The 134842-nt window shown below is 39.4% G+C and overlaps 6 protein-coding genes across 14 annotated transcripts in view; 4 read left to right on the top strand and 2 right to left on the bottom strand.

Moving 5' to 3' along the window:
- Positions 1-20167, top strand: part of gbe1b (glucan (1,4-alpha-), branching enzyme 1b) — a 102839-nt gene extending 82672 nt beyond the window's left edge. The window contains exons 15-16 of the mRNA XM_082502524.1: positions 7595-7712; positions 18137-20167. Of these exons, the coding sequence (XP_082358650.1) occupies positions 7595-7712; positions 18137-18199 (181 nt within the window). The 3' untranslated portion in view covers positions 18200-20167. The remainder of the gene's footprint in view (positions 1-7594; positions 7713-18136) is intronic.
- Positions 20168-25001: 4834 nt separating this feature from the next.
- Positions 25002-45228, top strand: LOC309687051 (high affinity cationic amino acid transporter 1-like). 2 transcript variants are annotated; one of them, XM_082501722.1, is made up of 12 exons: positions 25002-25101; positions 35451-35857; positions 35939-36097; positions 36182-36353; positions 36454-36587; positions 36667-36889; positions 38388-38524; positions 38705-38807; positions 40215-40414; positions 40515-40666; positions 41156-41264; positions 41369-45228. In XM_082501722.1, exons 2-12 carry the CDS (start codon positions 35488-35490, stop codon positions 41539-41541), a joined length of 1932 nt encoding a protein of 643 aa, XP_082357848.1. In that variant the 5' UTR covers positions 25002-25101; positions 35451-35487; the 3' UTR covers positions 41542-45228. The 2 variants fall into 2 exon arrangements, with proteins under 2 accessions (XP_082357848.1, XP_082357847.1); XM_082501721.1 differs by lacking the exon at positions 38388-38524 and adding an exon at positions 37984-38123.
- Positions 45229-45991: 763 nt separating this feature from the next.
- On the top strand, positions 45992-73756 carry mtus2b (microtubule associated tumor suppressor candidate 2b). 5 transcript variants are annotated; one of them, XR_014270784.1, is made up of 16 exons: positions 45992-46496; positions 51653-53655; positions 54021-54207; positions 54854-55060; positions 59276-59422; positions 60607-60705; positions 61262-61458; positions 67007-67073; positions 67531-67745; positions 68033-68138; positions 68225-68298; positions 68381-68479; positions 68594-68713; positions 69000-69100; positions 70383-70723; positions 70841-73756. XR_014270784.1 is itself a non-coding variant. In XM_082502519.1 (15 exons), exons 2-15 carry the CDS (start codon positions 51856-51858, stop codon positions 70588-70590), a joined length of 3624 nt encoding a protein of 1207 aa, XP_082358645.1. In that variant the 5' UTR covers positions 45992-46496; positions 51653-51855; the 3' UTR covers positions 70591-73756. The 5 variants fall into 5 exon arrangements, 3 of the variants coding, with proteins under 3 accessions (XP_082358645.1, XP_082358643.1, XP_082358644.1); XR_014270785.1 differs by having other exon boundaries at positions 70383-71519; positions 73212-73756; XM_082502519.1 differs by having other exon boundaries at positions 69003-69100; positions 70383-73756.
- On the bottom strand, positions 71426-77583 carry stoml3a (stomatin (EPB72)-like 3a). Of its 2 annotated transcripts, none has more exons than XM_082502536.1 (7): positions 77502-77583; positions 75416-75519; positions 75191-75263; positions 74981-75063; positions 74662-74865; positions 74245-74379; positions 71426-74145 (listed from the first exon to the last, which is right to left on the bottom strand). In XM_082502536.1, the coding sequence occupies exons 1-7, from the start codon at positions 77575-77577 to the stop codon at positions 73951-73953; spliced, it is 870 nt and encodes a 289-aa protein (XP_082358662.1). In that variant the 5' UTR covers positions 77578-77583; the 3' UTR covers positions 71426-73950. The 2 variants fall into 2 exon arrangements, with proteins under 2 accessions (XP_082358662.1, XP_082358663.1); XM_082502537.1 differs by lacking the exon at positions 77502-77583 and adding an exon at positions 76341-76357 and having other exon boundaries at positions 75191-75259.
- Positions 77584-78484: 901 nt separating this feature from the next.
- Positions 78485-85793, bottom strand: slc25a15a (solute carrier family 25 member 15a). 3 transcript variants are annotated; one of them, XM_082502533.1, is made up of 9 exons: positions 85770-85793; positions 84550-84626; positions 84317-84443; positions 84059-84134; positions 81919-82177; positions 79940-80080; positions 79672-79847; positions 79427-79585; positions 78485-78705 (listed from the first exon to the last, which is right to left on the bottom strand). In XM_082502533.1, exons 4-9 carry the CDS (start codon positions 84111-84113, stop codon positions 78584-78586), a joined length of 912 nt encoding a protein of 303 aa, XP_082358659.1. In that variant the 5' UTR covers positions 84114-84134; positions 84317-84443; positions 84550-84626; positions 85770-85793; the 3' UTR covers positions 78485-78583. The 3 variants fall into 3 exon arrangements, with proteins under 3 accessions (XP_082358659.1, XP_082358658.1, XP_082358660.1); XM_082502532.1 differs by lacking the exon at positions 85770-85793 and adding an exon at positions 85009-85068; XM_082502534.1 differs by lacking the exons at positions 84317-84443; positions 84550-84626; positions 85770-85793 and adding an exon at positions 83031-83117 and having other exon boundaries at positions 84059-84303.
- Positions 85794-86313: 520 nt separating this feature from the next.
- On the top strand, positions 86314-111722 carry foxo1a (forkhead box O1 a). Its single transcript, XM_082502525.1, has 3 exons — positions 86314-87309; positions 106986-107177; positions 107552-111722. The coding sequence occupies exons 1-3, from the start codon at positions 86683-86685 to the stop codon at positions 108737-108739; spliced, it is 2007 nt and encodes a 668-aa protein (XP_082358651.1). The 5' UTR covers positions 86314-86682; the 3' UTR covers positions 108740-111722.
- Positions 111723-134842: the final 23120 nt, after the last annotated feature.

Raw genomic sequence — 134842 nt, 5'->3', positions numbered from 1 at the left:
AAAAGAAAATAAAATCCTCTGGTTTTATTTTCGTGGTGTTGGCCATCATTTCTCATATTTATGATAACATTGTACTCAATAAGGTAATCCTTGAGTTCTGGAAACATACTGATTACTATCAACGGTATACTGAGGCAAGAAATGTGAGCAGCCAGGTGATAAGAGAGGCTATAAATAAGCCAAGCAGTTTGAATAAATTGTTTACAACTATAAGGAAAATAAACTACATTCCATCTGCATCCCACTAAACCTCTTTAACACGTGCTATGGTTTTATGCTGCAACCTTTTTGGGTACAGTTTACTGTATGGGATACACTGACAGGAATACATAAGTCACCTACCTACTGCACTTGTCTGTTAACCACACTTATTTAAGATGTTCATAAAGTCCAGTTAGACAGTTCAGTCATCCAGAATCAATGACTTTCCTGTTCAGTATATAAAGTATTTTATTGTAAAGACTAAACTCTAAAAATGTACAATTTACAAGGTGATCCCAGAGTTCAGTACACGACCTGAGTGTTAGTTCAGGTAATAATTGTGTTCTATGGTTCTAAATGAACCATAGAATATGAAGGGAGATTAATAATATTTGAGTACAAAAATGATGTTTTCTTTAAATTGTAAACAATCCTATGCTTCAAAGCCCTTGGGAACAGCGTATTTTCTTTCCAAATGTGTAATAGACATTTCTTTTATATATAATGATAACTTAAGAATGAAAAATAAATCTTTGTCACTTTATTAAAAGTGTGACAAATGTGTTGGATAATCCCCAAGTTTAAGAATGAAAGTAAATGATTAAAAAAAGTACAAAACCAAATTTTGCTGGAGACTCTTTAAACATACTTTTAAGCGCCATGTTTTTTGGGGGGTTTTTTTTCAGTACGTAGTCATCAAATTTAAACATAATTTATGATTTTTATCTATTTATTTTATTTTTTAGCAATATTCTTTAAAGCTTCTACTTTGCATCAGATTGGGTTTCAGCTGCTAGTTGGCTCGAGCTGCCTCAACACTTTCGGTCACAAAGGAATAATTTCTTCCACTCTGATGAAACTTACACCAGCTGAGCAGCAAGCAGGGTAAAAATCGACTCTGAAAAGGCTAGATACACTATTTAGAAGGCTTACAAGGCCATGCCGCATTCTTCAGATGTGCACATGCAGCTTGCTCAGCTCTTGTTTACCCTCGCCAGGGTGCTATTACTTTCATATGGCCTGGGAAAAAAAAAAGACGAGTTGATGGAGAAACTAAGTGGTAGCTTGGTCTGCAATCGCAGCCATGGCGAGATTGTTTTCAGGTCATCAATGACTCGAATCATCTAGCTTCAGACTGCCTTTCTGCTCATTGGGCAAAATTGATTGTGTTCTTTAATCTTCTCCTTTATTCACAGAGGCTGTATTGATTAAAATACTGTAAGCTGTTGTTGCAGCCATCTGTAGCCACTAACAAAGATGTAATCGCTCAAAGCATCCAACTACCAATTTGTGCCAGTTTTCACTTCCTTTCAGAGAACTTTGCCAGGGAACTGTGAATTACTTTAACTGTGCATTTTCAGCATACACACTGTGCTGTGTGTGTGTGTATGTGTGTATGTAATTTTGTATGTGTATATAAAGGAAGGAGTACTGCAGTGCTGCTTGCACTCCAACTCAGTTTTGAAACATGCTAGTGGCATATTTACAGTTCACATCCTTATTACATTCACTCACTTGGGAAGTTTTTTGGTGTTATTTGTATTAGAAAGATTAAACTTTCACATCACGTATCTTAGTTTCCTGGGCGCATTATAATGCCTGAGAGAATATGTCTATGTTTTTTCGATAGGTATTGCAACGCTTCTATTCAGGGCTCTAGACTAACTTTTTGACATGGGCGCACCGGTACGCCTAACTTTAAAAATTTAGGCGTACCGGCACAAAAGTTAGGCGCACTCAAATTTTTCAACCGCATCGCTTAACACCGCAGTTTTACATGTGCACTTTCTTTGGGGGGGGAAGTCCATACAGACAATATTAATTTCTAAATTATTAACTAACAAACTTGTGCTTAAAGTGCTTTGTCAATATTGTAGAAAATGTTAAAAACTTAATCATCATCTTGGCCTCCTCTGACGACCTGTTTGCTGCTGTCTGCTGCTGAAAGGCCGTGGGGAGAGGGGACACTTGGGCAGTGCATTTACTGCAGCATATAATGTGTTTTCTGGATACACTGTGCTTTTTCAGCATTCAAATATTGATGGCACCGTGTCAGAGCACTGGCTATGAATTTCAGACAGATCAGGCTTAACAAAAAAGTTATCAATAGTTCTTTTGATCTTTTCTTATTACCCACAGCTACAGTACATCCACTTCTCTCAGGCCTAGGCTGCTCACTAGGGCTGAGTATCATCACTGATTTCTATAATCCATTCAATTCCGGTTCTCAAAGTCCTGATTTGATTCAATTTAGCCTCAGACAGTCAGAAATATTATAATTCTGATCATTTATCAGTACTGATACACATGAGACTTCATCAGAATTGTGAAAATCACAGCAGATGCCTTTGTGTGAAAGTAACTGAGAATAAAACACAGGAAAACATGAAGGAGATTTTCCTGGTCTGGCTTTTTATAGCAGATAACCTTAAAAATATTCTGCAATTTTGCATAATTTTAAGACATTTAAATTTCTTCAGTATTGAACAGCAGAAATTAGGCTTTCTTGTCCGAGGTCATTTAAGTGAAAAAAGAAAAAGCGCTGTAAACAACGCTAGACTGGTGGGTAATAAGCGAATGAATAATGCAGAAAACAGATTTGAGACGGGAAACTGTTCCTGAAGTACAGAGAGAGAGAGAGCTGTGCAGGAAGTGTGATTTTTATCGTGGTGGAAGCAAAACAGCAAAAGTCAGAGGGAATTCATGACGACATTGATCAAATGTGAAGCGCAGTTTGCTGCTTCTTTTGCTGCAGGCTCGGTGAATTTTGGTTGGAGAGAGGCAAAACCTGCAGCTCAGAATCAGCGCAAAAAGACGTAAACACAGCGCAGACCCGAAGAATCGCTAAGCTCCGACAGCGTGTCCGTGTTCAGGCCATCGGGTGAGAAAGCCGAGAAAGACGAAGCTGATTCTGATGTGTTGGGTCCGCTCCGTGTTTAGGTCTTTGTGTGGAATCCGTTAATGAATTGATATCGCTTTATTCAAGCTACTCACCTCTCTCTTCCACCTGCACTTTCAACTGGACCACGGCCAATCAGAGAGGTCCCGCCCCTGACTATCTCTGATTGGTTTAGTCCACGATAGGGGCATAATGTGTGTCTGTTGTTGACCACACGGAGAGTTACAGAGATTTTTTTTTTTTGTTACCGGAACAGTTGGTTGCGACCAAATATTTATTTTTAGTCGCACCACTGAAAAATTTGGTCGCATTTGCGACCAAATTGGTCGCACTCTAGAGCCCTGCTATTGCAAAATGAATTTGCTCTGTCAATAAATCACCATAGTGGCAAGTTGAGCAGAGAAGGTGTGGAGGAAGGGTTCTTTCTCTTGAGCAAAAACAATGCACAGAGGAGAGCTTCTTTTTAATCATCACTATCAAAGCAGACAAGCAGACAGCAAAAGCAGAATTTTCCAGGCTCTTGGGCAGAATGAGGCAGCGTTTGAGGATCATGCTTAAACTCAAGAATGTCGCCTACGGGTAGATAAGGTGATTATTCAGCCAGCCAATTAGGGGGCTGTTTACATGTTTATCCCGTTGTCCTGTTTTTTTCCCTTCCCTATAGTACCAATCTTTATAGCTACCAACCCTGCGATATACAATAATATGCACAGATGTTTACAGGTGTTTACATTATGCATGGGGAATCAGGGTAGACATGGTATCTACTAAGGATTTCTGGCTGGTAAGAGTAAGGCTAACCTTTGCATGTTGGGAAGTTTTTAAATTAGAAGCACAGTACTTTGCAAAAATCTTGGGTCACCCCTCATTTCATATTTTGCTAGGAATCACTCACTATGTGTTAATAGACCTCTCTGCACTGAATCATACTTGTTATTCATCTCTGGCTCTCTTCCACAGCGTGTCTTTTTATCCTGTCTTCCTTCTCTCACCCCAACCGGTCACGGCAGATGGCCGCCCCTCCCTGAGCCTGGTTCTGCCGGAGGGTTCTTCCTATTAAAAGGGAGTTTTCCCTTCCCACTGTCGCCAAAGTGCTTGCTCATAGGGGGTCATATGATTGTTGGGTTTTTCTCTGTATGCGTGATTGTAGTGTCTACCTTACAATATAAATTATATTATATTGTTGTGATTTGGCACTGTATAAATACAACTGAATTGATTTGAAAATGGGTTGAGTGGAGCATGAAAGTCAATATTTGGTAGGACCATCACCTCAAGGCAGCCTGAATATTCTTAGGCAAGCTTTGTCGCAATTTCTTTAAGTAGTCCTCAGGAATAGTTTAACAGGTTTCTAGGACTTTCAAAGCTATTCTTTTAATGATGCCTGTCTTTTGTTCAGCTCTCTATCACAACCTGGCATCCACATATGTGGACATCACATTTTGGGTTATTTAGACCAAAATACTCAATTTTGATTTACAAGGGCCTGATATCCACTTACGAGGACATTATACTGCTACTGTTCTATCAAAATTTTAAACGAATATCCTCATATGTGGCTCTTATTTTTCTTAAAAACAAAAATAAGCTAAAAAAAAAAAAATCTGGTAATTCTTTGTTTTGACGTTCTTGGGCCCCAATATGCCCAAATATTGAAGAGAAATTAAAAATGCATGCCGTGGAAGAGTTCGGGTCTTAGGAGGTTAATGTAGAGATCCGGGGAGGCCAATCAGTGACTGTAGTATTCCATTGTGTGTTTTTGTATCCTGATATGATTGTATTGGCAGTGTATTTAGGATCATTATCATGCTAAAAAAAATGTAGCTGTTGCCAATCAGACACTTTGCAAATGATATTCCATGTTGGTTCCAACTCATTCCTGCATTTATAATTACATAGACTTTGACAAGATTACAGATTGCTGTAAATACTCACTGTTGTACCTCTCTTACAGTCTCTTCTGTGCTACTGATGATGATTTGAACCAAAAATTACAAATTTTGACTTGTCACTTAAGACCTGTTGCCACTTCTGGCATACTTTAGCCTCTTCCTCCCTATTCCCTTAAGAATGTTTTCTTGACAGCCACCCTTCCATTGAAACCATTTCTGATGACACTTCAGTGAAAAGTAGATGGCTCAACTAAAAGGCCAGATGTATCTCTCAGGTCCTGTGTCAAACCTTAGCTGGATTTCTTTCCCTATTTCTGAAGGATATGGCTTTTAGAAACTGTTCATCTGCTGTAGACAGTTTTGTAGGCCTGCTTGTTCTTTTTGTTCTCTACTTGTCCAATGTCCTTTATTTTTTCAAGGACGTGGACAAGTATGCTGTTTTCAGCGAGTGACACTTTAGGAATTACCTTGTTGGTGCAAAAAGAGCTATTTTATGCCTGTCAAACTATGTTGTCTTTGGCATTCAGATTCAGAGAAAAGGAATGAGCTGCAAGTGAAAAGGTGTCTAAAGATACAATTTAGTATTGGCCCTTTTTAAGTTTTCTGTTATGTGTAGATACAACAGTGGCCCATCCCTTTAGTTAGGTACTCATTTGAATAATTCATCAGTTCAAGTAATTCAACAAACAAAAACATCTTTCCACTGAAAATGATCAGGTGCAAGGTGTTCAAGAACACTTTAAAAACTTACAAGAAAGTTTGTCTTGTTGGAAGCAAAATATATAGGAATTAAGGGGGACTAAATTCTAAAGTATTGTATATTTTATTTTGTTCATGCATGTTTGCCAAAGTGCACTTTCTTTCATTTTTTAAATCTAGCTTTTAAAGTATTAAAATATTTTCTCTGACATTAATAACAGCCCTGCAACTGATCCTGACACCCATCCTTAGTCCTTTTTTTTTTTTTTTTTTTTTTTTTTGTCAAGTAACAACATGCTCATGTCAAGTAGTTTAAGAAAGAAAAGAGGAGTTTTCTAAAAGTCATGGAGGATTGATTCTGGCTCTTAACAATTTTAATATCACATCAGACGTTAGTTTGACATTTGTTTCAGCTGAAGGGCATAATTATGCATGTAATCAGTTTAATGTTGTAGCATGTATTCTCTACAAAGGTGACTATCTGCTGAAGTAAATACTGAAATGCTCACTAGAGCACATAGAAAGACTTGCATATTGTATTTCATCCACTATCCTTCCATATTTCTTTGTTTTAAAGAGCATGCAGATTTATTGATGACCAAGTTTAAGCAGCTGCAATAATTCAGCCCAGAAAAGTTTTGAGTCATTTTGTACAAGGACAGCACAGAAGGAAGGTAAAGGATTATCCTCACTTTTCAACAATCCATACATACACTACCTGCAGCTTTCCTCTTGACTATTTCTTTAAGGGCATCCAGACGCCTTAACGCCCACTCACATCCTGGGCCATCTGACCTCAGGATTTTGCATGATAAGGTGGGGCGAGGTTTCACAATGAGCTCACCTGAAACCCTGGCTGATTGGGACCCACGCCCAGTTTCCCACCTTGGCTCAGGCGATTAGAGGATCATCAGGGGATCCTTTTGTCCCTCTGTGGGGGGATACTCCCACTAGGTTTAAATCTGGGACTCCCCACCATTTGACCTTAGAACTGAAGAAGCTTCTCGGATGAGAGGTGAAACGTATTCAAGCAACTTAAAGAAGTCCAGACGCTTTTCTTTGCAAGCTCCTTTGACTACGATGACCTGGATGACTGAGAACCTTCACAGACATATTTCTTTAAGGAAATCTGAGGTTTACTTTGCTGTCTTAGTGCAGTAAAACACAACATCTCCTCACCCTCTCTGATTCCTCACCTGATAAAGACTTAATGTCAGTATACAAAAGAATAAAAGATAAAGTTTATCTTCCACATACAGTGTTTGTATACTAAAAAACAGAACTGGTTGCAATGTTCAGTACAGTATTTGTTAGTAGCAAATTTAGACAAGTAGCCTCTTGTACATCTGCTAAATACCAACTTGAGGGAGCTCAACAACTTGGCTAACTCAGTGTTATTTAGATATATTTCAATGAGTCTGCAGTGATTTGCTGAGTACTTGACTTAAATCAGTCTAGTCTCTTGTCAAGTTGTAAAACAACAAAATGTGAACAACTCCTAGAGGAGGAGAGAGTATTTTTTATGATTTGTCATGTGTATCTGTTGTCACTCATTTGGATCACTTTTTCTGATTAAATTCATTATTTATGCAGTGCATTAGATAAATTCGACTGTCAGGCTGGATGGTTGAGCCATGGCTGAATCGCTTCTCTATTTATGTTAATTTCAGGCAGCGTTCTCCTCGTGTATTTGGGCTCCGCACTGTCGCTGTGCTGTGCCGCGAGGAGGAGATGAATGCTGATGGATGTGAGGATTTCAATGAGTATAAACCAGCTGAGCACTGCTAAACCAAATCTGCACACCAAAAGCACTAGTGCTAAAACTCCTTCTGCACTTCTTAGGTCTTCAATCTCATAAGCTAGTTTCCCACTGCTATTGCGCCTTAACCTCAATCTTTGCCAGATACAAAATCAAGCTGGATTCAGATGCGGCTCAGTATGGAGGTCACGGACGGCTGGACCACAACACGGAGTTCTTCACACAGCCCGAGCCCTTTAATGGCCGCTCTAACTCCATCCAGGTAAATACCTACGGCATCACATTCTGTGACTTATAAAAGGTTATCTTTTGTTGAATGTCATTATATTTAAATGTAAAGTATTATACAATTGAAAATCCAGGGCTGTTGTATTTTAGAGTCCACTCTCTACACCACTTTTCAAATAACCTATGCTGTATCACCATCCCATTCAGCATATGCTTTTGAGGTTGTCCGTGCTGAAAAAGCGACAAAATCAAGCATTGCTCAAAAATGTCAGCGTGCATACTAAATCACTGTTGAGTGTGCTGTTGATGGACACCATTGTCCCACAATGCAGTGCACATATGTAGGCTAATGGAGAAGTTGCCCACAGCTGCAAAACATCAAAAGGAGTAGTGGGTGGTGATAAGAGAGCTCTACAAATAGAAATGAAGGATTAAAACTTTTGACAAACATTTTTCTTTCTTCTTGTTGTTACCAAATTAATTTAGCCTGTAGCAATACAAAGTCACTTGTCATAGTTCCTTTTATTAGAAAAGTATAACAAATATTACAAAAGTGCAATTTTGTTAAAATTGGGACTCTATGTGAAATGTGGGAAAGAGAAGAATGTGCTGATCATTTAAGCTCTATATGTGAAAGTCAATAGTGTAAGCACGTTAAATAAAGAAGGGGGTGGGGTGATATTTGGGCAGAAAGACTTCACCTCCTGAATTTCTTTATCTCCTCTCTTTTATATCTTACTATAATACACAAAATCTCTGTCTTTGTGTTTCTCAACTCTGACACAGTCATGAGTTGAGCAACTAAACTTGGCACACAGGTACGTGTTAGGCCCATAAAGGTTTTTATCTTTATCAGGTGTTCTGACATCAGCAGTGGGCGTTGGGTGTTGCCTCACACCAACCTAGCAACAGGTTAAAATGGTGTTAAAATTTTGACCATATAAACTATTTACTAGCCCTTACATAATTACATTTTTTTTTTTTTGTAATGTGATTAAGTATATCAGTTTTTGTCATCATGAACATGCCACACAATACTGGAGCATGGGTGTGTTCTAGTTATTAAAAGATCCAGAGACATCTCTGTATTTAAGGGACAATGCTGAAAACCTGCACTGAATGTTTGAGATGTTTCGGCCCTCTCGAAAGTGGACTCAGTTGTGTTATGGAAGTCAGTGCATGGGCTCAGGAAGATTTCTGATATCCATAGAACACAGTTTTATCACCACGTTCACACACTGGCCCCACTGTAGCCACTGCAGGTGGGGCAGAGGTGAAATGCATAAATCAAAACTAAGTTGAATGAATGTGTTTTGGGTTTTTTTTTTCCTTTTGCTTTTTTCGGGGGGAGATTGGGGTTTCATACCAGCTTTCAAATACATTGAATTCATCTTGGATCCTTTTATAATTAAGGTTTGATATAAAAACTAAGGTGTTAATGGCACGAGCTTTCTTCATCTTCTGAAGGGGTGTATGCACTGGGACATTGACAGCTCCAGAATGTCAAATGTCAGCTACTCCTAGAATGGTCATTGCGGTAAAATTGCTTTTGAGTGTTTGCAATAGTTTATAACATAAAAGTTATCATTAGGGTTTTTTAAAAAAACAAAAGAACTGTAAAACTATAAAGTGATATAAATTACCCGCATTGTTGGTTGTTTTTTGGTTCTCTGTCAGTTGCGTTTCTTTTTTTTTTCCACATTCATCACATTTTGTTAATTGCTAACAAAACGTGTTGAAAAAGCTGTCTGTGTGTTCATGTTTGGTCCTTTTATGTTTTATGTTTAATTTCACAAATCATTTTAATTAGCCTGAAATGGGTTTTGTAGTGAGAGGATCTTTCGAAGCCTTTCTAATGAGGTTTAAGTGTGCTGGGATGAAAGAGGGCTGCTTGTTCTGGCAAAAAGCCATGGTCTCCCTGGTCTGGGACTCTCAGCTTAACAACAGCAGTATAATTTAGTATCTGGTTCATTAGGATTATTATTTTTTAATACAATATTTAATACAATATCAAGAAAATATATTACAACATTAAAAAAAAACTGTGCCTCTACCAGGGGCGAGCTCCCATTGTTTGTTGCCTCCACAGTGCTACATTTTGTTTTGTGTATATCATATTTGGCTTCTATGCGTTCACTCCGCTCATGCTGGCAGTTATCCTGGAGTCATTGAACGTTATGTGAATCTGATATCTACAGCTCCTTTCACATTTCACAGCAAACAATGTGCATTATTCATGGCGCTAGAACTTACCTTTTCATGTGCACACCGCTTAAGCTTGCATGGCATCATGGAGGGGAGAAAAATATCTGGGAGAATGAAGCACTGGGCTTCCATCAGGAGGACTGCTTAAGGCTAATACCATGAAATAAGTCTGTCCTTGAAATATAGAAAGAAACACTGATATGCATTTTAAGCAGAGTGCTTGAGGATCTTCCTCTTGTTTACGTCCCCCCTTTTTTCCCAGTTTATTTATTTTTTTATTAAAATGCTGAAAGCCAATAAGATGTTTATTAATAAAGTCAGGAATGAATTAGTGAGGATCAGCGCAGATGGATTGCATGCTACATCTTATGTTAATGATTTCAATTAATGCACAAGGACAGTGATGTCTCTGAGGTGGTCTGCGGAGTCATCATCTCCTGTTTTTGTTTTTCAGTGTGTTTATTGGATTAAACGTTTTGAGGCGGTACTTAAGTCGTTTCACTTGGTACCAGAGTTGACGTAGCACCTGATGAGGTGTTTGTGTATCTGAACTCAACTTGAACTTCTTCAGATCAATACTGAAAGTGTTGCAGTTAATGGATAGAGGATATTACTCGATATTAAGAGTTGGACGGCGCACTTTAATGCATCAAAAATGTGTTTGGCAAAGCTCACACTGCTATTAAGAGCATCAATTCAGCTTTATTTAAGATTCTGTCGACCCCAGTTTAAAAGCCTCTTCTTCTTTCATGCAGACACCGATCCTCCGTCGTATTAACTTAGGTTTCATCAGTTAAGGACGCAAATTCCACAATCTCTTAAATCTTTCCTAACTCTTATTAATTCAAACACTGCTGCTTCACCCACATCCCTCTTGGCCAAAATGTGAAGTTTAGTTCACAAGTCATCTGCTAATTTTGGCACCATCATAGATTAATGGGGAACGACAGGAAGTGAGAGGAATGGAGCCGACAGAGAGGGAGGAAGAAGGCAAGCGGGGACCCTTCTGTACATACTGTATATGCTTTATAGGCTTCTTCGTGGAGATTGCACAGCGAGACTGTAGTCTTGCATAAAGATGCTTTTCTCCTCCTCCTCCTCACACCTACCTGGTTATGACAAGAATAATCAGACAAGAGCCTCTGCGGGGGCTGCGAGAGGTGCCCACACCATCCATGTTTTATTTAACAACTTTTGCTTTCAAAGTCTGCACAAACTTCTTTTCTCCTGTCTTTTTAATGGGTCTGTCAGTTCTCCAGCTTCCTCGTTACAGTGTGATAATAAACTCTCATATCCTCCAAGAACGCATCACACCTCAGACTGAGAATGCACATAACTGGATTAAGCTAGCAGAGTCTTTTGCATCCTGGTAACATGTTAGGCTGTGGCAAGTACCATGTGGCTGTAATACCCTGTGTTTACAAATCTGCTCCTGGACACTTGTCATCCAGCATCTTTTTAGCGCTTTCAGTCTTGTCTGAATTATTGAATTACTTACAAAAGTGACCCCTTTTGCATTTTCATCATATACTATATTTGCAAGTGATATAGTTATATACACATGTTGAACCAAACTCATTAAGTGGAAAAAAAAAAAAAAAGACCATGCATGCAAACAAACATTTTTAGGGAGAGCTTTACTGAAAGGTAATAGGAGATAAGCCATTTCTAGATGTGCTTTCCAATCTCTTCTGCTTAGGCACAAAGAAACAGGCAAGGACGGCGACCAGAACCATTAGCCATGTTAAGTGCATTTCTTTCAAAACTGTGTAAGATTGCCATCACCTCACAACTGGCAGAAGACCGAGTCTACTCCACCCATGTACAGTCAGGATCAGACCCAGTCTTTATAGGAGAATTGTTTCCAAGAGGATATTCCTCTGATGTGGAAACAAATAAATTTGCTTTGTCCACCAAAAGGCTAGAAAGTGCGCTAAAGGAGCAGTCCCTCAAGGAAACAGTGAAGCCTTTTGGCTTTTTGCAAACCAAAAATTTTGTGCAACAAGCAATACTGTGAAAGAAGTCTCTTACTGACTCTAAATTCATTCTGCAGACAGAATTTGGCAGCATCACAATAATGTCAGACAGAATCATAAAAAGCTACTTTTAGAGAAAAGACGGTACCCTGCAACGGCATGACCCACAGCACAGCTCTGATCTCAACTCATGAAAAGACATGGCACCTACATCCATCTCTATTTAGGACTTACTTGTCCTATACCATACAATACCATACATCTTGCATGAGTATAGATGAGTTTAGATGATAAACAAATACTATCCATAGCGTTTTTACATTTTAAAAGCACCATCATGTAACAAGATTTTCTTTCACAAGCTCTTAAAACCTTTCCACAGTACTGTATGTTTAAACTGTGCATATTTAAATGGCACATATTTATCACTGAATATTAAAGTACTTCTTTGTTTCACATGTGGGACATCTTTAATGTTGTGTGTGCACCCGCGTGTGTGTGTGTGTGTGTGTGTGTGTTTGTATTCAGCTGTATTTAATTTTATCCACTATGTGAAAAGAGTGAATGTTAGAACAGCTTGCCATGAAGCTGAATAAAAAATGATTTTAAAAAATGCTTTGTTCTCCTTATGTGGATTAAAAAAAAAAATTGACACCCCGGTATCCTCGGCAGGCTTTTTATGGGAATTGCATACATCAAGAACTACTGCTGTTCAACATTTAGAGTTTATTCATTTAGCGAGACAAATTTTAAATAGTCACAGAATAAAATGTCTCAGAGAGAGGAAGCTTATTTTAGGTGGCCCCCTTTGGGTACGTGTCACACATATAGTTTTGTTTGAGTGTTATAATGTCAAATATGTAATGCTAAGAAAGGCTGGTGAATAATTAGCTGCATCAGAACCTTTTGATAAACTTCATGTGCTTCAAAGGGGATGTCTTCTTTGACAGCTTCAAAAAAAGAAATTAAGCTGAAATGAAAAAGAAAGTAAGAGAAAATAGCGAGCTTGTGGCAAATGATCAAAAGATGTACATTTCCATCAGTGAGATCTAACACCTGATGCTGATGAGCATGAAGTGTGAACTAACAGACAAAAACTGTGACATGACATAAGGGGACCCACTTAACACTTTTACATGTATATAAACTTTAAAAGACAAGCTCACACTAGTACACTTTGGTCAGTATATTTTTCTGAACTGTACCATTGAATATGTACTTTGAGACCAGACTCGAACATATTACATGAACTCTGGAGGAATTTCAGCCATCTTTACTCACAGCCATGTGTATAAAAACCTTAACCCTAAGTATCACTGGCAGCTTATCTAATCAGCCAATCACATGGCAGTAACTCGGTGGATTTAGGCATGTAGACACGTTTATTGTGGCCTGCTGAGGTTCAGAAAGGTATTGTAAGTAACTTTGAGTGTGACATGGTTGTTGGTGCCTGACGTGCTGGTTTGAGTATTTCAGAAACTGCTGATCTACCACACAATCATCTCCAGGGTTTACAGAGAATGGCTTGAAAACAGAAAATATCCAGTAAGCAGCAGTTCTCTGGGTGCAAATGCCTTGTGGATGTCAGGGGTCAGAAAAGAATGGTCTGTCAGGCTGATAAGAAGGAAACAGTAGTTCGCATAATCGGGCCCACTTTTCACATTTTAGCACCGTTTGCATCCACTAGTACCAACTAAGCACCGTTTAAACACTCCAGCCTACCTAAGTGTTGTTGCTGATCATGTCCATTACTTTACGACTGGTTTAAACTGGTTTCTTGAATGTGAAAATCAGTTCATTGTACTCAAATGGCAAAGTCACCAGATCTCAATCCAATAGAGCATCTTTGGTATTTGGCGAAACAAGAGCTTCACATACTGTAATAGAGGTGCAGCAACTGTGTGATGCTTCTCAAAATTAACTAAGTGGCCAGTGAGTCCAGTGAGTGTGTGGTGGACAATTCATTCAAAGATTGTTTCAAGCAAATAGTTTGGCCTGCTTTTTGATATTTCAGGTAAAGGTTCTAGAGATTATCCGACGTGTGTCATTTATTTTTATTGTTATTATTATTAATCCTTTGTTTGCCCAGGTAAAAATCTCATTGAGATTTAAATCTCACATCCAGGAGACACCTGGCATTTTTTTAATCTAATAATTAGAGCCTTTCAGGTTGCAATTGTTTTGGAAATTCTAATATTATAAAATAATACAAAAGCACAAAAAACCAGAGAGAGCCTTTGTTTTGTTTTTTCTTTTTTTAACAGAGGCTTTTTGTTACTGGAATTTTTAGGAATGTAAGCTCTATGATCAAAAGGATTATATTTAATTATGAGCAGCAATATTCTTTTTTTTTAAAGTGATTATCTTTGAAGTACTAAAAATCAATACAACAGTCTTTCAGAAATGATGCTGCTTACTGTGAGGCTCGGCTGAAAATATTCTTTTGAAAATAATGGCCTGCAAAATCGTGTCTCAGCTGAAAACGAATCAGGTATAGTTCTTTAGGTCGTAGTTTCAATTAACCATCCAAGTCAGGTTTGTTTTGTTATCCTGTCAGATCCTTAGACTTTGCCTGAAGTACAACCAACATGTACACAAGTGTTTACAGGGAGCTGATACTTGTTAAGTGAGTAAAGTGAGCCAAACAGAGACATGTCTGGAGAGTTAAAGTGCACAGAAAGCCTATAGTCAGGCAGTGCTCTAGCCTAGGTGCTGGGGTCTGGAGACAGGGTGGATGATATGTTCCTGCGAAGCAGCTCATGAATCCTTTATCGGTGTGTTTGAACATTGATCAGATTTAGTATTAGCCCAAAAGGCTGCATTCAGTTCTGCAAGGGAGTATAAAATCCAAATTCTCATATGTGAGCTTGGTGTGAGGCGATACAGAAGAAGTCAAGAAAGGACAAACGGCTAAGCTGTTCTTCCTACTAATACAATATTTTGTATTGTGTCCTATTGTGTACCACTTTGTCCTTTTCATCACATTTTGTTTTTAACCCCTATTGTTAATACCTACAATAAATTATCAAATTAGTTATTGCATTACAGTAACCATTACCTGATCTGGCAACAACTGCTGGCTACAGCAGCGACTTTGTGGTTGTGATTCTAAGATGTGTGTTGCACACGTGGTCATATTGGCATTTCCTATACATTGCTGCAATGATCTGCAACTTGCGGAAATATTGCATGTGTCGTTATTAGTTTTTATTTTTACGTGATTTTAAGTTTTTCTTTTCATTGCAGTTGAGTTCAGTTGAGTTTCAGCTAATTTCCTGAGTGGATTTGCTCATTTAGGACCATTTTTAGCTCATCCAGCAAAGAACGATGAGCTCATGCCACGGTGAGGCATCCATCCACAATTCACAAGAATCGATACTCCTCCTCATTGTGCGGAAGTTTTATTGAAACTTACACATCTAATGGATCTTCACCTAAATTGTGCTCATGGTCAAGGTCAGATTTGTCATTTTTATGGCCACTTGTCATGGGTTCACATATTTTCATGCTTTTTATGTCCATGGATAATACTGACCATGCAATGATAATACTCCTGAAAAAGCTTTCAATTGATGGTGAATGAGATTAATTTGTATTGGATATGACCGTTGGCGATCCTATTTAAATTCATAGTGGATTTTAATTCTCATTAGTTTGTGTAATACAAACAAACAGTGACATTCACAGACATTCTGGTTATTGTTTGAAAATATTTCATGTTTAGTTTTTATCAGTTTTGGTCTTAGTTGTAGTTTTCCTAATTATTTTAATCTGGAGGAAATTTGTTAGGGTGTATTATTCAGAGATTTAAATGTGTACCAATACAAAGACAACACATGTTGAAGGTCACTCAGACACAAACCAAAGCTTAATCACACTGGTTGTGGTAACAAATTTGATCACACTGACAAAGACTAAATATGTTTCCAGTAATTTCCACAATGTTTTAGCTAATTACGTGAGTACTTGATAAGTTTTCCTTTTTCACAAATTCTAATTTGTTTGTTTTATCTCACTGTTATTAAATTGTGTTTTTTCACAACTAGTTTTATTAATAACCAAATTACCTTGATTGGCAAATGCTATAACGTCTAATAACGCAAACTTGATTTTGTCCTTAAAAAAAAAAAAAGGTTCTGCTTCCATGGACAGGGTTTCACCTCATTTTGTACCTAGTAGTTTAGTTCAGCTGGCCCTGTGTTTGATGAGATAGAAATATAGATATAAATGAATAAGTCAGGAGCTGTGTATATATACTGTAAAGGGAATTATTTTTCACAATCTAGTCTCTCAGTGTTAGTGGATGGGTTCAAAACAGTATGTCAAGTATGTATGTGCCTAACGTTGCAAGGAGTAATATGTTAATTAGAATGTCTTCCACTAATTGCAGTGCCAACACTTGAGCGTATCTGCTGGTCCTTTTTTCACAGATTAATTTATAATTTGTCACTATTTCTGTCTGTTTGGTGGAAATAAAAGCTGTTGACATATTCCAGGTTAGACGCAGTGGTAACTTTTGTCTAAACAGGTGCAGCGATTCATTCTGCCTTTCCTTCTCTCCGCGGTGCTTCTATATGGAGACTCTCCCACTGTGACTGTTTAATTAGTCACCAATGTCTGTGTCAGTGTTTCAGCGCCGGGCTGTATGACTCCCTCGGTGACAAACTGTTGCCAGAGAAGCACATCCACAGTAAGCTTAGATCCACTGATGCTGAGGGGCGACTTGAAGAGTTCAGGGAGTGATTGAATTGTTTACAGCTCTGCTGGCTTTTTTCGTTTTCTGTTGGGAAATATAGCATCATTTATGCCCGCTTGGCTTTTCCTTTGGCATAAATCTGAAATGACTAATGGTACACAGCAGCTTCCTGCTGCCAAATGATGCTGTGAGTATCAAAAGGATTGATCAAACACTTTATTAGCTACTTTTTGAACTATATATGTGTATGTATATACATAAGGAATGTGACATGCCACGTTTTTTTCTGTTTGTTGTTTTTCCCTGACTTGTTTCTTCTTTACCCCAATGAACTCAAAGATTCTTTTGAAATTACATTATATCTTTACAGAATCACACATTTCCAATTGATTCACAGTCCAGTGTTTAGAGATGATGATGAAACTCACAGCTACTGCATTGATGAGAGAGTTCAGAAATTAAAACTAGCAGCGTGCCTCCACTTCTGGCAAGTTTACTCATTTGCAGATTGTTCAGTTCACTGAACATGCTTTGAATAGATTGCAAATTTAATTATATGTTTTTAGACAGATGAAGTCCACCACTTCATGGAGATATGTTTAAGAAGTTGAAGACACCTCTCCTCATTGCAGATATGCTGACACCACTGCCACCCAGAGGTCTTTGTGCAGTTGCAATTCTGTCACACTTTAAATATTCTTAAAAGATATTATCCTCCGAGTAGTCTTAGACCACCTTTTCCCTTATATATCATTTTAAAATTGCATGTTATCCTCCTTGCATTTCTTTTTTTTTTTTTTTTTCTCTATCCTACTCGTCTTTTTTTAGCCATTATGTCATCCTTGATTTTGAGAGGTGACCATGTCTAGTCATGATTTCTCCCTCCTGAAAAGGATAAAACTTAACACTCATTAATCTTCAAAATTAATGATCTTATATCAGTTATATCAATGTAGTCTTTGTAGTGCTTGAAAAAAAAGGCGAAAGGACTTAAATTTGTGAAGTTGTTTCGCCTCTCATGCAAAAAGCTTCTTTAGTTCTTAAACACTGAGCCCATCCCGTGGTGGATCGATCCCAAGATACTGAACCCAGAGTTATTCCTGATGCATGCAATGGTGTTAGAAAGCAAAAAAGGCTTGTGTAAATGAGCGAATAACATGTTGTATAAATTGTTTTGAGTGCTCAAGTAGAGTAGAAACGCCATATAAGAATCAGTCCGTTAACCATTTAAACAACTGACAGAGTGCCAGATATTTAACCCCTAGTAGCAGTTGTCCCTTTGGAGGTGATTGTGTGAGTCCCCACATGGGAATAGTCCATTCTTGTGCTCATGTGTTGACTCACATAATTAATAGCGGGTCAACAACCCTCAGGGCATTTGTTTTAGAACTAGAGAAGCCTCTTGGATAGAGGCAAAATGTCTTCATGAACCTAAAGAAGTCCAGCTGCCTTCTTTCAAACACGCATGAATACTGTGACCTGGATGACTGAGACACCTTGTTAACATCATTAATCTTCAATTGTCATCTCACTTTTCTCCCCACTTTCTCCCCTGCCACTGTGTCTCTCTTTCTCTCTCAGGTCTACATCCCCTGCAGAACAGCTATTGTCTTGGCCAACGAGGAGATAGATTACTGTTATTAGAGGATGATTGTCTCCACAGAGATCAGGATTGAGAATGGATTCCAAACTCTGACTGAGTGTTAACAATCACCTTCATCTTAATGTCAACCTTGTATACCACCCAAACCTACTTTTTTTGTGTTCGAGCCTTTTTTCTAAATGGGGGGAAAAAGCATTGCCGAGCTATGTGCTTTCAAATACCATCTGCAACCTAAGACGCTGTGTAACCCCATTTACCACAGATTGGTCCATTTGGGAAGTGTCCAACCTAACCAGCAGCTAGATGCTAAAACTCCAAACCCTGCCGAGTCCATCCACCACTAGCCAGCAGCCATTTATAGGTACTCCTGCATTTGGCATGACATCTGAAATACATGACCGGCAACTGTGGCAGAGGAAAGTGGTACCATAAAACCAGCATTCATTTATTCAAAGATAATACAAGCTCAGGAATGTTAGGCATGTTTAAATACAGCATACAAGGTTTATTATTTTGTATTTAAATATAAATAACATTGTAGTTTCACAGAGATGGCAAGCACTACAGTATTACTAGCATTTAAAATCAAAATATTCAGGTAGGCTGTTTAATCACTGGTGATGTGTCTTTGTTAATTTGCATTGCGGGACATTATAGGTGTAAAATGTATTGTAATTTGCACAAAGCATTAAACTGATTTGAATTACTGTACTTTTTAATGAGTATCTAAAACAGTTGTGTTGTAATGTTTGAATTTATGCAGCTACTGGGAGCATTTAAGTGGTTATTTATGGTTCAGTTATTAAGCTGGTAATTTGCAGCTAAAGCACTGATAAAATCACTTAATTTGGAGTGTTCACAGTGTGTTGCATAATACACAAGCAACATTTGGCTGAATTAGGCCGTTTTTACCCACTTTGTGTAAAGTATTGCATAGTTTTCTCCCACACTAGATCGCATTAGAGTAGTTTATGAATTGTATGTTACACTGTGCTACAATCGACAAGAAGAACTAAACTACTGAAGACCAGTGTGTCCTTTTGTGTTAGAAAAGACAAGGATGACTAACACACTTGACTACTAGGATATGATTTATGTGCACCCTGTTCATTAGGGATTCCCCTGGGAATATTCCAAAAAAACACCGAAACGGCCTAAATTCATGCAGAGCGCCACACGTGCCTCCTCCTTTAATTAGCAGTGACTTTTGTGACTTTAGTCTCAACACAGTTGATGATTGAACATTTCAAAGAGCAGCCACAGTCCTCATTCTGTGTTATAGAATCCATCACAGTACCTATGTGAGGAGGTTATTAATTAGCTAAAACATCCTACCGTCATAATAGGTGACATTTGCAAAATGTCATAATGCGTTTTACAAATGAGTGATATTTGGTCTGCGTCGAGTCTTTACGTTGTCTTGTTTTTCATCCTCCTGAAAGTTGGCATATCATCACCATTTGAAGCACTTTCTAAATGTTTTATCGAATCAGCACGAGTAAAAAGGGAAACGAGGTTTGTTATGTGCATCTCAGATAAAGCTCCGAGGTTGTGCCATCCTCTAGAGCATTATTTCAGATTCGGAGTCATTTAACCACCTATTGTAGCTTATGGCAGGTTTTGATCTGTGTCCCGTGCAGCTGGAGGAGAAAAAAAAAACACATTAATTTTCAGGACCACCCGTCTGTGTGCAGCCAAAAGTGTCATGAACATGTCATTTCTTTTTTTGTCTAAAAGCAAATGCGTTCAAAAAGGCCTTTTCTCTCTTTCAAGGAGTACAGAGACGATCACTCTGCATATATTCTAGACAACGAGGTTGTGAGACTAAATTGGAGGGTATAATCATCCCTCATCTGACCCAATGTCATTGTCATTTTAGCACTGCCAAAATGAATTTTCTGCAGTTGTTCTCAAAAGTAAAATTGATGTCTGATATACTGTAACAATTTCAGCATATTTCTTTCATTATTGCTAATGATAATAAATCAGTCCCTGTCAAACCACGAGAATGTGAATGAACTGAATTTGCTCTCTGACTACTGATACTGTCCTATTGCGCAGTTGGGGAAATGTGGAGGATTCCACAGCAGTATGTTGTAATGGTACTTTGTAACCTGATGCAACAAATGTGCAGTTTGGTCTTGGTAGTGTGGGAGGTCATCGTGATATTAAATGTAATTTTAAAATGTTAAAAGTTGATCTACTAATTATGTACAAAACTGCCCATACTTAATAATTTTTCTTAGTCTTCCACCTAACTCAATTTAAAATGGAATTATTGTAGCTTCCAGACACATTTCTTTTCATTTTTAAATTGTAATACTGCTTTGAATTTGGACATAATTTGAAGGTAAGTCAAGTCCCAAAATGACTAGTACCTCCCACAAATTTGTACATTTTTATATTTGCAAGTTGATACCTCACTTCTCTTCACGTTGGTCAACAAACTATGGGATTTATAATAATAGTCCCAAACTAAATAAATAACTGTCTTTTTTGAGAGCAGCTACAAACCTGGATTGCGTGTGTACTTGATACTGGACCAGGAAAGGCCCTGACATCTTTAAAACAACAAAGGAAGGAATCTACTTTTCACTCTGCGCTGCAGAACATAAAGTTTCCATTTCCATTTGGTGACTAGGGGAGCTGTGAAATCTTGTTACATGACTATACAGAGCAATCACCTCAGTGATTCCCACAACATGATGTAAGGGGGATGAAAGACATCTCATCAGACAATAATACTTCAATTTCCATTTCCTAGGCATCTGCAGTTTGTGCTACTTACACCAGATTATGTGTCTTTGTGCGTCGGTATTGATACAAGCAGTAGCTTCTTATTAGCAGCTGCACCATGAAAAGCAGTTTGGGAAGATCACAATGTGGCGTTTATTGAGGCTTTTTCACAAAGGTACTGATTCAATTATTTGGTTATTTTTGAGGCATGCGTTTTCTGGGTGTTCTCTCTGGTATTTCTGCAATTGGCTTTCTACCCCGCACATGTTGAGCCTGTCTGTCTGAGCAGCTCGCTGGTTTTGGATTCATGTTTTGAACCTGCCCGACATGTCCCATGCAGCTTTTCTGTCTCCAGTAAATTGCCAAACATAATAAGCTTTTCCTTTCTTTTCATTTTATAGTGGATGGCTTTCATAATGCTATAGAATAGAATATAATAATCATGCTGATTTCAAATAACAGAAAAATGCTTTATAGACTAACGCTGTGGCACAACAAATTATGGCCTCAGGTTTGTACTGAACCCATCCTGTCATTCCACACGAGCACTGAATTTTACAAGTGACATCAAGTTCATTCATATATATGACTGCTACAAAATATACGTTTTTTCCCGTCATGAGAACGTTTCACAAATAAACCTTGCACCAATTTGTCTTCTTGCATTTATTAGTGGTTCACAAGAAATGGATGTGTGACATTGGCTTGCACAAGGAGGGACTGGCTCAAAGCTATTGAACCAACTATCGTATTAGCCAGTATTTCGTGTTAGCAAGGAATATCTAGTTTAAAGCGATGATATATGAACGGAAGATGTTATTAAATGGCTTAATCAAAGAGCTTTGCCATTGCTTTCTTCACCTTTGAATGACAAAAGTGTTCAACACTAGGCAAACCGCTACCTGAGAATTATGCCAGTGAGTTGTATCATATTTGATTTGATAGTTTCTTAAATCAGCACGATCAGTATTGTATGTCCTAGGGAAGCTGTTGCATGACACGCCTTCTGCCCTCTAGTGAATGATCTGTGCACTACAGGCAGGAACTGGATGCCACATGCAAAATGGCTGCTGTCAGCTTTGTTTTATTTTTTGTTTTGCGTAGTATGTGTGTTTGAAGTTATCCAATAATATCTGGACAAAAATTAAAATATGTTTCTGCTGTACTGAGGCAACTTAAAATTGCTTAATATTTTATATCTCATTAGTGCATAAAAATGTGCCCAGCAAATCAATTTGGGTTATTTAATTCCTGTTTATTGTGACCGAATTTGAGTGTTGCAGTAGTCCCCTACTAAATAGAAATAGAAACACCATGTGATGCGTCTCCCTATCCTGTTGCATCCATGTTGTATTCCTTATAATAATATTTTTAAAGAGAGTGGAAATTGAGATATTTTTGTGTTTTTTATCTATAAAAATTCCTCTTCAGTTATTTATTTACCTCAAGGCAAAATTAAGTTTGTGAAAAGTTCCTGTTGGAGGGGGGAAAGAAGCAAATATTACAAGTGTCGTGAATGCAGTAAAGGAGATTCGTTTTCTGCAGCAAACTTTGCCTTGTTTGATGTGCCAGTCTTTCCAGAGCGCATCCACGCCCTCTGGAGAATTCTTGAAGGCCATCTTGTCAAGCCTCGTCAGGTTTGATCAACTGAAAAACAAACAAAACTTGAACCTACGCTGATTTTGTTGTTCTTCTGTGAACAAATTACACAATTAATGTAGAAATATCGGCGGATATAGCCTATATATATTTTTTTATTTCTAAAAATGAATAATAAATCTGAATATTTAACATATTCGTTATGACTAGTGAAGTTCAGCGTTTCCATCCTGAAAATGTGAAACAGTCGAGATCTTTGCTGCTTTTGTTCTCACCCTTGTTTTTGAAGAGAGCGAGCCTGTGGCTTTTAGGAACAATCGCCTCCTGTGGGTTTGAACACCTGTGGCACACAGTATGAGACCTGATCCCATTTAGACCAGCTAAGAGCCTTCCACAATCAAACGTGCTAGTATATGGGGGTGAAAGGCTTATTTTTTCCATTTGAGTCATTTAACAATGACAGATCATCAAGATTTAATGACTTTCTGAATTTTAGTTCAAGAGTCTAAGAAAAGAGCTAAATCAACGTTTGCAGTTGCTCCGTGTCTGTCCATGTGTTAGGCTGATTACATGTTTCAGAGCCAGGAGGCTACAGAATCCAGAGACTCTTCTAACCCCTTATTTAAAGACAAGTTGCAGCCATGGACAATATAAATTTTTTATACTGTCTGGTAATGGCCACTATAGGATGAAGAAGATTGTGCCTCCTTCTGATGATCTTAGCAGCATTTCCCGCTTTCTTGAAAGCCCTTGCTTTATGTTGTACAACCTGAACCTGGTCATACTTTCCCACTGCAGTACTTGTTTGGATTGGGAAACAGGAAATCAGGATATAGGTCAAATTTCTTCTGCATTGTGCCAAACAAATTTTTTCTAAAAAGATTATTTTAGACTAATGTATTAATGGGTATTGATTTTTTGCCTCCCCCCCCCTTTTTTTTTTAATATCGTGGCTCAGATATAATAGTAATGCACAAAGGATCCAAACGGGTGCTATTGGAGTTAGCGTTATCTTTTTTTAAGCAAGATCAAGCTATTTCTGTACCGAAAACTTAAAGACATGATTGATATCCATTTGTATTATCTAACTCTTGGCAAGAGAGCAAACCAGTGAATTTGAAGCGGCCCTCAAATGTCACTATCAAATGCTTGAAAAGGAAGGATCCGATGGTCAAACTGATTTGCATCTTTGCTTTTAATGTGACTGATATGATTGTAAAATCTTGGTGGAGCCCTCTGGCATGAGCAAGGGAGAGTGGAATATCAATGCGTGTGATGGGACTGTTGTCAGGCCCAGCAGAGAATAACAGAAAATCCGCTCAGTTTTTCATCTTTATGCAGAACGCTGACAGTGACTGGCTCCAACACAGATCTTTGGGACCCAAAGTGCCACTCGTTTTCTATTGAAGAAAGTAATTAACTACATTCTCCTGGTATCTCATGTCTATTCAATCCTCATTAAACAGCTTGAATGAAAACCATCAGTGCTCAAGCTCCTGATAACCACAGCTGGGAAACACTGGCCTATAGCAACAAACTGATTTTAATACAGATTCCAGAAGACCCTGTTTATTAACGTGGTTAAGATAAGAGGTTTGATTAATCCTGAAGAAAGGGACAAAGCTTGTATCTAAAAGGAGTAAAAGGCCGTGATAGCAGGTTGACTAAGTATTTCTTTTGAGGCACTTCCCCCTCAGTTTCCAAAAAGAACTGCATTGCTTTAAAATCGCCTAAGACCACCTACTCCCATTTATCAAGGGCAGCTACAATTGGCCCACAGGGTGAGCGGCAGTCAACCATAAATCTAGAAATGTCAGATAAGCCAGTGTATAGAGCACTTCTCTTACCAATTATGTTTTAGAGGTTTGCTACATGCAGTAGTTATAGTCAAAGCAAAGGAGGGAGTCTTAAAGCAGCTTGATTTATCAACCGATCTCAAAAACTTCTGCTGCTATTACCAGCAGGACTCCCCAAAAGATGACTGCTCTTCTTGAAAGCTCTGTGTCCCAGGGTAGTGCAGATCTGTAACTTCTTTTTTTTTTTTTTGCTTCGGCTTAAGATGCCTTTACATTGATAATCCTAAATCGCAGTGTACATTTGTATTATGTATTAACATCCAGACTAAAATAAGAGGCTCGCCACATGATACCATGGAGCAGCCTCAGCAGGAAACTCAGAGCGTGGAGTTTAACAGCTTTGTTTTCCCATTGGAGACTTTTGCAACTTCACATGCAAGCCATAATCATCTAGTGTTGATGCGAGTGTTTGTATGCATTGATGAAAGGAAGGAGGAACAGCAGGGGGGAAATGTCAATGTATGCGCACTGATATAGGGCTAATTTTAAAATTAACACATGACTGCAGGGTGTGCTGTTGTGTCTGATCACCATCAGGGATTCTTAGGGAGAAGCTGCTTAAGCTTTTACTTGTAAAGAGTGCCATCTGGTGCCTGCAAGGCTCCTTAACAATAAGTTCTCTGGGTGGAGCCAAAGTGACACATCTCTGGGGGCTCGCTCGAGTTGTTCCCCGCTGGATTGTCCGTTGTAGGCGGAACATTTTTCATTCCACGGTTGACAGAAATGGAGGGTCTGAACTCTTCCTGAACTAGGCAAGACTTCACGAGCATGCTTTTGCTTATAAATTAATTTATTAGGCTGTGAGAGAACAGCAACATTTTGTTTCTCAGCCTTGACTGTAATAGTTCACAAGGAAGCGGTGCACGTAGTGTTAAAGTCAAGGAAGGCTGATGCAACTTCCAGATGGGGGTTTTATCGGGGAGTGGGCTTTACCTTTCCGTTCATACCAGCAGACCTTAAAGTAGTCCAGTGGGCGAAGTTATGTATTGATCCGCCGTTTTAGAGTTCCGAGTGTTTGTGCGACTTTATAAAAGACTGGTCTTTGCAAGCGGAGAAACATTGCCTTTTATAGCACCGCATTGCCTTTTACAGGAGTCAGAAGTCATTTCCAGCAGTGACCTATCTGGTGTGAACCCACGCTGAAAGTAGCTCAGACACAGGTACAATGTAATCTCTTTGTATTAACATTTGTTTTAATAGCTTGTTTAAGGTTTTGGGGAAATGTTGCGATTTCACAAGGTTTAAGTAAGCATATGCTGCATTTTGTAACCATAGAAAACTGCATTTTTTTTTTACCGACTAGTTAAACTGTGATAGGATTAACAATTTAGATTTAGAAGTAAACCATACAAAACACTAAGAATCTGTTCAGATTTACTTTTCTCTTAATCAGAGGCGGAGGCAGACATTTGATACACCCGGGGCTTAGCCCTAAGGATAGTATGCGCGTGTGTGTTTGTGTGTGTGTGTGTGTGTGGGGGGGGGTGTTGAAATGACTGAAAGATTAATAGGCTCTGTTTTGAGTTTTGTTCAAAAAAGAATGACTTCATATAGGGAAAAATATATATCACATATGCAGGACACCTTAAACTAGTTTTTTAATTAAGCAGCAAGGCAGAACAAAGTTGGGGCTTTATCAAGACATGTGGACTAAACCCCAATTCAACCAGACCCAGAACTGATCCAGAATTAAAACAGGACTACAACAGTTCAAAATCAGGACTACTTAGGACTTAACCAAGACAGAATCAGAACTAGATGATAGTAGCACTAAAAATAATCATAGACCTGCACTACACTTATTTTTTAATTCTACCAAAGTCCACTATTTAGATTGAGAAAAGTTTATATAATTATTTAGCCTTGTTGTGCAAACAAGCCTGCATAACTTAATAAATGTAGAATTTGAAAAATAACAAACCTAAAAAGAAACACTAGGTATGAGATACATGAGGACCTATGATACGGTGATACTTTTGGTAAACAACCATTTGACTAACATGTGTCTCACCCGCTCTTGTTCCATCTCTGTTCCTCTCTCTCCCTCTTTGTGCTGACAATCAAACCAAACACCAACATCATCAAATATACAGTTGAAACCAGATATTTACAAACTCTTCAGATAAAAACACTTCTTTAATTGTAACATCAAATCAGACTAAATGTTTATTTTTTTAGTGTATATGTACTCCTAAATTTGATGAATGTGATAAAAAAAAATAGACAGCTCTGTCTCTCTTTATTCTGACATTTAACTAATTCAAAAGATATTTCAATATTTATTTATCCAAAACAAAACAAGTTTACTCTAAATTGATGTTGTACAGTAAAAAATGTTCTTGTGTTTTCCATAAAGTGTATGTAAATATCTGGTTTAAACTGTGAATATACTGCTGTGTATTGAAATTCCTCTTGTTTTGCATAGAAATATACTGAACAACATACAAAGCATAATATATAAAATAACATCTACCTGAGTTTTTTCTTTGAAGCCCCTTATGTCCATTCTTGTATATCAGTGCATTACTGAAACCGATTTATTTAGCCGTGGAGGGAAACAACTGAAAATATGAAATAAACACACATGTAAGCTAAGAGTCTCTAAAGAAACAGCATTGTTGTTGTTCGGCTTTTCATTTCGCCATTTGTTGATTCACTTGAAGAACGAGTAACCTAATATGGGTCAAGTGATCAGTTTGATATCAATCTTTCGTGATACACCGTCATATTTACATTATTTGTACAGTACGAATGATTTGCTTTGGTACCTGGTCGAACTTCAGTTCTCCTCTGTCTGCCTGGCTGCGTTTCTCCAACAGCGCACTCGCAGGCAGCAGCTCCTTCTTTTTGTTCATTTTTGTTTTAAATGTTTCGCCAAGTTCCCCTTTATAGAATTTTTATCTTGCTTATTTAAAAAGTATTTACTGTACTTTATATAGACACTACAATCCAACTGAAAAGCGAACTAACCAGCAAACAGGAGTGTGTGTTTGTTTGTGTGTGTGTGTGTGTGATATCCAATGATATCTGAATTAATCATTTTTTTATAAGCCAGGACTCAAAATTTTTAATACACTTCAGCATTTATTTTCTTTTTTTTAGTGTGAAAGTTATGGTTTAAATGCTGTTTTGGTGTTTGAATAGCACACGATATATGAATTAATGAAGTAAAAAAGCATAGGGAAGGTACAGGATGTCAACAGTGAATCAGTTAAGAGTCTGTAAGCTGCGTTTTAACAAAGATAACATTTATGGTGTCAACATCACATCACATCATTTCATAGAATGTGCTGTTGTTGATTACACTGTTTGTGTGAATTGCGCATACCAAATAACAGTTCCCCAAAAGAACAATAAGTGGACTGCACCTTCAGCTTTTATAAACATTACTTGCTGAAGCTGTTTGCATGAACACAAGAATCCAAATCAGTCGTATCAGACATTAACCTCCTAGGACCTGGCGTCCACATATGTGGACATCACATTTTGGATTGTCTAGACCAAAATACAAAATCTTGCTCTACAAGAACCCTTACGAGGACATTATACTGCCACTGTTCTATCGAAATTTAAAGCTAATGTCCTCATATGTGGATCTCATTTTTCTCAGAAACAAAAATTAGGTAAAAATCTGTTAATTCTTTGTTTTTACATTCATCAGGTCCCAATAAGAGCAAATAGCAAAAAGAAATTAAAAATGCATGCCATGAAAGAGTTCACGTCTTAGGAGGTTAAATGATCTTCACCCTGCCCTCTTGCTAGCACAAGTCTGTGTAATGTCTCATTGAGCCCATGTGAACGTCTACAGAAATTTAGTTATCTTATACTCTTTATTTACACTCATGGGAATGAATTTCATGGTAATTTTGAGGGTTTACTGTTTGAAAACAAAAATAATTCTGGATGATACAGGTGCCACGATTCCCTTGAGACTGACATTCCCACATGCAACAAAGTCAAAGCAGCATAGTAAAACAAAAATGTGAAACGCAGGAATTTTTCTAAAATAGGTTCCTATAGAAATGTACGCAAGGTCAAACATGTCTTTGCAGAATTTCACAGGCATCCATTAATCCGAGAAAGTGGTAAGTCATTCCACTATTATTTTCATCTTTTAGCATCACAGGGAAGTATGATTTATTTAGGTCAAGCGTGAGTGGCGTGGGAGTCCTTCATATCAGAGTTTCTCTGTTTTCTTCCACAAGGTCAAGAAAACCGTACAGCAGTGTTTAAGACATACTTAAGAGCTTCATTACTTAAAGGTATGAACAGCTCAAAACAACTCAAAAAATGTGCAAACTATGTTTTAATGACTGGATGCTGTTGCTTGTTTGTCGTACCTTCAGTGTCACAAGGTCAGATTCTCCTGGAAAGGAAAGTTTGTTTGGCTTGTGCAAGAAAGACGTCTGTGTTATGAACTCGCTCATGTGCCACATCCCCACAAAGGCAGATGGGCTTGTTGTAGCGCTGCAGAATAGCAGTTTAGTGCCAGGTGTTTAGAGGTCACCTGAATTGGCTCTTATGGCTTTTGGCTACTTTCAGATTCATGCAGAAAATTTTGAAATTGAAGATGGTTAACAACGTTTCTCAAATTCGGGTTAAACAATGTCAGGTTGCGTGTTTGGATGGATAGTTTGTTTGTTTGTTTGTTTGCTTTTTTGAGAGGAACTTAGAGCTTAGGAAGTTAGGGCTGTTCGATATAACAATATATATCGGAAGACGATATGAAAACGTCTGTCGTTTCATATCGTTTGTTTCGTGGTGTCGCAGAATAAATTGTTTACGGCAGTTTTGGCGGTCACTGTGGTGGCTATAATAATTTCTTAAAGTTCGCTCTTTTTCTTATATTTAAAATAACCACACTACGGACGGACAAGCAACAGTTTTTACGTGTTGTCGTTAGCAACAACGATGGTAAACCCAGCATGTGGCTCTGCCGTCCACTTCTTTATTTTCCACATAAACCTTTCACAATAAAACTGAAGATCCTGTTGAGATTTTTCAAAATAAGAGATTCACAGAATTTAGAGAAAATGTAAAATTTTTGTGATATATATCGCTGTCGGGATGATAAATGTCTTATATCGGGATATGAGATTTCGGTCTTATCGCATAACCCTAAGCACAGTTGGGTTTGCAATAGATCTACCATTTTAAGTCAACAATGAGCCATCCTAATGTTGGACTGGGTACCAGACAAACATATTTCAAGGCTATAATTGACTATGTGCACGAGACAATGCTAACTTCCTGGTTTGAGACCGGATGTGGGGTTGTGCATTTCCGGTAGCTTTACTTTGCGGTCAATCGCTACTGCGAAGATATACTCCAAAATCATGTCCAAAACTCGAAAACGGAAAGATTGCGTTAAGTTACAAAGAGCAGAAGGTGGGAACACTCACCACTGTTGTGTCATAAAAAAATCTAATGATCAATTTTGACGTTTGAAGCGTTTAGATCGATCAGTTGTTTACATCACTCAACACAAGCAGAACTCCATTACTGCAGCAGAAGACACATCGTCCACATTCAGAAGCACATCTCTGTATAGTGACTGGTCTTATGATTTAATCAGGCAAATGTTCAGCATTCGTCTCTCCTGTACAGTACAGAATCGCTGCATTGATCGCTAGCAGTGTGACTCTGAGGTGCAGTACTGTATGTCCACGATGTCCACCAAACGTTTTGCACCGTCAAAAAATTAAATTGGCTACTTGATTTCACCTATCGCTGGTTATTTTTAGAACATAACACCCGCGATAAACGAGGGACAGCTGAGAAATATAACATTTGAATCCCTTTTCTCTTTTGCTCTGAGGCGCGGGGGAAAAATATCGACAAGTCGATGAACATCATTTACAGATATATTGGGTAAATGCCCAAGACATCTATAGAAATGTAAATCGCCGCTTGATTCATTCATCTGCTTAACTTGTTTTGGACCGTAAACCAGGCGCGAACAGGACACCGGAAACAAAGCTCCCCACAGGAGTTTCCGCACCGGAAGTAGCATATGCTAACGTGCACATAGTCAATACTATCTTTTAAATCAATGTACATGAAGAGAGTCTTTTGAGATGTTGTTTCTATTAAAATTGGAATACCAAGTCTTTCCCAGCACCTCAAATACCTAATCCAGTTTACCTGAGATTTTTTTTTTCTTTCTTTCTTGTTTTGGTTTTGACCAGAGTTGTAGTTACTTTGTTAGCTCAAAGTTTTCTTTGAGTTCTCACTGTTTTCCTCCTGTCGTCCTCAAACGTATACCAGTGTCACAGCATTTATCAAAGGCATTTGAAGGAGCAATGTTTTGCCTACAGCCAAAAAGTGAGAAGCATGTGATTGACTTCTGTTCCAAATATACTTGTGTACCCCTATGTGCCATGGGCAGGTGTTGTGCTCATTGATTGGTTGAGAAGAGGGCAGTGTCCTTTCCCGCCCACCCTCTGTTTTTAGCTCAGCCGTTACACGCCACATCATGTGAACGCTTCGGAAGCTCTCTGCAGTTTGTCACTTTTTTTTTATCCCAGGAAAATGACGTTTGTTTTCCTCTAGCAGCTTATAAGGGCAAATTCTTCCATGCCTTACTTATTTTAACATTTTCCACTGATACCAGATGGACTTATTTCCTTTTTAGTTTCAGCCCTGTTTATTTTGGCAACCGCATTTTGGTGTAATCGCACAGAATTGAAATACCTAGGTGACCAGGTCACAACAACCTAGAAAGGCAACTCAGAAGTGTCAAGGTCAGACAGAGGACTTTCTGACTAGCGGTGGTGGTACCCTAACCTGACATGGCAGATGGTTTATTACACAGATCCATCTGGAATATTGTCCTTGTAAAGTGTTTGGAAAAGCACTAGCACTCTCAAAAACACTTGGCACATGATTAGATAAACCATCTGCTTATCACCATCAACTGCAAACTAACTTCAGCTGGTCTGATCAAGAGACTAGGGGTGGGGGGGTGGAGCGTCCTGCCAGAGATGAAGAGCTAAACGCATTCTGGGGAAGTTTGAAACCCAAGTAAGGAGTCATAGCTTTACAGTTAAACAATTCATAACATCTTCGCATGGAAAATGTGCACATTTTAATCACTCACAGGTTGCCACTTTCAAAATAAGAATAAAAAAGAAATACCTGGCCTTCATTTAGCTGCAGATTTATTGAGTACTAGCTCCTTGTGCATACGTTTGGTCTAAACCTGCTTGTTTGGCTATAAACTCATAAAGTAAAGCCTGGATTGTGGATTGTCTTGTGATCATAATCTCCAAATCCAGTTTCTTCTCCAGATATTCAGTTCTCTACTGTTAATGTGTCTGCTTACCAGTCATAGAGTTCTTTTTCTTCTACATTAATTCCTAACACAAGCCAACACAAGTTTCCTTGAATAAATTGCTGTAAGAGGGTGAAGTAATATAATCAGATCATAATTTCCATAGCCTTGCTGTGTTCTTGAATTGACGAAAACCTGCCGGAGTCTGTTTGTTTAGCCCCTGAGGGATTATATCTGGCATCACAGCTGCTCCTGAGGCCATGTGATGTGTCACTGTTCTATTTGTGAGCGAGACACCTGAATGTTTTGTACACTAAGAGGCATCTGTGTCATATGTCTCAGCGGTGCTTGTAAACGTCTCCCCCAACTCTGTTCTTCTGAAACTGATTCTGGATCTAAAGAGAGAAGTTGCAACTTGGAACTAAAAGCAGAGCAGCTGAGTTCATCAGTAAAGGTAGAAGTTCCTGCTCTGCACTGTGTTGTAAAAGTGAGCACACATCAGTATTGTTTGGCAGGTCTATAGCCGTCTCTGATGTGATGTTTTAAAAGGGACTTTAAGATTGAGCAATCCATTGCCAAGAATTGCCGTAAGCGCTGGTCCGACATGATTGGGAGCATCGTGGTTTGACTTAACTTAATTCTGCGTTATTTCACTTATTGCTCATGTTAATTACTTGCCGATTGTGTAATCTGTGTCGTGAACCTCCTACTGCATGTGCAAACGTACTGATAAAAAAGCTCAAATTGATTTGTAATGCGTTTTCCATTGTAAACAGAAGCATGAAATGTTGATAACAGTAAATGTAGAGAACAGAAAATGTGATTGAAGTCCAATCTACTTATCCAGTGCAGACAATACAAATCATTGGGTCATACTTTCTCTGTTGAACACAGCATTCATTTATGCTGCAATGTGTAGCTTTGTTTGACATCTTCAGAATAAATGCTGATGCAGTGTAATGAAATTTTGATTTGGTGATGTGACTATACAAATCAAGAAAGCTGATATACAGTAAATCCTACGTGATCAAAACTTGTTTCGAGTAGAAATAACCTGAGAAATGTGCTAAGAAGCAAGATCGGTGGGTTAGCAAGTTAGGCTGGAAGAGCTTCATTGACACTGTGTGTTTGCGTACGTGGGTGTGTGGTTTTTTTTTTTTGTGTGTGTGTGGGGTTTTTTTTTAAGGCAGGGGGAGGGGGTCTTTCTGTCCTTTGATATGCAGTATATTTTGTGTATAGCAGGGATGTCAAAATCATTTTATATTGTGGGCCACATCCAGCCAGACCACATGATAAATGTGTAAAATTACCCCAAAAATCCTGGTAGTTAATTGCCCTGACTGTCCATTTAATTATAGAATGTAAAGTTTTCATTAACATGTATACATTTTATTTATTTATTTATTTATTACACTGTGAAATCAATGTAAAAAACAAACAAACCAAAAAACAAAAACATTTCTATAGTAAATAATGGAAAAATCAGGAGCTTTTTTTTGTCATTTGATTGTTTATCTATTACTTAATTTGGTGGTACTTAGTTTGATGTTGTATGAATGGAAAAGGTGGGGTGGGGTCTTTAACAATAGGAAAAGCTTTAAAACATATTAAAATCCATGTAAAAATCTATTTGCTCCTTAACATTTTCCAAAGCTGTTCAGTGGGCCTGATTGGAGTGTTTGCTGGACTGATTCTGGACCCTGGGCCGACACCGCTGTGTAGTGGTAGACATCTTTGGCTAACAAGTGAACAGGGAAAGTTCCCAGTTCGATTCTGGGAGGAGAAATTGAATCCCCTTAGGATCGTGTCTGGAAGGGCATCTGTTGTAAAAACTCTGCAAAATTAAACAGAGTTACCTGTAGAGGCAACCCCTTATGAAAAAGGGAGCAGCCAAACAGCTGTTTCTGCTTCTGCTATTTCTTTTAGTATGCTTTAAGAGCTTCATAGATTCTATACTTTAGTACAACTGAATAAATCCCAGATCTAAAGTTTCGGAAGTGCAGCCTGTACAATCACGCTGTCACTGGAATTTTCATGCATTCAGCCATTTGTTTGGTCTTTTTATATGTTATTTATCAGTAAGAATATACAGTCAGTAACATTAATTTCACTTTGATCTGCCAACAAACTTTAGTGAATTTCATGTCTCCTGTATTAAGCTATGGAAGAGTGTCATTAACAGGAAAGAGCAAAGAGGCTGAGCCTTTGTACAGATGATGAGTTCAGGTGGAGTGAAAGAAAACGTTTTTCTTACTTTCAAACAGAAGCTCATTAAAACCTTTACTAGGTAAAAGTTGTTATTAGGGCTGTTCGATATAACGATATATATCGGATGACGATATAAAAACGTCTATCGTTTCATTTTACGCAATCGTTTGTTCCGTGGTGTCGCAAAATAAACTGTTTACGGCAATATTTTTTCATGGTTTTGATGGTCACTGTAGTGGCTATATTAATTTCTTAAAGTTCTCTCTTTCTCTTATATTTTATATAATCACACTACGGACGGACAAGCGCCTGTTTTTATGCGTTGTGGTTAGCAACAAAGACGGTAACAGCATCGCGTGTCCGCTTGTTTATGTTCCACATAAAGCTTTCACAATAAGCCTCAAGATCCTGTTGAGACTTTTCAAAATAAACCGAATCAAGTAAAAGAGCACGTTTATTATTATTTACGGATGAGAATTAAAAAAAGAGTCGTCAGGTGCTAAAAAATAAACCTTAGACTCAAACGTTAGAACAGGCTTTTTCCCGCAGCACGCCGTGTAATAAATACACACAAAGAAAACGGCGGCCGTTACAACTAAAAATGTATAGTTTCGTGCATCGGTTAAAACACTCGACTCCAGCTACATGACGTGCAGCTGGAAACACTTCCCGCAAGACGAGCTGCCCGAGATTCACAGAATTTACAGAAAATGTTACATTTTTGTGATTTATATCGTTATCGGACGATAGATGTCTTGTATCGGGATATGAGATTTTGGTCGTATCGCACAGCCCTAGTTGTTAGGTTGCATTAACATCAATTATTGTTATGTACACCATTAGAATGTCAGTTTTCTGCTGCAGGAAACATTGCAGCAGTGCAATGTTGTTATGCTTGCTTTTCCTCATTGCAGCCACCACAACTGCTTTAAAGGCGTACAGACACACGTACTCACTCATTCACTACCACATTCCACACGTGTTACCACACGTGCAAAAGCACTTCAACACGCAGCAAATTTTTCTCATCTAGAAGATGCAATAATGCCTGAACATTTTTTGTGCCTCTTGCTAATGTAAGAAAGCCTTCGAAGAACACAGAGTAAAGGCTGTTTTATTGTGTGCCGTAGTTCAGGTTGCAAGCATGCCTTGATGTAACTGTACTTGTGATTGTTTATTAATTTATTTTTGCATTTAAAAAATGTTTTCTGTAAAAATTTAGATTTTAATATGGCACATAAATACAATTAAACGATTTAGTTATTTAGGCATTACAATTACTAAAATTCCTACAATTTAAAAGACCTGTTTTTATTTTATTTTTTTGTCTTTTTGTATCTATTTTTGTTCATTAATAAGCAAAAGTATTTGTTATCCAATTAACTAATGGATGACAATACTGATAACTGTAGTCCTACATTAATGGCAAGAATTATGGGATAGGTTTTTTTTCTTTTCAGACTAATAACTTTATAGTTTCTTGTGTTGTAAACATACATGTTATACGTGTTACATTTAAACCAAATGTTTTTTGAATTTAGATCGTCTTCATTTGCTTATTGACAGTTGCGTAGTCTCTTTTCTTATTTTGTCATTATTTCTGTTCTGCTTTATCAACAGGAGTCTATTGACGAAATTCTCCAAACTGTAAACCAAGATGATTCTGTCTTCACTGAAAGGCATTGGGAAGAAACTTCTGAGAGTGAAGGTTGTGGACAGTAGCATAGAGGAGTCCCGCTTGGCTCGATGTCTTAACACGTTTGACCTTGTGGCCCTGGGCGTCGGCAGCACACTCGGTGCTGGCGTCTACGTGCTCGCTGGTGCCGTAGCCCGAGAAAATTCAGGACCCGCCATTGTCATCTCCTTCCTCATCGCTGCCATGGCTTCAGTCTTGGCTGGTCTGTGCTACGCCGAGTTTGGAGCGCGTGTTCCCAAAACTGGCTCGGCTTACCTCTACAGCTATGTTACGGTTGGAGAAGTATGGGCATTTATCACCGGCTGGAACCTCATTCTCGCTTATGTCATTGGTGAGACGCTTTAAATAAAGAGGGAGTTCCCTGCTACTCTTGATTCTTGTTAAGTTTACATACCGGATACTGTTTGCACAGGAACTTCGAGCGTGGCCCGGGCATGGAGCGCAACCTTTGATGAGCTTATTGGAAGGAAGATTGAGCTGATTTGCAGACAATACATGACCATGAACGCCCCGGGAGTCTTGGCAGAATATCCAGACATATTTGCTGTCGTAATCATAATCGTTCTGACAGGTCAGAAATGGATGCATCTCTCGCTTGTTTTGTCTATTGCTTCAGATTATGTTCTTTAATCGTTCATGTTTTTACTGCTTGCAGGGCTGCTTGTATTTGGTGTAAAAGAGTCAGCCATGGTAAACAAAGTGTTTACCTGCATCAATGTACTGGTGCTGGTGTTTGTAGTCATCTCTGGCTTAGTTAAAGGAAACAAAGAAAACTGGAACCTGAACCCTGAAAAGATCCTTAATGCCACCAGAAACTCTACTTCTAAGTGCGTTTAATAAATATCTTATTCTCAAATGTCTATATCCCTAATGATACATCAGAGGTTTTTATTAAATGAGTAAATATTTTCTGTCTGTTATTTCTAGTGTGTCCGATTTCATTCCAAATGAGGATGTTCTTGGTGCTGGTGGTTTCATGCCCTTCGGTTGGACTGGAGTCCTTTCTGGTGCAGCAACCTGTTTTTATGCCTTCATAGGGTTTGACTGCATTGCCACTACAGGTGAGGGAGAATATATTAAATTGGTGACTCATAAAGGAGCTATGTTCTCTTAACATGCTGGATCATGTTCCCTCCCCAGGAGAAGAAGTAAAGAATCCACAGAGGGCCATTCCTGTTGGCATTGTGGCCTCTCTCCTCATTTGCTTTGTGGCATACTTTGGTGTATCTGCAGCCCTCACTGTGATGATGCCTTACTACTTGCTGGACAAGAGCAGCCCTCTTCCTGTGGCTTTTAAGTATGTGGGCTGGGAGGGAGCCACTTACGCAGTGGCCATTGGCTCTTTATGTGCACTGTCGACTAGGTAAGTGTGTTTCCTGCTGCCTCTCAGCATGACCATTCATGGAGGACTTGTAATTATTTAGCACGCTTTTTTTGTTTTTTAGGAATGAATAATTCATGTCTTTTACACTTTCTATAATTTTATTATTGTCTTTTTTGCTTAGTCTAAGATTAACTAGATCTGAGATTGAATATGAGAATAAGTGGCAGAAACCATCAAAGGTATTATCTTATGGACCGAGTTGCAGAATGAATATTGATGTTAATGAAATGCATTTGCACAAGTAATATTTGATTTATTGAAAGATCCCCTGTGGTGTTTTCCTGTAACAGAAATATATTGTATACGTAGTTTTACTCACTAAAATTCATTGTGTTTATTCTTGATGTCTTACAATTATATTTGCTTGTAAAATATTAAAAGCACAAAGCATATACGTGTTAAAACAAGCCTGCAGTGGGACGTGGTTGGGCTGTATTTTTGATAAGCTGTGCCACCTGCCGATTAACTGAGTAGTGCATCTGTGTTGAAGCAAAGTCCCACACAATAAAATATTATTACATCAAGCTAATAGCAGGTAACTCCACAGGGTGACTGTAATTCAGCTTCAAATACTTTGGGAGAAAATTTTAATCTCAAGAATAATTTCCTAGAAATATTATGATGTATTGTGGATTTTTGCTTATGTCTTAATTATATATTGTTTCATGGATTAAAAAAAACATTTACTAACTGTCTTTATCCTAATTGGCACGCTCGTTCTTAGGTAGTAGTTTGGCTATTATTAAAGAGCAGCATGTTTGCTAATTTGCTAAACTTGACACTGAAATGAAAGGCCTGATATAAAAGTGTAGGGAGCCTGAAGTTCAGTGCCAATGACACCTGTGGGATGAACTGCATTAACAACAATGACCGAACGTCACACTCCACATCACTGAAACTGAATGAGAATGCGAGTAAATCTCTCAGCTGGCTCAGCAATCACGTAGACCTACAGTTTGAATGCATTTACATTAGATCCACTCACTTTTTTTGTTTTAATCTTTTGAAACTTGTTATACATTTTGTGTGGATTGACTCGCATGGCATGCTTTTCTTTTTCTCCTGTGTACTAGTTTACTAGGCTCCATGTTCCCAATGCCCAGAGTGATCTGGGCCATGGCAGAAGATGGCCTGCTCTTCAAATGCTTGGCTAAAGTCAGCACACGAACCAAAACCCCTCTAATAGCAACAATAACATCAGGTCTTGCGGCAGGTGAGGTCACAAACTAAACTAAACTGGCTGGGGTTACTTTGTTCTGATCCTAGGCGACTCTTGGTACACATGGCCTTAAACACACTAACTCAACTTTAATCAAGTTTGTAAATTTACCAGTACAATGCATGACCACAGCAACTTGCTGTCAGGGTGTTGGGCTGAAAAATGATGGTGGACTTGTGTGACACCACACTGCACACACATTCTTTCAAGTTATAAATCTGTGCCTCCTCCTCCTCCTTCCTTTTATCCTTGGCTTAGTCTCCTTGGCTCCATGTTTCCACTCCCACGCATTATCTTTGCTATGGCCCGTGATGGTCTGCTCTTCTCGTTTCTGGCGCGTGTCAGCGCGAGGAAGACTCCTATCATCTCCACCTTTGTGGCAGGGCTTTTATCTGGTAGGTAGCTGAGATGAAGCCAAAGGCAACAGTGCCCCCTTATGGAAGGAGGATGGTGGCAAGTCGTTCAAGCTTCTAAATAATTAAGCTGAAAAAATACAATGTCTGCATTGCTTTCATGCAATTAATGTTCTTTATGGCTTTTGTAACCTTCATATGGTTCACCTGTGTCTCCTGCAGCGGTGATGGCATTCCTGTTTGACTTGAAGGACCTGGTTGACCTCATGTCCATTGGGACTTTGCTGGCCTACACTCTGGTGGCAGCTTGTGTGCTGGTCCTCAGGTAGCCCTCATCACTTATTTAGTAGGCCTTAAGTGTTTTATTTTCAATTTTAATACTGCATACTGGACACTCTGGTATGACCCGATTTCCCACAATGATATAAACAGACTAGTCTATGATGTCTGGCGAGGATAAATGTAGAAATGGACATAATGAAAATAAAAACATTAAGAGACCACTTAATCATCACAAAGGCAGTTTAACTCAGGCATATTTAAACACTCTGGTTATGAAGCGTGAACCACTGTGAATCCATTTCTCCTGCTTCGGTGCAAATATAAGTGAAGGGACGAGCAATGGAAAGGGAAAAACAAAGACACCCCCCAAAAAGGGAACGGTTTTGCACATGTTTATTATAGAGTATTGCTGTGTCGTTATCACTCATGATTGATTGATTGTAGTCTAGTTTTACTGGTTTTTATGTCAGAAAGAGTTCATGAAGGTGGAATGAGGTTAGGGCATCTTCTAGTGGGGCCTGTGCTCACACACTAGTATCGTGCTCGTATGAATACAGGATGACACGACCTCCTCCCACTGTCTCAGAGTCTCTAAAAGCTCGGTAGGAAGCACGTATGGAAGTAGCCTCTGGGGGCCTGAGCTCTGGCAGGGCTCCTGCTGTTCTTCCTAACACGAAGAGCGACAGCCTGGTCGTGCTCTTCTTGTGTAGCAGACCGTCTCCTGGTATCTCTTCCACATACTTAACTATGCTGAGAGACACAGGAATAGGAGGAGCTCAGGAGCACAAACAAAAAGAAAAAACTACAGTTTTAGAGCTGTTACATTATGAATTTTACCGTGATGATCAAGTGGTCCCTTATTTTTATTAATTTTATTGTATTTTTTTATTTTTTTATTAGAGTCGTGTAATTTTAATTACTCAGATAATTACTCGGGAATTCCTACAGTACTGTACTAAAACGACTGACCTCCACCTTTTCTAAATCGTGTCAGTGGGAATAATAAGAAAAAGAATGCACATTATTTGTATGTCATTGATTTGATAGCTGTTAGGTTATAATAATGATTTAATAATATTTAATGATGAGATTTTATTGTGTGTTGCAACATGAGCCTCTCTGTTCAGTGTTTTTGTGACCCGGCCAGTTGTGCTTGCGTGTTAGTTTCAGAGGTGAAAGGTGAAACCATCAGCTAGATGGCACAGTGCAGTCTGAGCAGATTTGTGTGTCTTTAATACTGCTTTTCTGCTCTGCTTTGATGTAGAGAGTAGAGAAAAGCAGGAAAACCAGCTGTTGGCGCATCAGAATGGTGTCTTATCTTAGCATAATGGATTTTTAAATGTGCTACTAATTATAGCTCTGTTGTATGCAGACGTTTGAGTTGTGGGAACAGTGGGATAGGGAGTCTTACACTTTCATTTTTGTAATTTTCTTTTTTTGTCTTGTGAAGGTACCAGCCTTTACAGCCCAGTGCAGCCTATGAGATGGCCAATACTCAGGATGAGTCTGAAATTACATATAGGGATGGGAGTGTTGATATTTTATCGCAACCTGATGATCACTTTACTTTCAAAAAACTTATTAACCCTCCGAACACTGAGCCGTCATCTCTCTCTGGACTCATCATCAACATCTGCACCAGTATACTTGGTGAGAAACTGGATGAAAGTCCCAGAACTATTCATGTGATTACTGATCCAGCACATCATCTGGTGTCATCGCTTGTTAATTTTGTTTTTTTCCCCACCAGGTGTTTTGGTGTGTGTCTTCAGTGTTGTAGCTTCTCAGGGAGGGTATGCACGCTGGTCTCTGACTGCCCTCTGTGTTATAGTGGCTATCTGCCTGGTTCTAATCATTATTATATGGAGACAGCCACAGAGCAAAACCAACCTTGCCTTCAAAGTGAGTGTGTGTCCTTTTGCTAAAGGCTTTTCTCATGCTATCTCATACCCACATAGCAGTGTAAGCTTGTCACCTTTAGAAATTAATAATCAATAACACCCAGATCCTCTTTCAAAGTAACTTCCTCCATGTAAAATAAAGAGTTAAATATGAGATATAATATACTAATGTACTATGTGATGTGATTCTAGAGACAGAAAATGCCAGTTTAGATTTTATTGTAAGCAGATATTGAGAGAAAAAAGCATTTAGGGCTTATTGGGTAATTCCACAATAAGTCTTAATTTCTCACTCAGGAAAAAAATTATGAGAGTTTTGAATTAAAAGTGCTGCACAATTTTTCAATCGAGCGTTAAAAAAATAACACTTAATTTTGTCAGGGATTTTCCTACATTGCCCGTACGTCTAAGATTGCTTTGCAGATTGTAAAATTTGTTTTAAATGCAAAGTTTTAGCCAGTCTTATACCCAATAAATACTCTATCCACAGGTCCCATTGGTGCCACTGGTGCCGATCATTAGCATGTTTGTGAACGTGTACCTGATGATGCAGCTCGACAAAGGAACGTGGTTGCGTTTTGCCATCTGGATGACCATAGGTACTTTAGACCAGCAGTAACAATTAACGTCTCTGCTGTAATTTTATTTTTTTAAACTTGTTATTATTATTGTCCATTAATTCATGTTTCTATGTGAATTGTAGGTTTTGCCATCTACTTTGGCTATGGTATACGCAACAGTGCAGAGGAGGCGTTAGCCAAGTGTGACAATTACGAAGATAGCTGCATAATAAAGGAAGAGGCCATACAAACAGAGAAGGAAGCCTTCTTACACAATACACAAAACTCTACCCGAGAAGATGAAGATGGTTTCTGAGGAGATAGGAGGGTTTTTTAAAACGTTTATTTAAATAGGGGTACAGGAAAGAAGGTGCAAGTATGTTTCACGGAGCGGTAAGGACAACATAACAAACAAAACAGCCCTTACCTATTGTGAAAACGCCAATCAACTAACTAACTTAGACAAATGAAAAGTTACAAACCTACAATTCGCTAACAACTCAAAGAAAAACGGGGAAAAAATGTTAAAATTGCATTTGCAGCTGTCCTCTACATGTTTTCTATGTCGAGGTGGGCACAGAACAATGTCACAAAGGACCTATCAACACAAGATTATCAATTAAATTGAGCTAACATAAAATCTAACCTAAACATAACGTATTATCATGCAGTCATGACAATGAGCTTAAAAATCCAAAATGGCCAAAGACCTTGAGTCCCTGCAGACCATGCAAGTGCTCAGTCGTCAGCCAACGACAAGAAAGATGAAAACACGAGGAGCCAGTAAGAAGAAAGAGTCCATAGACCAGGAGCTGGTACAGTATATCCTTTACCCCTTTTTTCCCCAAAAAGAATGTAACATCTGTGCTGTGAAATAGCTATTAAGTTTTCTGAAAGACTATCTGCAAGTTCAGGAGACACATGGAGACAGCCAATTGTACTACTAGCCAAAAATGTTGACTACATGATGATTATAAAAAGCCTAATAAGATTTAATGGCTAATTAGCCAAGTATTTTTAATTGAAGCAGTATGAAATTATGTGAAAAGAAGATTATAGTCATATTTTTTTATTTTATTTTATTGTGCTTTGAAATGGTCAGTTTTACTAAACATAACGGAATCCATCGATTCAAAATGCTTTTGTTTTTACAAAAATATTATCCAACCATAAATGGATCTTCATAAACTTCATTTTGGGTTTTTAACAGTACATTAGAATGACCGCACATCAGATTTTCCATGAATGATGTCACATATAAAGTTCAGAATGTGTTACTGCTCACCTAGCTTCAAAGTGCTCGACATTTGTATATGTTGACCGTGTACAAAAAATACAAACACCGTCTAAGAGACTTGGACGAGGGTGAGAATTTTAATGTACCATCAGTGCCTTTTGTGAGAAAGTTGTTAGCTGAGAAATCCCTTAGTTGTAAATTTACCCTTAAGATGCAGTTTTGGGGGTTTAACCAGTGTTTCTATTACTGAAAAAATACAAGTCACAGGTCTTTGGATGTCTTGTACATTGAATGTATAGCTCATATAAAGTCAACATGGTGCTAAAAGTAGCATTTTCAGTGCATCCATGTGTTTGCAGGTCTTTCTGATTGATGGTACCAACTGCTAATCTTACCAGAGTACCAATGCTATCTGTGGGAATTTGTACTTTTTACTCAAAGAAAAAAAGCTGCTTATTTTAATCTAGTTTATATTTTAACCTTTTAAGACCCGAATTCTTCCACAGCATGCATTTTTAATTTATCTTTGATATTTGGGCATATTGGGGCCCGATGAATGTAAAAACAAAGAATTGCCAGATTTTTATTTTTTTTTTTACCAAATTTTCATTTCTAAGAAAAATGAGAGCCACAAATGAGGATATTTGTTTAAAATTTCAATAGAACAGTAGCAGTATAATGTCCTCGTAAGTGGTTATCAGGCCCTTGTAAAGCAAAATTGAGTATTTTGGTCTAAATAACCCAAAATGTGATGTCCAAATATGTGGACGCCAGGTCCTAGTAGGTTAAAGTGCCTATTCCCCAATTTTTAAAGATAGGATATTCCTCTATCACGATTTGCCTTTGTGTGATACTTTATATATAAAACAAAATGTTTAAACGAAGATTGGAAAAAAAATCATATATTTATAACTACATGAAACCCAAGTGGATCCTTTTAACTTTTTAATTCACACATGCCTGAAATACAATCAGTTTGTGATTATTGCACACCTGTAGTTTACATGGTGATATAACACTTCTTTAGTTCACTTTTATTTTGAAATGCCAAAACCTACACTGTATGTTTAGAAACACAAAAATGGTGTAGGTCAAGCAGTAGAGTGTATGTATGCGTGTGTGTGTGCAGATCTTTGATGCAGCTAAAACTGAAGTACAGCAAAGTTTGTATGTCAGCAAAGGTCTGGAAATGCAACTACGTGAAAAATCTCTTCACTCAGTCCGTTTTTAAACGCTAATATATATTCAGCAGTAAATGGGTGATGGCAATGACACTGTGAGACAATTTATTTCAGCTTATGGTCCTTTTGAGGGAATCTATTAATGAAACCTGAAGCCAAAATCCATTGGATTTAACTTGATCATGCGTCAGAATAATTTCTGTAGTTTTTTAATAGTTTTAATAGCTTTTTAATAGTTCCTATAGATTATTTTTGCTGGCAATATGGAGATATCAGTGGATGTGTACCAGCTCACAAAAGTGGAGGGAATTTGGCTGGAAGTGCCTAATTAGATACTTTATAACACCTTCTCAGAAGTCTCATTATGATGATAACCCCCCTGCTTGTTGGAGGAACTGTGGAAATCAAAGTGCAAATCATTACCATATTTTCTGGGACTGCTCAATCTTGAGGGATTATTGGAGAGAAATACATAATGCCTTACAGGATATCTTTAAACGTGAAATATCTCTCGAGAGTAAGACTATGTTCTTTGGATATATACCTCAGGAATGGCCTAAATATGATAAACATTTAATAAATATTTTATTGGTGGCCTGTAAAAAGAATATCACCAGAAAATGGTTATCCCCAGAGAGCCCAAACATAAGTACATGGATGGAAATCACAATGGAAATTTATAACATGGAAAAGATAACAGCTTCTGTTAACCACAAGCTGGAGAAATTTACATCATATTGGGAAAACTGGGTTAAATATATCACGCCTCATAGGCCAGATTTTACTATTACAAACCAATAATTATGATGTATGTATATATATTTATAGGATCACCCCATACCAACACATCCGTGTTTTTTTTTGTTTTTTGTTTTTTTGTTTTTTTGTTTTTTGTTTCTTTTTCTCTTTTCTTAGGTTTGTTAGTTTTGTTTTTTGTTTTTTGATTTTCGGATTATGTGATGGTTTCAATTACTTCTATCGTTGTAAGTATTCTTCCCTTATGACTTGGATGTAAATTAAAATACTATTTCAGTATTTAAGGCAGATAACCTAAGTATGAAGAATGCTTACATGATGTACATACTGTGAATGCCTGCTTTTGAAACCTTAATAAAAATATGAATTAAAAAAAAAAAAGATTATTTTTGCTGGAGTGGTATAACAATTTTTAAACACTTACCTTGTAAATAAAAGTTTTGCGCTCCAGAATGTAACCAGGCATTGTTTACCTGGCTGTTTCTAAATCAGTAAGATATCAGCACATGTTATTTTGAAACGATGCATTAATTTTAAAATGTAGAAAACATTTTAACGCTGCCTTTGTAAATAATTTTTTGATGATACTTGAGTTACTGACTGTATGCAATGTTTATGGGAGTGCTGTACTTGCTGTGGTTACATGTCAAAAGGTCACATCATGCTTCATCCGTGCTTTGCATGCTGCATAAATGCATTTTATAGTGTTGATATGTGATAATGTTCAGTGTACTGTGGGGGGGAAGGCACACTGTTCACTATATGTTGTTGTCATATTGGTTATGGTTTGTATAGTTCTCGATGTAAATAAATAATCCTGAAAGCTAAAGCTGACTTTGATTTATTTCACATAACCACCTCCCGCTGTATAGATGGTTTAGAGAATCGACATTAATTCATTAGTGTAGTTTCTTCTACTGTTACCTTTACTACTTCAAGTACAGTAATCAGAAAGATTGGAGCCAAAGAAAAATCTAAATTCCTTCAGTTTATTCTGCAGACAAACTGTTTTTAGTGTTTAACACTGTAATTAATTCATAAGACTACTGCCAAATGTAAAATGCTATAGTTACCCTAAATTAACTGTACGTTTCTGTAATGTTTAATCCAGTAATATGAGTAAGCTGTGTAATCAAAATGATCTTTTTAATGTTTGAATATAATTACTGTTATCTTTTTTTTAATCGACTGTTTTACAAAAACAATAAATAAAGCACATGATTTTTTTTTTTGATTGAGGACCGATTACACTCATTTTAATTTGTTTGTATGGTTCGCCTAATAACCATTTAGCCAGACGGTCTAATAAATCTGTTAAGCACTATATTAGTCTGTGTTGCTCTTTCTCTATTCTTTGAGCTGCTCTCTTTAGAGGCCTCCACACATCTGCCGCCCTGTCTCCACCTTCCTCTGTCATGAACCCTTTGCAATGTCCTCCTCCTTTTCATGTGGCAGCTCCATGTCAACATCCTTTCAGTTGATCCACTCTCTCTCCTGCACATGCCGAACCATTTTGCCTTCTAACTTTGTCTCCAAACTGCTCGACCTGAGCGGTCCCTCTGACATATTAATTTCTGAAATTGCACCTCGTGGTCACTCTCAGTGAAAATCTGCCACCTCCGTCTCCACCCCGTCTTTGTGTCAGTGCCACTTTCTCCAAACCAAAGATCACGGCAGGACTCAGCACCTTGTAAACCTTCCCTTTCACTCGTGCAGATATCCTGTGATCGTATCCTGCACTCACTTGTTCCTCTTCTCATGTGCACTCACTGTTGCTTTGGATCATTGACCCCAGCTTTTTAAACTCCTCCATCTCCACTTCCTTTACTCCTTACATCTTCACCTTCCCATCTGCCCCGCTCTCATTCACGCATGTACTGCGTGTCGCTCTGTAGTGGGGAAGAAATGTCCTGTCTTCACCTGCAGGGGGCGACCCGAGTCCATTTTGTTCAATCTCCTCTCGTCTCCTCTCCTCCCTGTTTTCCAGCGATGATGCAGACTGTACCCTCTTCATCTCGGCTTAAACTGGATGTCTCAATCATTCTTCATCAGCTCTTCGCTGACGGGCTCTTCTCCAGATTCACCTGAATTAAACCGGTAAGAAATTTCATTTCACAAGGGGAACAGAAGGCGTTTGCTGTCTCCCTCTCAATCTCCGAACAGCGGCAGTGATAACTGCATTTATTGACCCTGCTGCATCTACTCGAGACTGCGGATGATCCTGTTGTGTTTCTAATAAGGTTGTTTTCAAGTCATTTCCTAATCGTTTCCAGGAGTGCAGATTCTAATATAGCGTTTGCATACCAAGCTTTGAAAAGGTAACCTCAGTACAATTGCTCTCACCTCAAAATGTGTATGTGGAGTCACACCATGTTTTATTTATTGTGTCAACCACATCCTATGTTTTTTGTCTTTTCTAAAATCAGCAAAGCCGGTCCTTCCTCTTTCTGTATTTTTCCCTTTGAACAAAAATAGTTTCCTAGTGTGAGGAACAAGGTACTCAGAGCAGCATGAATGTGCATTAGTAGTGAAGTGACAGATTTCTGTTGGTGTGGCTTGAGTGGTGACATTTATTGAAAAGGCCTGAGTTGTACTGGATTATGTAAGATGTGACCATAAAATGCTGAGGGCCAGTGGGCAGCATGCACAGCCAGTAAGGCCTCGATCGTCTTACCGGAAGCCTGGAGATTCTATAAACTGAACACAAAAGGTGCTGTTACTACATATTTGTTCATTTATGTAAGAAGCATTTGAATTTGCTTCCAAATGATAGAATTTTGTGGGTTTTTGCTGCCTGTGAAGCATTCATTTGTAGTTTTTCAAGGCAAACCTTTGCCATGTGTGTGAAAAAGCAAATCTTATGTGAGCTTTAGGTGGTTGCACAAAGAAGTCAGGGGCACTGAAGCATTAAATTGAGAGGGAGACTGCTGCCTCCATTTTCACTCATCTTCAATTTTTCATGAGGGATCTAGATTAAGCATCAAGTGAGGCTTGGTAAACAAATGAAGGCCCACATCTGTGAGGACCGGCAAGCAGCTGCATTAGACAGCTGACACAAAACAGAAGCTGACACAGCTTCTATTTCACAGAGCAAAACAAGCTGTGCGGGCACATCTTCACATAAGTACTCCTGCGAGGCTTGGATGCACAGATTTTCTCAGTGGCCTTGGCAAAGGTGTTGCCTGAATATGAGCAGGCAGGTGGCAGGGCAGCCAGCTGAATGATGGGAGATGGGGGAAGCATTTTAGTGCTACAACTATAAATTTCCCTGTTCTCTCTTGTACTGTTATGATGTCTGACTGACTGCCCGAGTGTTGAATAGTACTATAAGTGATACCAGGAAACGGAACAGGAAGGAAGTGGCAAATGTCCTTCAAACCCAGAAAACTTGTGAATAGAATGAAGCTGAATGAGAGACATAAAGAAGAAAGTTAGTTCATGTATGAAATCAGAAGATTTTACAGTACATCTCTTGTAACTGGATCTAATCATTTTCAAATGACCTGAACAAAGCAAACTTGAGCTCTAAAGGATTCTGGTGTTTCTTGTAAATCCAACCATTCCTTTTACTTTCACTTACCAAAGTCAGGTCACAGTTGCAGCACACACTTGTCTCTCCATTTCCTTTTCTTTCTGGGGGATCGTGCATAAGCCTCACCAATCAGTTTGTCCATTTCCAGCTCCAGTTTGCCATCACTTGTTAACAACATCCTGAAATACTTACTGACACATTACTGTTGTTCCCATTCCCAACTCCCTCCTCACACTGGCTGCATTTTCAGTGCTGGTCCATAAATATCAAAAACAGGAATGAAGACAAGAAGCAAACTTGACAGCGTCTAACCCTTGCTAAAACGATGTTGGGCCTTGTGTTTTGAATACAGTCACAGCTATTGCTTTACTTATAAAAGAATTGGATGGCTCATAGATACAAACCTTATAGTCTGCACTGCTGCAAAAGACAACAGGGTTCTCCAAACACATTTGAATACCTTCTCTAACTCTATAATTCTATACAAACATGTGTAAACTTGACGTAAAACGAAGAATTGAAAGTCTAACTCTGTAGCCTTCCTGAACTTCTCCTAAATTTTTTGCTTTAGCAAATGCCAAAGCAACAGCCGGTCTCCTCTCCCAATATCTGTCTGTTTTTAATGCACCCCTGGATCAGGTAATCCTGAAAGGCCTCCTTCTTCCACATGATGCCCTCCTTTTGTACTTATATCTTAACAGCAAGTTCTTAGGTTGTTGAACCTTTAACTGCAAGGCCTTGAACACGGCCTACCCAGATTTAATGTCCCTAGCCAGGTGACTGTCCTGTTCCCCAAGCAGAATCCAGAAACGGGTCTCTAAGCTCGGTAGCAGGTAAAGGTAATGTGCAGTTGACCCCAAACCCATACCTGGTAGTGGTCCACTGGGTAACACTTAAATGTGTTTTTTGTGGGCTGTTAAACTCCACTCCCAGGTCTGGCTAGAGGATGAAGGCCCATTTCTCCCTTCTTTTTATAAATGCCATTTATGATTCTTTACACCTAAAATTTCCATTTACACAAGTTATCACTCCCAACATAACTTTGATCTATGATATTTCACTACTTTCTAGATCAAATATTAACAAATGCAGTTATATAAAACTCAACAAATGCACCATATCCATCATGTCACTGCTGTGCAGATAACTGTACCATAGTGTCCATGCTGAGGTCTGCACTTAACCGATTTAGAGCTGGAAATCAATTTAAGGATGATGGCTGCAGCAGAAACAGTTGTGTTAGCAGGTTGAGCCTTTCTCTTAAAAACAATATTTTATAGCACTTGTCTGGAAATATTCGAAAAGGAAAAACATTTGTTAGTAGCACCAGTGTTTTGTCTGCCTACACTGAGAGATTTTGTGTCTCAGTGTGGTTTAACAGTAAGCACTGCAGTAGATGCAGGTGTGCTGTCTCTGTTGTGCAGAGGCATCATTTAGTGCGATGTTTTAGCTTATGTTGCAAACGGGCACTTCTGTCTGTAGACCCTCTCTGCTTTTCTTGTCAAGTTTACAAAAGTTGACTTGTTCTAAGCATACATCAAACTCTAATAACAGGCAACAGCACAGTTTTGTTTTCTTAGAAGGGAAATGACATGCTATTTCCTGCTGCGTAAGTGAATTTATTAGGACACAAATGCAGAGCAAATGCCTGAGATGGAGCAGCAGGCAGTCAGTTTTCTTCCTAGTAGGTTTTTTTTTCTTTAGTTTAATTGGAAATTTTCTTAGAATTTAATTTTTTGTGCTAGAGGAAGTTGTCAACCACAACTTGATAATGGGAAAGGCATGATGAGGTGATAACAGCATGTGCAATTTCTCTGCAAAAAAAGAGTTGCTGCTTAAGATCAAAGGGCCTGTCAGTGCTCTCTGTCCTTTCCAAAGGGTCCACACAGGACATTTCATTCACATTTCTCATATTGGATTAGTAGAAACTCTCTGAGCAATTATGGTACCTGCTGGCTGACTAAAATTGCAGGGCAATTAAAGGAAGTGGCATAGCTCTTAATCTGAGCATGCAGGTGGCAGGGCAGCCAGCTGAATGATGGGAGATGAGGGAAGCAGATTTTGCAGAACTTCCAGATTTTGGTAACATATCAACAAACTTAAAATTCATGTTGACAGTTTAAAGCTCTTCGAAATACAAAGTTTACATATAGATCTCCCTTAATGAAGGAAAGGGTTAAATATCATGAAGGCTGAAATATTGTATTTATTTATTTGTCTATTTTTGTCAGCCTTAAATAAAATCATACATCAAGCAGCCTATTAAATGATTTTAGAAGTGCAGAAGCAGACAGTTGGGTCATGAGAACTTGTAAAAGCCTCAGTAGTACTTGGCAGTTTAGAGGTGGCCCATCATAAACACTGTAAAAGTTGTGGAGGTTAAAAGTCCACAGTCACTCAGCTGATTGGACAAAAAAGAGGTTCTTGGATGTTTTTTGTTTTTGTTTTTTTTGTTGTTGCAAGCAATAGATGGTGCAGAAAAGGGATAACAGAAATAATGTGTATTTTTTAATGCAAGTATCTCAAAAGTATTCACAAAAGACAATCTCAGTAACTCAAGGCACATGGATAATCAGAAATATAAAATATAAGAAAACAATTCCATTATGAAGGTCAAATGTAACACCGTCACTGTCATGCTGGTTTGCATCTGACTGTCATAAAGACAGAACAATAATGATAGTGTCCATAAACAAGAGACAGTGTCATTGTATTTTCCCTCCAAAGGCAGAATTAGCTTTTTTTGTCAGTGTACTTAAGCTTGTCTGGTTGTTATTTTTCCCCCCGGATAGTTCACTGTGGCTGGAAGATAGTCATTCCTTTTTTCCCTTGTCCCTAATTGTATTTTAAACTTAGCAGTCTCTAGTTAGATCAGGGAATCATAATATCTTGTCTGCTGAATTCACTCACATTCCTAAAGCTAGAGAGAGACCGGTTGCCAGCTAATTCACTAATGTCATTTTTTTAAGAGTCAGATTTGTGAATACTGCTCTTCACAGGAGTGCTGCAAAAAATTCTGGGCCCTTGACAACATTTCAGTCAGAAACAAAATAAACAAGATGTTTGGCATGTTTAACATTTAGGAATAAATGCAGAAAAGATTCATGGTTTTCACCACTGTAGGTTTTTGCAATCCTGGGAGCCCAACAGGCCTGAGTTTATCCCACACTGGGCCTGAGGATTTTCTTACAAAAGCTGTAACTGTTAGAGCCAATCTATAGAGAAACATTTGTATGTACGAGTCAGAAATAAATCTGAACAGCTCACATTAAGAAGTGGAAGAATTATTTTTTCAAAGCTTGGGACAGAAATTTGCCACTACAGTAACCAATAAGTTATCATATGACCTCAGCTGTTTCATATACAGAAACACCCATTAAGGTTTTTTGAGCTACAAAGAAGTGTAAAAAAAGAAAAAAGAGGCCAGAAAAAAATTATACATTAATATTGTTTATGCTGGCTAAATCACTCGTTGCTGTGTTTGTAAGAGGTTAACTGTGATTTCTCCTGCTGGTCTAGCCTACATTGCCTTCGGTGCATCTACACATCTTTCACTGCCCCCACAAAAAAACTCACTTTATTTCATGGTTTTATGATGAAACAGACTGAAAGATTTAAATTATTATAAGATGGCACAGTTTTTTAAATATACCTGTTGAATATTGTTTTTAAGTCATCTTCAATATATTTTCTTTACTTGTGATCTGCTGTTTTTATGCAGGATAAGGACCTCAGATGTTATGAAGACCCATGCTCCAAATTAGACATGACATTCAACATTCATATTTCTGACATACTGAAAATAGGCTCCTGCTCTGCCAGTAGGACAGCTTGATGGGCAGACAGACTTTTTGATGCTTGACGATGATGATGATTTATTTTAAGTGCTCTTGAGGCTGCCACAAACTCAGAGCTGATTTCATAATGTGTGAGCGAGAAGAGCCCTTTGGTGTGGGGGAGTTAAGGAATAACAACCAGCAGGGTGGCATGCTGGCTGATGGCGACGCCAATGCCAATGACATTCGGACAGAAGATGGTGGGAGAACTGGGGATACTGGCTGTCTGTCAGGATTGATAACTGAAACAGCAGAGCAAGACAAAGTCATCATCTGGGGCACAGACTCTCAGTGTGATGACCCTGAGCTGGCTGAATTTGAGATGTTAGAGTGTCAGGAGTTGGAGGCTTATCTTGTTGAGGAGGAAGAGGACTTTGTTGGGCTTGCAGAGCGGAAGGAGCTTCAAGAACAGCCGTCATCATGCAGAAAATCCACAGCAGAAGAGGCGATAGATTATAAGGGCAGGGAAGAAAGGAAGTCAATTCTGAACGGTGCCAGTGAGCAAGAATCCAATGGCTCTCATGTCTCTGAGAGCAGAGAAGCTTCCAAGACTGACTTAAGCTCTGAAACTGATGTCTTTGTATCCTGTCTGTCCACCATTTCAAGCATGGCCACTGCCATGGACACTGTTGGCAAGAACCAGATGACAGACTCCTGGCATATTGCCTCTGGTCCTCATTCAACCATCTCAGAGGACCTAACTTCCCAGATTTGCACCACTATCTCTGAGAGAGGCAAGGCCTCTCAAATAGTTGATGATTCTTCTCTTTTTGCTAGAAAAAGCACAATAACCCAGAAAGATGTAGATATGAATTTGAATTCAGCAGTTCAGTCAGATGATGCTGTATCACAGGCACATGATGTCAGTGGCAAACCCGGGACAAATAATAACCATAGAAATAAAGCAAAGGGTAGTGTTTTGGAGGTAAATTGTACTGAGCACAAGGCTTTAACCTCTCCGACAAAATGTCAAAAAGAAAGCAACGCTAAAATAGATAAAAGCACACAAGCGGATGAAACCCCTGATGTGAACTACAGGGCTCTCAGAACAGGTACAAAGGGGACTCAGTCATGTGTTGAACCTAAAGCCATAAAGAAACAAGACTCATTTGATAACACACTGAAGAAACAAAGCTCTTTTGATAAGAGTCTGAAAAAGCAGCCTTCATTTGAGAATGCTTTAAAGAAGCAGCTCTCTTTTGATAACACCTTAAAAAAGCAGGGCTCCTTTGAGAACACCACCACTCCCAGCTCTTCAAGTCTGGAAAGGAGGAAGCCATGGGGAAGCCCCAGTCGACCAGCAACTCCTACATCCCCTAAAACTACCTCCTCTTCGTCACCTAAGAGACGACCTAGTGGTTCTCCAGCTAAGGTCCAGGGCATCAGGGCACCGAGCCTGGAGCACAGTGACTCCTCTCAAAGAGGAATAAGTCAAACTATCAAGCCACATGCTAAGACGAGTTTGAGCAGTGGAATCCCCAAACCTATCATGCCTCAACAGAAGGAGTCCGAACCCAGGAGATCTTCGCCCCCTCAGAAGCCCAAAAACGTGCGGCCAAAAATCATCACGTATGTTCGAAAGAATACTCAAGCAAAACCACCACTCACCGATGCACTAAATGAAGCCTCCACACACACATCAAGATTACCCTCTTACTCCAACCCACCAGCTCTCAAAGATCCAAAGGTTGCTTCTCAAACTAAATCCACACCAGTGCTCTGTTCCTCAAACCTGCTATTTGACAAATATCGACAGGAGATGCAGAAGACAGCATACTATCCTCCAGGTGTCGCTGTGACTGGAGTAAAACCTCCAAGCAGCAGTATCCCTCAAAGGAGTGGAAAGTCAGACAACTTCCAGGAGGCATCAGAGAAATATCTTCAAGAGGTGAGAAGCGGACTTTTGTTTTGATATGTTCACACAACTCAGCTTATGGTGTGGTACAAGTATTCCAATTTAGCATGATGGTGGCTCAACCTGAAAGCATTTTTAACCCTTTAATTGTTCATGCAGATTGGTCCGTTTCAGCTGCACTGCACATGCTGTGTTTTAGATTATTTTGGTCACGTACTGGCTCACATTGCACCACAAACAGTAACAGAGTGGTAATAGATTAGATGTATTATCACACAAAACCAAAGTGCCTAACTTAATAATACATGAATCAAACCTATCACATGATACCTTGCTGTCCATCAGTCTAGAATGTGAATGATGTTATAGTAACTGGTTTTGTTGGTGATGTCCTTCAGCAGCATGTTTCCCCTGAAGGAGGTAGTGTCTACCGCTCGCCAAGAACCCTGAGGCCTCAGCTTGGGCTAGGTGCAGTCACCAGGCAGCCCGCAGCCAAGCCAAGAGTTCAGCAGGCAGGTCAAAGGTCAGGTCCCTCACAATATCTGGCTGCCAAAGTGTCCACTCCAGGCCAACAAGATCTGGCAGGTGAGATTGTAACGTTTTGGCAAATTGACTCAAAAGTGAACTGAAATGTTAGTTGCATTTTTAGTATCAGAGACAGCTGCATTTTCAAAGGTTGTTTTGGGAATGTTTAAAAGTTTAACACAAGATGTATTTGTGTATGCTTACGTTAAAAAACCCTGTGTGGTTAGATGATTAGGTCAAATCTTGAGAAATCATTTCAACAGATTTCTCTCATCTCTCTCTACCTACTTCAGTATTCTCCACACTCTCCCATCCCGTAGATGTTGAGCTGTAGAGTTATTTATTCAACAAGCTTCTTGGGCTTGCTGAATGATTCACCTAATTTTTTTCCTGTCATGCTTATGGATGAGCCTTGGCTTTTGGCACCTCAACTCTTTGAAGTGCAAAGCATTTGAAGTTAGTGTAACTTGCACATGCTACCAGCTCGCACTGCATAATTTTGCCTTCTTACATTATAAATGATACTCTTGGCTGGTTGCACATATGCTGCTTTCTTATTTATGTGGAATTTAGTCATTGAATAATGTTTATATATCTATATATATGTAATCTTCCTCTTTTATTTATTCATTTTATTTCAGTATAAACTAAATCAGGTTTTTAAAGTTTTTTTTTCTTGTTTTTTTACTTGTTTTTCTACCTTTAGGAGAGCCCAGGAGGGCAGGTCCAGAAACCACCCCAAAAAGCCTCCTGCTCAAATCAGGCCAGTCTGGCCTTCGTCCTCCAGGCTTCTCTGCCCTTCCAGCTGCCCGTCTGGCTTCTCTAGGATTTGTCCGGAGCTCCAGTGTCTCATCTGTATCCAGCAACCAGTCTAATGAAAGCACCCACAGTGACCCAGGCCGAGGTTCTCAGTGTGAGTTATGTCCACTCAACTCATTTTTTTTATGAATTAGACTAATACTGTTTTTACTGCTACTCTGCCTAAATAAAAGGTTACCCCACACCAATGTTTTACTACATCTGCATCTCCTTATTAGTTCACCAGCAGGTGTGGCTGGTCTATCCTCAGTTACTATAGTAACAGCTGCTCATTTTGTTTCATTTTCAATCATTTGTCAGAATTCTGCATTTCTAAGCCGCTGCAGCACAGAGCCTCAGAGAAGAAAGGATTTCTTTAGGAAGAAAGTTACTCTCTCTCCCTCTGCTGCCTGTGCTCAGCCTGCATACTGCAGAATTCCCAATGCATATTTCAGTACCATCACTGAAATATTCCCCAGTCTTCATCTGCATAAAGGAATGACAGCAAAATTCACCTGGCAATGCAATTATCTCTGTGTGTGAACGAGATGTCAGCAAAGTGTCAGGAAAGAAAGTGTCGGTTAACAAGACATTGTTTTATTACCAAAAACGGTTTTGCTAAATATGAGCAGGCCATGTGTGTTGTCTGCTGATTCAGAGACGTGACACAAACTGACCATTGTTTGGAAAATGTTTAGATATATGGTTATGGTCTGGGTGTAAAACCAAAGCAAATAATGCAATAGCAGCCACTGAAAGTGATTCACTAAAAGTAGTGATAAGTAATGATTCTTATATTTTAAATACAATGATTTTATTTTCTTTGTAATAATGTAGGGCAGGGGTGTCCAACTCCAGGCCTCAAGGGCCGGTGTCCTGCAGGTTTTAGATGTGTCCTCAATCCAACACAGCTGATTTAAATTGTTAAATTGCCTCCTCAACGTGTCTTGAAGTTCTCCAGAGGCCTAGTAATGAACTAATCATTTGATTCAGGTGTGCTGACCCAGGGTGAGATCTAAAGCATGCAGTACACCGGCCCTTGAAGCCTGAAGTTGGGCACCCCTGATGTAGGGTCTTTACCTTACAATATAAACCGCCTCTGGAGAAGCTGGAACCAATAGCACCCAGTTTCATAAAGGCTACCCCAGAAACCTGAAACACTGAAAAGAAACACATAAACAAAGCAACAGCTACAGACTAGTCATGGTAAAAATAATAGTAACAGTAACAGAAAATATAAAGAATATCAGAGAAAGCGGCTCTTTAAGACAAGCTTGCAAACTTCTCTGGTAAATTTAATTTAAACTGATAGACATCAGAAGTAAATAAGATTTCGCACTCTGGTAAGGTCATTAATTTTTATTCATTTTTATCTATGTATGTAATTATGACAATGATGCTCATTGTCATAATTACAGGTTAATGTTGTCCTTTGCTTAAACATCACTACATTTATTCCAGTCTTTGACAGCTGAATCCTGGCTGTCCTTAGAAATAGCAATAGTACTCTTAATTAGTTGGTGTATACAGTACCACTGATTCTCAAGAAAACAACAACAGTTCTACTCAACATTAATATGAGGATGCCCAACTTGACTGCCAGTGGCTCTGTAATCTTTTTAGATATGTAAACTGAAGCAGATTTGTGTACATTTTAACAAATTCAGTATCTGCCAGATTGTAAAATACTTGGAAGCAGCTCAGATGGCATACACAACTGTCTGCTTGCACCGCAGTGTTTCCCTTTAGGCTGTTGGCTCAGACTGCACCACGCTATAACCATAAGCCCCAAATGCAGCTACAAGCAGGAACAAGCAGCTCCTTGTCATCATGATGCTCAGGTCTGGTGAAATAATTAATTCACTGGTGTAGTTCAATCAGAAGGAACGTATTACACAGTATGCTGACTGTAAAGTAACGCAGTCCTTTCTTCTCATTTTTCTGTCACCAGTTCTTCATCACTGCCACATGGCCCAGAGGCACATTTGTTCTGAATGTTATTAGCTTGTCTATTCTCGCTGCTTGCGAGTTAGTCACAAGCAGAGTCCTCATTGGTGCTGATCAGAGGATTCTTACTACAGGGGGTGGATTTGTATTGTACATGCACGCTAGAAACAAGCATTTAGCAGTGTGAGTCAGCCTTCGGCCGTCTCCTTTAGCCAATCCCTTTCTTGGCTTCATCTCCATTTCAGTAGGTCACCTTTGGGAAAAGGAAAAAAAAAAAAGAAAGGAAAAAAATCTGCTGACTCTCCCTGGTGTATTCATGCTGCTGCTTTGGAAAGCATCACTAGATGTGTTGCACAGAGCCTTGGCATTTTTACATCAAAAGTGATTTAATGTTCTCCTTTAATCTGTTTTTATGCTATACTGTCCTTTGTATCAATAAAATGTGCTTATATACATATATATATATATATATATATATATATATATATATATATATATATATATATATATATATATATATATATATATACACACACACACACACACACACACACACACACACACACACGTATGTATCACAACAGCTTAACGTTTTTTGAATGTCTGCAGCCTCCTTGGGTCACAATTTGACATTATTAGATCAGAGTGATGGTATTTTAATTCAAGGGCACAACGCTATCCTTTCCTCTTCAAAAGTGTTATATTACCAATAGTTAGAGTTTGTGTCAGCACTACCATTGACTGAGCTGCTGAATATTTTATGATTAGTAATTAGAGCTCTCTGGTTTGACTCTTCACTTATAACGACGAAGTAAATTCCATCATTTATGCACTGATGGAATTTTTTTGACTATTATAAAGTTAAAGGTTTATATCTGAGAAATGCATACAGTATACAGCATGCAAAAATATGTAAAAACTATCATAATTTCATTGTGATTATTTGGAGGATGTTTCAGCTGCACTGTTCCTCAGCCTTTCATTTCCATAAAAGCTAGAGGCATAACAGCAGCTCTTATGAATAATTACTATGTTTACAGCACCCTGTTTTTTGCGAATCTTGATGAGAGTGTGCAATTTACCAGAAAAAACAAAGCAAAGCAAAAAAGAACCAAAACTCCATTAGGAAAGAGTGTAATGATCTGAAACATGCATGAAATTGACAGTTAAAAGCTTTAATGCCATCATTCCACAGTTTTTCATTTTCAAATGGCGCTGAGAATTCCCTCAGTATTACTAAACCAAATCAAATCTTTTGTGTTAAGAAACAAGAACATCGTTTACTATAGGCCATGGCTGGCTCTATGCCTATTAGTTTGCATAGTCAGGTATTTCCCAAAATTGTACATGTGTCTGTACCGTAATCCACTGAGACATGGAGTGAAACAAAAAGCTGGCAGTCATAAATTAGCCACAAAGATATGTCATACCTGCAAAACATGAATAATTCAGTTTTTGTAGTCAACGTCAAAATATCTACGTTGGCCAAGGTGAAATATTTGATAGCTATCTTGGCCATTTCCTCAGAATCGAATGTTTTTCTTTCTTTTTCGTCATTAGATATGCAACATAATTCTTAGCACAACTAGAAGTTATTAAAATACAGGTAAAGACAACCTTTTAAATGCTATAACTTGTTTTGTCCATGCTGACTTGCTTGGTTTTATTACAATATAGTAGACATTATATTGGGTTGAGTTTTCTTTTTAAAACTGTGATATAACCCACTGAGTAATGCTCAAAGTTATAGGGAGAAAAATAGGTAAAAAAGTAGAAAAGGGGATAAACAGCTGGAAGCAATTATAAGACATGTGAGTGTGTCATTAATCTGTATTCTGATATTTCAGTTTTAACAGTCGCTGTGAAACTTGCTTGTTTGGTGTTTGTCTATTCTGCGTGTATTTGCTTTTCTTTGTTGCTTCAACTCAATAAAAATATCTTTGAGAAAAAAAAAGTAGAAAAGAATTTGTGTGGTAGCAGTGTTTAAAGTTTATTTTAGTAAGAGGGTTCAGAAAATGCTGGAAAAATATGGCGACCTGAAGAGCACCAAATTTCAAACAGCTTGAAATTTTCATAGAATGAAGGGAAATTTTTGCATGCATTACTTAAATATGAGGAAATTGTCTACAAAATCTACAAAATAAAATTCACTAATCCTGTGGCGGTCAGGTGAGACTCACTCACTGATATTCTTAGGAAATGGCCCATATATTAAGAGTCAGCGCTAGAGCGAGCACACTGACTGCCTTACATAGGCTTAATCACATTTGGGAGGTGAGAAAATTGCAGCTTTTAAATAAAAACATATTTCGTACATATATAAATAGCAACATTGTGTGATTTTTGCCACAGTCCCTGAGCATGTTTTTCTTTTCTGATGTAGATCCCAGCAGTGGCAGCGATGACACACCTCAACATAAAGCCACAGCACCAACCAGAGAAGCCTCCCCTGCTCAGAGCTGCCCTCACCCTCCTAATGCCCCCAGCCTCCAGCGGCGCAATCTGCCACCACGGCACTGCTCCCCACTAGGTACAGCACTCTTGCACAAAGCCAGAGGAACCAAACGATTGTGCTCAATTTGTGTATGTGTGTTTGATTTCATTCCTCAGTATAAGCCCCACCTATTCCCACACAGCTGCTTAGAGAAATGTCTGAGTTTTAAAAGTTATTGTGGAGTTTTAAGTAAAAGCAGGAAGACAGAACAGTTTGTATGTGACGATTTGAGCTACAGTCCTGTACATGGGCAAGAAGTTGAGTTAGAAACAATAAACACAGCTGTGCTTTTTGTACTCAAGCAATGATTTTTCTTTTGCAATGTTGCTAATTATGATTGTAGTTGAGAGCATAATGACTACGATTGAGTGTTTACTCATTCATTTGCTTTTATTGTCCATTGTTCAGCTCAGTTTGCTTATCAAGCTTCTGATTTAGGACTAAAATGAGTAGAAAATGATAAATAGTATTTAGGATTACTTATTCATGTGCTGTGTTTCCAAACTGTTGCCTAGCATTGCATCACAGCAGGGATACAGTATCATACAGTAGCCTATACTCCCCCTCTGCTCTTGTGGGCGTCTTTATTGTTAGCTAATGCACAGTGGTGCTCATGTTGGCGTCTTTGCAGTGAATGTGGAGCATCAGCGCCATCCTGTGGCGACAGTTTGTATTTCTGGGTGAACCACCAGTCGCCCCATCTTTCCACAACAGAAACTGTGTCAACAAGTGAAGCAGTAACTCCAGCTAGTGGTCACTGTCCTACAGTGATCGCTGAGTCTTTATTCCAGCCATTTTTTATGCTTTCAGTTATTCACTGATTTGATTAATTATAAGGAAAAAACAGAACAAAGTTGTTGTTTGTTTTTACTACCAGTTTCCATGCCTAGGCATTAAATCTGTTTTTCCCAGGAACTCTGTTGGAGGGATGAACAATATTCTACAAAAAAAAATCCCTTTATATTGAGGGTTTCATTTGATCAGTCTGCGCATGTGTATCATATTTTATTCAATATAAAAAAGTGGTGTTATTTTATAATGTTATTGTTTTGTGCCAAAGTTTTGTCTGTAGTAAAAAAACAGAAGTAGTGTAGCAGAAGTACAGGTTAACCAATATTTAGGCAAATACTTCCTATGAGATAAAACAAACAACAAAAATGTCTGTCTTATGTTTTAATTCTGTGTATTACAAAGAAAATAACACCTTTTTTGTTACACAGTGACTAGGAGAGATTTACAGAAGGATGCAGAGGCTGAGCTGTCACCAAAGTCCTCCCCTAAAAGACTTGCAGTGGTTTCTCCCAAGCCACAATCCCCTGGTGAGTCAGCCCTGTCACACCGCATACATTTAAACACAAACTATAGGCACATAAGGTGTGCTTAACGTACCATGATGTGCTTAACATACCATGATGTCTCTTTGGTTTTTTTCCTAACTGGTAAAAAGAAGGGGTTTTTGTTCAGGACCATCAGCTGCTACTGTATCTTTAAAATTTGCAGTGACTTTTTCATTCCGTGTCGCTCTTGCTCTCTCGCCGCACTTCATCCCAGACTTTACCCATAGCACCATGATGTTGCCATAGCAACAAAGCACGGTAGCTCTAATGCTAGGATGGCTCCTTCAGGAGCAGTACTGCTGGCTCAGATTACAGCAGCACAAATCAGCAACTTCTGCTTTTCTCAGAGACCAAACAGGCCAAACAGTGCAGGTGATAAGGGTTTTCATACTGCACATATAATCCACTTTTACATCAGCAGCATCCACATAAATTGACTTGTTTGTTTTGTTTGTCTATATATTTCTATTTCTATAATAAGTCTGAGGAAAAGTACATCAACATACTATATTCTTCTGCCTGTTTTGCGTATCTGCAGTTCGTGGTCGGACAACAGCAGTTCATGGAGCCATTCAGACCGAAAAGGCACAGGAGGTGGATCGCGCTCAGATCCAGCAGCTGCGGGAGCGATGTGAGCGGCAGGCCCTGCAGCTACAGACTCTGCAGGCTCAGTTAAAGAAAGCCTCGCTGTGCCTGGATGTTTTCAGCATCACTACCCAGCACTTCTGTCACAAGGTAAGATTTAGCAGAGTTCTGCAATCCCGGCAAGGTCGACCGCAGACTTTGAAAGCCGAGTAAGAGTGCAGTGTTCCAATTCTTTCACTCTTAATCCTAAAATAGGACTACGTGTGTATGACACATGTGATTGTGGGCGATAGTGGTTCAAGAGTTGGGAGTTCGCCTTGTAATCGGAAGGTTGCCGGTTCGAGCCCCGGCTTGGACAGTCTCGGTCGTTGTGTCCTTGGGCAAGACACTTCACCCGTTGCCTACTGGTGGTGGTCAGAGGGCCCGGTGGCAGCCTCGCCTCTGTCAGTGCGCCCCAGGGTGGCTGTGGCTACAATGTAGCTGCCATCACCAGTGTGTGAATGTGTGAGTGAATGGGTGGATGACTGGATATGTAAAGCGCTTTGGGGTCCTTAGGGACTAGTAAAGCGCTATATAAATACAGGCCATTTACCATTGTAATGCTGTGACTTTATTTCATTCTCGTTAAACCTCCTCCTGGGGTAAAAGAGAAAATATACAACGTCATCATTATCAAAAGGCAGCATAAATAAAAATATTTGTCAACAAATCACCCATGTCCAACTACATGTGTCCAAATGTCTGTATAAAATTTAGCAGTTTTACACTGTATAACAATATCCTTAATATTAAATATTACGCCATCCTAATAACATTTGGTCTCAACCTAAAATACACAGGCAGATATTTTTTGTCTTTGCAAATTAAAATTACTGCATTAATAATTGAAGCTAAACCAGTATTTGATGTATTTGAGGGATTTGATGTTTTCTTGCATAAAAATGTTGGAGTTTTAGTTGAGAGTTATGAAAAGAGAGCTTGCTTGTTGCTGCATGAGTCTGTAACGGTAACATATCTTGATATGTAGCAGCATTCAAACTATTCTTTTAAAATCACCCTGCAAGTTTGCTTTAATGCGACACAGAACAAGTTCCTCATTAAAGTTGCATCCTTTGCAATATGTTTGTAGATTCATTGTGTTACTGAATGGCAGTGTTTTGTAGGGTTACAGTCAAAAACTGCAATGCAAATGTTGCAGTGAGCTCCAGAATGCGATTACACACTGTGTTGGAGTCATTTGCACAAACCTGTAGCTTCTGTCTTTTGTTGTCAGGATTGCTTTGTTCACAAAGGGAGCCGCTTGCTTTAACCCTCTTGTGACATCTTTTGAATGACTCTAAAGGCAGCCTCTTTTGATAGTTGGTAGTGAAATGCTGAGGATTTCCAAAGGTGCTTTTTTCTAGTATAAAGAAAGAGAATGCTTTTGGGATGTGTTGTGAGTTTGTATACATGCAAGTATATTGACATGCATTTGATAGGGGGGTGTGGTGTATCTTGTTGTGTCTGTTCTTCTGGTGCTGCTGCTGGATGGGTGACTCGGTGGAATCGAAACACATTTGATATTTAATATTCTTTTTAATCACTCTTGCTTTTCCTGTATGCTGCTCAGATGAGACTGACAGAGTGTTTTCTGTTCTTTCAGTCTCTATTCAGCACTTGGTTTAACCTTTCCTAGTCCTCTGTTTGCATTTAATATATTTGTCAGCCCCACCCGCTGGTGGTGCTCTACAACCAAAGATTAATGAAATTAGAGCTGCCTGTATGGCCTGCCTCTGCTTTTGGTCAGACTGATTGCAAGACAGAATCCCCTCTAAATTTTAACAGTGGATCTTTCCAAGCATTTCCAAGCTATCTACACACATGGGTGCATACTCTGTTTTAGGATGCGTGACAACATGTGCTGATGTGGTTTAATTATGTTGTAATGAGTGCATTGAAGAGGTCACTAGATGGTTAATATTGGGTTAAGCTAGCTGATTTGAAGTGTTTTTGTTTTAATGAGGTATTTGTTCATATAGATATTTTTGCAGGACAGTTTTTATTCAAAGCAGTGTTTTGGTTTCTAATGAAGTGTGTTTGTTCTGTTATGCACATCAGTGTCTGTAGATATGATCTTCCAGCTGAGCATCAGAGCTTATCATTCTCTACTCACTGATCATCTCCCTCCCCATCTTCTTTTGCTAAATTTTTTTCTCATACATGCAAAAGACTGTGTGTGTGTGTGTGTGTGTGTGTGTGTGTGTGTGTGTGTGTGTGTGTGTGTGTGTGTGTGTGTGTTGTTCCCTTCCATCCGTGTGAATGTGATACGGGGCGTGTTGGTGGGGGTTTAAGAGGAAGGCAGGCAGAGCTGGGCTGGGGCCGGCAGTCTTTGTTCCAGCAGGGATAAATGATGGTCACGTACCAGGAAACGAGGTGAGGCTTTGGTCTTTCCATCTCTCCTCCCCTCTCTTTCCCTCCCCCTCTGTCTCCCTTACTGTTTCTTTCTGGAACTCGCATCTGTCACTGCTGCCTCCCGAGCTGGCTAAGGGATGCTGCTGCTATCTGCTAGCCTAGTATGGGCCACTGCTGCTGTAGGCTCCATTTCTTCCGTCTGTTCTGTCTCGACCAAACGGTAAAGTCAGTCAGTCTTCTGCAGGCAGCGAGCTTGTTTGAGCACCGAGGATTCCTCTATGTATATGTGGCTGTTCGCAAGTGTTTAGTGTTTGGGGGGGTCTATTTATATGATGATTATGTTCACTTGTTTGCTAGAGACAGAGCCTGATAGACAATGTAAAGCTGTGTATGATTATGCTGAGTCAAAGCAGGCTTGTCTTTCACACTGAGCATGCTTCTTTCATTTTATAACAGTTTGCAGGGACATACAATATAAAATGCCATTGCTACTGTGCTGTATGCTGATTTTTCTTTTTTTGGTGTTTTCATTGCATCCTTTTTATATCCCTACTGGTTAACTGGGTTTATTATATGTTATTATATATTATATATACATACATATATATTATAGTTTCCTGTGTGTTAACTATGCACTCTTCTGCTTGGGACAAAGTCTAAATAAAAAAACAGCTGCACACTGAAAGCTGTTTGTGGTACCACTAATTAGATCAACTAACTTAGTAATATTTTGTACTCTAGTGAAATTATTGTAATAATAAGTTGATTTATTAGATTAAAGTAATACAGACTGAAAAAATTAATTAATACAGACATTAATAATAAACAAAACTATAGACAATTTGTTTAGGCTTCTCTAATTTGAGAACTTGGTTCTTTTTTTCCTCTTCTATATGAGTGGAAACAGGATATTGTTCATATCTGAACTTTTTGAGGGGTTTTGATTCATTATGATGGTCACTTTCTATATTTGATGATTAATAAAGGAGTTTGTAAAAATAGCAAAACAGTGTAACTGATAAAGAAAACCATCGTGATGGGCATCCTAAAGATGGATTATATGAAGATCATATGGGGAAATTAGAATGCATGTCACATAACTCCCCAGAGATTTGAATTGGATGTCTTGTGGGCAGGACCGTGGATCGATGGGTAGGAGCAGAGGTGGAGCTAAAGCGTATGAAATGAAAAAGCTGCTGACCCTCCTGAGGTCACTGCAGAGACTTCTTGATGACTTCATGTTCCCAGTAAAACCTCTTAGAGGGTGACATCATGACTGCTGTGGCATACTGTTTACTGTTTCATACATTTTTCACCTGCCTCTCTCCTTTTCGTTGTATCTCCTATGTCCCCCCCCCCCCCCCCCAACCTCCTTTTTTTAAAGTCTTCTGCAGTCATTTCACATTCTGGAGAGAAAACACATGTATCACACATAGCCTGTGCAAGTGCTGTATGGTATAACTTGCTTAATTATTTAGCGTTAACCTCCTAAGACCCGAACTCTTCCACAGCATGCGTTTTTAATTTCTCTTTGATATTTGGGCATATTGGGGCCCGATGAATGTAAAAACAAAGAATTACCAGATTTATTTTTTTTTACCTGATTTTTGTTTGTAAGAAAAATGAGAGCCACAAATGAGGATATTCTTTTAAATTTTTTATAGAATAGTAGCTGTATAATGTCCTCGTAAGTGGATTTTAGGCCCTTGTAGAGCAAAATTGAGTATTTTGGTCTAAATAACCCAAAATGTGATGTCCACATATGTGGACGCCAGGTCCTAGGAGGTTAAAGCTTAATTAGAAGCAGAAATGTGAGAAAGAAAGGCCTGGTAAAAATAAATAAATAAATCAGCCTAATGTTAACTTTTCCTTCATACGAGCTGTTGTACCATTGCATATCAATTCATACATTAACTTCATTTTTTTGTTCTTTATCCCCCTAAGACCAAAGTTCTTTTTTGGGATGCATTTTTAATTTCTCCAAGCTATTGGTGAACAGTATAAGATTTTTCTTTTTCTTTTTTGGCTGCTCCCTTTCAGGGATCATCTGCCTCTAATCCTATCCCTAGCATCGTCTTCAGTCACACCAACCCTCTGTGTGTCCTCCTTGACTACATCCATGAATCTTCTCTGTGGTCTTTCTCTTTTCCTGCTACCTGGCAGCTCCATTGTCAACATGTTTTGTCCAGTATAGCCACCATCCCTCTTCTGCACATGTCCAAAGCATCTCAGCCTTACTTCTCTAACTTTGTCTTCAGTGGGACCTGATATAAACTAAGACTCTTCTTTAAACGGAAAGTTGTTACTTTGTTACATAGTTATTACTTTCTGATTTTATTTCTGAAAAAAACAAGAACAAAAGTATATCTTTATATAACGAAATGTGTTTATTTTAAACCATAACACTATACAAGAAACTGTGCTTAACAAAGTACAAAACGCTGTTGAGCAAAACAAAGTATAAGGTTCTAAAGTCTCCTGTCACTGGCTGAAGTTTCTCCTTCCTGATAAAAGAAGCTAGTTTCAGGAGAACTGTTTTCAATATGTAATATACTGACATTCTGGTTCTATGTATATAGAAAATAATAACCATATTTTTTTTTTATGATTGAAGATATATTTTAGAAAATGTTATCACAGTTCCTTATGTCTTTGCTCTACCCACGTATGAGCAACAGACACCCCACTTTAGACAGTGAAATTTCTCGTCTTTAGTCTGATGTGTCGTGGCATATTTTAAGCCAATGATAGTAAATAGAAGTAGTTGGTTATGGATTTGTTACAATGTAAAATGCATACTGTTTTTTATTTATTTGTATTTATTTATTTATTTTACAACTCTGAGACGTAGCAAAAATATGCACGTCATTATCTAAGATCCCTAAATGCTGTTTTCCACACGACACATCACATCGGTGAAGTCCTAATATCCAGTAGCACTGCACTGACGCGTCCTGTTATTCTGTGTTCTTGAGTGCAATATCTACATGAAACGGTTGAGTAAATTATCTTGCATCATTTGCTGAAAGAAAAACAAATCTTCCAAAAGGGCAAATTTTTAACACATCCACATTTGATTCACCCGAGCTTCACAGCATAACAAACTGTAGTGAAATTGGTGGGAGCCGGTTTAAAAACCCGACCTGTTAGCATTGTTTGTCATGCTCTCTTACAGCCACCATTAGCATCTATGACAAAGATCTTGCATTATTAGAATTACATGCTTGATTTTTGCTGCTGCACTGACAAGAAACACCTAAATCCATTTGCACTGTCTAGAGATGTATGTCGCTGTGTGTCTTTTCAGAGTGAGAGTGCCATTGTGAAGGAGAGGGAACTGTCCCTGGAGCTTGCCAGAATCCGTGATGAAGTGGGTAAGTGGAATACGGCGTTACAGTTATGGCACCACAGGGAGGAGAGAAGGCAGTGAGTCACTCATCGCTTGCAACCCATGATGTATTACCGAGTGTTTGACCACATGGCCCATGGGAATTCACTTTGCAGACAGCAGTCTAGATTTAGTCTTAGACTGAACGTTAAGGTGTGTGTCTGGTCAATAAAGTAAAAAAACAACAACAACAACAAAAAAACTCCTATGTTGACACAGTTCAAGTCACACTTTAGAACAGACTTGTAATACAATTAAAAATATATTAAGAATTTTATAGATTTACCCTTCTTACTTTTAAAACTACCCTTGTTACATATAACACCAGAAGAGTGAAAAAAATAAAGAAAAACCAAGACTGTGTGGAGTCGAAATGACTTGCCTGTCTTTTTAGGATGTTTTTTTCTTTTGTCTGTGTCTCTTCTATTCTGTCTCTATTCCAGCTGTCAGTGTTGCACACTGGGAGCAGTTGCAGCAGGAGAAGGAGGAACTGGAGCGTCGTTTTGAGTCTGAGCTGCAGGGATTGCGGGCTAAACAGCAGAAGGAGCTGGGAGCGCTGGAGGAGCGGCTGAAAGCACAGCACGTGGATGAGACGAATAGTCTGCAGGCCCTGCAGCGAGCTGAGCTGGAAGAGCTACACTTCAAACAGCAGGAGCAGGTCTGTGCTAGGCAGCCTGGATATGAACTGCCATGTTTATCTAAATCTCATATGAGAAGTGAGAGTGCAATTTAACTAAAAACACGAGTTTATCTAAAAGACAAAAGTAAATCGCAGCGGTTATTTTTATCTATGAATTTTTTAAAATTTATAAAATATTAACAGAAACATTTATTAAAGAGAAACAAAAATGGGAGAAAATAGTGTGTTGCATGGTGTTCATATATACGCATGTATGTGAACAGCGGGTAGCACTGATGAGTTATTTTTGTAATTGTTGCCTGCAGCTTGAGGAGATGAGTCAGAACCATGAGGCGTCCTTGATGGAGATGGAGACGGCTCACAATGATACACTGGCCACTCTGCAAGAGGAGCATGCCAGGACTGTGAAGAGTAAGCACCCCATTTAAAACCTGTTGCCACCCTGCGCTGAATCACTGCAGGTCAAGAAACATGACGGTGTGTGTTTCTCGTGTCAGATTTGAAGATGGCCCATGAACAACAGAGGAAGTCTTTGGAAGAAGAGTTTGAAAAGATCAGACTGTCACTGCAGGTTAACAGTTCTCCTTAAAAATTCATAATATGACCTAGTTAATAGTTTAAGTCACTAACAGTTTAATATCCATGGTCATCAGGATCAGGTGGACACACTGACATTTCAGAACCGTAGTCTCAGAGATCGAGCAAAACGATTTGAAGAAGCTCTCCGCAAAAGCACAGATGAGCAGATCGTGGTAAGAGCTTCACGATACACTGCTTACTGCTGATGTGACAGTAGCAACATTAACAGCATAAAACTTGTTGATTGGTTTTACAGCTTAGTGGTGTTTTTTAATGCTTTTTAAAAGGATGCTTTGGCTCCCTATAAACACATTGAGGAGGACCTGAAGAGCCTCAAAGAAGTTCTGGAGATGAAAAATCAACAAATCCATCAGCAGGAGCTGAAGATTTCAGAACTGGAGAAAATAGTAGGTTTCAAGTTTTTACCAGAGAACATCTGGAGTATGTTGCAAAATATCCAGTGCATTAAAACTTATTTTAAGTTGGTATGATTCATGGCAGCTTGCTGAGATTTATGAATGATTTCATTAGTTGTCAAGTGTATCGTTACTGCAGCCTTCCCATTTACCTCCCATCTACTTTCATTAGCGCTAATGTTTCCTTTGTAAACCCAAATCATTTAGCCTGCACCACTGTTTCACTCGTTCCACAAGTATTTTAGTGTGGTGTACTGTGTTACCTGTGTTTTTTGAGCAGGCTGCAAAGAATGTGTTCCTGGAGGAGAAACTACAAGTGTTACAACAGCAGAATGAGGACCTGAAGGAACAAATAGACAAGAATCTCGCTGTGTCCAGGTCAGAGAAAATCCATACATGTGCTGATTAAAGTTCCAACCACGAGATGTAACTGTGCTTGGTGCTTTCTTGTCTTAGAAGTGTTGCAGTTTTCTGGATACGTCATCTATGTTATACAGAATATTTTTGTTTATAGAGGTCAGTTAATCCATCCATCCATCCATTCTCATCCGCTTATCCTTTTCAAGGTCGCAGGGGGACTGTAGCCTATCCCAGCGGTGTTAGGGCGAGAGGCAGGGTACACCTTGGACAGGTCGTCAGTCTGTCGCAGGGCTAACACATAGACACAGACAAGCATTCACACCTATGGGCAATTTAGTTTCCAATTAACCTATCCCCACTAACTGCATGTCTTCTGACTGTAGGAGGAAGCACCCAGAGAGAACCCACGCGAACACGGAGAAAACATGCAAACTCTACACATAATTAATGTTTAGAAACATTTACAATAATGAAACCCATAATTCTGAATGCAGAAATTCAATACTTTATAGAACCACCACTGGTAACTTGGAATAATTGTTTTGTGCATAATATTATCAGTCTCTTGCATCATTTAGATAATCACAGCACACAGTGTTAACACTGGGTGATCCTATCTTAAGAGAGCATAAACGAATGCTGGTGAAGCTCAGTAAACTGATGCAACAGAAAAGGGATAATTCACCTAAATGATGTGATTTAGATGGGCCATTCCTTGACTGGATTCTGTGTTAACACTGAATCAAGCAGTGGCCCAACACTGGAACACCTTGACTCTTTTCTTTTTCAGCCATTCTGTTGCAGATTTGCTGCTGTGCTTGGGATCATTGTCCTGTTGCCTGACTCAATTTTGATAAAGCTTGTTTGGCTGTCAGACAGATGGTATAAGAGGAGCTCACGGTCAACTCAATGATAGCAAGGTGCCTGGGTCATGTGGTTAGAAAAATAAACAGATATCGTCGCTCCACCACCGTCTTTGACACTTGATAGGAGGCATTGATGCTATGCTGTTATCCTGTGTTTGGTTTTCATCAAACATGGTGCTGTGCATTATGACCAGAGGACATTGTTCCAGAAGTACTTTTGAAAAGTTTGTTCAGATGGATTTTTGCAAAGTTGAACTGTGCTGCCATACATTTTTTTTAGAGAAAAGGTTTTCTCCTGACAGTTGTTCCAAACAAGCCATACTTGTTCAGTCTTTTTCTCCTTGTGTTGTGATGAACTTTAACAGTTAACGTGCAAAAATCAGTAAGAAAAAAAAAAGTGACCACACAACGTGACCTTTTCCTTGTCACTTTAGGCAACTCTCTGAAGAGAATGCTAATCTGCAAGTGAACGTGGAGAAGGAGAGCAATGAGAAGAAGCGCCTTAGTCGCACCAATGAGGAGCTGCTGTGGCGCCTACAGACCGGAGAGCTGAGTCCTCACATGTCCCCCAGCTCCTCCCCTATCCATCGGCCACCCTCTGGACCAGGCTCTCCTGCCCGTCCACACTCGTATCACCAGTGATGCTCTTCTGGAAGTTCTCGTCACCAAAAGCTTTTAGCTGGAATCAGAAGGCCTCATTTGTTTTAAACCTCTTGGGTGAATGTTTCTCTCAATCAGAAGAGGGATGGATGTTACACTATATAAACACAAATAGGTCTGTTTGTTGGGAAAATCCACTTGCCTATGTGATTTAAAGTTTGAACCCCACTGACCTAACCAATTGTACTGTTAATCACACCTGTTACTAAAAGAAGGAATTCTCTGCCCTCAGATTTTCCTACTCCACACGAACGCAACACACAGCAGATGCACTGAAAAACTCCCACAGATTGTAGATTGATTGGAGAGCAGAATGAAAATCACGGTGCCTCATTTCCATGTTTTCGCCTACATCTCCATCTTCTCATCCAGCGCTCAGGATGATGGATGTACAAGACATAATGATAATCAAAAGTGCAACAACAAACACAAAAAGCGCCTTTTGCCATCCATTCTCTCCCACCAGCAGCATCCACCAGGACAAGGAAAATTCTTTTTGTGAGTAAAATCACAAAACTACCTACAGTATTACTCTCAATGTTCAGATTCTTCTCTGGGGCTTATTATCCTTTTCATCCTGAAATATTGTAGGAGTTTATGAGTGAATATCAAGCCGTTTAACCTCAATCATCCATGCTACTTTAACTTGCATATTAGCATTGACCTGAAATGTGTGGCTACAACAACAACCCAACTTGTATCTTCTGAACTGCCAACACAGTCAACAGTTTTCCTGACCATACTTTGTAAAATCTGTACATGTATTGCTCTCTTTAAAGCATGATCTGTCTTCCAGTTATAATTAACTATATTGTAGGATTGCCTACAGTGTGATGAAGTGGCACGGAAGGGCAGTGGAGCATCGCGATTTAAAAGGAATTTCTTATTAACTTGAACAGGATTCATTAAAGGTAAAACATTGCGTTATACATTTCACACTAGGTGAGTTGATGCCCTTCACACCCTTCAGATGAATTAATATAATTGACTGCTCAAAAGGTTAACACTTGATCATCGCAGTATGAAGCAAAGTCAGTTAAACTTCAGGAATAGTAGTCTGTCCGGTTAGGAAGCAAAAAAATTATTACTAATCAATTTAATCTGCCTTTGTGCAAATGAAACAACAAGAAAATCTCCAAGAAGGTAAAGGTTTAACACGTGTTCACATACATCTTTGCTTATTCCTGATCCTTTCAGAATGATTTTTTTACTCCAAGAGTGTGGAGAAGACCCCAGGGGTGATGGGCTGTTGTATGAGCAGACCTGGACAGGCCGTAGATCTGCTCCTTTGTGCCTTTGTGCAGATTACTAGCAAAGCCCTAGAAAATGACCTCCAGTATGCCATTGGTAACGTTGCTGCCTGTAACATCATCCAGCATGACTGGGTTGACAGTAGGTCAGTGATGGTCTGGGGAGGCAGAATTGCACAGGTCCTGCAAAAAGACATATCGAGACTGTCTTGTGACAGTATGTTCAAAAACATGTACATGAGTAAACTGCCGGAGGTCATTTTGAGGGGTTCTGGCTCCACCTGTTCTTCCTTGCACTGAGGAGCAGATACTGGTTTTGCAGCTAGGTTGATGCCCGTGCTTTAGCCCCTGTTCTCTCTTAATATGACCCCTCTTTTCCCATCTTCTGGTGCCATCCTGGAGGAGCTGGGCTACTTGTGCAGGTACAGTCTCATGCTACCAGTAGTGACAGTGACACAAGCAAAGAGCAAAACTGCAGAAAAATAAGAAAGGATAAGAGAAGACAGCAGTGTATGGTCACCACATGCAGCATCATTCAGTGTTTGGTGGATCTTCTTGATGCTTCTCCAGTGCTGGTGGTTTTGCTTCCTTACTGGACAGTCTAATTCCTGACGTCTAGCTCAGTTTGTGTTATGCTGTGATGATCAAGTGTTCACTTTTTTTTGTTGTTGAGCAGTTTATAAACATGTCCTACAAAGTGAACATGCAGACTACATAGAAACCACCAAAGAGGAAATCATTGAATACAGCAGTTCATTAAGTACTGTAGCTGTCATATGGTTGGACTTAATTGCTGCCGAATCAGCCATAAATGGTGCAGACGTTGCAAAACATTTATCTGTTTTGTTGCATTTTAAGATTATACTGTCAGGGCTCTGGCAGCTAGCTGAAACTATTGCTGTTTTCTCTGTTGATGTTTATTATTATTTTGATTGTTTGTGTGTGTTTTCACCACAGAAATCTTTATAGAGAAAGAATTAACCGCAATTGACAAAAAACCCCAAACTGATTACATTTCCATCAAAATAAGCACGAGAGTCTGATTGCAATGTTACCTCATTTCTCATTGTAGAGAATAATCTCAGGTCTTGAGGAGAATTAAGAGTCATCAAAAGGAAGCAACTGCCTTTTTTTGTATTGTATTTTTTTTCATGTTTACATATAACCACCTGTCTCAAATGTCTGTTTTGCCAGATAACATTTCTAGAAATTTTATTTGGATGTAAGCGTTCTGTAAAAAACTATTTTAAAGAGCCTAACACAGTCAGGAAACGCATAATAATTAAGTGAAATGGGATTTTATGACATTAATACATTGTAATAAAGCAGGCTTTCTTTTATCCATTCCCTCAGACATAAAGTATGGAAATCTGCTGAAATAGGGATTTGGTTCTAGGTGAGTTACATTTATTGTTAATACAAGTTGATTATGTTTAGCTTCATCGCTGGTGGGTGTTTTGAAAGAAAGTGGAAATGATGGCTCTCTCCATCAGGTACTCTGATTGCACTGAATGCCTGTGTCCTGTGGACATGACCTTGTACTCATTTACCGAATGTTTGTCCGACACTAGAATAAGAGGTTTTGTTTACAGTTTATGTCCAATGTCAGAAAAGGTTGCTGCATCGCCTTGCTTCTGTTGTTTACATGATTTTTGTTCCTATTCAGTATTTCAGAAACTCATGCGCTGGATACGGTTGTCTGAAAGCATGCCTTTATAAGGTTTACGTGCATTGTTTTGACCTTACACTTCCTGCACATTTATTTATTGTCATCCCTCAAAACTGTAACTGTAGCTTAGCTGGTTAACATATTGTGGTGAATGATGAGAAGTATTGTCTATACTGTATATGTTGCACTTTGTATTTAAGTATTAAATCACAGCAAGTATACACAAGAAGGGAGAGCCTCTTTTTAAGGTTAATAAGTAATAATGCAGAGCAGATTGCAGCAATAACCACATTAGGCCTGCATTTAAAAAAAGCTCTCACTGGAGCTTTCTAAATGTAAACATGGTAATATTGCAAAAAAACAAAACAAATCTGCGACAATCTGACTTGATTTGAATTATATGCAACTTGGTTGACATGAGATTCATGCCTTCCAATGCATGAAATGTTGTATTATATCTATTGGCAGAGGGAAGATGATGGTGGAGTTCTTCTCTGCTGCGATGGTGTTGAGAGTCTGAAGGTATCTTAGCTGGAGAGCTGAGGGTGAGTCAGCCATTACCAGAGAGGCTTCTTTCAGAGCCCTGGAAGCATTCATCTCCCCCTCTGCAGCAATGATCTGAAATATAGGCAGACGATCAGTATCTTCTGATGTTTCATTTCTGGGCCTGAATACATGAAAAGGAAATTGAATTCAGTCTTCCATTCCTCTCATTACCTTGGCCCTGGCCTCCCGGCTGGCTTCAGCCTCTGCTGCCATGGCTCGCTGCAGTTGATGAGGCAACTTCACATCTTTGATCTCTACACGCTCCACTTTGATACCCCATGGATGAGTGGCTTCATCCAGGGCTTCCTGCAGGGTAACATCCAATATCAAACACTCTAGTCACAGTTATAGTTTAATAAACAACAAATCAAATACTTTATACTCTACAGTGAGAAAACCAGTGGCTTCTACTTGTTCTAGCATTCTCCTTGTGGCCAAAAAAAAAAGTGTTCTTTGAATGGCGGGTGGGAATGAAGGAGCTCTAAAAGTATCTGTAATAAGGCTTTTCTTACCTTTTTTAAAGGGTATGCTTATATATAAATGTAAATGAAAATTTTTGTAATAGGTGTAACAGCACTTTATCCTCACTTGCATACTGAGTGAAATGCCCTCTCTGTCAGATAGAAGTTCTGCAAGGTTTTTGGTACCAAGGACATTCCTCAGAGTGGTTTGAGCAAGCAGTCGAGTAGATGAGTGCGCATTGGTCACATTAGCCACCGCTGAAATGGGGCAGTATACACGGAAGTAAACCACACCATCCACAGACACTGTCACAGAGTCTTTCGTTAGGATCTGCAAATGTTTACAAAAATTGCAGTTTATTTACTGACAGAAACTACAAATGGCTTGTGATGCATGAGATAACAGAGACAGAGTGCTTTCATAATAAAACAAAGCAAGAATATACCTCTTGAGGAGGGATATCAAAGGACACAGTTCTCAGATCTACTTTCACAAAGTTATCGGTGCAGGGTAATATTAGGAAAAGTCCTGGAAAAAGATAAAAGGCAGTTCAGATGATAATGTGGAGTCAACTTCCAAAGCCAACCGTTTTATTTTTCCTTTTGGTTTCTGGGATGGCTTAACCAAAGTGTTTGTTGTATATTTAACCACAAACCTGGCCCTTTAGCTTTTCTGTCTGTGATCCGGCCGAGTCTAAAGATGACAGCTCGCTCATACTCCTTCACTATCTGAATGTTGGAGACAACCAATCGCACAACAGTAAATAAGAAATACAGAAATATAAATGGAGTATTTTTTTCATGGTATGTATACACATCTATGTGAAGAAATAGTGATTAAATCCTAATAAGCAGTGCTCCGCAATGAGAATATACTGTACCTTGACACACATAAATATTGTGAGTGGAAAGGTTACTATTACAAAGATGATGGATATGAAAACCAACAGCCAACCACAGCATCCCAGTTTCCCTGAGTTTTTATCTGCAAAAAGAGCAGAAGCACTTTACAAGTTTTTAAAGTGCAGGGTATGTACAATATCTTGCTTTTTTTTTTTCATAGCTTCATTTCACATTTAAATTCAAACCATAAGTTCTTGGTGTTACTTTGATGACATAATTATCCAGTAATATGCTCCACTGGGACGCCACCTTTTATTAAAGGTGACATAGAACATTAGTGCCGAGAGATGTAATGGATCTACACTGCTCCTATTTCACTAATGATGTAAATAATTTCTAAGGGAAGGCACGTAGCTTAAAATCCACATAAGTCACAAAGTGTTGTGCAAACTCACTGAGATATTCAAATATCATCATTAAAACACTGAGATGTCACTCTCTGTGTCATATACAGGGTGGGAGAGAAAAAAAAGTCTTTTCAGGAAGACTTTCAGGTGAATCTTTTAAACAAGACACAAAGCTAATACATAACTACGGATAATTTAATTTATTTACTTCTAATATTAAAAATACGCCAGCCAATTATGATAAATGGTGACGACTAATGCTTTTCTAATGAAAGGCCATGTTATTGAAATGCAATAAGTGATGTTAAAATAGAATGTGATTAAGATGTATATTAAATTAATATGCCAAATGATTATGTAGGTTAAGGATATTTGGGTAAATATATGGTAATTATTAATTCACTGCTTTCCTCCTTTTCACAGTTTTTGGAGCTATGATTAATGTGTTAAAATATTACTATAAAAATAGCCCAGTACAAATTATAGGCAAAAAATAAAATATTTAAATATCTATGCTGTGCACTGAAGAGCCGGTATTCTTATCAAACGTACTTACAAAAGTCTTGAGCCACCCATCATTTCTTTATATTTTGTCCTGAGAAACATTTCACCAGGCATGTGAAGGCATGTCTAAGGTTTTCTTTGGACATTGGCTGCTTTTCCTCTCATTTTCTGTCCAGTCCTCATTTTTTTTTCTTTTTTGTCATGCTACATAATGCTAATGTATGAATTATTCAAGCATAAAAAGGACCCTAACTCAAGGGATGGACCAGTGTTGTACCTACACATGAAACACAACTTAAACCAAACACTTGGCATATTTCTGCGTAGTGTGTCCTTAAAAGTGAACAAGTACAAAAGAAGAAGTGGAAAATCAGTGGCAACAGATCATATGGAGAAATGAATCCAAATTGGAAAATTGTGATTTGAATTCAGTGTCTACAGCCATCTGTTAAACATGGTGGAGACTTTGCAATAGTTTGGGTCTGCATTTCATCTAGTGGTGTTGGAGATCTTGTCAAAACTGATGAATGCATGTGAAAAGTACTATCAGATTTTGATCTAAGCACAGTGTAAATGCACTAAACGTGTTTACAGTATGTTTGGCTTAAATAGAAAAATGCACAATTCAACCCTACTGGTGATGTATTGGCCTCCCCAAAGCCTGGACCTCAATATCACTGAAGCAGTGTAGGAATGGAACAAAAGACAGCCAGCATCCAAAGAAGGGCTTTGAATGTCCTTTACGAAGCCAGGATTCCTGAGGACTACTTAAGGAATGCTGAAGAATAATATATTTAGGGGTGGATGTTGCTCAGGATGTAGAGCGGGGACATCTGTTAATCAGAACGTTGGTGGAGCAATCCTAGCTGCTCCAGGGATGGCTCCCCCGGCACAATACTGAACCCCGAATTGCTCCCAATGTTAAATAGAAATAAATCCCTTAGATGTAGAGAAAAGTGCTTTTGCCTTACAGTATATACTATACTCCCACTGTACTTTCACACATTTTTATATCTTTTACTGTACACATTTCCCTAGCAAATTAGAAAGAAATGAAGTGAGGCACAAGACTTTTACACAGCACAGCTGTCCTATGCAACTCCTACAATTCTGGACTCTTTAACATAAGGTTTCTTGGAAGAAAAATCAGCCCTTATTTTATATCCCTTATTCTAAAAATAAACATTCAGAATGGGTTATAAAAAGTATTTACCTTCAATAATGCCATCATTTTTCTGCAGTTTATCCTGTGTGACCATCTCTGCTGTGCTGGATGTTGTAGAAATCATTGGTTGTCTGTGATCGAGCAAGCTAGAACAGTACTGCACTTGTTTACGTGTCTGTTCTCTCTGTGGGTGCGGTCTTTTTCCCTTAACACCGGTTGCTTTCTACAACAGTGAGGCACGCTTGCCCTGTAAGTCACCTTTAGGTTGCTAAGATGTAACATGAACCATTTTTGTTTAACCAGGATCTTTGTGGCTCTTGTATTGAAAAGCTATCTCAGTCCTGCTCTTGTGCTTTCGTACATTTAAGTTCAGCAGTCTGTCACCTGAGTCCGTCACATGAATAAATAATTGTTGTATCCAAGTCATGAAACATGAGAGGTGATGTTCAAAGAAGATGATACGTAGTTTTCCTCGCATTTTTCCCATGGATTCCCCAAGTTTTTACAAAATTAAGGATTATTTATGAGGTTTAAAATTCTATTTCATGGAATATAGATTATATTGAACCTTACACGGAAAGTCATTAGTCTGGCAGTGTTGGGTCTACTGACTTTTTGGACCCTTCATGAAAAGATTCACAGGAGTTTCTGATGTGTTTATTTTTCAATGTTTCTCCTGTTTTTTGTTTTCACATGTATAACTTTATGTTCTGTTTTTTTTCTAGGAAGAGTGGGTTTTTTGGTTTGGGGGTTTTTTTGGCCGTGGAGATCCTGAAGTTTTTCACTTCTTTTACATTACATTTTTATAAAATTGTAATTTAAATGCATTTGCACTATCTTATGACACATGCTCCAATTTTATTAAAGTGAATGGGCCAAAAATACAACTGTAATTTCTTTTTTGACTTGACAAAAGAACAAGGTCATTTTCAAGTGCAGTGTTTGTACTGCCTCTTTTTTCCTTGAGATCTTAGTCCAAATAACTCACATATGATTCTGTTTTTATTATATTTATATATTACAGTGTTTCATACCACTGGGTCACACACACTAAAAATAAAAAAGAGTTGGCAAAAATAAAGGTTTTTTTTTTATTAAAATATTTGCTTTGGTTGGAAAGATCCATTGCATCAGGCACCAGCGGCATCCATCATTAACTTGCGACTAAACTCATAAGCCAGGAAGAGGGCTCCGTTGGCAGGGAAGGTGCGCACCATTGTAGGAGTTAAGCCAGAGTACAGAGCAGTGAACCCTGTCGGGACAAAGAGGAAAAGCTGCACAGACTGTTCTCTACAGATTAAAAAAAAGAGCATGGACCAATTAGCAATATTTCAAAATGACAGTCTGTCAATATACCCTTATCACACAGATAACAGTTATTAAAGCTGCAATGTCACAGAACAGTGTTTTATAGTGCATTTATCTCTGATATGTTACATAAGGTTATAAAACATTGTCTCTCACAATAATTGTTTTCAGTTTTTACTGTTACCCACCTCCTATGAAGTGGGGAGGTTTGTCTGCTTAGATATTGTTTTCTGATTCTGAATATTACAGCCTGGCATCAAGATAAGGGCCTACTTTGAACACATGTGTGTCCTATTCTATAAGCCAGTAGTAAAGGGTGCCAAAAGCAAGGGTTAAAGTCCCAGTTTAAAGTCCACACCCCACATTCTTTAAAGATTAGTTACATGTTGTGGGTCAGAACCATCCCCATCTTCAATTGTGGCCTTCAATCGGATCACAGCTACACACTTGTAAAGTTTTGTGACCTACTGCTGCTTACACTGCTGACACTATCATATTTTTTAACTTACGTTCACAGACATAAAGAAATATAACACATGCCAATATATTCAAAATGGCATTTGGGGTGCATCCTGCAAAAGTATGTGTTCCCAAGACTACAATCATCACACAGAGAATCAGAAAACCCACTCATATTCATCTGTGCATACATGTTCAAACCTTACCCTCAGTGCGTATAACACCCATGAAGGTCTTGATGAAGCCCTCTTGCCTCCCTGCTAAGGAGTACACCTGGATCCTGGACTTTATACAATCTATTGGATAGACCACCAACCAAAGACATCCTCCTGCAAATCCCCCACTGAACATCAGCGGAAGAATACCTGCAAAGGCAGAAACTATTTTGAGTCAAACATACTACAAACTCCAAAAATACCATAAATACAACAAGAAGATGATATAACCATACCTATACCATCTTTGCTTGTGCCCATGTGTCGCGCAAATGTGGACCGACACCACTCATAGGCTCCAAAGAAGCAGAAGTAACCAGGAAGTTCCCTCATGAAGGTGGACATCAGTCCTTGGTAGAATCCTAACGGGCCATCTGTCTTCAACACGGTCTTAACCACAGTCCACACTGTGCTGAAGACATCCCAGAAAACAAAGTCTAGCACAGCTTTGGTCAACTAAAACTTTTCTTGTCGTAACAATGTCAGGTTTTTAATTCCACTTACCTTTTCTGTCCTCTTGCCACCTTGCCAGATGCTTCCATTTCATGCATGGCCTGCAAGCGACATTTCACCAGCTCCGTGGGGCATATTGCCATGGAGGAGAAGATGGAAGCTAAAGACCCTGCAGATGCCTTCTGAAGATCACTGACGAGCAATGACAAGTACAACAAAAGATAAGAGTATGAAGAGGAAAGGGTTTTAATGTACATACATCCCCATCTTCAATTTTTAGAACTACAAAAAAGAGACTGTTTTATTTCTGCCTCATGCAGCCAGTGCTAAGGTTTGCTCTGACCGCTGATACACAAATAACTGGCATGTGTCCGACGATCAAGAGCTCTTAATGGATATCGATTTAATGACTGTTCCCAAGACGGTTTTCCAGTGTTGTGATTATATCACTCATTTGGTACGGAGATAAATGCGCTAAACCTTATGGATTTTTAATGTGATGAGTCTGCTTCTGACTCTACTATGCAAAAGGTTTGAGTCACACTCATTTCATTTCATATATTTTGCTTCCAAGGTGCCAGGCTTTTTTTGTAAATTTTAAAGTCATGTTGAGCAATAGTTTTCCAAGATTCTTGTACCTGATCAGTTTCACAGGAATGTTTTTTTTTTTATTTCCTTAACACTGAGCTATGAATCATTCAAAGATAAAAAGGTACTTAACTCAAGAGATGAACCAGTGTTGTGTCTACACATATAGCAGATATTCTTAGCAAAGAACCAATTCTAAACTGTGTCTTTAGGCAGAGAAGCAGCCTGTTACAAAAACACAATCTGTTTCAGCTTCTTTAGTTGAATTTATGAAAAATCACAAAGATAACAGAGTTTGACAACCAAAAACAATGTTTTTGTGCAGCGAAGGCGATTCCCAAAGAGCTATTAGAGGAAATGCAAAGGTTATACGCATTTAAATATGCCTTACTAAAACATATACTTTTACAGCATTACAGATTTCCTGCTTTAGGAAGCTCAAATCCAAGTTCAGGCAAGAGGCTGAAAGGTCAAATAAAGATAATGTAAGCTGTATTTCATACTTGATACAATTCCAAATTCCATTATCAAAATTAGATGAACAGCTTAGGAAGAGAGTGACCATCTGAAAATTAGTAGCTACACTCATTTGGGCCTTTTTTGCAAGGCTCAAATGAGGAAAAAGTTTTCCTTGCAGTTACATCAAAGAAATATTCTCATCATTTCTAGTTTTTTCTTATGCTAATCACTGTTTACTATGACATAAAATAAAGATTTAGGTTGTGATAAATGCAATGTGGCACAACTGTAGAAAAAGGTATTTCTTAAAGTGATCAGACAGCTCAAAATACAAAGCTGCTTAAGGAAAGTTATTTTAAAATTGCAATTAGTTTAAAGCCCGTTTGGCTGAGCATGATTTCAGTGGGTTCAATGTGTAATATTAATGGCAGTATTTTCATTATAGTTCATTGAATGACAAAAAAAAGCTTTTTCATTAAAATCAAAATGAATATCCCAAACAACTTAAATCCTTTAAAAATGCTCCATCAATTTTAACATTTGTCTCTAAAGAGCGTCACTGAAAACCATTTCTCTTCATTTAGTTTCTATTTCTGGCTGCAATAGATAATTATTATTGTGGGGAATTTACTTAATTATTATTCACTTTATTATTTCATTCTCAATTGCCAAGAAAGACACTTAATCTAAAGTTTTAAACTGTGTGAGCACACACACTTATGATTATGATGTTGCATCTCAGTACATGATGAAATGCTTTTCTGCACAGGGAGTGAAAAGAGGAGGCAGCAAATCACAGAGCGGAAAGAAAATGTGGAGGATTGAACCCCCGAAAATGTCTCAAGACACTGAAAACTGAGAGTCCTGGTTCACATGAACATTTAACATCAAATTGTGCTATACCCAGCTGCTCCTCACTGAAGTCTGTTACATATTATGCAGGTTATTATGTAAATAAATAGTCAGAAATATCTTCTTCCAACCTGAGATCAGCGCCTTTGTCCATCCTTGACATAAAGCGGACGGCATCCTGGCAGAGCCCATAACTCAAGAAGAGCACCGCGTTCTCAGCGATGTTGGCTATCAGGGCAGGCGTTGTGCCTTTGTAAAGACCACGGAGTCCCACCTGCCGGAATGTTGAGATGAAGCAGTGGATGAAGCCGCGGTACATTGTGGGAAACGTCTGCATCTTCACCTTTGCTGTGTCAAATGGCTGACCGCTCAGCACGCAGGCTGTGCCACCTGAGTGGGCATCAAGACGTGAATAACTGAGAAGAACTCAGAGATTAAAAAGTATTGGAAATCAGACTATAAAAATATATGTAGATGTATTAAGATACATATGTGTGTGTGTATAATATTTGATCTTAAGAAACTGTATTTTTGAGGTTTTAATTATTTTTTAACTGTTCCTTTTTCAGGGTGGAAGAATTGTACAACATACATCATTAAAGACTTTAAAAAAACAAAAATTGGGTGCACAGGTTTGAATTTATTTTCATGTTTCTCTAATACACACAGTGTCAAAAAACATATACAAGGTCAAAATCTATACACATACCCCCATTAGTATTTGGTAAGCAAACAGTGCAAGTTACATCTCAACCAGTTACACCTTTTGGTAGCCATCAGCAAACTTCTGGCAGTTCTGGCTGAATATTTGAGCACTTTTGTTGGCACAATTTGTAGAGTTCACCTGGTTTATTGCTCTTTGTGGATTTAGCTATCTCGGATTATTTCCATTCCCTATACTGACAGTATGCAGTATGTATAACTCAGTGAATTGACCTCGCCTAACCTTGATGTAACCTAACACTGACCATAAACACCACAGCCGCTGTGCACCAGTCCAACACAGTGCTTTACTGTAAATTCACAGTATGGCAAAGCAAACTGGTTTATCCTGCATGAAACTGTGTTGTACTTTCATGCAACCTTTGAATAACACGAAGTAAAAAGTACACACTTAGCAGTGTTTTTTTTTTAAATATATAACTTCAAATCATATACAGATCCATTATCTGATTTAAAATTAAGAACATTACATCTAAGCTTTAAATTTCCAGTTTATCAAAGGCCACTGAGCAGTCCTTACCTTTAAATATAACCTGTCTTCTTCCTCTCCCTTCTTTTCTTTCTTACATCTTTCTCCATCTCCGAGTGAAGTTATCTCTCATTCTCCCTGGGAAATACAGCAGCTGTACCTTTAGCTTGCAGACACACTGTGTGACAGACTGCTCACAAACAGTTTGTGTGTTTGCTGATATTTGTTAGGCCGATTGAAACGTTGCATTTGAAGTTATCTGCCACTTAAAAAAATGTTACTCCCTTTATGATCACTAGTTAGATGCTGAAGCACACATGACATCTGCACCAATCAGTTACAGATTACTGAATCTAATGGGTGCTGTCAACGAAATCCTTTTTTATGCTGGCAAAGAGAAACAACCAGTTGTAGTCAGTCATGATCACTAATGAAAAGTTAATAGGCCATGTCCTTGTCAGGTTAAAAGACATTGTACAACCTTCAACAAGTCAGATTTTAGTGGGTGATTTAGCATATCACTCTCTATGTATACTTTTGAACCTGTGCAGATAAGAGAAACTCCAAAATAAACCCAAGCCTATCCATATAATTACTGCTTTATTAAAAAATCATTAAATACATATGTTGTGCAGTTATTTCACCCCAGAAAAAAACCCAGCTCAAATAAATCATTAAAAGCTGAAAATATCCATGGCATTCATGTCAATGATGAGTACAGCATATAAACCCTCTGACCTCTGACTAAACTTTAGATAAATAACTGGACATATACAGCAAATGGTGTTAAAGACGATCAATACTGAAATAGATGTGGCCTGCTTCCAATCTTTGAGCATATCCCAATTTTTGAATTTTGCAAAATTAACCTTCCTCACTTCTTTACGTTAATAATTGAATGACAGCTTGGACTAAACCGTTCACCCCCACACTGATGGGATCAGGTAGGTGTTATGCTGTGATCCTTTTGCTGCCAGGGTTTGGGTCACTTTTAAAGCAACACAAAGCTGGTCCAAGTGATTATCTTCAATCTGATGCGAGTGGCGTGAAATACGGCCGTGTCTTTACGTTAAACTCACCTGCAGCTCCAGCTGAGAAGTCGATGATCGCCTGAATTACAGGATGTGGAGCCATCGTGACTTTAAGGACACGAGCCTGAAAATATCCACATGGTTTTCATTCATTTCACCTTTCCCTAATCTTTTTTTCCACACGCAATCACAAAACATGACATTATTCGCAAAAGAGATTAAAAACGAGCCTTAGGTGAGAAATAAGTTGTTTTAACAGAGGAAGTCAGTAAAATGAAGCACCTAGAAGGAGCCCGTGGTGCTTACCTGTAATCTCTTTAGCGTAGGTTAATCCTTCGCAAAGAACAGTGGGAGCATTTAACGCGTCGCTGTACTTTCACTCCACCTTACGACACAAGTTCCCACATGATCTGACTTCGCAGAAAGGAGGTAGCTGCACATTCAAGAAACACAGGACATAACTCAGACGTAATATTATTCATCCGTGCTGTTGTCCGTGGGAGCTCAGTGTTAGTTGATGCAACAACATAAAGTATTACCGTTTTGTCTATAAGTTCATTTCATTGGCGGGTATTTGTCCCGTCCTACCGAGCGCAAAACGCTCAAGGAGTTCACGCTACAGAGAAAAAGACACACTCAGTTAAACACACGGTTTCATTCTTAAAATTAAGTAATTGGATAATAGTTTAATTATATGAGATATAGATTAGATATATGATACACTACACCGAGTTAAAGTCATATTTGGCAACAGGCTCTATTTTTTTTTTAACTCAGTCTTGTGACATTTCGCTGATTAGAATGAAATAGCTTTCTGCATCGTAACATCATCTGTGAATGATGTCTCGATAGATTTAACAGAAGTATGAATATGCGGACCGGCGTGTCTATTACAAGTTTTGTCGTGATATTAAGAGGAAGACATCCCAAGATTCTAGTACAGTGGAGTACTTTATGTGATAACGTAAATCCATCGTGTATTCATTCCACTCACGTACTCGAATAATTGCGCAATGTTGACGGAATTATCTCCCCCGAATTTACTCATCTTGTACTTCCGAATTTATGCCAGTAATGCCCCGTCTGACTGTAATACCCGATGAAGACCACAAGGTGTCCCCCTACTCCACAGTTGGCTTAAGACACCAGACAGCTTCTGCTCCAGCAAACAGTCTCAAAGTGGTAGAGCCACAGATCATGAAAGGAACGAGTCCATTTACTTCATTTTTTTAACCCCCAAGTTTGTATTTTCCTTTTTACCATTTGAGAACATTTTATAAAGACCTTACTTTTATTAGCATTTTTGCTCATGAAATGATAATTAAAACTATAAAATGTGTACACAGCGCAGATTCTGTGACAAATCTAGCTTATTACCAGGTCATCCAGGGAGGCATAAGTATCAAATTAATTATGGAATCTTTTTTTGGTTAATAGTAAAGTTTAGGACGAGCTTGAGCAAACAAAAGTACCGCCTGCAGCCGACAAGCATTAAAAATAGCCCTGTTTTAGCCATCAGTGCAGCCATTTACATACTATTTATATGCTAGTACAATAAACATATGCACATATTGAATTTAAAGTAAAAGTAGCTGCGATATGTGCGAAAATACGAATATGCATCAGGTAAGTAATTCCCCTGCTCCTTGTTATCACAGCTTGCACACACAGCACATGTAAAATCTACCCACGGATTCTCAGTAATGTTCAACTAATGTGACCGTCCTCGTGGATTTTTGAGGTCTGCTTCCTGACTCACTGTGTGACTTTTGGATCTAAAACTTGCGGATGCTCGGCGGAATCCATTCATTTCTCTAATCACGTTTCCCGAGCAACAGGCAGCCACACAGCCCGCAGAGCGCGATATTTCCAGTTCAGTGCTTAAAAATTGGCATCGTCCAGTTTTAGTGTGAACCAAAAATGACCCCAGGTTATAAAGACGCTCTGATGGTGCGCCAGTGTAGACTCTGGCTGTATGTTACTACACACGCTACAATTACTCTTACAGAGTCTGTAGTCTGCTTTCAATACTAACAGAATATTTAGTTACCATTGCTCTTATTTAATCGTAAATAATGAATGATTTAGAGTTGCTAAGTTTTGACCTAAATACAGGATATTTAGGGGAAAGCAATGGATATAATTCTTCTGTAGAAATTACGTTAAAATTTAAAAAAAAAATCTTCCACATTTGCTCTCCACAGGTTTACTTTTTTCATTTAGTCTTTCGATGCAGTTTATTGGTGCTTTTCGGCTGTCAGTCAAATGTGGGCGGTGTCAGCTGACAAATGATACTTCCAGTAAGTCCTCACAAGCTGTATGTACAACAGAGTCAACAGGCTGTACGAGGAGCAGACGGAACGTCTGTAGGACTGGACAAAAACAAACCAGCGGGTCAACACACTGTGACCACGTACTCGACTTTACTTGAAAGACGTTTTAGAATCATTCTTTTAATCAGCTGATTTTTTTTTACATTTATTTTTAATTTTTTATCGACTTGGGATGTAACTTTCAGTGTTGTTTCCTGCGCCCAAGCGGAGCTCTCTTTTCCCGGTCAGTTTTATCTTGCGTTCGCTCACGTCTCCGAGGCGAAGTTGCTGCTTTTGAGGAGCGACAGGTTCGTCACAATTACATGACATTGTAACACTTTTCTCACTCACCTTTCGACCATGGCGGAAGCGCCTCAGCAGCCACACCTGGTGGAAATCGACCCGGATTTTGAACCGCTGTCGCGGCCCCGGTCGTGCACTTGGCCATTGCCCCGGCCGGAGTTTATCAACCCGGGCGACTCCAACACCTCTTCACCAGTCCCATCTGTCAAGCAGGAACCCGCCAACAACACCGAGTTCATCAACAACCTGAGCTTGCTGGAGGAGACCGAGGACTTCACAGAGCAGAAACCCATCATCCTGTGCACTGATTTCCAGTGTCAGGAGAACTGCGTCCACCAGCAAGCTCCACAGCAGCAGCAGCAACATCAGCAGCATCCGCAGCAGCAGCACCCGAACCCGCAACTCCCGCATCAGCAGCAGCAGCAGCAGGTGCCTCTGCTCTCCACCCCGGTCGGCTCGTCGTCCTCAGCGGCCGCGGCCGCCGCTGCTGCCGCTGCCCAGAGGAAGAGCAGCTCCTCCCGGCGAAACGCATGGGGGAATATGTCATATGCAGACCTCATAACCAAAGCTATCGAAAGTTCTCCCGAGAACCGACTAACTCTCTCTCAGATTTATGACTGGATGGTGAAGAGTGTGCCTTATTTCAAGGACAAAGGAGACAGCAACAGCTCTGCAGGATGGAAGGTAACTACTTGTTTTCTTATTCTTAACTGTGTGTGTGTGTGTGTGTGTGTGCGTGTGCGTGCGTGCGGGTGTGTCTGATAAAGCACTTGCTTGTGGTACTTCTTGTATAAAAGGAAAAATAAAAAATGTTATTCAGTGGGGAGTTTTGGTGTGTCTGTGGGTACTTAACAGTGGGTTCACAGGGGCTTCATTGTGCTTTATGCTATGTTTTTATCTCCTGTGGTATCACTGTAATACCCCTCCAGGGATTTCTGGCTTGTCTGTGGTGTTCAATAGTCGGTTTATTGTGACTGTATAATGCATTTGGTCAGGGTTGTTTATTTTTATCATCCATCATCATTTCGAGAGTTATCATCATCTGCAGAGACTTATGCTAATACATGATTTACTCCCTATGCATACTTTTCCCCGGGATTGACAAAAAGCGTGCACAAAGAGTTGCGTAGCTGCTATGTGTTAGTCCCATTCATGCTCACATGTCCTCTTCCATTGTTATCCATCCACTTAACGACCGTTTATGTCACCATAACTTTAGGCAGTAATCTGACTTGATGATTTATATGAATATCCTAACTAAACTGAATGTTTCTTGTCCCCAAATTAATGCTTCCCTCAGAAAATGTTTTGAGTTGTGACTTAAAATCATTTAGAAAGATCTACTCTTTCAGTTTTCTTTTTTTTTTTTAAGGCTAAATCACAGTTTTCCATAACAGAGTGTGTGAGCACTGAATGAAGCTTTATTTATACATCTGTGTTGTAAGGAGATACCAGCATTCATGTGTCCTAGGAACTGTCCCAAACATTACGCAAGAGGGGACTTAAAATTTCTGATGTGGTGTGACAGGCCCTCCCACTGAACACTAGTGAAGGGCGTAAACCTCTCTTTGGAGACACATAGTTTCATTGGTGTCTGACAATAAATTAATGACAGTCTACTCTCACAGCAGGAAATCATATTGCGCCTGTAGCCACACAGTGGCCTCTGTTGTAGTGTTGTAGGCTGTCTGGGCTGCCGATGAAATTTAAAGCTTTTGTTTTTTTGTGTTCCCGTGTCAGCAGGATCCCATGTTTGAGTCATGTGCTGAGAGATGACACATTCAGATCAGTCACAAAGGCTAAAGAGAATTTCTTTTTTTTCCTTTGGTTTGCACTGAATCGGACTTGTAGACAGATATTTTTCCCTAATTAATCATTCACACGCGACCTGCATACTTTTGCCAAAAACTACCACAATAAACTGCCTTCCGCGTATTCATCCATTCATCTGACTTTAGTGTTTGCAGAAAGGACACAAACTCATGTTAGGCTGTCAAGTGTAGTCCTGTGAAGACAAATTAAATGAGAGTGGAAAAACCCCTCCAGTGTAGTGAAATATCCCCCAGTAAACAAAGCAGGCACTGGACAGATGTGTTGCTAGGGTGGTGATATTGTCCCAGAAGCCATTTTTCCCCTTCACTTCTTCTTTGTATGCCTTCATACTCTAAAAGGTTCCAGCTTTGTGCTGCTCTCTGGTTTTGTTGTGATTTGTAGGCAAGGTGCTTTTAACATAAAATGTGTGTTTTTTTTATCGGTGAGACAACAAATGAAACTTTTGAGTGCAATGTGTCGGTGTGTTTGTGAAAGAGGTTGCTTGTTGATTTCCTCCGTATTTACCATGCTTTTAAGCATGTTTTCCCAATGAGCAAGGGATGCTAGTCATCCTTAATACTCTGTAGTTTGTTTGTAAAACAAAAATCCAAATGCTGCATTTTTATGGAAATTAAAAGAAATAATCAAGTCAAGAATCTGTAGGCAGTGTGTGGTAAGCTGAAACCTCGAAGCAGAAACACCCACATGGTGTTAGTCATGTTAAGTCTCAGGTTGCAAATTATCAATAAACGCACACATAAGCATTTACTTGGTTATGTGTGCGTCATCATTAGTACTAGTACTCCAGTGACCATAAAACACACCCTTTTTCTTAGAGCAAAGCACTGTATTGTAATGTCTTTAAGAAGTTGCGTAGCAGAGACTGGATATGACAAGTGACTGACTGCAGCAGAGTTGCAGTGACACAGTCTTAATACGTCCTTGTGACTTCATTAATAAAACTAAACCAAAAAAAATCAACGTTCTCACTTTTATTGCTTCCATTTAGCGTGTGACATTTTTGCGTGTGACTGGCGGCTCAGCCACCGCTTGGGCTCACGGCTTATCCTGCCATGGTGGGGGTGTAAACTGAGTAATACTGTGGGAAAGCAAAGTGCCATTCATGGCTGCGAGGAGAGTTATTCATAAAGCTCTCCTCTCACTTCCACACAGGGGGGCCATCACACATTGTCTCTCCAAAGCAACCACACTCATGAGGTGGGATAGAGAGAAAGTATCTGTGCCAAAGACGATGATGTTTAAATATAGCGTTTGAGAGTCATGCGTTTTGGGGGGGTTTTTTGTTTATTTTTTTAATTTTATTTTTACATAGAATCATCTTTTAATCCACTTAATCGGTATTTATTGTCACTGTTTCCTTTTAAAATATGCAAAATGTCTTTTTTCTGAGACCAGGCTTTGTGATCTTCAGTCCTGCTATGTATTATCTGCCAATGGGTGAAATGACCTGTTGGAAGTATGAAAATATGTAAATTGTGTGGCAGATGTCATTCCAGAAGGACTGTAGACATACAAACAAAAGCGCTCAAGCTAAATATTGGACTGTAGTTAATCAGAGAACAACTTTGCAGCTGAAACTGTGCCTAGTCTTTAAACAACTGATTCATCACAGGGCAAAACAAATCTGCCCATTGGTTTTAACGAATAATAAATAACCATAAAAAGCTTGAGTCAACCAGCGCACCTGTCTATAATTACGAGTTTTGACAATAGAGCTATATCAGCACAAAAGCTATTAGGGAATAGCTCTAATCGGCCTCGTGTCAGTGGTGCTAAATTGCATTTTTTCTTTTCTGACTACACGAGAGACCAAACACTGATGTTCTCATATGTTAACACTTAAGTGTTAAGCACGAAAGTTTGCATAAAATCTTGAGGCAGAGCTTTTAAGATACTGCTTTGGGTAATATGCCTCATTAGTCGTTGAGCTGCGAGATGCAAGCTATTTGCAAAGTCTCCACACAACTTGTGGCCATTCATTTGAACAAAACGTGGCCATAATTTGGTGCTGAGTTACATTTGTTAACATTTGTAAAGTAGACGTGGCCATCTCGATTAAGTTAGAGTTAGGTGTGTTCAGACCATTCTGTTTCTCTCAGGTAGTCTGTTCCTGTTCCTCCCCCTACCAAAAAGAATAGATTAATCCTGAATGGCTATTGATGTAGCACTTGTATCCTTGGAGAATGACACCAGCAATTGTCGAAACAATGAGAGGCTATATTGGATGAGAGCATATCGATCAACCGGTCAGTCTGATGACAACAGCGCTGCCAAATAACTTTTGATTTTTATCCTTTGAGGTTTCATGATAATATTAAAACACTCAGAATAAGAACATATTCTGCGGCTTGTGGGTTGAAACACTGGTTGACTAAGTCGTGAACTAAGCTTTTTCATGGCCTCTGACGTAGATAGATCTCAACAACAAAAGCAAAACCCGAGTTCTTTGTTTCTAGGAAGCGTTGACTGCTCAACACCTTAAAATATTAGTTGTAATTTACCTTTGGATCAGTGTCTCAGAACCTGTTAAAGATTATTCCTCAATGTTGCTGATCTTTCAGGTAACGTGGCTCCCCTAAAGTGAACTGGTTGAAGCACGTCTCTATGATTAGAGCTATCTACTCTTAATTGTTTGACGCTGAGCTTGATTCTCAGCGCTGCTGATCCTACACAGTTGGTCGTGTCTGAACTGAGTCATGACAGCCTCCACACTTCTCAGGCCGTCTGTGACAGTGTGAATTTTGAGGACAGTTGTGCCAGGTGGGACCAGCTTGGAGAAGCTCTCAGAGTGGACTGGACATTGGCCCTGGCACAGGATGCCATCCAACAGGAAGACGAACAGATGGCACAAATGATGCATCACCAAACCTCTCTGCAGAACTGCTTATTTTTTTTCCTAATATGTCCAGTTCTCCAACAGACTGCCTAACTTAAAAAAAATCATGCTCCTTAAGTCACTATAAGCATAACAATCAGGATTTCATATTGCTGCACGCACACAAACATATGCATGCATTAGGTGGGCAATATTATAAACATTATGTATGCAGACACTTGCATATATGCCAAAAGTCTGTTCTTTTGTGTATTTCTCTACTATAAGTACGTCACTACAGCATAAATATTTGCTTTTCACTGATGGAGCTGGATGGCTCAGGTACACTTTGATGTCAGTTACCAGATCAGTTTGGCCATGGGTGTTCTCTGTGCTCGATGCTCTCTTGACCTGAAATTCCTCAGCCTACGCTGGTAAACACTCCCACGGGTCTCAAAGCAAACTGTGCCGAAGCAGACAAACACGTAGGTCCGAGCAGATTGTACAGCGAGCGACACGAGGGTCATTACCATGTAAATGCACCTGTTGACTCCAATCCCTCTTACCGTCTTAGTCTTACAGTAAGCAAGGTTAGCACCACATAGGTTGTGTAGTAGTTAAGTAATCAAGGGTCATGGATCCCATGTACCTGTTTAGAGTAAAGAATAATGTAGATTGTGAAACTTCAAATAGCCCAGTTTGACAAAATAAACATTGTCACTTTTGCTTTTATGATCAGAGAAACTTATTCTGTCACAAAATGAACCTCAAAAATATCAAGACAAAAAAGAAACCCTCCATAAACTCTCTGGAACACGTGGAATCATTAACAGTGACACCTGGTTCTCTATACTACTTTTAAATTGTTGACATAAACAACGGCAAAGGATTCAAGAATTCTCTTGGAAAGCTCTACTTCTAGTTATTATCTGATACCTTTGCAAACTTGTATTGGCTAATCTTTAAATTATTAGTTTAATCTCATAAGTAGAATACGTAAATGAAACATAATGCTGTTGAAAGCACCTGAACAGATCAAGTATATTATGGAGCCTTTCAGTTAAAATTACTTGAGCTTGAACTACAGTGTGATGTAGAATATATGAGATATAACGATATGAATGAAATCTGATATTATCTTGTGTTTCAGCAGTCATGATATGACTGTAGTAAAAACTGCTCTGCACTCAAATTGCTAGTGTGTGTGAGTGTGTTTTATTCCAGTATAATATGAGCTCCAGCTCATTGCTAAAAATGGTTTAACCCAAAGCTGGTTTCTTAAAAGAAACGGATTACTGGTCTGAGAAATGTCTTTTGGTTTGCAGTATACAACGCCTTTAAGTTTAATTGATCAGTAATAGGATTTAGAGTCACATTGCACCCTTATTTAATGGTCTTAACTTTTGCAGATGATGCAGAGGTGAATCAGATTGCTGCTTGCTATCTAAAATGGATTTACCAGCAGTGTGGCTCAAAGAAAGGGAGAAGCTGAGAATTTAGGTATTCTAGCTGAGTGAGCAGAAAGCTGGTGGTGCTTTATCACCATTCACAGGCGGTTTGTTTCTCTGGGTCTGAATGTGTATTAGTAGGACAGATAGCTGGATAAAACAGCAGTCCTCCTGTGTTTGCTGGTTGGAAACAAACACACACACACACACACACACACACACACACACACACACACACACACACACACACACACTTCTCACCCCCCTGAGGCAATCAGGGAGTCCAACCTTGGCATTGCCCCAAGACATGAGGGGCAGCTGTGTTTCTCAGGCATAGAGCTGAAGGAGCTCTCCTCACCCTCCTCCCCATTTCCTGACTGCGCCGCCTGCCTCTCCATTCCTGGTTTTCTGCCTCAGCACAAAGCGGGCCACACTTGGTGTTTTGAAGGGTTACTAACTTCCATCTCCCACCCCACTACCCGAGCCCTGCCATGGCAAACCCCCAAGGAGCTAACTGCTTACTGTCTTTAGGGGAAAATTAAGAAAAGGGAGAGAAAACACAGCAGAGGACCCAGAATGCTCTAAGTTCAGTCTGGGTGATACTTGTTAGGAGTTGCATAACAAGACATTTACTGGAATCAGGGAGCCGCAGGCCAAAGTCTGGTGCCACTGGTTAGTCAGCGGAACTGTGAGGCACTGTGTTAGAGATATGTGGGACGTTAGTCTACTGTGTGTGCGCACATAACCTGGGCCTCATAATTAAAGCCCTGCTGCTGGCAGATGCGCAGACATGATGGCAGACAGACAGGCTGACACAGGGAACATTCCAGCGCAGGCTTTTATATCTTTTTTTATTGTGGCGTGATACTCTGCCTTTCCTTTTCTCCCCAGCTGATTTTAATCCAGTATCCACTTACGACCGCCTCTCCCCTTCACTTTTTGTATCGCTTAGTGCTTTGAAGTTGTGAATCACCATAGCTGGCGCACCAGAGGTGTTAGAAAGTAGCTGTGAGTATTGATGATTGCTACCTGTTAGTCTTTAACCGTCTCTGCCTAGGACAGCAGTAATTATACCTGTTATCAGTTAACATATCAGTCATTTGACCCTTTAATTGCCCATTTTGTCAATTCAAATTGTCCTCCAAGATTCAAAGGTGACACTGGTGAAACCGAAGGCTGTTTAGAATATCTAATCCTGAAAAAGAATGACATTTATCACATTTCAAAGAGGCAGTAAATGTTTGTCCTTTTCGGTTGACGTAAGTAGATCCACTTGAGGTGGTTTTGGCTGTGCGTAGTATAGCAGCGTGATACACATGATGTGATGTAACTGTGCTCATCCTCTCAAACTTGATTGAGCAACAGTGTGAAACTAGTAGTTCCACACATTGTTTCACAATGCCATGTTTTCCTTCTGTCCTGCTCCATATTTGTTTTCTTCTGAGACCCGACATTAGCATTACCCTCTGTTGTCTTTTATTGTTAGTAAGAAACACTTTGTGATATTAAGGGGTCACCAGACTGAAATAACAAGCAATGTGGTGCAACGTTGCTGTCAAATGATTTTTGGATGTTTAAATCTGCACGTGGAGCACGTGTGTTTTTATTTAGGAGTTAAGTAATTCTGTTTCTATCGCATCACATCCTTTTAACCTCACATGAGTATCAACAATTGATCCTACGTGGAGCTTCTCTCTGCATTCACGTCTGTCTGTCTCAGTCCAACAGCCTTTACAGTTTGCTGCTCTCTGTAAAGCAGAAAAAAAGCAACATTTTTAAGTGTTTGGGTTGGCAAGATGTTCCAGATGGTCTGGCAAAAACTATGCAGCCAGGAATGAGCCTATAATGAGAAATTTTACTGAAAAACTTGAGAAAAAATAATCCTTCCTCAATGCATTTTATGACAGTAAGTGCAACTTTTGAATGTGAATCTACACCTACACCGGTTGGAAATGATGTTTTTGTCCTCAGTTAGTGACGTAGCCAGGACCACAACTGGTAACTTATTGCTAAGTTACTTACAGAGCCTTTATCTCGCTGGAAAGGAAACTGGAAAACCCCATAAAGAGCCCCTTTCATTTCGTGATTTCAAACAAATCATGCCAAATGTGTACACGGCTGTTTCCACCGCCTCAGACACTGGCATGACAGAGCTCCGCAGCACTCCTGCCAGAGTTTTGTTTTGTCAGTTCTTTTTCTGGCTGAGGACCAGATCATTCAGGAGAGAGATCACTCAGTGATTGTAGTGTCCAGTAACTGTGAGTAAGTAGAAGTGATATACAAAAGATACCAGTAAATACTAGAGCTTCATTCAGCCTTACAGAGGAGTGGCGCCCACGCAGGTTGCTTTACGCTAGAGTTGAAAATATGAAGTTGACATCCAGTGTCGTTGTCAGGTAAACAGTCATTTAGGATGAGTCAGAATGTTTTGTTTTTAAGATTATGGGTTTGGTAGTAGCAAGACAAAACCACGTGATCTTTTTTTCCCTCTTCTTTTCACAACTTCTCACCAGTCAGGAAAATTGAAAAAAATCCTCTGTGGGGTTACCATTAAGACCTCAGCATTGTTTTATGGTGTGAGAAGAGGAACTGTGGTATGGATTAAAAAAAATTTCACCGTAGAAATAAGAAGTGAAAACCCACGGTGCTTCTTCACACTTGCAAATTTCGCATCCCGTCCGTTTCTCATAGCTTATATATGAGTGTGAACTAGCTACAGACACACAAGGAGTGAACAGAGCAACACTTTAATGGGAAGGCTCACTGCTGAGGGCCCCAAACCACAGGCATTACCCAGACCCACATTGTTGTGCAATTCCTGCCCTGAAGCGATTATGCACGGTGCCTGTCAGGCTGGACTGGTATTATCACACCATCACACATCCATTTTGGCTTTCTGTCACATACATGAACACTCGTTGGAACTGTACAGCTGGCTGACATGGGTGGAAATTAAAATCTACACTAAAATCAGAAGTGCTGTTATGACTGTACATCTGAAGGCAGGTTTCCCGCTTCTTTGTCATAGGAACATAGGTTATTTCAAGGCCAAAGAGCACAAACCTATAACTGAACTGCCTTTGGGAGTGTTCCCTTTAGATTTGCATTGGTGTTGCAACATTGTTGCACTTTTGTCTGTTTTGTATAGAAAGGCCTTTGTCTGATCAAGTGCTTATGGGTGCAGTGGGTAGGGCAGTGGTTACTTGACCTTAACTGGAACTGGATTAAAACCTGAAATGTACCAACCAAACCCTATCAAAGAAGGATATCAGTTTGTCATTGTTGGCTTATGTGAGAGGTGCAAAATGCGTTTTCTCCTGTAACTGCCTGTATAAATAGCACGTCGTACGTCTGCTCAAAATAAACATCAGTGTTTTTTGCTTTTTTTTTGGTGGAGGTGAATATTGCTGTGCAGTCTGTGGGTAACATCGCTGCCTCCTAGTGCGGCTCAGCTTTCAGGGTTGCTGTGTTGGATTCTGGGAAATTTTGCCGTGTAAGTCGGGCCAATTTGATGTGTAATGACATGTCGACACATTCTGCTGTCAGTGATTCATTCATACTGTGGTTGATGTGATTGACAAGCAAGTTTTCATTGAAAAGAAAATGGTTTGTTTACAACACCGGCATTTGTTAGCAATTCAGAAGCGTTTTTGTTGTTTTAAAGAGGGAGCCATTGGGAAAATGGTGGGAAATGTTACGATGCTCTATGAATCAAAAGAGAGAATCCTTCCTTTGTCGTCTTTCACCATCGACCTGCTTTTGTGATATTTTGCGCTGTACTAATATTGACGCTTTAATACTAATTGTTTGGCATACATGTCTTAGGCAGTTATTAATTTCCCCATCACTCTAAAAAGTCTGAATTGCACAATCTGCTTTGTGCAAACATTAGACTCTCAGAAAAAGTGATTAATGTATTGTTGCATAAACTTAAAGTAATAAAAGGCAGCAATGATATTATGTCAGCTGGCTGCCGTAACTATGGAAAAATAATGTTTTTTTCTAGAAACTCTTATCTCTGCTAACCTTTCTTTTTAAGAGGTGCAAACTTCAGCCTCAGACTGACAGGAAGTGGGTGGTTTGAAAGCACTACAAGGTATGCAACACGGATAGTGATGTCATCAGGAGAGGAAGCAACACTGAGAATGACGCCAGATTCAGTGGCTTCTTCCTCTTCCAGCGTTTCCTTCATTTTTCTCCTTTCTTCCGCACTGCTCAGTGCTTGGAAGTGAGTCAGTGTTATTGCTGATTATCCTTCAACACAAACTTTTTACATGTTCTTTTCAAATACTTAAATGTCGTGGTTTGTTGTGGTTTAGACTTAATATAATAATAGACACAGTATAAATGTTGACTTGCCCTGACCTGTACCGATGCCAGCTTTTTAATGATCGCCATGACTGAGTCCAGCCTAAGCTGACTTAATGTCATACTTGCCATCTCTCGCTGTACCTAACAGTGTGGGACACATCAGTCTAGTTTCACTTTATACCTCATGAGAAAACAGAGCCCTTCACAAACTCTCGTTCTTTAACTCTATCTGTGGTTACCTCTGCTGTCTTCACAATGCTTTTATATAGCATAAGAAGATGCTGATATTGAAAGTATACAGTGTGTGTCTTTTAGTGGTCTCTCTGGTTTAATTTTCAGAAAAGATGGAAATAACTTTTAAGATAACCATGAAAATATTTGGCTGCTTTGGTGTCTTCTTAAAGTTGCATTGTTACAGTTTTTGCATTCCTGCTCCATTTGCATACTGTATGTGTTTATATGTTTTTTTCATATGTGTCACTGTAATTTCCTTTTTAAAGTGAGTCCATTAAAACCCACTTTGTGACAAAAAGAATAACTGTTCCAGCGCATCTTTTAAGGTTTTTTTTAGCAATTTCCTTTCTCTGAAAACAGTCACTCGTGAATCACGCCAATTTTAGAACTAGAAAACAGGTAAGTGCATTACAGATGTACAGAGTCTGATTGATGTGCATATTGTTTTGTTTTGTTTTAGATTTTGTGTATAAAGCTAAAACAAGAAAAGCTATCAGGACCTGCGTTTTTCACCGTTAAACTGTGATCAGTTAAAAACATGTTAACGAACTGTAGTCAGCTATGTGTTCGGTACAGCAACTACATTTTCTCGACGATGGAAAGAGATCTAAGAAAAAGTTTAAAAGACTGCTACTGTGACTTTAGTTTCAGCCTAAGATGGTAGCAGTGATTTCCCACAGTAACAGTGCTGACATTATGCTCTCTTTTGCACTCTTGAAGTGTTAACCTCCAAGTGATGTCCTTTAATTTTGGTGACATTTTTAGTGCGTAACAGGAATCTCCCTGCTGCTTCAGAAGGTTACTTTTGAGAAGAGACAGTGTTCAGACAGTGTGGGCGGTCATTTTTTTTCTCAGATTTTCTGCTGATGTTTGAATTTTAGCAGATGTAGCTTTTTTTTTTTTCTCCTTCCACATATTGCTAAATCTTCTGAGCGGAGACTCCAGTCCAATGTATTTGTATGCAGCCATTTTCTTAAAGACATCTTAGAAATGTATCAGTGCTTTACAGTCTGATTATGCACCACTAAGGAGACCTGTGGTAATGAGAAATCCTCTCAACTATGTCACTGACTTGAGATTTTCCACTGGAAGCCATAAAATAGCTTTGGGATATCCCTGTGTTTGCTAGTTTGAACTGGGGTAAGAAGCATATAAATATAACCCCCAAAACACTTCCCCCACCCCCTGTCAATCCAGTGGTGGGCCAGGCCCATGGAGGCAGGTCACCAAACAGGCACCCAGCAGTGGTCCACACACTGCATCTTTATCCATGCAGAGCAGGCAGCAGCCCAGCCCAGTAGTTGTGCCGATCAGAGGCAAAAAATATCCTCGCTCCACAGACACTGCTTTGTGCATTTACAGACTCGCATTGTGTTGCACATAGCAACACATGCACATATTTTAGCATGGTAAGCTTAGCCAGCACAACCTAGTCCCTGTCTATACACATGAGCAGCATGCTGCACAAGCCCGAGTCAAGAAATTAACGAGCACAAGAGAGAGCACAACATGTAAACAGAAAGCTGCCATTGCTCTTTTTGCTGCGTCATTATTTTCAAAGTGTCTTATGCCCATAAATGTCACCTAGACCCCCATCAAGTGTTGCTGCCAAGATTTATGTTGGATTTCTGCATCCTTTGAAATAATGGAATTGAGAATGCATGCTCGACTGTGCTCGTTCGATTGTTAGAGTATATAGTTTAAAGTTTGGTCACTCACTCAGATATTCCGCAAAGTTTTCTTTGGAGTAATTTGTCCAAATATGAGGCCTGTCCAAAGTAGAGGAAATGATAGATGATATGTTATTCTCTCACCAAGCTATGTGTGTTTGGCTCCTTAATGAGAGCAAATCCTAAGTGGGGAACTGCTTCTTAAATGTGCAGTAAGAGTTTTATCCACCATTGTGATCCTGTTGGAAAAGCCTACCTGGATAAGGCTCCACTCTTTCCTTTTTCCTCTTGTTTTGTGCAGTCAGACGGGAAAGTTGTGATTAGGAAGTTGTGGCTCTTGAACCCACTGTTTTCTCCAGCTGGTCCATTGCTTTTGTACCTACCAGGGTCTCATTTTGCGGTGTTTTGCATATAAACCAGAAGAATCAGTATCAGGACTGGCCAGCGCTTCCTGTGCGGATACAATGCAGCAGGAAGTTCACTAATAGCCACTCTGCCACTCATCTCACTCGCCACTTGTCTCACACTATCGGACGGTGATGAAAGATCCTCGAGTGTCAGTAGCTTTGCAGTTTCTGCCTCTATGCACAAAACCACTCACAGACTATTTATCATTTGTCTGCAGCGTCTGAGATCGATCAACCTTCAACTTAACCAATCACCATCCACTCGGGCTTCCAAGCTCTGTATATGTGCGTGTGTGTGTGTGTGTGTGTGTCTGGACGAAGGGGGGTGGTTGCATTAAGATTGCTCGCAAAGGATTGAGAAAAGGCGATCCTGCCAAAAGGCGTCAGTAAATACATTTGCAGACAGATTTTCTCCTGCGTGACTCGCGTTTTCTGCCTTTCCTTCTCCACTTTACGACATTCATATAAGTCAGCATCTGACAATGACCATTTTGAAGAGGTACTTTCCTGGAAGACATAGAGTGCTACTTGGACTCATAGAACTCTAAAGTGAATTTGAGGAGCTGCACACTGAGTGCTCTGTCTATTGGCCTTCTCACTCAGCTCTCTTTGCCAAATTGATTTATTGAAAGTTGACGTCAACGGGTGAGCAAGGGACTGTTCTTGCTGCAACATGAGTCTGCGATCAGCTGTGGCAAGTAGCATGCATGCATGATGTCCCTGGGGAGCAAGTGAAAAGGACAAGGGAGGAATAGAAGACTAGGAAGGGGGTAGGATGTTGGGAGAGGGCAAAAAAGAAGCTATTTCTAGCTAGAACCTTATCCTGGGGTCAATTTCCATTTTTAATCTGAGACTCGTTTTTTTTTTTTTTTTTAACTGAATTGTGGCAAGATAGATTTCCTTTTATATCGCTAGCAACAGTAACACGTTTGTGCTTTCCTTAGCTAGTTTGACCTAAGGTGTTGTGCCGTGCCACTTGCTGCTATGCAAAATAAATGGCAACAATCATTTCCTTTTCCTTAGAATATGTTTTCTTTTTTAAAAAAGATGCTATAAATAATGAACCCAGTTCTAAGGCTTTACATTTCCTGTGCCCTGCTTTTTATTTCCACTGCCTTTTATAATCATCGCTTTATTGACTTTAGTAAATAGGTCAGTGATTATCACTGGTCAATTCAATATTGGTGCTGAAGATAACATATCAAACTGCAAATACATGAAGTCATCACGGTCTGGTCAGATTGCTCTGCAAATGTGGCAATGTGAGTTTGTATTGGTTTATTGTTGTATATGTGTGTAAGACAGAGACAAACAAATTCATTGTAAGTAGCTTGACAATTTGGGCAAAAATATTATCATATTTTTATCATCTTGATGTAAAAAATGGTCTTAATATGCATGTAATAGCTGGAATGAAACTCATTCACTGTGTTTGTTAGACCTTAAACGAGAAGACTTAAGAAGGAGCCTCCAAAATTTTAGGTTCAAGGAGTAATAGCTGACTTGGTTTAGAACTAAATCCTAAATGAATCCAATGGTGTAAACTATTCAGCACCTTAACAGAGCACCAAAACAACCACAAAGTATTACATACAACTAAATGTCTTGATAATATGCAAAGACATAGATAATGAGCTATGAGCCCAATTCTTAGGAGAGATGTGGCTGAAAAGGAAGACACAAGCATTCGATGCTGCTAAGTGGGTCATTTTGGGGACTGCAGGTTTTCTTTCTTGTACTCATGGGATGGTAACATCCCCCTTTGGAATGGTGGGAAAAATTATCTTGCGGCAGATATTGCTCTAGTGTTTATAGTTTTAGAAATCGAAACTATTTCCAGATGCTGCGAGACCACTCTTTACCACAGATACTGATGTCTGACTCTCCATTTTCACTTTGTTCCGTCTCCATGCTCTACTTTGACTGTGAGGATAAGGTTAAGCAACCCAAAACGAGCATTTATCGGTTTGATGATTGGCCCCTGCAGTGAAAAGTCTAGTCCTCCGTTCACAGGCCTCCTGCTCAGCGAAGTGAGCTATAGCAACCCAGTTTTTAAACACTTAAAAGTATTTTTCAATGATAATGATCAAGATCACTTAATTGCATAATACTAGATGGGACAAAATATAACCTTAGTAATTTATTTTCTGATATTTTAACAGTTAAAAAAAGTGATTATGAAGATGAAAAATCCTTGCATTGTTTGGAAATTTGTGACAATATTTGAGATACTTTTGGAAAAGCCTTTTGTAGGGAATGTGGCTTTTATATGCACATAAGGAAACACTGATCAGTTACAACTAGAGTAGAAATCTCCCCAGGTATTAGATGCCACCCCACCCATTCAAAGACAAAACCAAAACAAGAAAACCCAGAAACAAAACAAAAAAACAAAACAAATGAGTCAGACTCTGGACGAAAGAGTGCTAAGTGTGTCTGACACAGAGTGGAGAAAGTTATCGCAAGTATATATTTAGATGACTTCATCACAGCAAGCGAGAGTTCATTCGGTTTGTTGACCCATCACCTCACCTAGAGCTGTGTTCTCAACCCCATCCTGTTGTTAAGCGGGCAGACATGCTAAGCTGGTGTTAGGCTAATAGCTGGTTTACACATTTTCTGTCTTGACCATATTTCTCGCCCTTTGCCAGACTCAGCACAAGGCTCCAGACGTGACCCAGCTGCAGCTTTTAGGGCTACTTATCTTGGTGGTTTGAAATTGTGCGCATACTCTATAGGTTGTCGTCTCACGCACAGGTGCAGACATTACACATACAATAGGTAGTTACAGTGAAGAGCTCCTCTTAAGGCTGAAAATTGCGTAACAAAAGGTGAAAATGCACGGTAAGGACAGCACCGTTTCTCTAATGAGTTCAGTGGAAATAGTGCATGGAAACCACATTTTCACTTTCATGTGTTCCGTATCTCTGGTAAATGTGTGTGAAGCTATAGCTGCTGCGTGTGAGATCATAGATGCTGCACGCTTTCAGTCAGTGAGGTGGGAGCAATGTTGCACTTTATACGTGTAGCTATATGGCCTTTGCAGCTGAGGTTTCACTTGCGGGTTTACATTATTCAAAGCAGCACTGCATGTAGGTGGTGTTGCGCTCTTCTGGGGATTTTTTCATTAGACAAGTTGACATTTGAACGACTCGGAGAGCTTCCAGCACATTGGTCAATCGGAAACACCTGTGTGGCACAGTGTCTAGATTTTTGCAGGTATTTGGCTGCAGTTTGCAAGTAGAAGGAGAGGTAAGCAAGCAGGCTGAGAATAGGATAGGTAGGCAACAAAAGAGCAGAAATGGAAACAAGATAAAGAGGGGAGAGAATACTGGAAAAGAAGAGATGAAAGGAGTAGGAAAGAGCAGACAAGGCGAGAGGAAGAGGACATTGAGGACAGAAGCAAAGGGAGGGTGATGTACCGAACAGTGTGGCCTTTCAGTAGTGCTGCCAGAGAAGGAGTTTTTAAATCAGCACAGTTTGTTCTTTACTGATCCAAGCCCACTCTGTCACACAGCTCCTCTTTCTGCATTTCTCAACAGCCTACATTCAAAACACATTCTCCTGGACTCAAACCGCCCAGACAGCCACGCTGCAGCCTCTTGCCGAGTCGTGACGTATTCAGTCATGTAATTCAGTTTCAGCAGTCACACGACAACGTGAACTTTGCTTTCGTTTAATGACTGTGGTGTGACATCAGACATCAGGGATTATCGCCTGTTGTCAAACATAAACTCTTTTGGCAGCGGGTTTCGGGGAGGCGATTTTTGCGGTGTCCACTTGGCTCACGACTTCACATTCCATGCCTTTTTCTCTGCTTACTGACCGCCATGTTTCCTGTGAGACAGGAAGTCAGCTCTGCTTCCTGTCACAGTCCTCTTTCATGTGGTCACTTCCTTGTGTTTTGCCAGTACGGCTGTGCAGTGTTGACCGTGAATGGAGGTGGTGCTCCTCACGGCGAGCTCGGGAACAACGGAGAGAAGGCTACAGTGTGTGCGCGCATGTGTATTTCAGTCAACATTTATTATGATTACTCACTGCAAAGAAGATTTCCGCTCTTGTTAACTGTATATTAATTTCAAGCACATGTTAATGTGTTAGCATTGTAAGTGCAGATGGTGGGGTTTTTTGTGTGTGTGTGGCAAGAAACGGAATGTTCTGCTTTTGAAATGACAAAGTGTTATTGTCAAATTTTCATGCAACATAAGATAGGACCGTCCTCCAGCGACAGTAATCAAGAGTTCACTTCTGTGAAATTATGGGTTTTGTAACCTTGCTGAGGAATGTTGATTGTGATGGCTGCCTGGCTGGGAATCCTGCCTTTACTGTTTCCTAAGAGATACTAACAAGTTGGCTGTGATTACAATTGAACTTTGCACACAGTGATTAGCTGGAATGTTTAGATTCCTGTGTACTGCAGCCAGAGATAAACCAGTGTCGCATTCAGTCAGAGGACCCCACAGCCACCCCTCCCCTACACACACACATGGACACACACACCTAAAAAAAACGCATACTTTTAATTAAAAAGATATTAACAAGAAAGAAATAATACTTGCCTGGTCTTAAAGAAGAAAGGCTTCATAATTATGAGAGCAAAGGGATTTCCATTTGTACATCTGCATTTCTGTCTTAGTGGATCACTGTGTGCGTGTCTGTTTGTTCCCAATAGCGTGTGTTTAAAACCAATATATCACTGGTTGCAGCGGAGTGAGCTACAAAATCAAAACCATACTGTGCTGCTGTTTGTCCTACTGCCATTCCACTAAAAACATGAGCTGGCACTCTCTCGCACACACACTCGCGCACACACACAAACACAGTGTGAGACGAGGCTTTTCCACTGGCCCCACCAGACGCACTCAGCCACACTCCCCACACGGCACACCAAGTTCTGCCGAGTTCTGGCATTTCCCATCAGAGCAGCTTTTATGACCCTTTGCTGGTACTCCCTGCCTTGCATCAATATTTTTAAACTGGGTTTTAAAATGTTTTGGATTATTACACCCCGCGTTCTAACCGTGACATTTGACAAAGCAGAAACCTGGGTCACTAAAGTAAGAGACTTTAGCTGTGACTTTCTACTTTCTGTCACCGGGATGATATAGGGCTGCAACAGGACATCCCGGCGTCGATGCACACATTGCGTTCATTCCTTGTCCCAGCAGAGCTGAAATCAGCAGCACTCGTCGCAGTCATGGGAAAGAGAGGCTCATGACCAGACATTACTCCTTGAGTTTTGTCATAGCTACCGATGTGCAGGAGGGGGAGGAGGGGGAGAAAAGCATTTACTTGGAGAATCACGGAAGGGCTGTCACGTACCTCAGATCGTGCAAACTAAACCACAACTATTGGCTGAAGCAGTTGGGTCATTTGATTCAGAGGTAATTACATTTATTGTGAAGCACCAGTGTTCATGCAGGCCCTCATGTGCCCTACAGGCTCAAGTCCTCCAGTGAGGAGGGGAAAGAGGGAAAAGTACGACACGGAACAGAAGATGTTGAAGGAAAATAAAGGACAGGGAAATAAAATATGGCGTGTTTTTTCTGAAGTTATCTGTTTTCCAATTAACATATCCAGCAACATTTATGTTATTTAAAAAAGAATCACTTCATAATGAAGCGAGTCCAGCTGTGATGGGGGAATCATACTTGTCCTGCGACTAATGTATTTTATGGCTCTAACGGTTTGAGAAAATAATCAAATTATGACTTTGCAATTTCATGAGGATGAACTCAGTCTGGGCTTCAGAGGTTGACCCATATTACCATCTCAGCGTTTGATCATTCTTTTTGTTTCAGTCTTGCAAGCATCTCAGCTTTCGCCAAAATGACCAAAAACCTTTAGTCTTTGAACCTTTTAACAACAGATAAAGACTATTGTGTGTTTCCTGCACTGTCTAAATATACATGAAAATTGGTCAAATTAGCCGGCTGACACTTGAAAAAGTGTCACATGCTTACACTTATCATTTTTACATGTGACTATGCTCAATTGCAATCCAATAGGTGATGCTGAGGCTGTAGAAAGCAAAGGACAGGTACCACTGAAACAATAGTAAGCAGGTACTACATGCTGCTTTGCAACAGGGATCATTGATAGTGATAGTCTGCTGAAAGAAACCAGTAATAGTGGCAAAGCAGAGGAAAATGCATGAAATGATAAACCTAAAATAAGCAACTGTGTAGATTGACAATGAGAAGACTGAAATACTGCAAATCCTCTAGACTGTATTAATATTTAGTCCTGCAGTCATCACCCCAGAGATCTTTAATAACTGGAATACTTTTAAAATATTAGCCAGAACTTAATTTAGACCCCGAGTTCCTCCAAGGGTTACCAGTCAGATCTGTAGTGCACTTTAATTACAGAAAAGCAACAATATGAGTCGTTTGTTTGTTTGTTTGTTTCATATCATTGTAAACTAAATGCTATGAAATCACATGTGCACTTTTTCAGTATTTCTCCAACAGATAAATTTCAATGCTGAGAAAGTCCTGTATCTCTTATTTTAAAGAAATAAAAATCACTAGCAATAAAAACTGTGTAATAGATTATACTGGTTGTAGATTTTAGTGTCCAGACTCCAAAGTGATGGTAGAAATGAGGAGAAGCGGAGGTGAAGGCAGAGCAGAGGGCAGACTGTGAACCAGATGTGAAGCGGTGACTCACAGCAGGAACAGCCTTGATGACGTTAGACACCATGCATGCTAAGCTGTGTGTGTGTGTGCCGGGAGTTTTAGCTTTTCTTCCAAAACAACAAGCTTTACGCATGCACAGTAATGTCTGGACAAGGCTCATTACTTCATGTTAAGACCTGGACAGAAAATGATGCAGAGCCTAGAGACTATAAATTATCATCTGAGGTTAAATGGTCACTTCAGTGACAGCTTAGGCTGATGTAGAGTTTTAAAATCATTACGGGCTGAACAGCAAATTAACTCTGTGATGTTGAAGAGCCAAGCGTCCCAGTGCACTTCCAACTTCCAATAAAGCAGGGGCGACGTGCTGTCTTACTCTCTGCGCTGTGCTTAGCAGACATTTGTTCAATATTCTCGCTCTTTTGTTTGCTCTGTTTTAACAACGCTTCACTAGCTTCCTGCACAAAAATTAGTTTTTCCACTGGTGGTGTCACTAAGCAACGTTAGAGCGCAGCATAAGTGTGTCTGTAAGGAGGAAAGATTAGTCTATTTCCTCCCTTTGATTTTGAACTGGTTTAAACAAGACACATAGTTAGGAGGAATGTGGTATAATAGCGTTTTACAATAGGCCCTTCTGTTTTTGTGAGGGAAAGCCCGCACCTACAGTGAATTTGGAGAAAAGAGTGTCTGCAGTTTAATCCCCGCTCTGTTTAGGATATTGCTCATGGAGTAAACTTACTGACATCTATTGTCTGTTTGCTTGTGCACATGTGTTTTTTGAATAGCGAGCGGCATTAGATTGTTGAGTGACATTAAAATCTCCGCTTTCTCCTTGTAAGTCGGCTGTAAAGGTGAGCGTGTTTTTACAAAGGACCACCTGTACAGATGGATTTGCACTTGTATGATGAATCAGATCTGAGGTGTTGTTGGAAAAGGGCATGCTTAAAACCCTCTGTTTGTCCGCTGCTCACCCAGCTTTTCTCTTTCTCCCTCTGCTCCAGAACTCCATCAGACATAACCTGTCCCTCCACAGCCGCTTTATTCGAGTGCAGAATGAGGGGACGGGCAAGAGCTCATGGTGGATGCTAAACCCGGAGGGCGGGAAGAGCGGCAAGTCCCCGCGACGCAGGGCAGCCTCCATGGACAACAACAGCAAGTTCACCAAGAGCAGAGGAAGAGCAGCAAAGAAAAAGGTAACTCATGCTTGCGAGGTCAGAAAGAATTCTTTATTGATTTACATACTGATTTTACTGATTTTTTTTCAATACTTGTTTACTCACTGTGTATGCAATGTGTACAGTACCTTGAGATAATGTGTTAATCTGCCATAGTTTAAATAAAGGTTAATTGAAGCTGATTAACATGAAAAATATGCTATTGATTGAAAAGTAAAGTCACATTCTTCATGTCTTTAACTTTGTTCTTATATTACAATATATGGACACTGACAGCTTAGTAATAGTCAGCCCTGTGTTCAATGGTTTCTGCCTCACTTACAAACTTAAACTGACGTCTCTGGCATGCATAATATTACTGGTTCACTGACAGTCTTCCTGTCTCCCCTCAGCTGTCCCTGCAGGGCGGCCCTGATGGAGGTGCAGACAGCCCAGGCTCCTACTCCAAGTGGCCTGGCAGCCCCAACTCCCACAGCAATGATGACTATGATGCATGGAACAGCTTCAGGCCTCGGACCAGCTCCAACGCCAGCACTCTTAGCGGTCGCCTCTCGCCCTTTGTGCCTGAGGATGACCTTGGAGAGGCAGACGTGCATATGGGCTACCCCGGAGCCCCCGGGGCCAAGATGACAGGCACGCTGCCCAGTCTCACAGAGATGACAGGCTCTCTGGGACACAGTTCTGAGAATGTCATGGAGAACCTCCTGGACAACCTGAACTTGCTCTCTCCAAATAACTCTCAGGTTGGAGGAGGGGCGACAACCCCTGGCTCCTCCCAGTCCTCCCCTTCTCCAATGATGCAGCCGAGCCCTGGGTACCCCTCTTACAGCTCGCCCAGCATGGCTTCCCAGTCTCAGCAGGAATACCACAAGTGTGTGTATGGCCAAGCAGGAATGAACAGCCTGTCATCTATGCCACTGCAGACACTGTCAGAGAATAAATCCAGCTTCGGGCCCAGTATGAGCCAGTACTGCAGCACCGCAGGGCTTCTGAAGGAACTGTTGACATCAGATACGGACCAGCACGGGGAGCTAATGCCATCAGTGGACACTGTTGTGTCTCAGTCCAGCGGAGGCTGTATGCTGCCACCATACAACAGCAGCCAGCATGCGGCCAAACTCATGGGAGGAGGAAGCAGTCATCCACATGGTCTCCCTCACACTCATCCCCACAATGTGCACAGCCCAGCCTCAGCCACATCATCGGCTATGAATGGCCGTTTGCTCATGACCTTGAACTACAGCGGGGGCGCCGCACGTTTACCGACAGCCAAAAGCCAGATGCAGATGCCTTATGACCTCTCTGCCCACCTCGGCGGGGGAGGCATGCCCGGCGGCTTCTGTCCTCTTAACACCAACAGATACGGTCGACCGGGATTGTCAGCACCCTCGCATCAAGAAAAACTGCCCAGTGACCTGGATGACATGTCCATTGAGAAGTTTGAGTTTGACATGGAGACAGTCCTCCATGACACTCTAATGGACGGGGACTCATTGGACTTCAACTTTGAGCCAGTGGTGACCCAACAAGGTTTCCCACATGGGGTGAAGACCACCACGCATAGCTGGGTATCAGGTTAGAGACTGTGATTCACAAAAAAGTTCTTTCTACTTAAATTCCCGTTGCTGACATGGTCACAATCAGAACTGACATCGGACTAAAAATGTATCTGAAGATACATTCCTCATCTGGACATAACCTGCAGTCACTGTTCCACCATCATTTCTGTTTCAAAAAATACTTCTCAGATCACTGCAGCAGACTTGACCGGTCCTGATCTGCTGAGGACAAATGACCACCAGAGTTCTTGAAGGTGACGTCAGGATTATTTTCTGAAATAAGTCAGTGCAAACTAAGTGCCAAACGTTTTGCCTTAACATATGAGCCAAACTGAAACACACGTCTCTGGTTTACTATACAGTAGTTGTAATCTTTGCAGACAATACTGCCAACTACAGTACCATCTCATCATGGTCATCTGCAGAAGCAGCAGCAGAGCAGTCTGTTTAAGAAGTTAAACTCACACCAAGCTGTTTACTGTGTCACATCAATCAAGATTTTTGTAATGGTGATCGATTACTGCTGCGGAGAAATCAAAGAAGGTAATCTGGCGAATGGGTTATGTTGACAGACATGATTTAAAACAAGAAAAAAAAAGAGAGATCTTTCTCAACGGATCCTTGAGTGATGTTACATAAAAACTTACTTCTTGAATGTAGATATTGTAATCATACAGTTTGTGAAATCCTTTCTTGTCATGTATTTTTCACAATTGTAAATAGTGTTTACAGAATGGAAGCAAAAATCGAGGCAGCAGAAATGAGCCCCACAGAGAAAACTGGATCAGACTCTTTCAACCGTGCTAAGTGGACAGATCTGCGCTTGAGATCAATCGGGCTGTAAAATGAAAACACGCGTTTTGATTTCTTGTAAATACATTAAGAATGTCTGTTAAAAATGATGCAGTTAGATGTTTACTAGATTCAGCATAAATTATTTGTGGTTAATAGAGATTTATGCTGGTGCATAACCTGCACTCAGACATGAGAATTGTTCTGGGTCATTCGTCACTCTGAACCTTAATACCACAGGGGCCTATTTATTGTGCCTAACAAAGTAAATTTAGACTGCAGGCTTGAAGGGTTTTATATTGTAAATGTCTACGGTCCATACGATACTCAAATCCAGCAGTCTTGAAGAACGGTGAACTCTTTCTTGTCAGTTTCCTACTTTGACTTTTCTTTAGAAGTCGGGAAGAAATAAGTGACTGTAAATTGTTATTGTTATGGTTTCCTGAACACTTTTCGGCGCTGTGAATGTTACGAGGTCAAGACGGTTTGGATAAAAGATATTCTCAGCGCTACTGTTGTTTTCACACCAAGGCTGCATAACACCTGCAGAAGATGCCGCCAGTAACCAGCCTGTGCCCTGCTCAGTTTCACAACTTTTTTGTATTTTCTTCTGTGTCTTAAAAGGTTACTGTGACTGATTTAGATAGCACAGCGTCCAAAAGAGCCCTCTCATGCTGTCAGTAGGAACAGCCTTACTGCTTTCACTGCCCCTCCTACCTCTACATATCATCGTGTCCTTCTAAACATTTGATATTATGGTATCACGTGACTTGATAGCGCAAATTATCATTTCCGTAACAGGTCTGTTTTAAATTATTGTTCGTTTTCCAAGCAAACTGCCACTAAGTGTTACGTGTCTGATTCTTTATCTCAGCTTGTATATTTGCATTTTCAAACGGTCGTTTCCCAGTCGTTGCTGTTCTAGCGACAAACTTTTCAGCCCGTCGTTGACTTTTATTAAGCAGAATCAAAAGTAATACTCAAGATTATATCTGTAAACATAATTGGTTCTCATAAAATTGACTGGTTAGGTGGCAGAGAGACAAAGGCAAAAACTGAAAGTCACCTATTTACATTAGTCTTGATGTTATGATGGAGAAACCGCACACAGCAGCAGGCGATCCTGTGTCGCTAATGAATTTACCTTCAGCCACAAGTGAAGGTTCTTGAATTAGTTTAAAGTTTTCTCTGGTTGAAATGAAAACCTGCAAACTCCAAACCAAAATGATCCGACTCCAGTGACGTAGATTTTTTTCTTTTCTTTTTTGAAGCCAGGGAGTAAGCAAGTTTATGTAGAGTCAAATTAAATGCTTAACATTTCAAAAGGCAGAGGAGCCAATATAGAAGCTGCTTTTGGGCTTTATTGCCAGGTGTTGCCTTTTCTTATCCAAACATGCCATAATGTACTATAGCCAAATTTGCCTTTGAAGTCAAAGTGATATATTTAGCATTTTTATCATTTTATGTGTTCAGAACTATATATATATATATATAAACATATATATATTTGTGCCGGTCACTCAAGTCAGGATAAACTGTAATGAATCCACATAGGTTCACTCTAAAAGTTAAAGAGTTGTACTAAGTAAATTATATCTTTACATTTTTAAATGATTTAATCTATGCATTGTATTCTTTAATTTTATGTTGCTATTGTTCTATTTTCCTTTTCTTTGAACTTTTAACAGAGATATTTTATTGTAACATAGTGCTGTGAGATGTTATGGTGTTGTCAAGACTCTATGTTTCAGATAGTCTATGGGGAAAAAAATGAAGTTTATTTAGAAAATAGAAAATGCAGTGATTGATATGTTAAGCTTTTGTAAACTGACAATGTTGTTTTTATTGTATTCAGCTACAGTTTTTAGAAAATGGCATCAAAAAGCAAATTAATGAAAAAAAATGTCAAAGATTTATCGCATTTTTAAAATGAAACACACAATATTTATTCATTAGAGAAGTCCTGCTCAAAATGCAGATCCTGGACCAATTCAGATATTGCACTTTCACTTGTATATTTAATAACTAAGGGCTCCTCGTAACAAGAGGAAGAGTTCCTATTACATATTTTAAATGAAAATCTGTTACATTTACCTTGAGCAGGTATACAGGAATAAATTGGAATTGTGCTGTGTGATATGCAATCAATACAAATATGTAACATGTTCAATATTAATGTATTAAAACCTAAATAAATGTACTTATGTGTAAAGGATGTGTCATATTTGTCATTCGTCAATATATATTCATATAAGAGAGTCTTCATGCAACTCTTTACAGTCCCACGAAAAACAACGTACACCCCAATATCCAGATGCTTTTAGACGCTTTACCGGTTTCTCAAATCACTGTGGGGGGATTTTGGACCACTCTTCTTCACAACATTACTTCAGTTCATTGAGGTTTGCAGGCATTTGTTTATGCCCAGCTCTCCTGAGAACTCGGTGCAGCGCTAAAGTCGGGTTGAGGTCTGACCCAATTTCGGCCAAGCTTTAGATGTCGGAGGGATGGCCTCACATTTGACTCAAGAATACTTAGACTATTTCATGGTCGACTCGATGACTGCACCATGCCTAGGTTCACTAGGGGGACCAAATCGTTACCCCATCCACTACTGTGCCTAAAATTTGTTTGTTCTGAAAACATGGTGCTGTGCATTATGGCCACACATCTCTGCTTTGGTTGTTCCATCGTTCCAAAAGTGTTGTGGTTTGTTCAGATGCAACGTTGCAAAGCTTTCTCCTTGTAACCCTTGCAAACAAGCCATACTTATTCAGGCATTTTCAAAACGTGGCGTCATGAACATTACCATGATGACTCAGCCTTACGGATGCTGAGATGTAGCTCTTAAGTATTTTGGAAATTCTTGGAGCATTACATTGTCTGATTGTAAATTTGATAGGATGTCCGCTCCTGGGAAGATTGTGGCATTGTGTTAAAACACATTTGAATTCAAACGTCTGCTTTTATAGAGAAGTTATAGATGATACAAGCTGCCATTGCAATTGCTATGGAAACACTTCATTTTTTACAGGACTGTGTAGGGCCCTGCAAAAACTTTTTTTCACATGGCTGAAAATGATAATGCACGAAGCAGAATTTTTATATCAGAATCTTGGACTTTTGGTCATGAGCATGCACGCTAAACATTCACACAAACTGTCAATGTTTCTTGGTTAAATAAGCTTAAACAACTCGAAAACCTCATGCTCAATAAAGCTCAGAATTATACATTTGACCCCACAAGACTGTTTTTTTTTAATATAATTTAGGTGATTTTCTAGTAATATGCCAGGTGGATGGATGAATGGATCCCTGGTGAGGAAACTCAGATGGCAAAAACTACAGATGAAAATGTGAAAATAAGAGTTGCATTTCCCAATGCATCTATGTGCAATAATGACAAACGATCAGACTTAAAAACTGCCTACACATTGCCAAAGGAAGATAAAAGACCCTCAGAAGAGAAGATTGATGCCATACGCAGAGACTTTTATAACTAAGATTAAAAATCTCTACTCATCTTGTGCTGCACTCCCAGTTCTGGCGTCTCATTTCTTCCCTATAATGGTTCCTCCTGGCTTTTTCTTACAGCCACATTCCACACCATGCACCCCCTACCACTGAACCCAGTCACCCCAGAAAGAAAACTGCACAGCCTCTCTGCCCTTACTGTCTTTGGCTCTAAATTGTAAATAAAACATTGAATTTAACACTAATGAAAATTTCTGTGCAATAACCATCATCACCTACATAATCAGCTAGCAAAATGTTGGTTTACAAAAGACACATGTCAGGAAGAACTGGAACTAAACTTAACAGATGAAGTGGCTCTCTAAATGTCACTCCCCCTGTGTCCAGGAAAAAAAGTGTTTGCATTTCTTTACAGTGTAAACCAATGTGGGCCAAGTTTTTGGTGTCAGAGCAAAGTGGGAGGGAGATGAGAGAAAGAGAATGCCTGTGAGCACATAGCTGAAGAATGTGGGTGTGGACGTCTGCCAAAGGCATATGTGATCCTTATGTTCCCCTGGGTGCCAGAAGACAAAATGTGGTTAAATAGTTGGGGCAATGTCAGGACACAGATGTAGTGTGAGGACGTAGTAAAATGTCATTGAGTTCATTCCTATTACTGTGCATGATTTTGAATTCCCCTGCAGTTTCCACTCAGTATTTCATTGAGCCCCAGTTTTAACTTGAAGACTTGAAGGGCTTATGAATGTATTTAAAAGAAACTGTACTGTTAAAACTGAGCTGTTATTATATAGCAGGGTTGTGAGATTTGCAGTTTCCCTGCAGTTTCCACTCAAATACTGAGTTTCCACTCAGTATTTCATTGAGCCCCAGTTTTAACTTGAAGACTTGAAGGGCTTATGAATGTATTTAAAAGAAACTGTACTGTTAAAACTGAGCTGTTATTATATAGCAGGGTTGTGAGATTTGCAGTCATAAGACTCTCACAACAAAAATACCACAGCCGACATGCAACCTTTTATCGAAGCCACCTTGTGATACCTTTACATTAACAATGTCCTTGTTTGTGCTTTCAGACACTGACATTTATAATTTTGTACTATTTTACAATTCTATTAATGCGATACGGTGTGTTAAGTGTGTGGTATGCACTGATCAAACCGGATATAGAAGAAACACAAAACACTACTAACAACAAGGCTGTATCGTCTTTCATTTATCATGCTTATCCTTTCCGGCTATCAAGCCTGAACACGCAAGTGTGCGTGTGACTGTATATTAGAGGTTTGTCCTTAGGGCTCAGTAGGTGATACAAATGAGTCTCAGAGAGACTCTGGGCACAGAGCACATTGAGCAAAGGGGCATGTAACTAGTGAAGTGCCAGTGTGGATGACAGACCCATGGGCCACCAGTATCAGCTGAGCCTGTCTCCTACATGTTGAGAACTTATCGAGCAGTTGTAAAGTTACACATTATTTTCACCGAAATTTACAACCAAGGCACACTTGTTGTTCTAAGTGTCCACTGGTAGGCCCATGTGATCTCAGAGATAGATATAGCAGCCCAGCCACCTATGACAGCATCTAACTGTCAGTTAAAGCAGCCACACCCATAATAATGACTCATTTTAACCTTTATTACAGTTTATCTATCATGTTATTATTGTTTTTAAATCCACAAAGCCTGTAAAATTAAACATTTTCCTTTATTTTTCTTTGATTTCCCATCTGTCCTTATTGTTAGTTTAAATTCCTTCTAGCTAGCCCAGATCTTCTTTCTGTTCTCTTTGACCCCATCTGGCTGTCTTTGGTTTGTTCCAAATGTTTCCTTGGTAAGGGCAAGAAACTTTGTTGTTAGTGTTGTCTTGGTGACCAAAAACGATTCTGTGGTTTGTTTAAATGCTATTCTATTCTAACCTTTAGCCAAATAAAACTTACCTCCCAAGGTACATGATACAGCTGCCACTTTTTCCATCTTTGACTGAAAAAACCTGTGCATGGCATCAATTACATCACTAGTTGTATTCCTTTGCACTTCATCACATCGAACTGTATCAAAGCAGCTGTACTTTGGGGCCCATAAAAATCACTATTATAAAAAAAAGCACACTTCCATGAGTGCGAAGAGAGGCTGAGAAAGAAAGACAGGGAGACGCAGAGAGTAAAGGAGAAACAGATGTAGCTTAACTGCTGGGTAAGTTGAGAAGAGACAGCAGCCTGGGGGGTGATTTGTGTCCTGACTTGACCCTTCCATCAGCACCGATAAGATACCCAACACGAATGACACACACGCATGCTGCTTTCTTTTCTCCTTCTCTTTTTATCTTTACAGTTTCTGCCCGTGCTGCTGACCATCGCTGGTCCTCCTTTGTAATTTATGCATCGCTGGAACCGATTAAGCCCATATGACTTCAGCTTCCAGGTTAGTTACATTCCACATCAGTCTTTGCTCCCTGCGCCTTTGTACTGTCACATATTCTTGCTCATGAAGACCTCGCTAAACACCTCTGACATTATTTTCCACCTCATACTCTATTTTAGTGTCTATTATGGCAGTGCTAGATATATATTCTGGGGAGTTCTACTTATAGCAAATGATGTATGAAATCTGGAGCGTGGGCGCTAGACAGAACAGTCTGGAAGTGTTTTGTTGAAGGCCAACATGTGTCAGAGCCGGCCCACTAACATCTCAAATATGGTGTGTTTTTGGTCATGTTTTCAGTCTTGCAGGTGCTGGGAGTAACAGCCTTAAGTGAAAATTTTAAACATTTGCTTCTGGTTTGTCTGGTAATACAGCACTGTGCAAAAGTCTTGAGCCAATCCTCAGTTCTTAACATTTTACTAGGAAAATTACAAGTATGTCTGTTAAGTTGCCTGTTGTGTGCAGACAAACAGTCAACCATTGAGTTAAGGGCATTTTTATGCTTCAATGACTCATATTTAAGTGGCTTAAGAAACATGTAAAAATATTCCTCTGAATATGGTCAGGTACGGGGACTGGACTGATAATGAGCGAAAACACGGCCAACTTCCAAAGAAAAACTTTGAAAGAACTTTAAAATTACTGGAAACTATTGCCCAAGACCAGTTTAAAAATGACAAGAAAAGCTGGCCTTTTTGGAAGCAAGGTATAAAGAAATGAGGGGTGAATCAAGACTTTTGCACAGTACTGTATCTTATGACTAACCCTGCAATGCACAGAAACAATACGAGCCCTTCTTCCCAGCTATACCACAGGCAATGGTTACTACAGTCTCTCTTTGTGTTGCTCAAAGCTGTTACTACATGCAATGGGAGTCTATTTGTGGCTGTTCACTCAGCCTGCAATGGCTCGCCCACAGACATATTCCATGATTTACATGAAAAATGCCCCTCTCCACCCAGCTTGGGTTTGTGGTTAGCTGTGACTGGCACGCGACTCATGGTATTTCCTCCAGAATGATAGTAAGAGAGTCACACACCGGCACGCTCAAGAATAAACAAAGTCTTGAAAGGCACACAGGATGTAAACATGAAAGTTTCTATGGCAAAGTTGCAATAATATGAAGAAGAAGAAGAAAGAGAAAGAGAAAAGAGACAAAATACACGGAGTAAAACATCTACAGAAAGGAGAAAATAAGTTACATGAAAATAGAAAAAATATGCAAAAATAAACATTTCTGACATTTAGCAGACAGAAAGACATTACAAAGCACTTTAGAATAGTTCCTTTTTAACATTTGCAGGCAAAGAAACCAGGCAAAACTCCAGACATCTTCTTCTTCATTTTGGTCTTCATCTCGTGATTCCTTAAAGGTCTTCCTCTTTTCCTTCTGCCTGAGCTCTTCGTCTCCACTTCTATTGTGCACCAATAGAAGTGGAGATGACTGAACATTGGTATTTAGACTCATCTACCTTCACTATCTCTACGCATTGCAGCTTCGTTGTTACGTGTGCCTACCTCTTAGTCACACACATGTATTCTATCTTGTGCCTACTGACTTCCATTCTACCTTCCTCTTCCTCTCCATCAGCACTGCAAACTAGAAGGGACTGATTTAATCCCAACCCCACCTTGAAACCATCTGTCACTTCTACCACACACTTCACCGCTGTCTCATTGTCCCCATGCATTCTGCATCAGCCTCACATACATCTCTGCTACTCCTGACTTCCTCATATAGTACCACATCTCCTCTCTTAGCACCTCTATCGTATGGTTTCTCTAAATCCACAATGACACAGTGCAGTTCTGTCTGATCTTCCATATACTCTTCCCACTCTCCAAGCAAACATTGCAATTCTAGTGCTCTTTCTCAAGAAGTCATTTTGCTTCTCACTAATTGTCACCTCTCTTCTTAACCATAGCCTCATGGTATGGCTCATTTCTCAGGCATCCACGCAAGATTCTGTTAAACAATTTGATTTAGAAAAAGAAAAGAAAAGAAATCTGTCCTCTCTCCACACCTCCACAGGTATCCCTTTGGATTAGCTGTCTTTCCACTCTTCTTCTGGTTCATAGGTGCCCTCACTTTATCCTTTCTAATCAACTGCACTTCTTAATTCACTTTCCTCCATTTTTCCTCCTCTTTTTCATTGTATTCATTCATCAAGAACTCCTTCAACTTTCTCAACACACTCTGCTCACTCCTTAGCACATTTCCTCTATATCATTAATCATCCTTAACTGCTGCACATCCTTTCTAGTTTGATCTCTACACCAATCAACACAAGTCCTCGTCTCCTTCCTTAGTGTCCAGTCTCACATACAATTCACTTTTCATTTGCCTTTGCTATGTCTCTCTTTGTCATACAGCTGGCCTCCCAGCACTCCTGTCTACTTTCTTCATCTTCTTAACCATCCCGCTTTTTCTTTTATAACCTTTTCCTTTGAATACTTTCCTGTACTTCCTTATTCCACCAGTATGAGGTCTGTCACACAATGAAAATAATTTGTTCAAATGTATTTTATATCAAAGAAACAAATCCTCAGTGTTACAGACAGATCAGGGCTTTGTATCTCTACACAGCTTAAAATATAAAAACCACAGGATGCTGTAACTGTATTTTTCTTGGTTGCAGTTTTCGGCATAGTACATTTTTATTGTTTTGGAATAATAGCACCAACTTGCAAGTCATAACTTCATTCCAGTGAAGCCACAAAGATCATCTGCTAGTTCTTGCGGATGCAGCACATCTGCTCCAGACTGCTCTCATCTATCAGTTATGATTCTCTGGTTTTCTCTTGTAAGTGAGCGAGATTTTCATCCTAACAGATGTTAACTGGTCAATCTAGCTAGAGGATTATACCACTTTTAAACTTGTTGTTTCATAATCTCAGATTTTATTAATAAAAGAGTTGTCTTCAGTGTACGAGCGCAGGAACAAGTGTGTTACTTTGCCATAAGTCATGAGTTTCAATGGCACGGGATAGGACAATGTATCCTGAACCTGCAGTTTCTCATTCAGTTAGCGATGCAGTTATTCATTAGCGCATTTGATTCAGTGTCCCCTTTACTCGTGCGTGTCATAAAGTGTTTCAGGCTTGTTTACGTTTTATCTAGGAACATATCGTTTACCTGAGCCCTGACCTAATAATATGCATCCAGGGTACGTGTGGGCGAGAACCTAGTATCAGCAGGACATTTGAAAACAACACCATCAACAGCACTCAGCGTGGCTGACAAACACCGATTGCTGATCCTAACAAAGCAGCATGTGTGTTTGGAAAAATCTGGCGCTGAGTTGCAGGTGGGAGCAGTCTTTCTCTGTGTTCCAACCACAGGATTTATCTCATGCTTGTTACACTCAAGTTTTGTGATTGCTCTCTGATGATACGATCAACAACATCATAGTGAGGTTTTGGGTTTCAGGATGACAGTTGGGCCTCTGAGCTGTCCCTTTGTCCACAGGCTTCATCGATTTATTTTGTATAATCCCTTTCCATTAAATTTCAGAAATTTAGATTACTGTATTGTCAATACTGCCTTGCAGAAAGAGCATATTTTGAGTGTCTGCTTTTTGGACTAATTTCTTCATCCTTCTAGTGGTGAGGACGTAACCACATGGAAAAACAATAAGCGCTAGAAAAAGTAGTGATACATGCAGCAGAGATCAAAGCAAAAGAAATGGGAGCCAAACCCGTCTTTTTCCAAATTTACAGCATTTTTTTCCAAAACTATTTTTAAAAATCTTTCGAGCAACCAAAAGTATTTTTCTTTCATGCCGCAGCTTTGTTGTGGTAACCGCTTTTGCATTTACATTTCAAGTTATCAGTTATGTAGGCTCAGACTGTAACCTCCCCATCGTCTTTCATCTGAAAATGTAAAATGCAAATCTTTATTTTTGAAAGCTTTATGTGCATAAAAGGCTATAAAAGTGCATTTGTGTAAACACGGAAACAGAATGTTTTCAATTAAGTCCAAATATTCAAAGGCTCTGTTGCGTCTTAAATATGTGGAATATATGTATCGTTTTTTTACATTGAATTTTTTCACTCGCTGCTCTCTGACTTCCTGTTATTATACTTCAACCAATTTTCTTATTCTATTATTGCCATCATTTGGAGATTACTAATAAGATTTCCAGACTTTTACTTATGCTTTAATGGACCCTTTTACAATTATGATTCAAGTATTGCTACCTATAGCGCACCATTGTTCTCTCCTATTCTCCTTTCAAAGTCTGGTTTTTGGTTTGACCAAATATAGCAACATCTATGACTGAGTCAGATCATTTGAAGCATTTCTTTGAGCATTAGAGACACATTTCATTAACTGAGCGATCTTTATACTTATCTGGTTATTACACAGGGGAGAAGAAAAAAGAATTAATCTGACCAAGAGTCACTCTTTAGAACTGTGAACAACCACACAGTATACCTCATAAGGTCTCATTCTTGCTCATTGTAACACATGTTGTGGTATTAACTTGTAGTTTCATGTAAATAAGAGACAAAAAAAGCAACTCCTATCCAAGTCCTTTTGCTATTGCCTCTAACAGTGTTACAAGGTTAGCCCTCTGTGGCAGGCGTTCTGTGTGTTCTGAGATACTCAGTTATTGACTTAGAGAGTTCAGGGAGGAGCTCATGTCAATAAGCAGGCCTGCCCCATGCTGGCTCCAGCATATCGAGGTCTGGTTGTAATTCGTGGGACAGGCCAGGGCATAGTGCCAGGGAATTAGAGAGGCGGGTGGCAGGAGACATTTTAATTTGTGCTGCCATGTGCAAAGGCATGCACCTCTAGCCTGGGTCGGTTCCTGTGATTAGGCCAGCCAGCGTATTCTTAGAAGAGGGGAGGAGCACAAAAACATGGGGAAATGAAACAAGACCCAGGAAAGGCTATTGATTGCTTGACATGGTCTTTCTTAATATAATGGCGTGATATGGTCTGACAGCAACATCCAACCAAAACAAAAATACCACCGAAAAGTTTTAACCACAAATATGTCTTTTGAAATCCTTGTTTATGTTTCATCAGCTCATTATTTGATTGTCAGCAACCAAATAAAGCACTCTCATTATCGGTTTAACACAGGTAGCAATTTTCCTGAAGCAATTGGCTATTATTATAAATAACAGATAAATATAATGTAATTTGAATATCACTTTAAGCTCCATTAATCATTGTTTTTTACTGTGTCCAATTCAATTCAATTTTATTTATAAAGCGCCAAATCACAACAAAAGTCGCCTCAAGGCAGATCGCACAACAATAGATACAGTATTAAAGAGAGGTATTTATTTATTTGGTTTGTTTTTCAGTTGTTGCTAATTCATAAATGTTGGCTTACATATTTGTAGCTTTATGCTGTTTTGGAGCTGGACAGATTGGATGCAGAAAGTTTTAAAAGACACAAGGGCGAAATACATCCCGAGTACCAGAACCAGCCGCTGAGCCATGTCAATCTACAACCAGAAGCCCTTAAAAGGAAATTAAAGAGCCTGAGCTAATGCTATTTCATGTTCTGTGAACTATAACACCTTCTTTCTAATGGTAAATTTATATACAGATGAAAAGCTGGTGTAGCATTTAAGTGGATTCTTAACAGTCTTATTAAACAAAGTCTTTTGTTTTTTAAACAACCAAAATTCATGTTAAGCAAATTTTGATTCAATTGTTTGAATTAAAACTTTATTCACTATGAAATATTGCAGTGCTATTTATCTGAAAATCACTGCCAAAAATGACACTAAGAGCAGTGTGTGTGAAACAATAAAAATAAGAGCTATGCAGCAGACCACATAGTTTAAAACAAGTGTAGAGTTTGGTACAGCTGAGAGTATCTGTAGATTGCACAATTACTTTGTGTACATTTATAAATATGAAGGTCAAGTTTGAGTTTGCCATTTTGTCTCCACATTGTTTTTATGTTTATAGCTTCTTCAAAGTGATAACCTAACTCATGTTTCACTACTGAAATTGGAAACAGCTTTATCAAGAGGCTGATTTAGAGTTTTGTACGTTTCTTCTTTCTGCAAACCAACATATCTAATAAAAGCTTTCAGAATAAACACAAAACCTAAAGCGAGCATTTATGGATCCATTCATGGGGGTTTAGCATGTTCTTTTTGATAATGAATGTTGGACATCTGTAAATTATTTATGTAAACATTCATTGTTATTTTTAACGATTATTTGAGTCCAGGTTTTGGTACAAATTTCTTAGAAATTCAAATTTAGATTCTGCCTCTATTTGCTTGTTGTCATGAATAACAAAAAATGTACAGGATTTGTTGATGGTAAGTTAGTTTACTCATAAACTATCCCCAGCTGTTTGTTTCAATGCTTTTATTGTGGTGTTTTTGTGACTTTCTGAAATTTGCATCAGGAGAAGCATAACTACCATGTGTCACATTAAGCTCTACACCTTTGATTAACTCATCATGAAGATGAACTGGTGTAATTCTCAGGATGGATTTGGTCCAGTGGGATGTGCTGCAGTTTCTCCTGGATCTGGCAGGGTGGGAGCACCTCCACATCTCCACGGTGACAGGCTCCCATGAAAGGAGCAGAGCAGCACACCAAACAGCCGCTAAAGAAAAAGAGTTCTGTTTTACAGCACTTCAAAAACCAAAATACTTATTAAATAAATTGTGGAGCCACTTATTTTTAGGGGAGATGGAAATATTTCTTTCAGTTCCTGAACAGATGGGATCATTGACAGTATAAAATTATGTATTTTATAAAGTCTAAATGCAAAATCCTGTATATTGGCCGCAAATAAAAAAAAGTGTGTTTTTGTACACTAAGGTACATAATAAGTTTTTAAAACTTTTACTTCGCTCTGAGTTGAGAGCACATTCACAAGAGAGCTGTCAGGTTTTAAGCTATAAGCTTTCCTCATTTTCCTAGACAGTGGGGTTATTGGACATACAACATGAGACATGCTGGTGCTGGTGGTAGCCTGGGTATAAGGAATGGCTTTTCTCTCATTAGTGAGCTGGGAAGAGGATAGCAATTACCACTCTTGAGTCCCTCAGGAAGACAGTGGCAACTCTAAAGGGTGTTGTTAGGTGTGCTACACTGTATGTAAAGGTGAAGCTTTGTCTTCAGTGTGAAAGGTTCCTTATGTGGGTTTGGTTTGGTATTATATGCTCTATATACTAAAGGGGAATTGACCATGTTGTATTTATTGTGGCTTTTCAACATATAACCTCAAATCAGTTGATAGACAAGGCAAAATAATCCCATTTAATATTTTCTTCTTTACCTTTCAGTTTAAACGTGGTAAAGGAGAATGAAAATGGAGACTGGATTGCAGCCACATTAGAAAACCAATGATGTTAACACAAATACATACAAACACACTTACTTGACCTTATATATACTGCATATTTCAAGGGGGCAGGCTATGGAGAGTACTCATTGGTCCACTTCCATTTAATGTGCTGTGCTTTTGAGTTGAGTGCTTGAGTGGTATAACATTTATATCCAATAAATGTGAGAAATAATGCACAAAACAGGTTTTTGCACCGTTGTTTAGCAAGGACAGGACAAGCAGTGTTGGTGCTGCCATTAGAAAAGCATTTTTTTTGTTCAGTTTAAGCATCCATCCATCCTAGCTGGCATGGTGCAAAAGGTGGTATACACCCCAGGCAGGTTGCCACTCTATCACAGTGCTAACACAGAGAAACAGATAAACATTCATGCTCACATTCACACCTATAGCCATTTTAGAATTGCCAATTACCCTAAGTTATGCATGTCCTTAGGCTGTGGGAGGAAGTCAGAGAATAATCAGAGAGGACCCACAACTGTACAGGGAGGATATAATATAATTCCAAACAAAGGGCCCAGCCACCTGGATTCATGCTATGATGCAACAGTGATGACTGCTGCATCAGTTTCAAAAATGCAATATAAAATGTACCTGTTAAAAAGAAGCACCAGAAATATGTTTTATTTTAGTTGTATTTTAATTGTGATTCCAAATATTTTTAAACTAAAATTTTAAATTACAAAACAGAAATGCGGGTATTGTGATCCTGGGAGAGACCACTCATATCAGGACAGATATGTTTTTTGGGATAAAGTTTGATTTGTGCTACCCTTCCCTCTAAGGGGAGAAAAGGACTCAAATTCTCCCCCCAAAAGACCCACAACAGCACACCGTATTTTCTGCACCTTAGCACTTAAAATCCTTTAATTTTCTCAGATTGACAGCGCGCCTTATGTATGAATTCCCGGTTGTGCTTACTGACCTTGAACCGATTTTATGTGGTACACCGCGCTCAAAACTGTCAAAAAATGTTTTAGTATGACTTTGATAAGCTACGAAGCCGCACCGCTTAATGGACTGTTGGATCATTAGCCTAGCGAAGTAATCTGGGTCCAAGACTCCGTCCGCTTCAGGTCCCAAAGTCAAACAAACACTGCAGCATCACTAAGAGTTAAAAACTGTCTAAATTCTGTCATCTTTAATAAAATGATCAGAGTTGCTGCTTTACCAGGTGTAACAATTAAGTTTTACATCCATGCATCCATGAAAACAGAATTTATTAAATTTAACAGAGTTAGAAGTTAGCAGGGAATTAGCTCGCTAGTTTCCAACTAAACATGATTTGACTGAGAGATTTCTGAAACAAATTAAAACGTACAGCTCTGCTATCACTTCCAACATAAATGAAGACAGAAAACTAAACAGCAGTGATGTTTGTAGGGTTACTGAAGTTGGACTAGCTGGTATATAATGATGTGTAGCATAACATAAACACAGTGAAGCTGTAGGATGAATGCTAACTTTTTTCCACTCGATTAAAGTTAACATGAGGGTTCCCGATGGTTAGGGACAAATACAATCGCATTGCAGGATGCTGTAAACGGACCAAAATTCAGTCAGGAGAACAACTGAGATAATCCATCCACAATACGAAATTAGTCATTAATATACTGCAACAACACGGAAATAGAGCAGCTGTGAGAGAATTCAACATAATCAATGGTACAGAAGTGGAGGAAGCAAGAAGAATGAGCTGAGTAAAGTTTGACTTATCTGACTGTTTTGTTTCGCTCAATGTGCCTTATAATCCGACGCACCTTATCGTCCGAAAAATACTGTAGCAGAACCACTTGATTCACTCAGTGTAGGGCTCAAGGGTTTGGGTTTTTGCTTTCATTTGTCTCCCAACAGTGTATGACTGCTATCAGACCTACTCACATATCTTTATTATTGTTACGCAAACAGAAAAATGTTCCTGTGTGTACATTTTGAGGGAAAGAGAGAATTGCATGTGTGCGAGAGTCAATTCAGTGTCGCTAATGACTGCCTTCCCATGAGCTTAATCAAAGATTTGTACATTTAATTGCTGTCAAGTCAGCGCTCGCCACCTGCCACGGCTTGCCACACATGTTCACCCCCTCTCTGGGAGCCTTTCCAGCTTCATCTATCATCCACGGCTGAAGGCTGAGACAACACAGCCTGCTGGGCAACCTGTACTCAGTCGTCCAGCCGAGCCCAGCCAGGCCTGCACAGCATGGATCCAAAAAGTCTGCTCAGCATTGAGGGAGGTCTGTCAGCACCTGGACCGTACAGCTCCAAACCATTCCTCACATTGTTGACAACAGACTTGCCTAAACTCTCCCCAAACAAAGTGAGTAAGATACCATGTTTTTGTTTTCTTCTCTCAAAGAGACATTCACACGGCCGTGCGCAACTTAGCCGTGAAATAAGATACGTAATCAAAGCGCAGGAGTTTTGTAAGATGCTGCCGACCTTGCACCTCTGCAGGCCTCACACTTACTCTCATGCTTACAGGTATCACCATGTGTGTGAGAATTGGTGGGCTGTTGTGTCCCTCAGCAGGGCAGAGCAAGGAATGTGGAATGTGGGCCTGATCTGTTATCAGCCTCAGCTTGTTTTCCCAGCTGATGCTCACAGCCCCGGTGTATCGCGGCCACACAAAAACGAGGAACAGCTCTCATTTTTGAGGTAATATTATACAATGCATGCCCGACATTGTCAGTCCCTGTAGGCCGTGTCCTAGGAAGCAATACCATGATTTATATCATCAGGTGGATTTTGAAGGTGTGGAGAAAAGCTATTCTTTGCTGTTGGGATTTTTTTTTTTTCACATTTTACATCAATTACAGTTTCATATTTACCTTTATACAATAGGACAGCCTTATAAAAAAATAAAAGTGACACTTTATTATAAAAAACAAACAATCAAACAAGACTAAAATAGTCCACCAACCCAGTCAACTGCAGACTCAGTGGATAATGAAAAAATATACATACATTCTACCAAAGTGACTGCACTTATACATCCAACCGAGCCATCTCAACTTTCCTTCCTTTTTTAAATCCCATCCGGATTCGAACTCACTGTATTCAATTCAGTTGGATTTTCACTGACAAAATCCAACTGAGGACCTCAAAAGTTGTGTAATAATGTTGTGAAAAAAGATGCTGGACTGGTTTTACACATATTCTATCCTGCACAAGATCACATATATCAAAGCAGTGGCTCAGTTGTTACAGTTAAGCCAATGTTATACACATTTGAAAGTTTGCTAATTATCCCCTACAAGGCTCCAGGCTAAGCAGAGGAAAACAGGCCTGACTTGTACTGTGGGAGTCACTTCGACTGCAAGCTGGCAAGTCTGGACAAGGTTTTCTGTATAGCGGAACATCTCCTGAGACTAGAGAGCTTCATGCAAGGCTTGATCCAAACCTGCTCCCATGGGTGCCTGTGCCAGGGAGCAGGTGGAAGGCTACAGCTACCTTTTTGACTCCCTGAGCTCATTAGTGTCCTGAGATTTTTACCGACTAGGAGATAATGGGCCTTCCAACAGGATTGTATTTCCTGCACATTCTTTAAATCAGTGCATTTCTTTGATTGAGATTTGAAGTAACAGAAAATTTATTATCCATGATAAATATTTTCGTCGCTTGAGGTTTCTAATTGAAGTTTCTTATCTTTGGAACAGGCATTCGAAACTTTTACACACCCTGCGTAGTTTATTGATATGATTTTTCAAATAATTTCTCACCTGCATGTCTGACTGGCTGAACAGATGATGCTGGAACTGGAAGTCACACTATTCCAGCCACTTGGTTTGGTGCTCAGGGCCTGTTTTTGTGCTGCCATGGTCAGTACCTCTGTGCTGTTCTTTGAGTCGGCCGTTTCAAGGCACTGGTAGGATTTAATGATGTCAGCCATTGCTTTATGTGTCAGTGGTATATCCCATGTAGGAGCTTGGTCATTTATGATAGTTCCTCTTCCTGTAGTGTCTGTCTTCAGCTGCTTGACGCATACTTCATCTCAGTGGGTCATCTGATGTATTTGCAGATGCTTTGTGTTTCATCCTGGCTCTGACGCTTACTAATCTTCACCCCTGCCTATTTCCGTTGCTCCTAGAGCCTCAGGGTGCTGGATTTCGGGTGGACATCACTGTGACCTCATTGTGAGGAGTCTTCATGTCTTGACATTTCTCAGGGGCAGATATCTTGTTCTGTGGCCAGCTTATTATTTCAGCTGGAGACTTTGATATCTCGTAGTGCACATGTATTGATGGCTTGGATTCTATTTCTATTGTAAGCGCCTTGAGGCAACTGTTGTTTTGATTTGGCATTACAGAAATACAATTGAATGGAACTGAATTGAAAAACTGAAGTTCAGCTGGCTTGTCAGCACCTGTCGTTTGGATGTTTTTGGCTGTGGTTGATCTTTTTCATGGTTCCCGTTGGCCTGTGGGATACCCACGTCTAGCTGTCCACCTCTTCAGTCCATCCTTCATTTATATTCATCAATATAAATACGATATTATCATTTGCTATTGCACCTCATTGATGCAGTGTTGTCTTACCATCTTCAAAGTGACTTTGTGTAAAGACAGTAATAAAGAAAAAAAATAATGCAGAGTCAGTGTGCTGTTAGTTTGCAGGTGAATGTCATAAAGGTGGCAATTACTTGCAATCTGTGAGAAATTGGCCAAAATTGCAAAGATGCAATTTTGCAATCTGTTGCGTTTTGCATTACAGATTAACTTTACATTACAAATTAACTTAGTACTACTTAACTACTTACAGAGTCAGAATCCAACATCATTCAAAAATTCCTACACAATGGCGCTGTAGCCGTTGCAGGATATATATTATATAACCAGAATATAACCAGTTGGCAAGCAGTTGAATTGAGTCCCCTAGTACAAAGCATTATCCCAGATGGGCTATCCTCATTAGGTTAGACCAGGGGTGTCTCCAGGCCTCAAGGGCCGGTGTCCTGCAGGTTTTAGATGTGTCCTTGATCCAACACAGCTGATTTAAATGGCTAAATTACCTCCTCAACAAGTTCTCCCGAGGCCTGGTAATGAACTAGTCATTTGATTCAGGTGTGTTGACCCAGGGTGATATCTAAAACCTGCAGGACTGAGGCCTGGAGTTGAACACCCCTGGGTTAGACTGACCTTCATTGTCTGCAATGTGTTAGCGATCTATCTGTGTTCATAAATTAGATTATATTAGATTACAAGTAGCAAGTCTTCACTGTTAACCTGAGTTAGATTGGAATTGTTTGGAGATAGGTTGTTTCCTACCAGGCAACCTGTGCAATCACTAGGTGATTGAAAGTGTGTGAAGTATGTTTCTTCTTCACTCACAGTTTTGAATCTCTGTATGTTTATACACCATTTTTAGTCATTAGCAGTTATTAAACTCTGTCTCCCACTCCTTTTCTCCTGTAGCTCTCTGCCCGCTTGTCTTTCACTTTCACCCACAACCAGTTGTGGCAGTTAGCTCAGTCTGGTTCTGTTGGAGGTTTCTTCTTGTTAAAAAGGAGTTTTTCCTTCCCACTGTTGCCTAGTGCTTGGTCATAGGCAATCAGCTGATTCATCTGAAGGTCATTAGTCTTTGGGATTCCGACACAGTGGGCATCTGCAGTAAAGATCTTGGGTTATTGATGTGGTAGGCACTGAGACACTTGTCTTTTAAAAAACATTTTTCGGCCTTTATTAAATAGGGTACAGTGATGAGTGACAGGAAAGCAGAGGGCGAGAGAGAGAGAGGCATGCGGCAAAGGGTTGCGGGTCAGATTTGAACCTGGGCTGGCTGCTCTCAGCCTCATGGAATATGGTCCCCTGCTCATCCCAGTGAGCTGAAATAGCCCCCAGTACTTAGACACTTCTGCTAAAACACTATAAACATGAGTCTACAGAAAGAAAAAAAATCTGAATTTCATGTATTTGTTTTTGTCTAAATTTTTAAAAAAAAGTTTTTTTATAAATGACAAAAAATATGCTGTATTCACATTTGTTAATTGTAGGATCTCAAAAGATTACAAGCAAGCTGATATTAGTGTCAGGCTTGGTCTACCTTATTTAAGTTAAAGGACTCATGTGACTGAAAGCATGTAAATGTAAATTTTTGAAAATGACCCATGCACTTGAGGTTAAATGTTTTCTATACTCAGTTTTGTTTTCACTTTCTGTTATCTAGAAGTTAACAGCTGAGCTGAAAAGAGGGTAATCAGCTCCCATTGGTTGGGTCAGTCCAAGGTTATGGTCAATAAATCAACTATCAAAAGCCTATTGAGAGGAAATGAAGGAAAGGAAAATCTTTTTGTACTGGGATTCCAGTATTGAACTGCTGTCATAAAGGACACACTATAGATGATTTATATAGCTGCAATACTCACCTATTGTTCTTTCTTACTACCAAAACTCGAGCCTTACTGTGTATAATGTAAGTGCACATGCCTTTTTATGATTCATTTCACTGGGTGTTTGCTCGTCTTTGAGATGAACCTAGAGAAACCCAAACCAAGCAAAGTAATTTTGAAGGATGCACCACCCGAAAAAGAGGCTCGACCATATGGCCTCCCATCAGGGAATAAAAAAATACATAGAGTTCACAATCTCTCATATCGTGACAGCAGATGCATTGTGAGTGGTCTATTTCGCTGACTCACATGTTTGGGCCACCCACGTCTGAGCACGCCAAGCTAAAAATCACACACTGTTTCCACGACAACCATAATTTATACCCTCAAAACAATTTTTTCTTTCATGCAAAAAAAGTGCAATTATAAACTAACTTTCAGGCTGACATATATGGTGCAGTTTTGCTTAGTTTGAGAATGAGCATTGTTCACCTGTTATGCACAGCAGAACAGGTGAGCACCACAATGTTGCTGAACGGTGTAATAAGTTCTATCTTCAGTTAAAAATATTGAAAAGCAATTAATTTTTTCTTAATGATTTTAGAAAATAGTCTCATATGAGGTCAGTATATGTGCAGTATGTGGAATCTGTTGGAAATCAAACTGAACTTTGAAGCCTTGTGCAAAAATTATAGACCATCATCATTTTCACATTGACAGAACTATGATTTTAACATATACTGAGTATGGTTTGTCCTTTTTCTTGATGCCATGTCTTAGATACTCAACCGTCAACAACAGATAACTTAAGCAGGCTGATTGGTGAGCCAAAGCTTGTGTTGTTTTGAAAAAATGTCAGTGAGTAGTAATGACTCCACTGCAAACTAAATCTACCTAGGGGTACAAGAATAACCTTAATCTGAACCAACAAAGCCTTGTATGTCAAAACCTTTGAAAACAGATGTTTGTAATAATTTGGCATTATGCCAAAACAGATGTTGGGCCCCGACAAAGACCAGAACAGCAAAAATCCACATAAATCACACTGCAAGACATACAAAATAGTGCTTCGTGACAGTTTGATCCTCCATTCTTTCATTTTATCTGACTTCCTACTGCGATTTCCTATTTCAAGTCAAACACAGTTTCCTACTTCTTGATCAATCCGGAGAATTTCGTAGGTTGGAGCCAAGATATCATTTAAGAGAAAGTCAAGACCTTTTGGTGTATGAATGGGAGGAAATGGCTGGAGAGTTTACCCACCAAGTCAGTCATTCAATAATAACACCCTTTCTTTGCTTCTGTGCTCTCAGGTTAAATACCAAAGCTTGTTTTCTCTGTACAGACTTGATTTGCTTCCATGATATGAAAGTGACCCCCCCCCCCCCTTCCCCCCCACCCCCACTCACTGCCGCCGTTGTGAAAACAGGGCCCGATCTGGCCCCAGCAGCCAGCTTGTTGGGACAGCTGCTCAGATGATCTGGACCCGCTGCAGGTTCCATGATTCATTTTCTGAGTCAACACCATGAACTTGAGCTTCAACCTCAATACAGCAGTGATTCACGCCAGATTTGTAAATTTGAATGATTACTCAGTTTTATGTGTACACCATAGATACTTTGTGCGCATCTAACATTAAAGCCGTGAAAACGTTATTTTTAAAAAAGAGATTCAAAAGAAAAGACAAGTCAAGACTTTCCTTCCTCATTTTTTTAAACCAGACAAAAGGTATACATATTTTGCTTTCTGTTTGCTGTCACGAGCGCATGTGTCATGAGTGCTGGGTATTTATTACTGCTCTTTTCTCGCAAAGAGAAATCTGAATCAATGTTGACCACAATGCTTGTTAATTAAAAAAAGAAAAAATCCCTATAAGCTCGTTTTTTGCCTTATTCTTGGTATTGATGACAGAGAGAAGATCAGCACGTCAGAGAAAGTGTAAGTCTTTATCTTTCAGCTATTTTCCTCTTTTTTTAAAGTCTTTGTCTTTTCTTAGTCTTAGTCAGTAGGAAATTTCCCAGCTTCTTTTTCTTACCTGCTTTGTGTCTCCCTAATATCATTACATTCACAGCTTCACAGTTTACTATCATTTAGAGTCCAGTTTATGGGTCTCTGTTGGGTTTTTTGATTGGTCGATGCTATTCTTAGGACACATTCCTATGAATTTATCCCTACTAATTAAAGTCGTCACTGTCAAATGATGCGTTTGCATTTATGCCAGCTTGTGTGTTTCCTTTCTTAACTAATATTAGAAAGAATGTCTCACTACCAATGAAATGTTTTTATGTGTTCAAATTCTATATAGTGATTTTGTACTTAATAATAAAAGTTTTAAGGACCTTACAACTTCCACAAGGCTATTGAAGTTTTGGATAGAAATGCACTGATTTCACAGTCTGACTGTGCATGTTTTTTCCCCTAAATTTGCTTGGGCTATAATAAGTCATGCCATTCAGACGTCTGATTTCCATCATATTGCTGCAAAAACATAGTTACCGTTTTCCATAAAAAACAGCACATGACTCATCTGCTTGATTGACAGAGATGGAGATTTTTGGAAACTTTATTGGCCGAAATACATTCACAGGCCACTTCATTAGGTACACCTTGCTAGTGCTGGGTCGCATTCCCTTTTGCCTTCAGAACTGCCTTATTTCTTCGTGGCATAGATTAACCAGGTGCTGAAAAGATTGCTCAGAGATTCTGGTGCATGTTGGTATGATAGCATCATTCAGTTGCAGCAGATTAGTCAGCTGCACATCCATGATCTCCCGTTCCACCACATCCCAAAAGTGCTTTATTGGCTTGAGTGACTATGGAGGCCAAATTTTGATGTGCAAGGAACCAGCCTAAGATGATTTGAACTTTGTGGCATGAGCAGCTATCAGAAGATGAATACACTGTGGTCATAAAGGAATGGACATTGTGAGCAACAATAGTCAGGGAGGCTGTGGCATCTAAACCAGGCTCAGCTGGTACTAATGTCCCCACACACCCACATCATCAGACCACCAGCCTTAACCACTGATACGAGGAAGGACTGACCCATGCTTTTAGTTACTGTTGCCATCCTGTCAGGTCAAAGCTGTCTAGACATTCTCATCTGACTTCTGACATAAACAATCGATTTTCAAACTGTGAAATGCCACTTACTGGATATTTTGTCTTTTTCAGACCATTCTCTTTAAACTGTAGAGATGGTTCTTTGGAAAAATCCCAGTAAATAGTCAGACTAGTCTATAAGGCACCAACAAGCATACCATGTTATGGGCTGATTAGATATTTGTGTTAACAGACAGTTGAATAGGTGTACCTAAAAATGATATTACTACTAACATAATACCAATAAAAGTACATTTCACATGTTTCTATTGGGGTCTTTTTTGTTTTGTTCTTTAACACCAGCTCTTTTTGACTCATTCAGAAATTCAAACCATGCATGTAATGACTTTGCAGAAATCAGTCTCTGAGAACGTATACTCCTCCCCCCCCCTGTAAAACATCACAAAAGCTCCCAGTTACCCAACACCAAAGATTTCCGTGTGGCCAATCTGGATCTTTCTGGTTCTGTTCCTTACCCTGGACTGAATTACTAGCCTGTCTTTCGGCCAGCACCTCCCTTACCAGTCTAGCGTAGAGAGTGTGTGGGTTGGGATGGATTAATGATGTCAGGCTAGCAGTTTTGTCACAGCCACTCCCAGTCTGCGTATAAAGCCACTAATCACCAATCTACCTTCGCAGACAACTTCGAGTTCATACTAAATATTATTGTTGTGAGTTGTAGGTCTAGTGACTAATACTTTCCATCGACATCTTAGTCATTCAGCCACTACAATGAGAAGGAGTGGCTTTCTGCTGACACACATTCCCACACATTGTTTCATCCAGTCATTTTCAACTGTTGTGTGTGTTCCTCAAATTTCAGATGTGTCGGGATGGGCCTCAGTGACTAATTAATAACAAAAGTAAAGTAAGCTTCAGTTCAAATTAAAAGAGTTAGGTCATTAGAAAATTAATTAGAAACAGAAAACAACATAGTTTTATGACACATTGGCACGTCATCTGGGTTGTGAACACTCATAGTTGTAATGTTTTGTGACCTCTGTGACATATAGCACTCTGTCAGTATAAAGCTGGATCCAAAGCTGAAAACAGAAGTGCCTGGAGCTGGAATGTTGAAAGATGTAACACTGACATACACCAACGGATGCATCTCTTCATGCATTCAAAAGATGCCCTTGATCTCGTTTCAAATTTATAATTTGTTTCCATGGAGGCAGACTTTTGTGTAATTATTTCTAAGTTGTCCTGAGCAATTGGCTAAAGACTAAGACTAAGCTTCAGGTCTTTATAAAGTTTTTCGTTAGACATTGGCTGCTTTTTTATTTACCCATTTTCAGTCCAATCCTTTTATCTGATCATTTTCAGAGGAATGTTTTTTTTGTTATTTGCGAAACCACTAAACACAGGCTTACAAATCATTCGAGCATGAAAAACAGCACCTAACCTAACACTAGTTCATCCCTAATCAAGGGATGAACTAGTGTTGTGTCTACACATTGCTTAGTATAAAAACTTTTTACAGTTTTTCCACCAACAAGGTAATTTTCCAAGAAATATTAAATGAAAACTTGGAATATCTTGGGATAACATGCAGTATGCGTGTCCTTAAACTGTACAAGTAGAGAACAAATATCACACTACAGGACCAAAACTCAGATAAACGGTATCTGAAACAGTCTGAAAGTAATGGGGAAAAAAATCTACAAATACCTGACACATGACAGTAGAGGTGCATCTGGGCATTCAGTTGATCCACCTCCTTTTCACTAAAGCCTTAGAAAAAGCCGTGTTAGGGAGTGATTAATCCAAAGCTTTGGTTCAAATTTCTGAAATTTATGTTTCAAACTGTCATCAAAAGATAAGAAGAAAGGTGCAATAGTATCGACAGCCATCTATAAACCAGAGTGGTGGATTTTTATGGTTTGGATCTGCATTTCAGCTGGTGGTGTTGGGGATCTTGTCCAATTTGATGGAATTACAAATTCAGAAGTACAGTGATATTTTGATCCGCCATGCAATATCATATGGAAGGCGTCATTAGCAACTACTTCCTTTCCAGCATGACAATGATACCAAACACACTGCCAACGCAGTAAAAGCATACCTGGATCAAAAAACACACAGTGGAGCATTGCCAGTCATCAACTGGCCTCCCCACAGTCCAGACCGCAACATTATTAAAGCAGTGCAGGATCATCTTGACACAGAATTGAAAAAAGAGCGGTCAACATCCAAAGAAGAGCTTTGAATGACCTTCAAGAACCCTGGAGAACTATTCCTGAGGAATACTTAAAGAAATTACAAGAAAGCTTCCCTGAGAGAGTTCAGGCTGCGTTAAAGAACAAATGCGGTCATACCAAATATTGACTGCCAATCTTGTTTTTGTTTTCTGTGATTTATTTTTCATGTGTGATAGCGAATGTTTCAATAACTGCACCTATTTCCCATTTTCCCAGCAAAACATAAAGACTTTTGCATAGTACTGTACATAGAAAAAAAAACAGTTGACTATAGGTGATGTGACAGTCAGTTGAGTGTGGCCCTAATGGCACCTAACAGCTTGGTGTTTTCAGCACACTAAAGTGTGTGAACATGAGCTTTAAAACAGAAATGTCAGCACAGTGTGGCAAGCGATGAGTCATTAGTGCTGACCAACAGCCAAATTAAGACACATTACAGTACACTCTGGTCATTTTATGTTATATGGCAGCAAAAATAATG

Source organism: Aulonocara stuartgranti, assembly GCF_965226115.1.
Source record: "Aulonocara stuartgranti genome assembly, chromosome: 14".
In the NCBI taxonomy this organism is placed as follows: Eukaryota; Metazoa; Chordata; class Actinopteri; order Cichliformes; family Cichlidae; genus Aulonocara; species Aulonocara stuartgranti.
This window is presented reverse-complemented; position numbering and strand designations above follow the sequence as displayed.

Coding starts and splice junctions, on each gene's coding strand:
- LOC309687051 (XM_082501721.1), top strand. CDS start 35,488: ATGATTCTGTCTTCACTGAAAGGCATTGGGAAGAAACTTCTGAGAGTG. Junction 36,588..36,666: donor TGACTGCATTGCCACTACAG/GTGAGGGAGAAT, acceptor TTCCCTCCCCAG/GAGAAGAAGTAAAGAATCCA. Junction 38,808..40,214: donor GCTTGTGTGCTGGTCCTCAG/GTAGCCCTCATC, acceptor TGTCTTGTGAAG/GTACCAGCCTTTACAGCCCA.
- mtus2b (XM_082502517.1), top strand. CDS start 51,856: ATGTGTGAGCGAGAAGAGCCCTTTGGTGTGGGGGAGTTAAGGAATAAC. Junction 67,074..67,530: donor CAGAATCCGTGATGAAGTGG/GTAAGTGGAATA, acceptor TCTCTATTCCAG/CTGTCAGTGTTGCACACTGG. Junction 68,139..68,224: donor GCATGCCAGGACTGTGAAGA/GTAAGCACCCCA, acceptor TTCTCGTGTCAG/ATTTGAAGATGGCCCATGAA.
- stoml3a (XM_082502536.1), bottom strand. CDS start 77,577: ATGATTTCTACAACATCCAGCACAGCAGAGATGGTCACACAGGATAAA. Junction 75,520..77,501: donor AAATGATGGCATTATTGAAG/GTAAATACTTTT, acceptor CTCTTTTTGCAG/ATAAAAACTCAGGGAAACTG. Junction 74,146..74,244: donor GCCGGGAGGCCAGGGCCAAG/GTAATGAGAGGA, acceptor CCTATATTTCAG/ATCATTGCTGCAGAGGGGGA.
- slc25a15a (XM_082502533.1), bottom strand. CDS start 84,113: ATGGCTCCACATCCTGTAATTCAGGCGATCATCGACTTCTCAGCTGGA. Junction 79,586..79,671: donor CACAAGCAAAGATGGTATAG/GTATGGTTATAT, acceptor CTGCCTTTGCAG/GTATTCTTCCGCTGATGTTC. Junction 78,706..79,426: donor GGGTGTTATACGCACTGAGG/GTAAGGTTTGAA, acceptor TTGTCCCGACAG/GGTTCACTGCTCTGTACTCT.
- foxo1a (XM_082502525.1), top strand. CDS start 86,683: ATGGCGGAAGCGCCTCAGCAGCCACACCTGGTGGAAATCGACCCGGAT. Junction 87,310..106,985: donor ACAGCTCTGCAGGATGGAAG/GTAACTACTTGT, acceptor CCTCTGCTCCAG/AACTCCATCAGACATAACCT. Junction 107,178..107,551: donor GAAGAGCAGCAAAGAAAAAG/GTAACTCATGCT, acceptor GTCTCCCCTCAG/CTGTCCCTGCAGGGCGGCCC.